Source organism: Aethalodelphis obliquidens, unplaced genomic scaffold (genome assembly GCF_003676395.1).
Source record: "Aethalodelphis obliquidens isolate GAN/ISIS:26980383/991018 unplaced genomic scaffold, ASM367639v1 scaffold35, whole genome shotgun sequence".
Classification (NCBI taxonomy): Eukaryota; Metazoa; Chordata; class Mammalia; order Artiodactyla; family Delphinidae; genus Aethalodelphis; species Aethalodelphis obliquidens.
Window position 1 is genome coordinate 9,624,711 of NW_020837979.1, and position 119,417 is coordinate 9,744,127.

A 119,417-nucleotide genomic window follows, 5' to 3' on the forward strand; every position below is an offset into this window, starting at 1 on the left:
CTGCTTCAAGCCGCTGCAGGCCGAGGCCACCCGAGATCACTTCCACTTTGGGTCAGTGCCCCATCGCCCTAAGACGTGAGCCCTGTGGCCCCTGCCACACCCCACTTCTGAGTCCTTGAGAGCAGAGCCCTGCCCAGGGCCAGGCATACAGCAGACACTCAGCAAACATGCAGGCGACAGAACAAAACCTGTGAGTTTTTGCTGACAGCAAACATCGAGGCTGCCCCTAGAAGGCATGCACCCTGCCCCAAAGCTCTCAGCTGCTCCCACCCGTGTCTCCTGAGTCCACACCAAAGGAGCCTGGCTCGGAGGGGACCCCCCGGGTTTGACTTGGGCCTCATGACCTGCCCTCCCACTGCACAAAAGTGGCCTGGGGTCTCCCTCCTCGACTTTCTCCTCCACCCTCCCTGCCCGCCTCTCTAGGAGGAAGCAGTGGCCCCAGAGGGCCTTCCAGGGCATCTTTGCATCCACAGAGAAGCAGACCAAGGCACAGAGTGAAGGCACATGTCCAGGGTTGCAGGTGTCAGTGCACGCTGGGGGCCCCCTCGGACCCAGCTGCAGAATTTCAGCAATGGGTAGGGCCACGTAACAGGGCTGGGGCCCAAAACACCTGCATAAAGGTATCTGTTCAGGGGCGCTGAAGGGGGCTGGGGAGCTGGGTGGGCGGGGTCAGGGATGCCCCTGGAAGTGTCTGGAAACCTGGGCATATACCTGATAGAAGCTGATTAAAGGAAAAGGTGGCTTTTAATGTCGTGCTGTAACCCTGGGATCCTCCATGCTCTGCCCTCCCTCCCTCAGTGGCCCCTGGGAGCAGCCTCAGCTCCCACCCAGCATGTGTCCATCCTCGGCACAGACTCATCACCCCAGGTCCCAGGAGTTTGTGGGCGCTCGGTGAACATAGCCCAGCGAAAAGAGTGGAGTGGGTGGTGATGGCTGGGAGGGCATCAGACAGAAGTCCCTCCGCCCCCCTTCCAGGCAGAGCAGACCTCTCCCCTGGCTTGGGCACAGCTATCCCCCCACCACAGCAACGGTGGATGGACAGAGGGGACCTCCGTGTGACACCCGCTCCCTCTCCTTCAGCCCTGACCCAACATGCAAACTGTGCCAGAGCAGGTCCCTGGGCCTCCTTCCCCATGCGTGAGGCAGTGGATAAAGCTCCGAGGGCAGGGAGCATCTCTGCTGTCTCCTGCGGCAGGGGCCGCCTTCCCCGGCAAAATCCCCAAAGACACCCGCCTGCGTCGGGTCCCCACTTCCCGCCACTTCCGGCCCGACCACCTCCCGCCACCTGGAAAGTCCGCTCTTTCCCGCATCGGAGCAGAGCCCGCGCGCCACCCAGTGGAGCACTCGGGTAACTGCACCGAGCTCCTTCAACCAGTTTCCCACGTCAATCTGGCTCCTGAATTATTTTCGCTTAGAAGGAGTCAACTGTGAAAGGAGAAATAGTTTCATGATCTTAATGGAGGTGGAGTCGTTTCCTATTGTTGCTGAAGGAAGGGACCTAACCTCGCGGGCGCCCTCGTGGGTTCCTGCCAAGTCCGATTACACAAGTCAGCAATGATCCCACTTCACAGGTTCCCATCCTACAGCTGCCATACAGGTGCCTACAGGTGCCCCATAGCTGACCTGCACCTTGAGATAACTTGGCATGAGTACAGCATAACATAAGCACATCCTGGTATAGCTCCACTGAACCTTGACATAATACTCCCTGACATATCTAAATCCTGCATAACTGCATCTTGACATAAATGCACCTTAATATTACTCCACCTCTGCGTAATTACAGCTTAACATTATCTCTTCCTGGACCTAACTTCACCTCGGCATAAGCTTACCTTGACACAGCTCATCTTGATATTATAGTGTAGGGATCCCTCGCATCCCATTTTACAGATAGGAAAGGTGAGGCCTGAAGCAGTGACGCGCCTTGCCTGAGTTCACAAGGCTGGAAAGAGGCAGAAGCAGCCTCCTCTGCACAGCCTTCCCTGCGCCGCAGGCTGGAAAGAGCAGCCGCAGCCCGAAGCCAGGGTCCTCCTCGGGCAAAGAGGAGGACCTCGCTCCAGTAGCACCCGAAGCTCACAGCTGCCCCTCCCAGCTCCCAAATCCCCGTGCTTCTCACGTCTGGCTCTGATGTTTTTGGAGGCACTGTCTTAACAGTTCCCTCGGAGGAGCTGCCTCTATACCCGGGCCCTCGGAGCTCTAGGGCGCACTTAATGCCTTTTTATCCACCCTACTGTGCGCTGGACCCGGAACCAGTGTGGACTGGGAAGCAAGTCTGCCAGACGGGTAGCTCCAGCCGACTGCAGCAGGGCCACCAGTGCTGGACTGGGCCCTGGCGGTGGCACACTGGGCTCTTCCTCATTGTGGATGGGATTCTAGGGTGAAAGGAGCTGAACTGTCACGTGAAAGTCCAGGAAGAAAAGGGACAAGGCAGAGAACACCCGTTTGTCCCCCGGGATGTCAGACCGTGGGCTGGAGGTGAGACCTGGGAGGGAGGGCTTGGGAGCCAGCTCTGCCATCAGTCCCTGCAGCCTTTGCAAGGCCACATCTCTGTCATCAGTGCTGGCCAAGCACTCAGAGCTGAGGTTAGGGGGCCCTGGCAGGGGACAGTAGGGAAGAGCAAAGACAATAAAAACATCCAAGACCCAAACCCCTGCCCTTGAAACGTCCTGGTTTGGTGGGGGGACACCACAGCATTTAGAGCAATGCAGTGGGACGGCAGCACACGCCCCAGGTACAGAGCCAGCCTGAGAAGGCAAAGATTAACTCCAGGGGACAAGAAATCCATCTTGCAAGATAAACAAGAGATTTTTACGCACACAGGAAGGTCAGGGCCTTCAAGTTCCCAGGAAGAGGGAGTGGAATGTCCACCACATGCACAGACACAGCGGCAGTGCTGAGCTGGACCATCAGAGCTGGGTGAGCCTGGGGTGAGGGCCAGACAGCGATGCAGCTGGACTTGGGACAGGGGTCAGACCTGCATTTAGAGTCTGGGCGGTCACATTCCAAGGGGTTTGGACTTTCTTCTCAGGGCAGTGAAGGATTTGGAGCCAGGGAGGGACAGAATCTTATCCACGACTGGCTGCCTGGCTCTGGGGACCTAGGTCCTGGGATTCCCAGTGATGAGGACCTGGGAGGTAGTACGGAGAAGACAAATTTCAGATTCATTCAGGACGTAGAGTGTCTGGGGATGGCGCTGAGGGGAGCCAGGCTTTGGGGGTGGAGGGGAAGGCAGGAAAGAACACAAGTCTCCGGCAGCTGTGTGTTCAGCCGCTGTATCGGCCAGCAGACCACGGTGAATTAAACAAATGGGGAGTCGGGCTTCCCTGGTGGTGCAGTGGTGGAGAGTCCGCCTGCCGATGCAGGGGACACGGGTTCGTGCCCCGGTCCGGGAAGATCCCACATGCCGCGGAGCGGCTGGGCCCGTGAGCCATGGCCACTGAGCCAGCGTGTCCGGAGCCTGTGCTCCACAACGGGAGAGGCCACAACAGTGAGAGGCCCGCGTACCGCAAAAAACAACAACGACAAAAAAAACAAACAGGGAGTCATCTTTCTCACATAATGAGAAAAAAGTCTGAGGAAAGAGGTGGCTATGTTTGTCCAACAGTCTTCAGTGTCTGGGCCGATGTCTTTGCCCTCTCCTTGTCAGTAGCCCGGCCATGGTGTTCTCGTTCACGGCAGGAAGGGGACATGGCTGAGCAGTGGGCATGGTGGTGACTGCCCAGCCCACCTCTTCACACCGATGGACACGCCCCCCTCCCCTCTGGAAACGACCTGATACCAATGATCGCCAATGATGGCTGATGTGGGAGACAAAGGCTTTGCCCTCTGGACTCAGGCAGGGCGTCCCTGCAGGGTGGCCAGCTCATCCCCCAAGGCCACGGCTGCAACCTCATTGCAGGCCACCTCCTCCCTCTGCCTGGTCCTGCGTCCTCCACCTGTCCCAGGTGCATCTCCCAAGAGCCCTCCCTGGTGAAGCTGCATGCACGCAGCTTCGGTCTCAGAGTCTGTCCCCGGGGAAACTCAATCTCAGACAACCAGTGATGTCTGACCCTTTTATCCAGAGGGAAAAATGTTTCCCCAGTCTTGCACCCCACCCTCCACTGGAGCAGACCTCTGCTTCTCTCTCAGTAGCCAGAATCGAGCCCCAGCTGCAAGGCAGCTTGGGTACATTGCTGCTGTTAGCAATAGCTGGATCCTGCCAGCAAAGGGGGAGCCAGACATGGGTGAGGGAACCCTGACTGTCACACGCGCTTAACTTAACAACGCGGCGCTAACGTGAAAGTGAGAAGAAAGTGTGATTCAGGGATGCACAACCTTCCTGGGATGACGTTCTGCATGTTTTGATAAACTGGGCCATATTTTTCTGTTTCCTGTGCTTTGAGAACGTCTCCTTACAGGGAAGGGTCAAGACAAGGAAGAAAACTTGGAGAAACCCTGGGGCTTGGAGCTATGACTTGATACTGCGGCGCTCTGGGTGTGAGATCCAGATGTCTTCCTCTCTGTAAGGTAAGGATGCACCGCTTCTGAGGGGGCTGATACAGGGAGGGGGGCTGGTGCAGAGGCCTGGGGGGCGGGGCTGGGAGGGGAAGGATGGGCCAGAGATGACCCTCCTCGCTTGAACCCTGCAGGAGATGCAGCCAAAGGCCCTGGAGCAAGGGTGTAAGTGCGGGACTGGGGCCAATGGGACACTTTAAAGTGGGCAGAAACCAGTGTGCTTCCTGGACGCCCTGGTGGATAAGTTAGAATAAAAGAGGTGTCTAGGTGAGGTCTTTTTTTTTTTAAAGTAGACAATGTATATTTGGGTCTTGTTTTCTGATCTACTCCCACAATCCCTGCCTTTTATTTGGTGCATTTAAACCATGAACATTCACAATGATTATTGATATACTTCCATCAATATACTGTATTTTTTTTACATCTTTATTGGAGTATAATTGCTTTACAATGGTGTGTTAGTTTCTGCTTTATAACAAAGTGAATCAGCTATACATATACATATGTTCCCATATCTCTTCCCTCTTGCGTCTCCCTCCCTCCCACCCTCCCTATCCCACCCCTCCAGGCGGTCACAAAGCACCCAGCTGATTTCCCTGTGCTATGCGGCTGCTTCCCACTAGCTATCTACCTTACGTTTGGTAGTGTATATATGTCCATGCCACTCTCTCGCTTTGTCACAGCTCACCCTTCCCCCTCCCCATATCCTCAAGTCCATTCTCTAGTAGGTCTGTGTCTTTATTCCTGTCTTACCCCTAGGTTCTTCATGACATTTTTTTTTCTTAAATTCCATATATATGTGTTAGCATATAGTATTTGTCTTTCTCTTTCTGACTTACTTCACTCTGTATGACAGACTCTAGGTCCATCCACCTCATTACAAATAGCTCAATTTCATTTCTTTTTATGGCTGAGTAATATTCCATTGTATATATGTGCCACATCTTCTTTATCCATTCATCCGATGATGGACACTTAGGTTGTTTCCATCTCCTGGCTATTGTAAATAGAGCTGCATTGAACATTTTGGTACATGACTCTTTTTGAATTATGGTTTTCTTAGGGTATATGCCCAGTACTGGGATTGCTGGGTCATATGGTAGTTCTATTTGTAGTTTTTTAAGGAACCTCCATAGGTGGGGTCTTGACTCACCCCAGGTGCTTAATCACTACCTCTAACATTTCTTCTCTGATAAGACACACACACAGAGGAGATAGAGGGTCTTACACGCCCGTTCCAGATTTGTATGCAGAGATCAATCCCAACACAGTCAGGCTGAGTAGGTCGGTACAAGTTCCTGGGGGTAAAGTCTCTGTGCAGGGGAGGTCCAGCGTCACCATGGAAATGTCACCCACAGTCTCCACCCCCCGGCCCACGAGTCGCTGAGAGGTGATGGGCCAGCTGCTGTGTAATGACCAGGCTAGGACAGAGGCAGGGATATGCGACCTTGGAGATGGTTGACCGAGGGACAGGAGTGCTGGGAATAAGATTCGTCATCTTCTGGTGTCCCAGGATGCACCGGGTCCCACCCGGGAGAATCTAGCAGCAGAACGTGCGGTGTGAGCTCTGCAGATGTCGGGGGACGTCGGCACTGCTCCCCCACTGCCCATCACGTTGATCAAGGGCTGCCTGAGGTCCTCCATGGTCAACGTCCAGATGTGCTCCCCGGCAAATCCCTAACGGGAAGGTCAGTGACAGATTTGGGGGCAGGAGGGGGCAGGAGGGTGAGGGTAACACCCTGTCAACTAGGGATTTTCCATTCCTGCTGAGGTAGACCCCAGAGCTAAGTATGTTGTTTATTTTTCAAATTTTAATGGCTTTTTTTTTCTTATCTCATTTAAAGATCACAGCCCAGTTATTGGTCAAAGCAGAACTTCGGCTGTCTGGACAAAGCTGCCAGTCAAACCTGCTACCGACTTGTTCAGCCAGGGCCACAGGGTGCAGCTGGCAGGACCCTGCCTCCCAGTGCCCGTGGCCCCAGTGCCCAGCACTGGCTTGAGGCTCAGGACAAGGTTGTGGCATTGAGGCAGGAGCTAGATGGGCCCCAGGCTGAGCTCCAAAATGGCAGGAGTGAGAGAGGCGCTGAGCCCCGCCCAGATAAGAGATAGAGACCACATATTCCTTGTTCTTGAGGTCAAGGAGACCTTCCCAACTATACGTGCTCAGGAGGTCCCAAAGGGAGTGATGTCAACCTAGCTATACTCCTCTTTGCTAGAATCCATCTTGGCTAAGAGATGCATGCGCACACATGGGAGGACCCTGAGATGAACCAAATACGGACACAGAACCAGGCAAAGCAAGATAATTGGCCAAAGGAAACCTGGAACAAATGCCCCATGTAAGTGAATCAAACTACCCAGAGGGTGCAACTCTCTCTCTCTGAGTCCACCCCTGTGTCTATCCACACGTACTCTTCTTCTTCCTAATAAACACTTTACTTGTTTTGCTACTTTCTCTCTTTGTGGGAATTCATTTCTGCAAAGCCAAAGGGCCAGGGGCCTTGTCACTGGCCATCGTGGCCTCGAGGCTAGGATTCAGCGTTCTCGTCGCCTCGGCCTGACTTCAAGCTCTGGCTGGGGAACCGAAACCCTGCTTTAAGCCGCTGCAGGCTGAGGCCACCTGAGATCAGGGTGTCTTAGCCTGAGCTCCCCTGAAGCCCACCCTGAGGCAAGGATGTCGGTGCAGGATCCAGGGAGCCCCATGGGAAAGCAGGGGCTCCCTGGGTCCTGCTGGGTGAGGGCCACCCAGCAAAGCCCAGCCTGGCTCGGCCCAGGGGGTGCGTCCCTCTGCTGGGGGCTCTGAGGAGTCTGGGAGGCTGCCTCGGGTCTTCCCCACAGAAGATGAGAGCTGGGGAGAGTCCTAGAGAGAGAGGACAGCCGTCCTGAAGGAAGGAAGGTGGCCGGGAGCTGCAGCAGCTGCAGGTGAACTAGGGGGTGCCAGGGCTCAGGGCTGGGTCCACAGTGTGTGCCCAGTGGGTGGGGGGCCTTGCAATGTGATGGGAGGACAGGACAGCACCCCATGAAGGAGAGCAGGGACATGAGGGAGAGGGCTGGGTAAGGGGTCTTCTCCTGCCCCCCCAGGCCTCTGCACCCCCCAGCCCTGGCCAGGGCATCCCTGACTTTGCTTAAGCTGAGTTTGGTTTCTGGAACTTGCACCCAAACTATTCTTACTGAAGTGGAAATGACACTACAAACCGGAGCCCTGGAGACAGTCTCAGGGTCCCTGTGTAGCTGCCCTAGTAGCAGGGCCGGGTGGGCTGGGCCGGAAAACCCTCCACGGGGTGCTTTCTGTGTAATTGCTGTCGGGACCTGTCACATGGTGGCCCGTTCCAGTGCGGACACCACGAAACCGACCAACTCCAGGCTTTTGACTGTACAAATGACTTCTACTTGGACGTGGTTACTCAGTAAATACTTAACAGTGACCATCTCAGATAGCCACCAGGCAAGAACGTGAGAGATGAACAGTGGCTTTTCAAGCTATGGGGGCGATTAGGAAGTGAGCAGGGAATGAAGCCAGAGTTTTCTCTCCGGTGACTTCCCCTCCTGCCTCCCCCTCCCCTTCAGGAGCAGAAAAGAGTCAATACAAAACTGTAAGCCCTAGAATAGGCTAAGACAAGTCCCTTGCACATAATAATTTATTTCATTTCAAAATGGCATCGGGTCCACGCAGTTAAGGGGCTGAGCCCTGACTCAACTTTAGAGATTGAGGCCAAGCAGCTGGAACCCCAGCACAGGGACAGAAACGCCAGATGGCACGCCTACTTTTGAACAACATTTACTTGGGAATCCAGCACCTCGATTGTACACTTCTCTGTGCCTCTTCTTTGAGAATGGCCCCGAAGTGCAAACGCATTTGCATGTCCTGGCCCCTGGGAGCCCTTCACTGCAGGAGGCTGGCTGGGTGGTTCCAGGCCCCTCCCAGCTGGACCACTCAGGGATGCATGGGAAACAGTAGGAACCCTGGGATGGGTCCTTTCCGGCCTCATCGGTGTCCCACGTGTGACAGGAGCCCAGAGGAGAATCCTGGCATGTAACGTCCTGCCGGCTTCCTTGATGGTCTTTTCTGAGGGACAGGGTGACTCCCAGTCCTTAGGGGGTGGGGTCCGGAGGCCTGACCCAGGTGTCCTGCAGCCCTGCAGTTCTCTGAACAGAGCGGCCTGACTTACAGTTACGGAGAAGCAGGTTACACCCTTCCCTCCCTGACCCCTCTTTCCCTCCCCCAGCTCTTGCTGTGTAAAAATTTTCTAGAACCAATCGCTTATTTCCCCCACAAATCTACCCTCAAAGCTGATTTTACACAGATTTCCCTTGGCTCCCAAAGCTGGGGAGGAAAGGGGAGGGCATGTGAATGGGGGTCGGGCAGCGTGGGAGGGGGCAGTGGGTTTGGACCACTGCTGAGAAGCAGAGACAAGACCACGGGACAGGAACAAGGTCTATGGGTCTTCAGATCTGAAAGCGTTGACAGCACCATTTCGATTTTAAGAAAATTATGAAGGTTCCCATAGACCTGCTGTGGGGAATCTCGTTGCTGAGGCAGCATCCCCAAACAGGCCTGATGATGGTAGACCTGGAATTTTCAGTAGTGAGGGCTTACAGATGTTAGTTTTCTAGAAGAGCGAGGTTCATTGTCAGATAATTCCAAGAGACAGTTACTTTCCCAGGCAAAACAAAACAAAACGAAACAAAACAAAACAACAAAGCCCTCCTCCCAGCTTTTTCATATTCATCACAATGAATTAAAATGTCCGAACAGATCTGCCCAGCATGCGATTTCATCACTCGTTCTGAAAAGATGGTCTGTTGATCCAGTGATGTCATCGTTGAGCTTCTGTTTATCACGCAGATGGCACATGTTGAAAACCTCTTTGGGGAGCTGATACTCCAGGCTTCAAAACAGCATTTCCCATGCCGGCCCAGCTCCCTGCTCCTTCAGTGGTAATAGATGCTGAAGGCGTGGAGGATGTAGAGCAGGGAGGTGATGAAGGCAAATAACTGGAAGAGTCCGGGGAGTTACTTCCTTAGGGATGCCCGCTCCCAGCCCACAGAGGCCCTTAGCTTCCGGGGGGGCCCTTGTTCTGACCCTGCCTCATCCCCTCCCTGCCCCAGCCCTGCCTGGCTTAAGGGCGGCAACCACTGGCCAGCCTCTCCATCCTCCTTGAAACACTCCATCCCCATGTTCCACTGTGCAGCGTCCCTCTCATCTGCAGACGTGTGCTCCTCTACCTGGCCATAAAGTGGGTCCATCTCCATCCCTGCCCTGGACACTGTCCCCCTCTTCTCTCTCTCTGTGTGTCTCTCTCTCTTGCTGTCTGGTTCTGGGCACTCTCCCCTCACCCACCTTCAGCCACTGTCTGTGCTCTGATGACAAGTTTCACTCACCGGTCCAGAAATCATATCTGCGCACCCACCTCTCAGCCCCTCAGAGCCTCAGAGGCCCCACGACCTCTCTGTGGTCCAAACTGAACTCCTGGGATTTCCTCACAAGCTCAGTCGGCCCCAGGACCCTCATCTCATCCAGCTACCCAAGCCACAAACCTGTGATCCCTCCCACCCCTCCCTCCCCAGGGGTCCCTCCCCAACCGCCACGTCCAAAGCCATCCCCAGAGTCACCCAACTGCACTGCCTGAAGATGTCCTGGCCCAGCAGACGACTCCAGCCTCACTTCAACCCCCGTCCAATCACACTCTGTTCCATTCATTCATTCATCCAACAAATATCTTGCAAGCACCTGTTGTGCTTCAAGAGCAACTGTGGCAATAATGCTGAACAAAATTCAGAAATTCCTGTCCTCCTAGAGCTTACATTTTAGTGGCAGAAGCGGAAAATCAGCAAGATAAACCAGTAGAGTGGTATGGAAGGTGGGGCTAAGCGCGCAGGAGAAAACAAAGCAGGAAGGGGACAGGGAGGGGAACGGCCTCACCCAGAAGGAGGCCAAGGCGAGAGCGGGTCCATGGGCAGCAAGGAGACTGATGTGGCTGGAACAGCAGAGCAAGGGCGAGCAGCCGGGCTGCGGGGTGCGGTGGTGCCGGGCCAGGAACGGGAGGAAGCAGACAGGCCGGAAAGGCAGCCGAAGTCCCCTGAGGCCTCCCTCGTGGGTCACCTCGTGGGTCACCTCATCCTTCTTACAGTGGGGTCAGCACCCTGCGCCACACCCCTTCCTCCTGCTGCCTGATCCCTGTGGGAGTCCCCGACTGACACAGGACCTTTCCGGTCACAGCGACAGGTGGGGGTGGACTGGGACCCAGCCTGGGTATTAGACCTTCCTGGGAAGGTGTAAGGAAGGTTAGGCGGCTCCAGAGGTGAAATTCCCCAGCTGTGAGCCAGCTGCCACGTGAGGGCGCCATCCCACCAAGAGAGGAAGGAGGCTGCCTCGCGGGGACTGGAAAGGCCGGGCCCTGCTGGCCTAGAGTCTCCGGTCCCAGTGGACCTAAAGTCCAGGGGTCCTGCTCGTCCCATGACCCGCCTGGACCACCTTGCCTCGGATTCCATCAGCCAATATGTTACCCTGTGCACGTCTGTCATTGAAATAAAAGGACACGGGAACTTGAGCCATGCTGAGGAATTCTGGCTCCGTTCCAGCAGCCATGGGAGTCACTGAGGAATTTTCAATAAGAGATGTGTATTTTGGAAAATTTACGTTTTGGAAAAGCATATTCTGAGGGTAGCGTAGTGGGTGTAAGGGGGCAAGAAAACCAAAGACGAGAGATGACACCTGAACTTGGGCTTGGTACCCTGCGAGCTTGGGCACACCTGATTGCGTGCGCATGTGTGTGCGTGCACACACAGACACAGACACACACACACACACACCCCTCCTCCTATCCTGCAAGGCTCCTTCTGCCTGAGGGCTCAGGAACATCTGTTCTGCGGGAGACAGAATTAAGCCTCATGCATTTCCCTCCATGGTGGCAGCTGTCATGTTCTTGTCCAGCACTCACCGAGGCTGCGGTGTTTATGTAGTAGTTTTTCAGGTCCTGGGTCTCAGACACGATCGTGGCATGTACTTGTAAGACGGCGGCACTCATGTACAGGATGCCAGTGGTCCCGTGGTACAGGCTGTCCTGGAAAGATGGAGCAGAGGCCGTGGCCACAGTCACGCGGACACGCGAGCAGGTAACTCTTTCCTCTTTGACTACGTAGCTGGGAAGAGGGGGCAAAAGAGACTAGCTTGCTCCTGAAACTCCTGCTTTTTTCTTTTGCAGTGTTTCTAATGAAATTTCTATGTGGTGAACAATAGTGGATTAATATACTGCAATAATAATACCAGTATGGACATCCATTTATTGAGTGCTTCTTCCCAGCCAAGATCTAGGCTAAGCCTTTTCCCCATTTATCTCATTTAACCTTGTCAACTATGAGGTCGGTACCATTTATCGTTCGTGCCATTCTGAGGAAAGAGAAGTTCAAGGTTAAAGTCAGTGAATAAAAGCTGAGCCAGGATTTGAGCCCAGGCCACGTTAACACCAAGCCTATGCTCCTAACCATTAGTGTTATGAAGACCTGCTGTGTGCTGTCCTAACAATATACACATGTGTCATTTCATCTTCACAGCTAATTTCATAAGGCTGCTACTATTAACATCTCCACTTTACAGATGAGAAAACTGAGGCTTAGCTGACAAATGGCAGAGTCAGGCTAATCTGACTCTAGATTTCAATTTTTGAACCTCTATGCTAAACTCTCAGCAGAGTTTTCAATACCACTAGGATGTCATAGTTATCAATTCTGGGAGAAATGTCATAATAGGTAAATCGGCATCTTGCAGCCCCTAAAGAATATTCATCAGTAGATGAAAGAAAGCATTAAGAAAAAGTTGATGGGGTATGGTTGTCACAGAGGGACCACCAGTCACTGTGTGTGATGTGACTTGAAGCCACTTATGAAGCGTTCTTGCCAGAAAGGTTTAACCCATCTTCAGTTTAGCCTTTAGATGCTAACTTCCAGCTTACAGAAAATTCAGGGACTAGACGAGCAAATCAAATCACACCAGGAAGAAGCAAACAAACCCAAAATGTGGGACCTTCTACAGGACACCTGACCACCCAGTTTCTTCAGCAAGTCTCCGTCAGGGAGAATCATTCTAGATTAAAGGTACCCAAGAACCATCACTACCAAGTGCGAGTGGGCGTGGTGAGGACCCCGATTCAAACAGGCTAACTGCAAAAAGATGTTTCAGTTACAATGGGGGAAACCTGAATGTGACCTGCGTCTTTGATGATACCGAGGAATTATTGTTAACTTTATGTAAGTGTGATAATATAAGAAAATTTGTGTATTTTTTGGAGGTATACTGACGTGTCTGGAATGGAATGACATGATGTTTGGGGTTTGCTTTAAAATTCTTCAGGGGGAAAAATAAAGGCTAGGTGAAGCAACTGTGATAAAATCTTGAAAATTCTGGAATCTGGGTTATGGTTACGTGAGGTCCATAAAATAACCCTCCCTACTTTTTGTATATGTTTTGACTTGTTCAATATAGAAAAAATTTCAGTGGTTATCGAGATGATGGGATGAAAAAAATTTAACAACATAACATTAAACGAAAGACTCTACATCCAAGATTATTGGTTCAGTGCGATTTATACATTTCGCATAAAATTTGCCGGGAATATGGAAGAATGAATTGTGATAGGTGATTGTGGTAGGGTCTTGAGATTGGGGTGAGTCTTTTTCTATAGCCTTTCCTTCAATGCTGCTCCAATGATTTGACCATAAATTAAATCTAGAGGGAAAACGCTTCCAGATGCACTTGCTGCAGGAGCAGACAGGCCATGGATATTCCCTAATGAGGGAGGCAATGGGGGGAATACAGTGAAGGATGGACTCTGGCAGAGGGAAGCTTTCATTCCGACCTAATAGTAAACACATTCAAACAAAAAGTCGGGGTTCCCTAGGGCAGGGGTCCCCAGCCCCTGTTAGGAACCGGGCCTCACAGCAGGAGGTGAGGGGCGGGGGGAGTGAGCAAAGATTCATCTGCCGCTCCAGATTGCTCCCCGCCGCTCCCCATTGCTCCCCACCACTCCCCATCTCTCCCATTACCGCCTGAACCATTGCTCGTATCACCGCCTGAAGCACCCGCCCACCCCCACCCCGGTCCGTGGAAAAATTGACTTCCATAAAACCGGTCCCTGGTGCCAAAAAGGTTGGGGACCGCTGCCCTAGGGGCCCAGGCTAGGAAAGGTCTCTGGTTCTCCTTCCCGCCCAGAAGGCCTGTCGTCCTCACCACACCTAGGACGTTGGCCTGGGAGGAGCCTGAGAGCCTGGGTCGCTCTCACTTGTTCTTACCAGGATTTTCCAGGACTCGAATCTTTTGTAAAATCCGAACACATAAGACAAGAGGAACATCAGGGAGATGAGGAATGAGGTGAGCGAGACGTACATCACCCATCCTTGTAGCAGTGGGCTTGCTACCTGGGTGGCGGCCACCAGGATCCAGACCCAGCACCCAAATATCTGTAAGAGAAAACCACAGAAGAAGGGGCTTTATTGGCTGGTGTGGGGCACGTTTCCCTTTGCAGGTCACCTCTCTCCTCCTCTGGCTCTGGTTAAACGCTCTTCAGGTGGAGTTAGGTGGGATTCAAGAGGGAAATGGGGAAGGAAGGCTGGCCCCTGAGTCAGAGTAAATTTTGTTAGGAAATACACCTGGTTAACACAGAAGTTTCCAATGGAAGGACTTGGCTAAAGTTGGGCTGTGGATGTGTCTTCTTGGCCCAAACAGTGTTGGCATATAGAGTTTTTGAAACATTTCTTCATAAGTTGCCAACATTTAAAACGGGATATTTCACACGAAAAATTCAGATTTCAGACATTTTCTTGAGAAATCCATAGTTCTGGCCACAGTGAACCCATTTCCCAGGCCAGAGTAGCCTGAAACCAGTTGGGACTGGCTCTTTAAAAAGGACCTGGAGTTCTCAGTGGATCACATCCCCAACCTTTCCAATCCCTGTGCCATTGTGTGGCACATTCCCGGTTGCTCACTTGCACTGTGGAATACTATTCTCCTTCTGGCTCCCTTCATCCACCGACAGTCCCTGCCTGGCCCTGTGGACGTTTGGTTTGGAGCCTCCTGGGTATAGTATCTGACGCCCTGGAGTCAGTTACCAGTTGGGCAATACAGTTCCATTTAAATCACCTCTCAACTCTGTCTAGCCACTTATTATCCCTTTGGCGGAAAAGCCAAAATTTTTGCTGTTGCCTTGGGCTCTGCATTTGTTTGCTTTGAGGCTGGGCTTGCAGCCATGTCGGTGAGCCCAGGGAGGAACTAAATGTCCACCAGACAGCACATTCAGTTAGAGGCCTGGAGGACAAGGGTTTACAGGCACATGAACACCAAGGAATTTTGTTCTTGGTTTGTCTCCTCTCCTTCCTGACCCTCCTTAGAATGTCCTGGCGAGTCTCCTGGGTTCCCCCTTGTTACATCTGTGCTTTTAAGCACCACACGGGCTGGCGATCCCAGGAACCCAGTGCAGGGCATTTGTCTCTCTGCAGCCTTCAGCCCTGCATGCCCGCTTGGTGTCTCTACTTGGACATCTCTCTGCACTTGTATGACCCCTGAGAGCAAGTGCCTCATTACAATTTGCACCCTAGGCACCCCACTTGCCTCACCCCACTCCTGGCCCTCCCCCTCAAGCTTTTCAAGTCTAACAGGTACAAAATCTGAACTCATTGCCATTCCCCAATTCCTTCAAAACCCTCATCAGCACCTCCTGAGAATGATCCTTCTGAAGAAGAGAGTTATGGGATTGGGAACGAGCGTACAGTAGCCTCCAAAGATAATGATAATGTTCTATTTCTTTCACTTCATAGAAGGTACATAGGAGTATATCTTTTATTAAGTAATACAGTAATTCTGAAAAAGAAGAATTCGTTGGACTATGAGACCACTGGAGATTCGGAGTGATGGGAAACAGGGAGCCAAGGATGTCTCTTGGGTTTGTGGTTTGGAGGATTCACACTACTAGATTTAAAAAAATTTTTCTCTAAAGTTACAGCAGTCAAAATAGTTGTCAGTGCAGGTGACTCACATTTCTGTCCATCTCAGGAGAAAGCTCATCCCCTTCCCTAGTTCTATTGCCTTTCCACACAAATTTTATTTAAAATTTTTTTTACTTAAAACAATTTTTTTATTTTACTTTTTGGCTGTGTTGGGTCTTCTTTGCTGCTCACGGGCTTTCTCTAGTTGTGGCGAGTGGGGGCTACTCTTCGTTGCGGTGCGTGGGCTTCTCTTTGCCGTGGCTTCTCTTGTTGCGGAACATGAGCTCTAGGTATGCGGGCTCCATTAGTTGTGGCATGCGGGCTCAGTGGTTGTGGCTTGTGGGCTTAGTTGCTCCACGGCAAGTGGGATCTTCCTGGACCAGGGTTAGAAGCTGTGTCCCCTGCATTGGCAGGTGGATTCTTAACCACTGCACCACCAGGGAAGTCACTCACATAAATTTTAAAATCAGGTTGTCAATATCTACAATATGTATCTGATGGGATTTCGATTGTGTTAAATCTATAGATCAATTTGGGGAGACTTGAAATCTTTACTATGATGAGTCTTCCAGTCCATGAACATGGTATGCCTCTCCAATGACTGAGATGTTCTTTGACTTCTTTTATCAACGTTTTGTAGTTTTTAGCATACAGATACTGTACACATTTTCTTACAGTTACACGTAAGTATTTTATTTTGGGGGAGCTATTGTAAATAGTGTTGTTTTTTAAAATTTCCATTTCCCAGTTTTTCCTTGCTAGCAGATAGAAATATGATTGACTTTTTATTTGTCAATATTGTATCCTGCAACTTGCTAAACTCACGTATTACTTTAAGGAGGGTTTTGGTTTTTGAGGGGGAGGATGTTATTTGGTAGGTTCCTTGGGATTTTCTATGTGTCTCATTAGATTTTAATCTTTATGATTACTAATAATATTGATTCTATTTTCATGTTTCATGTATTTCTTCTTCTGTGAAATTTTTTATTGTTGTTTTTTAATTGGTTACATATTTCTTACAGGTGTGTCTTTTTTTAATTGATTCATAGGAATTCTTCCTAATAGTGTGGATCTCATTAACTATTATAAATATGGCAGATATATTCTGCCAGCATATGTCTCTCACATTTTTTTCTGTTTTGTTATACTTGTTCATTTGTTTTATTTTTTAGATTCCACATATAAATGAAATCATACAGTATTTGTCTTTCTCTGCCTTATTTCACTAAGAATAATACCCTCCAGGTCCACCCATGTTGTCACAGATGACAATATTTTATTCCTTTTTATGGCTGACTAATATTCCATTGTGTGTATATACCACATCTTCTTTATCCATTCATCTGTTGATGGACATTCAGGTTGCTTCCATATCTTGGCTGCTATAAATAGCACTGCTATGAACACTGAGGTGCATATATCTTCTTGATTAGTGTTTTTGCTTTCTTTGGATAAACACCCAGGAGTGGAATTGCTGGATCATATAGTAGTTCTATTTTTAATTATTTGAAGAACCTCCATATTGTTTTCCATAGTGGCTGCACCAATTTATGTCTCACATTTTATGATGTCTTTTAGTGAACTGAGTTCTTGATTTTAAAGTAATTGAATATGTTAATCTTTTCTTTTATAGACTGTGCTTTTTCAGTCAAGTTTAAGATCACCTTAAGAAATGAAGATATTCTTGCATCTCAGATATTCTTCTGGGATCACTTTCTTTCTTCCTGCAATACAACTGTTAGTAGTTTCTTTAGGAAAGGTCAGATGGCAGCAGTCAGTTTGTCAGAAAACTGTCCTTATTTCCCCCCTGACAATTATTTCCTTAGAAGGTATTTTCCCACGGTGTTCTACATCTTTCCATAGTATTCCATTTTGCTCCAGCTTCATTGCTGCTGTGGAATCTGTCTTAGGTATATGGATGCTTTTAGAGTCTTCTTGCTGTCTCTGGTGTTCTGCAGTTTGTGCAATAATGGTACAGGGCGTTGAGGTGTTGCGTATCTTTTCATTAATTTTTCTTGGTATTTATTTTATATTCAATATCTGATGATTCCATTGTCTTTGTCTTGGTAGCCTGATTCTCTAGTTTGTGGCTTCTGTTAACTTTCATTCCTGTTCACTTTTTCCCTCCCATGTTTATTGAAGTTTGATTGTGATCACAACTGTGGGTGTAGCTCAGTTCTGAATGATGCTCTTGGAGACTTTCTGGATAAACAACTCCACTTACTTTTGTCCAGCTTGGCTGAAAGATATGCAGCTTTCAGGTCCTGCTTTTCTGGGACTAGAGTTCTCATCTTACAAATAAACAGTAAGGTTCCCACTGCCATTGTCCTGGAGAGGAAAAGTACGTTTGAATTTATGGAGAATTCTCAGGTTCTTCTGAAGAGAAAGGCACCAGGAGGAGAAGCCAGAATAGACCAGAGAGTTGACAACAAGTCACAGCTTCCTAGGCTCTTGTAGGGCTGGGCAACACCCCCGGAAGCCTGGCCCCCTCTGAAAGCACCAGCTCTGGGAGCCCATCTCCCCAGACCTCAACAAACAATCTCCAAGTGAATTTTGAAAGTCCTAGGCTGGGCCTGGGACTGCCAGTGAGTGAGCCAGGGCTGCCCTGTCCTGAGGAGGGAGCGATGCAGGATGAGAGCCGCTGTCCCCAGGCTCTTGCCTGTTGATCCCAGTGACGGGGGCGCTGATGCTTCAGGGAGGTGCCAGGGCTTGGCTGGTGGGTACCTGCCAAGCACCTTCCCCACCAAGCCATGGGAAGTGCATAAAGATGCTGGCCCACCGCCGGTACCCGAACAATGCTGGTTATTAGTGGGAATAGCATTCGGGAGTTAGTGACTGCACCAGAACCTGTAAAATTTTAGTCTCACTTGAGACCTCCGAGGACAGAGAACGGTCTGTGCCATTCACCGCTGTATTCCTAGTTCCCAGCACAGGGCCTGGAACAAAGTAGGTGGGAAGGGTATCAAAGAGCATTCTTTCAACTGACTCAGTGATAAGCCCACCACCGCCTCACATTCACTAGGGGCTTTACAGTTTATAAAATGCAGTCACTCAGACGGCCTCATTTCTGTACAGCAATTCTCACTCCCTTGGGCTTTTCTAAGACCAGACAGCTGCCACTTGACACCTGCCGCCACTTACTGGCAGCTCACCTGTGCCAGGCCCGGGGGAGCGGGCGAGTGTGCCTCAGCCCCAGCCGGCCTGTCAGTGCTGGCAAAGGGGTCCCCGCCCAGCTCCTGCCATCAGAGGCCACCCTGGGCAGACACTGCTGCATGCACGCAGTCTATATGTCCCCACTTCGTTCTCACCACGGTCTGTGAGGTGCTGCTGCCCTGGAGGGGACTGAGGTCTGAGGCCACGCAGGGCACAGGGTAGGGCGCCTGTGCTGTCTTGCCTCACAACCAGATTTCACACCCTAAAGGCAGGGCCTCCGAGCATTTGGGAATCTACTCAAATTGCACGGGAATCTTCTTGGCGTAAAGGTTGCATAATCCATAATCAACAGTACAAAGAGGAATGTGATTTACTTTCTATTTCCACACCCTCTACCTTCTGAACAGTTGAAGGGACCAGGGCCAAGGACAAACTCCAGGTGAACTGAAACCCGGTGGAGTTTATTATCCTGTTTCTGTCTCAAGCAGCCTGGGTTGGATTCGTTACAAGGAAGGCAATTTCGAGTATTTGTCTTGACTTTTTTTTTTAAACTTATATTTAGCTTTCCAAATTTTCTTTGGCAACCTAAACTGCTGTCTCCTTTTAATCCTCATTTTATATTTCTCAAGAGCAGGAGATATTTTTAGATGTCTGGGGCTGGCCTTCAACTCGGAAGAATATTTTATTAGAGGCAGACATTTTGAGCAAGTGTATTTCAAATACAATTCTGGCAATTTCTTAAGCCTCTTCCTTAAGAACAAACACAGATTACTCATCTATGCATTTTCTTTCTTTTTGTTTTTGCGGTACGCGGGCCTCTCACTGTTGTGGCCTCTCCCGTTGCGGAGCACAGGCTCCGGACGCGCAGGCTCAGCGGCCATGGCTCACGGGCCCAGCCGCTCCGCGGCATGTGGGATCTTCCCGGACCGGGGCATGAACCCGCGTCCCCTGCATCGGCAGGCGGACTCTCAACCACTGCGCCACCAGGGAAGCCCCATCTATGCATTTTCTAAAGGCTGAACCTAAACTGGAAAGGATCACTTAAGGGAGGACAGAGCTTAACAAGAAGTTTATTAATTACTCATTCTTCTCTAGAACATGGAGAATAGCTCCCTCACGTTTAGAGAGCTGGTTAAAGAACTAGAGGATGAGAACTGGGGTAACAGCACCCAGATGGGAGCGATGGCTGATTCCAGGTCTAGGGTGAGAAGTTGGGCATGATACCTCATCACAGCAGATAGCAAAGGCTTCTGGGGTTAGGTCAGAAGGATTCAGAAGGCTCCTGCTGGCCAAAGATGGGACAATTTGACCTCTAAATAAATATAATAACTACTATGGGATTGGACTATATCAACCAAGTCGCAAGTCATGAGTTGAAAATGATACTCTTTAAAAAGCCCTACTTTGGTCACTTTTGGAGGATACTTATTATTTTGGAAGGCAGCTATGGTCACCACTATACCGCCAATAATTATTATTTTGAAAAATGCTTAACAAAGGAAAAGAACTAAGCCAAAAATATGGCGTAAGGGTAAGGAGCTTCTAAAATACCTGGATTCCTGAGTCTTAACCCTCAGAGCAGCACCCTGAGTCTTGCTACTCCTGGAACCATCCGGGGACTTTGAGGAAGCCCCAAGGTCTGGATCCTGCCCCAGAGATTCTGATGGAACTAGTGAGGGAGGCTGCGTTGTTAAAAGATCCCCAGGTGATGCAGCCAGGACTGAGAACCCCCAAAGCCCCTCTCTGCTTCCAGGCTCATCCACTTCAGTTCATGAGACGGGAAGCATCAATGTTCCCGGATTCGAATCCTACCTCTGCCTATTGGGCAGGTTATTTAACTCATCCATGTGTCCATGTCCTAGTCCATCAAACAGAGGAGGTGGGGATGGCTTCTCTCTCCTGGTTTCTGTGAAAATTAGATGAGGTTCTCTGGGACAGGGTGCGTGTTGAGTAACCATTTGTGACCATGTTATTAGCTATAATGAGATTGGAGGGAATCTTCCCTGAGAAAGACCCAGAAGTGGGAAACTCCAAGGCCAGCCTTCCTGAGGGATGGGAAGTTCACTTCTGTCAGAGCTGCAAGACTCATCAGTGGGGTGAGTGAGAACATTTAGCGGGCACAGACCCTTTTACGGAGTTGATGAAAGTTTTGGTCACCTAGAAAAATGTACCGATGTATGTGCACGATTTTTGTCTACAAATCTTGGGACTCACAGACCCTCAAAGCCCACCTGCAGCCCCCAGGTTGAAGTCAATTGCCATTGCCGTCGCGGTTAAATAACAGTGCTGTCAGCCAATCTACTATTTTGACAATATTGATCAAGACATTAAATGCACATATGGTTCAACCCAGTAATTTCACTTTTTGGAATTTGTCCTATAAATAATGCACGTGCACAAAATGATGAATGTATAAGGTTGTTTATTAAAGCCTTGCTGCAGAAATAGAGACACAGATGTAGAGAACAAACGTATGGACACCAAGGGGGGGAAAGTGATGTCGGGGGTGGTGGTGGTGGGATGAATTGGGAGATTGGGATTGGCATATGTATACACTAATATGTGTAAAATAGATAACTAATAAGAACCTGCTGTATAAAAAAATAAATAAATGAAATAAAATTAAAAAATTCACCCCCCCCCCCACAAAAAAAAAGCCTCGCTGGCTACAGAAAGATAAAGAAACATCCCAAATGTTCATTCAGACGGGGCTAGTGAAAACAATTATGTCTGTACAATGGAACGTTCAGCAGCCTTCAAAAAGAATGAAAACTCTGTATACCAAAATGAAACAAACTCTAAGAACTATACAAGGCAGAGACCAGCGTGCCCAGTGTGCTATGATTTATATAGAAAAAGAAGAAAATGTATGCGTGTGCGCTTGTGTATTGTGTGTATTTGTTTGTAGGTGCACAGAATGTTTCTGGAATGAGACTCCATAAACCAATCAGTGCCCTGGCCTCCTGGGAGGAAAATTTCTTGGCTCAGGGACAGGGTTGGGAAGGTTTAAACTAATCCAAATCACCAACATATACACTGAAAAAGCAAGAAGAAAGACGCTGTGCTGGATGACGGATGCTCGTTTCAAAAGTCGAAAGATTTTGTAGCAACGTGGATGGACCTAGAGATTGTCACACTGAGTGAAGTAAGTCAGAGAAAGACAAATATCGTATGATACCGCTTATATGTGGAATCTAAAAAAATGGTACAGATGAACTTATTTACAAAACAGAAACAGAGTCACAGATGTAGAAAACAAACTTATGGTTAGCAGGGGTGAAAGGAGGAGAGGGATAAACTGGGAGATTGGGAGTGACATATACACACTATTATATATAAAATAGATAACTAATAGGGACAGCACAGGGAACTCTACTCAATACTCAGTAATGACCTACATGGGAAAAGAATCTAAAAAAATTTTAAAAAAGAGTGTATATAGGTATATGTATAACTGATTCACTTTGCTGTACACCTGAAACTAGCACAATATAGTAAATCAACTATACTCCAATAAAAATTTAAAAAAAAGATTTTGAATGGGAGAGACAAAAAGAGAATTGCCTTTTCTTTGGGGAGAATTGCCTTTTCTTTGATCTGTACACCTGGACAGAGCAGCAGAGAGCTGAGGGGCCTCCGAAGGGCCCATGCAGGGGCTGGGCTGCCACAGGGCAGCGAACTTCACACCCTGAGAACTTCTGAAGACAGAGCTGCCCTAAGGATGACCCCATGTGAAGGGAGTAGGAGGAGCCAGAAGACACCTGGCTGTACCTGGCAGGTGTGGTCCAGGTGGGGCAGACCAGGTGCTGAGACCCGGGAGGAGATGCTGGCGATACTACAGGTGATACTACAGGTGGCAGGTTTTTCTGCATAGCTGGGCGGTATTTCAGCCTGGCTGGTCCACTCACCACCAGCACTGCATTCCTTTTCTTACCACTTGCCTTAATCTTCATGAAGCGTTCACGGCCCCTCCTTCCCTTTCCTGGTACTCGGGTGAACACAGACTGTACCACGAAGCCTCAGAAACTGCAGGCTGGGAGGAAAAGGCCTGACTCAAGACGGGGAGGCCCAGGAGGTCAGCAGTGCCAAGTGCACTGGGGGCTCCCACCTATTCTGATGGCCCGGGAGGAACGGGCTTCGTGAAGGACAAGTTCTGGCCTTGTCCACGGTGGGAACCAGAACTCCCTGAGAGCTCCCTCTGATGCTGAGGTGTCTCGAGATGAAGAAAATGATTGTCCCTCACATTCAGGTGTCCATGGCCCACGTTGTGTGAGTCCAGGGTCTTTTGGCCATTGCTTACCCCCCTCCCCTTTAAAAAAACTGTGGTAAAATACACTGAACAAAATTTACCATTTAAACCATTTTTAAGTGTACAGTTCAGTGGTATTAAGTGCATTCATGTCGTTGTGTAACCATCTCCACCATCCATCCATCTCCAGAATACTTTTCATCCGGCAAAGCTGACACCCTGCACCCATTCAACAATAACTTACTACTTCCCCCCTCCCCCAGCCCCTGGCAACCATCCTTCTTTTGTCCCTATAAATGTGTCTCCTCTAAGTACCTCATATGTGTGGAATCATGGAGTATTTGTTCTTTTGTGTCTGACTTATTTCACTCAGCGTATCGTCCTCAAGGTTCATCCCTGTTGTCAGAATTTCCTTCCTTTTTAAGGCTGAATAATATTCCATTATACCATGTACCTATTTTGTTATCCATTCATCCATCGATGGACACGTGGGCTGCTTCCACCTTTTGGTTCTTGTGAGTAGTGCTACTGTGAACATGACGTACAACTACCTGTTTGATGCACCTCCTTTAAACGGGAAAAATAAGAGGAGATGCATCCAGGGGCTGCACTTTGGACCCCATCGGGCAGTTCTGGTGCAAATGCCCAAGAGACACAGCTCCTTTGAACAGAGCACCCCCTGTTTGTGCCACTGTGGCCAGAGCATGCGTCCCTCGGGAGTTTGGTACCGTCCACTCAAAATGCCTTAACTCCAGGGCGATTTTAATGGCTTAAACGGCATGCCAGGAATTAGATCTGTTATTATTTTTCAACCCTAATATTTTAAATTGATTGTAAAAATAATGTTAACAGCAAAGGAATTTTTTAGTATGTTTCTTCCCAGGCCTAGTGCTGGTGTATATATATTCTTTATAAAGTTGTAAATCATAGTGAACGTACATTTTGTATTCAACTTTTCATATTTTTCTATTTTGCTACGTGGCTCAATAATACAGTCGATTCTTGTCATTCAAGGTAATTCTGTAAAGTTGCCCTCAGCACTGGCAAATTTAGTTGTGAATCGTGAAGCATTGCTCCTGGGAAAATACAGAGCTAGGTTCCTGTGAGATTGTGGTCACAATATTTTCATCAACTGATCAACACATAACTTTGTTTTATGTGTGTTTCTGTTTAAAGACACCTTATTTTAATATATACTGTTGATCCATTAACACTGAGCTCTCAGCCAACAGCTCTGTAACTATAAGCTTATCTAACACGTATTTTCTACATAAGGCAAATCACTGCCTTGTCAAACTTAGGAACACTGGAAATAAGTTCAGCAGAGGACTTGGGGCTATTTTAAATAGCAAAATCACCAACCAAAAGCACAAAAATATGCGTGACATGGCACTAAACAGACCTGGGAAAGGACCTTGTTTACGGTATGAGCTGTAAGAAGGCAGCTATCAACCTCAGGTTTACCGTGTGTGTCTCAAATTTGTGACTTAAATGTTTTTCCAATCTGCACATGTCCTCAAATGACAGTGACAATACTGCAAGCATTGATTTGGGGGTTACACATACATTTTAGTAAGTGAATTTGCAAATGCAGAATCCATGAGTAATGAGGCCTGACTATACTTTCAATGCCACCATTACATTCCATCAAGTTGATAAAACTTCATTTACTCAATGAGGCCCCAGGGCAAGGAGGTTGGATGTTTCTAGCTTTTCCCTGTTATAGATGATGACACAGTAAATAACACTGCAGAGATAGTTGTCTTTTTAAAATTCTTTCTGTGGAGTAAATTGCCCAACAGGGCGTACTGGTGGGTGGCGTGGGGAGAGAGGGGATGCAGTGGGTGACTTTCCAACATGCGTTAGGTTCAACGCATCCCTTGGCTGGTACACATATGTGACTGCCCTGGCCAGTGAGATGCAAGCCTTCTGGGGACTCCTGGGAAGGGCTACTTCCTACCTCAGTGATGAGACAGTTCCACTCTTACTCTGGCCATGGCTGTGTCTAGTATTAGGCCTGGAGCGATGATGAAAAAGAGGAGAGAGAGAAGGAAAGATGGATGCCACAACTGCACTGCCAAAGAACCAGCCCAGGCAGAGCCTGCCTAACTTCGGGCTTCCCGGGACATGAGATTGTCTACTTCCCTTCTGCTGGAGCCGGTCTGAGCCAGCGACAGCTCTTGTCATAGCCCTGCTGAGGACGTGGGATGCGAGTCTGCACACACCACCCACACCCCTCACCCCCTCACTGGCTCCCCGTGACCCCCAGGCCACACTCGGCCACCACCCAGCAGGCTCTGCCTGTGCCAGTCTCCCTGAGGCCCCTGCAGTGACCCCAGCATCGGGCCTTCCAAATGCGGGCTGAGATCTGTTAGTGGGTGTTGAAGTCCATCTAGTCACCACCAGCATTAAGAGGTTAAGTAGACTAGCAGCAACGTGGATGGACCTAGAGATTATCATACTAAGTGAAGGAAGTCAGACAGAGAAAGACAAATACCATATGATATCACTTATATGTGGAATCTAAAAAATGATACAAATGAACTTACTACAAAACAGAAGCAGACTCACAGACATAGAAAGCAAACCTATGGTTACTAAAGGGGAAAAGGGGGGAGGGATAAATTAGGAGTTTGGGATTAACAGATACAACCTACTATATGTAAAACAGATAAACAACAAGGACCTACTGTCTAGCACAGGAAACTATATTCAATACCTGTAATGACCTACAATGGAAAAGAATCTGAAAAAATATATACACGTATAACTGAATCACTTCGTTGTATACCCGAGACTAACACAACGTTGTAAATCAACTATACTTCAATAAAAAGTAGCTTGTTTTGAAAAAAAAGTTAAGTAGACTAGAAGAAAAAATACAGTGCATTGTCCATAGAAAGGGAAATACCGTTTCCTGAATCTTTTGTTTCAGTTACACACACACGCACACATACACACACACACACACACACACACACACACACACGAAGTTGCCATGAAAATACATTTCTTCAGTGCATCACGGTCAGCTGTGGAAACCCCAGGTCTAGCCTGCCTCTGTCCCTCTCCACAGTCCCTCCCTGCACTGTGCCAGCGGGCAGACACTCAAAGCCCCGGCAGCTGCAGCAGCCGGAGCCCCATCCTGCGTCCTGGGGGGCCATGCTGAGGCCTGTGTGGGAAGCGTGAGCCATTGAGAGGGAGGGAGAGGGGACGGCGGGTTGTCAGACACGCGGGGGAGTCCTGGAACGTCCCCTATCTGCGGTGACGGCACTTAACATAAAGGCACAGCGGCCTCCACAGCTCGGGGGTTGGGGCCCAGCCTCTTCCAGGCCGCACCCCGCCCCTCCGTGGGGTCAGGCACCCTTCAGCAGTCCTCCCCTGGCTGCAGGCCTCCCTGCGGGCAGCGCAGGGCTCCCAGTGCCCACGTGGGTCCTCTTTAGCACCCACGAGGCCACTCCCATCTCCACATCTGGGGCCCCCAGCCTGTGAGGATCTCTGGGCTGGCAGGTCACCTCTTCTGACCCGGGAGGAAACCGGTTCTGAGAGGTGGAGCGACTTCCCCGTGGGGGCGTGGCCGGCCCGGGCTGCCATCCCGGACCCCCAGGCCACCCAGGCCACTGGCATTGCGCGGAAGCGCTACGCTCCATAATTCAACCCAGGACCCTTCCATACACCAGCCGCTCCGTCCTGACTCCCCGAGTGAGAATTTTCTCTCTGTGGCTTTAAGGTGAGCAGGAAGTTGCTGGCCCAGGACCCTTGGCCTCCACGTGAGGACCCCTGTTTTATTAGGTCCACCCCAGGAACAATGGTGCGGGCCAGCGCTCCGCCCCCGGCAGAAGAAGTCATATCCGCACCCCTGGTACCCACAAGGGCTCGCAAGGCTGGGCTGGCCGCGCGCCAGGAAATCAGCCCCTGCCCTGGGGCGTGAGCCTGGGAGGGGCAGGATGCCGCTGGGAGGGGCTGGTGAGTCAGCGGCCAGGCCTCCTCTGCCTTCCTCCCCCCGCCCCCCCATCGGCTTCCTCCCCCCGACATCGGCTTCCTCCCCCAGGACCGCGCCCGCCCATTCAGACACCCACCCCCACTGGACCCGCTTCTCATGGACTCAGCAGTCCAGGTTTACGATGTAACATAAACTAAGATAAAAAAAACCTTCTTATTCCTCTAAAGTCTAAAGGGCTTAAAAAAACAAACAAAAACCTAAGTATTTTAGGGGCAAATTTGTTTCCTTTTTAAAAAAAATTTGAGCACCTTAGAAAAGTTAGAAACTACAGAAAAGATATAAAGAAGCAGGATAAATACATCCCGCTCCCCCCAGTGGTCCCCATTTCCCAGGCCTCCCCCCTGGTCTCTCCCTCCTTGGCTCCCACTATGTTTATTAACCTTGGCTCCCTTCACATGTCCCCAGGAAGTCCCCAGATGAGCCCTGGAATTGGGCTCAGGGGAGGCCCCACCTTCTCCTTCCCTCAGGAACCGCAGACATCCTGTGACTCGTGGCCATGTTCCTGCCCTTCACCAGGCACCGAGGACCCACTCACTCTAGTTCCAGTTGACTTGCTCAGCTTGCCCTTCCCCTGCTTGTCTAAGACCAGACCCTCGAGGGCAGGGACCAGACCAACTGTCACTTCCTCCAGGAAGCCTCTCCTGACTACTCCTCCCCAGTCCCTGAGCTCCTGGATGCAGGACTCTGACCTGTGGTCTTTGCGTCCCCGATGTGGGGCACGGAGCCTGGCATGAAGCAGGTGTGCAGCACATGCTATTGATCCACTCAAGAGGCAGGTGGCAGCTTGCTGGACTCTCTCCTCCTGGCAGCGCATTCTCATCTTCCTGGGCCTGATTCCCACACAGGTGGCAGTACCTGACGCCTTCTGGGCCAGCCACTGGCCCAGCCACAGACTGGCATTTCTGCCAGGAGCCGGGACCACATGGGGACAAACACCCATCTGTTTCATCCTCACGCATTTCCTACTCCATCACCTCCTGGGCCCTAGAAATTCTCTAGGTCGGGAGCATCTCCCCTGGGAGAGCAGCTGGGCTTCCCTGGAAAGATTTTCCAACCCCCTTCCTCCTCCCCCGGCATGTAGGAAGGACTGGGCAAGAACGTGCTGTGGGAGAGGACGGTGTTCAAATAAACACACACACTCCCACTCCCACCCAGCATCACGTGGGCAGAGAGAGGGGCCAGGTGTCAGGGGGTGGAAATTGAAGCAGTAAGCAGTGCAGGCGCAGAGAAGCAAAGCTCAGAGAATCCCTCCAAGGGAAGGGGCTGGGGGGCGACGTATTTGAAATAGGTCAAAGGACTCTGGAGCCCCAAACCCGTGATGTCCGGCCCCCGCTGGGTGGGGAGTCCACGGAGGCCCGGCTTTGGGGCCTACCTGGTACCTTCTGGGTCCAACCTGAGGCTGGAGGTTGGGGGCAACTGTGGGACATGGGCACCGGCCGACTCTGCTACAACAGGGCTGGGCTGAGATGGGGAAGGTCTGACCAGGTGGCGACAGCTGAGGGGCAGGCTGGCTGGCAGGTAGGGAAGGAAGCTGGCTGGGGAGAGGGGAGAGGGGTCAAGTCCAGGGAACCGGCCGTGGGGCTCCTCCACCCCGCCCTACTCTGGCCTGCTTCCCTACTCCGCCACTTGCCCGTCTGGACGAGACTCTAGCAGCCTCTCCTGCCTCCCAAGGGGAAAGTTCCCCAGGTGGAGAGCACTTGGAAGGGCATTGGCAGAGGTGGAGCCTTCTTATCAGTGAGACTTCTTATCTGGGGCTCCCTCGACTCAGCGCGCTGGGCCCCTCCCTGGTTTCCTCTGCCCCGGGGCCCTGGTTATTCCCTTCAGGGCACCTGCCGGTTAAGAAAAGTCCTCCTGGCGGCTGACCTTCCAGCAGCAGCCTTGGTGGCCTGTCTTGTCTGAACTGAGAAAGGCCACCAGCTCAGGGAAGGTTGCTTATGGTTTGGCTGAATGGTCAGGGAAAGCATGGGACCAGACGTCCAGACACAGGCAGAGGGGAGTGTGCAGATGTGGGGTGTGGGCTGTTAGTTAGTTCTGAGGGTCTCAGCTCAAGCCCATCCTGCCGTGCTCTGCTCCGCCATGCGGCTGGGGCCCTGCAAGCCACGTTTCCCGGTTCCCTTTGAAGCTGGATTCTTGCTAAGTTCTGGCACTGGGAGAACTTGGAGGGGACTGGAAAAGGAGACTTTCCCAGGTCCTGGCACCGTCACGCCAGCAACAGTTGGCTCCAACCCCAAGGTCCCTGTGCCCCTCCTCTGGGGCAACCACCGCCTCACTGCAGCCCCACCGCACCCCCACCAGAGCTGGGCTTCCTCTAGCGGCTGGAGGGTGCACGGTGCTCGCTTTGTGTACTTATCACCCTCGGGTGCTTCAGCATCTCCTTGCTGCTCCTTCAGCCTTTCAACAACTGCAGGAACAATTCCCTATGTCCAATGCCCTCTGTGGGCAGAACGCCCCGCGCTTTCCGTTCCCTCCTGCACTGAAAGACACCACTTATTGGTCTCCTTGGCTAGGCTCCGTCTGCCCCCATTAAGCATCAAACTCCCTGAGACAGGGCCATGTCTGTCTTCTTCCTCGTTATATTCCTGTGGTAGCCACAGGGTAGGGGCTCAATAAATATTTGTTGAGTGAATACATGGGATTTAAGTGGGGCTGACTTCTTTCCTTACAGCTTGATTTTATATATTTGTTAACTTCTCAGACCTAGGAAGTCTTAGTCTGAACAAGCAAATATCTAATCCCTAATCCAAACTCTTTAAGAATGCCAAGCCCTCCCCCCGAGGGAGCTTGTCCTGACAACTTCTCTAGCTGCAGGAGCCTTTGACAAGTGAGGCTGTGCACCCCTGCTTTTTACCGTTTCCTATCTTGCGATGCTCTTCAACGCTCATGCATCACTCCTTTAAGACAGGGTCCAGGATTTACCACATCCCTCTTATTATTACCTTTTTATTCTTGTATCCCCCTGAAAGCAAAGCATGGGGCTAGAGCAATAGTAGAATCTCAGTAAATATTTCTTGGTTTACAACTGGGATTTGCTCACAAGAGACCCACGCTTTCTAGTAAGAGGTCCAGACGACCACCAACAATAACATAGCATGGGCTCACATTTCTAGAACAGTTGTTACTGAAACCCCAGAGCGGTCTTAGGAGATCTTTGCTGCTGCTGCCCCATTGTTGAGGCTCAGAGTGGTCAAGTAACCTGCCCAGGGTCTCACAGCCATTAGGCGGCAGAGCCAGGCTTACCCCTCCCAACTGACTCTATTTTACTGAACCTGAACAGCACAGGGGGAGGGGCGGGGGGCCTCCCAGGGTAAGGGCTGGGCCTGGGGCCAGGAAGCCAAAACGGGTCCAGGCAACTGGGGAGGTTGACATTCGACTCCTGTCCACACGGCGCCTCCCGTTCTTCTCAGGATACTTGCTCTTCCCAGCTCCACACTTTAATTTACCTTCCCTTTGCCCTGTCCTCCCGCCCTGTCGCAGCTTTCCTGGGGCCTCCTTGGGCATCACTGCGTTGGGTTGGGTCTCAGTGGTGCCCTGGCCATGGAGGCTGTTGGCCCCTGGTCCTGCAGGGGCTGGGCAAGGTCAGGGGCGTGGCCGGGGACCAGGTGTGCAATGAAGGGAAAGACAGACGCCACAAAGATGAAGTAAAGCTGGGGCAAATTGAGTTTACTTTTAGTGCTTCTCAGAAGTATGGAGAATTGAAAAGGGAGCAGAGGGAAACAAGAGAAAGGATTTTTCCTTTTGGAAAACTCAACTTCTAAAGAAGTGTTATGACAAAGGGGTGGTACCTGCCCTAAACCAGGCCCAAGATGAGCCCTAATTCCCTCTCTCAGTCCCACACAGTTGACTGACGGTTCTGGGACTCAGTAAGCTCTCAAACAGGCTTTTACATATAAACAGAGTAGAAAAAGAAACAGGCTGAAATGAAGGGGAAGCTGGGGATCTGGATAAGATGTAAAGGTGAGCTTCCCCAGCGGGAAGGTTCTGGAATGAGCTTCTAGGGTGGTCAGAGTATTTCTTTCTGACCACTGTGTGGGCAAATTAAAAAGCTGAAAGAATCAAACACCAGAGTGTCCACACTGACTCTCCTTTGAACTGGCTGACTCTCTAGAAACCTTCTTAGCTGTTTCTTTGTCATGAATCAAGTATCTGATTAATAAGTTCACTAGTGAAAAGGTTGAAAGTTAAAAGACTTCCTTGGCCTCTTATTTACAGAACTGCCCCTCAGCTGTCATCACCAGGGCCAGCTGTGTGTCCACCTTTCATCTTGTAAAAAAGCTGATGAGCCAGCTCACAGCAGGCAGGTAATGGTCACGTGATCCCTGCCCCAGGCCGGCCACCCACAAGCTGTTTGCTCTGAAGAGCCCGGCCCTGGGGCTGTGAGTCACCTGGTCCCCAGCCCGCAGGGCACTGGTACCAGCAGGCTCCCACACTCACTGAGGAAAGGAGGGAATAAACAATGTCTGCTCACTGAATGAAGGAGAAAATAAACGACATCTGTTCTCACCTTAAAATGCACTGATTCAAAGGCTCCTCACGCTTGGAGCTTACGTTTTGAAATTAACATTGTTTTCAGATGAGAAATCTGAATTCAACTGTAAACCAAACAAAATAGAAACTTTAATGTTAAAATCTCCAAAGTCTTATCCGTTGCCGGTGGGAATGTAAAATGGCCCAGCCGCTCTGGAAAACAGTTTGTCTGTAGTGAAGCAGACACTTTATTATACAATCCAGCAGTCACACTCACTCTGGCATTTCCCCAGAGACGTGAAAATTACATCCACCCAATAACCTATATGAGAAAAGAATCTAAAAAAGAATGAATAAATGTATATGCCATAACTACTGAAGCCGGCGCGCCTAGAGCCCATGCTCCACAACAAGAGAAGCCACCACAATGAGAAGCCCACGCGCCTCAACGAAGAGCAGCCCCCACTCACCGCAACCAGAGAAAGCCCGCGTGCAGCAGCAAAGACCCAACGCAGCCAAAAATAAAAATAAATTTATCGAAAAAAAAATTATAGGGATGGAATTAATAGTCTCCAGGGGTGAGAGAGTGAAGGAAGACAAGATGGGGTGACTATAAAACAGAAGGAGGAGGGGAGATCTTCATGATGATGGAACGGTTCTGTGTCTTGGTGGTAGGGGTTATGTAAATCTACACGTGTGAGAAAATGGCATGGAAGTAGAGACATAGCTTAAGAATGTCGGCTCCCTGGTGTCATATTGTAAGAGAGAGTTATTACAAAAGGTGTGACTAACAGGAAGAGGCTGGGGGAAGGGTGTGGGAGGCCTCTCGGAACTATCTTTGCAACTCCCTATCAATCTATAACTATGACAAAGGTTTGAAAATGTGCATTTTAATGTTAAAAACTCTAAAATAAAGCCACTTAGGCAAAGATCGTTAACAGCAGGCTGTGGGGAGCAGAGCTGGTAGGGAACACGCAGAGCCCCTGGTGTCTGGGCCATCCTAGTCTGTCATCATCATTGATACAAAAGAGCTGGCGGCTGTTGGCAGCAGGGGGCTGGCGTGAGGCCTCAGGGGAGCCCTCTGCTCTCCCTGTGTTTTGGGGCCCTCGTTTTATAAGAAGACCCTCTCTGTCTTAGGGAACAGTGGCTGGAGGAAGCTGTACCTGCAGTCACCCCTGATGTACACCCTGGCCACCCCCATCATGGACCACATCTGAATCCGAGTTATAGATTTTGCTTTCTCTGCCCCTTTTTGCTGGCCTGAGCTCCCAGTTTGAGAATCTACTCTCTGGACTCATGGCCTTAGAAAAGCATACCCCTGTCCCTGATGCCTTAGGCCCCCCAGACTGAGAGTCTGGGACCCCCCCAAGGCCTGGGGCTCTGTGGTCAGCCCCATGGGTGGCAGCAGGCAGCATACCCAGGTGGCCGGGGACAGAGGGGCTTCTGCTAGGCTTATCCAGCACTCTTCCCTCCAGCCCAGCACATCTCCTGCTCATGGGGATCAGAATCAACCACCAGGGAGTTCCCCTGTGGTCCAGTGGTTAAGACTCCGCGCTTCCACTTAAGGGGGTGCAGGTTCGATCCCTGGTTGGGGAAATAAGATACCTCAGGCCGCGCGACGCGGTTAAAAAAAATAATAATAATTAACCACCAACTGGACATTCTCCCGTCCTCTCCCATTTACCTTCCCATCCGCACCCCAGATATGATGCACACTTGGTCCTATACTCCCTGCTAGGAACGCTCATTTAAGGAGGAAGCAGGTGCAGAAGAGCATGTACCGAATAAACCCATTAAATATATACTCATATGTGTATAAATACGAATATATGCATAGACATGATTATAATTCTTTCTGTATTTTCTGAGTGTTCAGCAATGAACAAGGGTTACTTACGAATTAAAACCGAAGTTGTAATGAGGAAACATCAGACAAGGCCAAATGGAAGGACATTGTACAAAATAACTGATCAGTATTTTCAAAAGTCTCAAGACAAAGATGGAGGGAATCGGCCCAGATCAAAGTAGATGAAGGAGTTACGGCCACCAAATGACATGCAGAATTCTGAACTGGATCCTGGACCAGGAAAAGGACATTTGTGGGGAATTCAGCACAATCTGAACGAGGTTCATTAGAACAGTGGATAGCATGGTATCAATGTTAATTCCCTGATTTTGACAGTTGTACTATGTAAGATGTGGCCCTTAAGGGAAGCTGAGTAGAGAGTATATGGGAACACTGTTCTACTGTTACTAGCGTTGCTATAAATCTAAAATGATTTCAAAAGAAAAGGAAATGAACGATATGGAACCAGTGACATCATCCCACCCCCTGAGATACTCAAGGCCCCAGAGCCCAGCATAACAAAGCACTTTTCTTCCCCTCCGGGAATTCCGCTGCAGGAGCCCAGCGTCCTGGGGCTGCGGGCACCAGATGGCCCTTCTCACGACTGCCGACTGCCGGGTACTTTCCTGACTCCTGAAGCCCCATGCCTCCAGCCTCCTACCTGCCAGCCTCTCCTGGGGTCCAGGCCTTTCCCTCTCCTGCTCCCAGCCTGGAAATCCAGCCTGTCCTTTGAGGTCCAACTGCAAAGTCGCCTCCTCAGTGACAGGCCCGGACCCCTCTCCGAGGTGACAAGGTCGGATGGCCTCTCCTTGCTGGTGTCACAGCGCAGGACCTTCGCCCCCTCAAGCACCGTCTGACTGTAGCGAGGAAGTGCTTGCGGGCCTCTGTCCAGCAGACAGGGAACCTGGGAGGGCATGGGTCCTGTCGCCAGTGGCTGGTGTGACCGACATAGAGCATGTGCTCCATAAAAAGGGGAGGAGTCGACCCCGACCCTGGCCATTCTTGTGGCTGTTCCGAGGCGAGGGGCACACCTGGTCCAGAGAACTCACAGGAGCGCTGAGATGCCATCAGTCTGGCAGGATGCCCTGACTTGTATCCCCCTAGGGGCCAGGCCTGGCAGAAACCTGCTTCTTGGGTGGGGTTTCAGCTGGAGCCACCCAAACGTGGGGCCCACCCTGGCTGGCTTCCCTTTCTTTCTTTCTTTTTTTTTTTTTTTAAGGCAGTGCCACAGGGCATGCAGGATCTTAGTTCCCCAACCAGGGATCGAACCCAAGCCCCCTGCAGTGGAAGCGCGGAGTCCTAATCACTGGACCACCAGGGAATTCCCAGGCTTAGCTTTCATGTTGCCATCAATGGGCTCCCTTTAGCCAGTTTGCCAAAAGATCACTCAATCAGGCCAGCCTTCCAGGCAGATGACAGGGTGACAGGGCCGTCAGTTCCAACTGGAAGTTAGAACCACTTTCTGTCTTTTTCTCCCTGCCCGGGGCCAGCACTGCCAAACTCAGAGTTGGTAAGAAAATACCACCCACCAACTAGATATTTCAGAAGGTGCTCGAAAACCAAAAGAAACTTCTCTGCCCTAGATTGTTCACCAGACTTGTGATCCCCGTCAGTGAAAAGGACATGGTGACAGCCGGCTCGGAGTGGACTCGAATTCTGTTGAACACTCTGGACCCAGCAAGGATTGGGGCCCTGTTTCAGCTGCAGGGACCCGGAGAGGAAAGCAGTGACAGGTCGTGGAGAGCACCCAGGGCATCTCACACGACTGTTCTATGGCAGATCTTATCATAAGCAACTTGCCACACAACTCCAAGTTCAAGGTTAGCTGATGTGACAATTAAGAAAATCTTGCAAGAGCTGCTCTCAGAAGGAAAGACAGAGTGCCCCCGTTGTGAACTTTAGAAAAGCACAAACAACAAGTAGTTGGAGAAAAGAAACCACATCATAAAAGTCCGTTCCCAACATCTTCCTGAGGACCCAGGATACTTTAGCAGTTCGCCCACACCTCCGATCACCAGGTCGCCTGCCCAGTTACCCCGGTGGGTTTCATTTGGGGAGCAGGTGACCCACCCATACTGCAGAAGCCCAGAGGTGCTCAGGGAAGGATTAGGGGACACCCAGCCTGGAGCCCCATGGGGGAGACTGGAGGCCACGGCAGCTCTGGCCTTGGAGCCCCTTCCCCAGGGAGCTGCTTCCAGCTCCAGGCCGGCATCTCCCAGCCCCCACTTTATGCAGGTGGCCCCCACGGCCCCACTCACCAGCTCGGGCAAGAAGAAGGCGTAGGGGATGGTGAGGAACAGCGCGATCCCCGAGGGTACTTCGGGCTGGGTGTAGCTGGTGGGAGGTGGGTCGCGGGAGGCCATGCTCTCACCCACTGCCTGGCGCCCTGGCTCCACAGCCCGTGCCCGCAGCCCTTCAAATATCACCTCCTGCCCGACACACCCATCAGAGGACGTTGCCTGGAAGGGAAAAAAAAAAAAAAACCGTTCCAGCCCAGCAGGTCCTTCCACTGGCTCCAGCCAAGAGAATCCTCAGTGAAATGCGGTTTGTGCATCAGACAGGCTTTCGCCCAGGCTGGGGCAGAGTCGCTAAGGAAGGAGAGCCGGAGCCTCTTCCTAGACTTTTCCTCCTAAGGAAGTTTTGAATCCCAGGCATGCTACTCCAGGGGAGGCCAGCTACAGCCACCACCCCAACCGGGTGCCCAGAATACAGGCTGAGCCGCTTGAATAACAAGGACCGTTTATTGAAGAGCTACTAGGAGCCAAGAAATCCGCAGTCAGCTCTGGTGCTCCCCACAGCCCGGCACGTGACCGGGTTGCCCCTTTTCCAAGTGAGGAGACCAAGAATCTGCCAGGTCAAGTCAAGGTCACAGCATGCCCTGCTCCCGCCTTCTCCACCTTGGGGGCCTCAAGCCGGAGGGCGAGGAGCCGCCCTCACTTCCAGCTCCTGCCCCGTCCTGGGGACGTAGCACTTCCTTCTCTCTCTTCACCCTTGTCACCATCCTCCTCTCCTACTTTTCTCTCCCAGCGGAGGAGGCCTCCCTCTCTGGGAAGAATCCGCCCCAGTGGGCACCCCCTCCCTGCCCCAGCACCCCAGCCGGTGCTTCAGGAGCCAGGCTTGGGGCCAAGCGTTTCCTTCCTGCCTTCCGCCTGCCTACTGGCCGAGCTCCAGGGCTGTGACCCAGCGACCAAGTGGCTCCTTTCCCTCTAAAGAAAGGGCCTGGAGATGTGGGCCCTTTGCCTGTCCATCTGAGAATCTGCCACCCTGCAGGAAGGCCTTGTGCCCCAAAGTCTGCTGGGGATGCTCGGGGTTTGGAGGTCCATTCTCCCTGCCCTCCGTGGCCTCAGCCCTGGAGTGGAGGGGATGTGGGAGGACTGCTCTGTGTGCTGGGGTCAGGAGATGTCCACCACAAGAGGCCAGTTCCTGAACAACCAGGGCCGGCCCTCCCGGGCACAGGTCGGGGTAGCAATCTGCTGGGCCTCTGCCTGGTTGGGAGAGAGCTGGGTGAGAGCCAGGGGACAGGGGAGTTTGGACAAATGAGCCCAAAGCAAAGTCACTGCAAAGAGAGGCAAAGGGCACATGGAGTAAACGTCAAGCCAGCCCGGTCATGCCCTCCTTCAGGCCTGGGGGGATCTAGCGGGGAAGTGAGGCCCTGATCCCGCCTGCTTTCCAGCCCCACCTCATTTGCAGGATGAACCCAGCACAGCAGGCACTGCCCCAGGAATCCCACCTCTTGCCCCCTCTCCGGACTGTTGTAAATCAGCCGTGGCCACTCTCTTGGGCTGTAGGATACCCTGGACTCAGCCACCGACAACATGGCACATAGTCTATGGGAACAGCTCAGGGAAAACAAGAAGGAAAATAACCTTTCTCGGACTGTGAAGTAGAGTTAATACCAGAACCTGGACAGGGCCTGAGCCACTTCTACCTTCTGAGACAATTCATATGTTTAGAAGGGAAGATGTGACAAAACAAGGCTGTAAAATATTTGGCATATTTTAAACATTTTACATTTAGCCAAGTCATGTTTTATTATATGCGATGAAGTATAGCACGATCTACTGAGGCTCTTCATAAGAAAGCTGTAGGATTCATAATGCACCACAGGCAATGGGATGCCGGGACGGACAGAAGTTTAGAGCTGTGAGAACATCTTCGCCTTCCAGTCCAGCTGATGCCTCGCTGGGGCTGTAGGTGTGAATGCACTGTGAGACAAGGTCAGAGCCTGGTGTGAGGCTGCGCGTCACATTTTCTCCTTTGTGTGTTGGGGCGAGTTAAATGAGATATAGTCTATTTGAAAACTTCCAGGACAGTTCTGGCTAACGGCAGACGCTTAACAAGTAGTTGTTCATCTAACTCTAATCCTGAAATCACTTCTCTTTGCTTCTCCTTTCCATAGTAAGACCAGCACCTCCTCTGTTAATATTTCCATCCTGATATTTTTTAAAATTTTATTTATTTTTGGCTGCGTTGGGTCTTCATTGCTGCACGCGGGCTTTCTCTAGTTGTGGCCAGCGGGGGCTACTCTTCATTGCGGTGTGCGGGCTTCTCACTGCAGTGGCTTCTCTTGTTGTAGAGCACGAGCTCTAGGCGTGTGGGCTTCAGTAGTTGCAGCACTCGGGCTCAGTAGTTGTGGCTCGCAGGCTCTAGAGTGCAGGCTCAGTCATTGTGGCGCACAGGCTTAGCTGCTCCGCGGCGTGTAGGATCTCCCCAGACCAGGGATCGAACCTGTGTCCCCTGCATTCGCAGGTGGTTTCTTAACCACTGTGCCACCAGGGAAGTCCCTCCATTCTGATTTTAAAAAATCATTTCAAAATTGTTTTTGTTGATGTATAATATGCTTACAGAAAAAATGCACAAAACATACAGACCATGAAACCACCACCCAGAGCAAGAAATAGAACGTTGCCAGACGCCACCCAGTCATTTCGCCCTCCCTTCTCCCCAGATGTCTGCTCCCATGATGTCTAACCCTATCAGTCAGTTCTGCTTGATTTTGAATGAATTTCTGTGCGTCTGGCTTCTTTCGCCCAACATTATGCCTGGGAAACTCATCCACGTTGTTGTGTGCTGCTGTAGTTCACTCACTGCTGCACGGCATTCCATTGTATAAATATTCTACACTTTACTCATTCTATTGTTTATGAACATTTGGGTTATTTCAATTTGGGGTCTTAATTAGTAACACTGCTATGAAAATTCTAGAACATATCTTTCAGGGCATCTAGGTATGCATTTTTATTGGGAATATCTCAGGAATGGAATTGTGGGTCATGTGGTGTGCGTTTTTAGATAATGTCAAGCTATTTTTCAAAGTGGTTAAACCATTTATACTCCTACCAACAATGTACACAAATACTATTGCTTATAATTGATGTTTGCATGTTTATTATCATACACTTGGTGTTTGCGTGATATATATGTTCCTACTCTTTTACTTCTAACTTACCTATATCACTATATTTATAATGGTGTGTGTGTCTGTGTGTGTGTGTGTGTGTGTGTGTGTGTGTGTGTGGTTATGACAGAGTTGGGCCTTTGTTTTTAATCCGTTTTGCAATTTGCTTTTTTTTTTTTTTTTTTGTCTGTGCCACACAGCTTGTGGGATCTTAGTTCCCAGACCAGGGATTGAACCCTCGGCCATGGCAGTGAAAGTGCTGTGTCCTGACCACTGGACCACTAGAGAACGCCCAACAATTTGCTGCCTTTAATTGGTATTTTTAGACTATTTACATTTAATGTAATTATTGATATATTTGGATTTTGGTCTACCATTTCATTTTTTGTTTTTTATTTGTTTGCTCTGTGTTTCATTTCTTTCTTTCATCTTTTGGGCCTCCTTTTGGATTTTAAAAACATTTTTTTTATTCCATCTTAATTCATCTACTGAGTTTTTTACCATGTCTCTTTGTATTATTTGTTTAGAAGTTGCTCTAGGATTTACAGTATACATACTTAACTTTCCAGTCAACTCAAGAGTACTTTGCCACTTCGGATGGAGTGAAGACCATATAGGTCCCTTTACCCTCTTCTTTTCAGTTGTAGTTGTCATTCATGTTATAAATGCATACGTTGAAAACCCCATCAGACAATGCTATGTTTTTTGCTTTCAACCATCATACATATTTTAAAGAACTTACTTAAGAGAAAAAATTAATCTGTTTACCCAGATATTTACCATTTCTGTTGCTGTTCCTTCATTCTTTTTTTTGTTTTTTTTTTTTTTTTGTTTGTTTGTTTTTGTGGTACGCGGGCCTCTCACTGCTGTGGTCTCTCCCGTTGCGGAGCACAGGCTCCGGACGCGCAGGCTCAGCGGCCATGGCTCACGGGCCCAGCTGCTCCGCGGCATGTGGGATCTTCCCGGACCGGGGCATGAACCCACGTCCCCTGCATCGGCAGGCGGACTCTCAACCACTGCGCCACCAGGGAAGCCCCTGTTCCTTTATTCTTGATGTTCCAAGCTTTCCTTTGGTATCATTTCCCTTCTGCCTGAAGAACTTCATTTAGCATTTCTTTCAGAGCAAGTCTGTTGACAATAGATTCCCTTAGTTTTCCTTCATCTGAGAATGTCTTAATTCCACCTTCGTTCCTATAGGGTATTGTTGCAGAATACAGAATTCTGGGTTGCCGGTTTTGTTTTTTCTTTCAGCACTTAAGAAATGTTTTGGCCTCTGGTTTTGATGAGAAATTCTCAGTAATTCAAACTGTTGTTCCCTCTGTTGAATGCATTGTTTTGCTTTGGCTGCTTTCAAGACTTTTTTTCCTTCATGTTTAGTTTTATAGTTTGATTCTGATATGGCTGTGCATGGCTTTCCCTGAGTTTTTTTTTGTTGTTCACTAAGCTTCTGGAATCTGTAACTTTTAAGTCTTTCATCAAATTTTTAAAGTTTTCAGCCATTATTTCTTGAAAAAAACGTTTTTTTCCTGTACTACACTATTTCTCCCCTCCTACTGAGACTCTGGTTACAAGAATGTTAGACCTTTTGGCATTGTCCCATGGGTTCTTAAGGATTTGTTTATTTTTTCAATCTATTTCCTTTCTATTGTTCAACTGGACAATTTGTATTGATCTATCTATATTGATTTATGTTGACCTATTGAAGTATCTTTAAATATACTGACTTTTCTATCATCTGCATACTGTTACTGAGTTCATGCAATTAATCTTTTTCATTTTGGTTATTGTATTTTTTGTTTCTAAAACTTCAATCTGGTTCTTTCTATATCATCTGTTTCTCTGATGAGACTATTCATTTCGAGGGGATTTGCCCTTACTTCTTAGAGCATGATTATAACAGCTGCTTTAATGTCTCAATTCCAACAACCATGTCATCTCAGACTTGTTGTCTCTTATTGTCCTTTCATCTTTCCCCTTTGAGAGATTTTCCTGGGTCTTCAAATAACAAGTAATTGTGGATTTTACCTTGGACATTTTGAATATTATGTTATAGGATTATGGGTCTTCTTTAAATCCTATAATGTTGATTTTTTGTTTGCTTTAGCAGGTGACCAACCTGGTTAGATGCAGGCTCCAAGGAAGTTCCTGTCTACCTTCTCTGGTCTGAAACCACCTGAACAATGTCAGTTCAGTTTTCAAGGCTTTGCAGTGCTATTGAGATCTGTTTGGTGTGTGTGCTAGTCTTGGACCTAGGATCAGTCTGGGACCGTGCTGCTCAGTTCTAAAATCCTCTGGCATGCTGTTTAGGGGCAGCTAAGACATTCACACACTACTTTATGGGATCACTTTCTTTAGCTCCCTCCTCCCCATGATCCCCCCCACACTTTCCAGTTCCCAGGTGATCCTGACCCCTCCACCCTCACCTTGGTCCCCTGGCTAAAAAGCCAGGGTTTTACTCTCCCTGCTGTACTGTGACAAAAAGCAACAAGATATATTTATTTACACAGAGAAAGAAGGAAGGATTTCCCCCCATGCTCTTAGGACCACAGTTCCTTTGGTCAGAGAGAAGGGTGCCCTTCCTTAGAGTTTAGTCACCTATCTGGCTGCCACTGCCATTGTCACCCCTACTGTCACTAGATTGCCTGGGGGCAGGAAAGAATGGAAAAAACTCCACAAATAAACAGGGGTTTTCTACACTCTCTCTGCCCTATATGGGCTCTCTTTCCCATTCCTAAGCCCAGAAATGGAGGGCTTTTTCGGAGACGTTTTTGGTCTGTATCCTGTACACAGTTCTAGGTTTCATGTTGTCTGAGCCCAGGCCTGAAGAATCTGGAGGGAAAAAATGGGAAACTCACCACCACTTTGGTAGTATTTTCAATTCTGGTTTCCTTCCCAAACAGTCCCACTTCTACTTATTTTTCAGAGTCCTCAGAAAGCTGTTTCACGCATCCTGTCCAGGGCTTTAGCTGCATTCAGTGGGGAGGAAAGGGTAGAATACCCATCACTATTTGACCAGAACCAAAACTCTACCAGCCTGTTTTGATTCTCTGTATAGCACTTATCACTACCTCGTATTTTTGTTTATTGATTCATTTGCATATTGTTTGTCTCCCGCCCCTGCCCTCCCTCGGATGTTGGCTTCGGAGGAGCAGTAACTCTGTTTGTATTGAATATTGCCTGGCACACAGTAAGCACTCAATAAATGTTTTCGAATGATTGAATCGACCCTCTCCGTCAGAAAGACTTTGGAGACAACTGCTTCTCTCTTTTTTGTCTCTTCTTCCTCAAACTCTCTCCCCACCAATAAATCGCCTTATACATTTTTCATAAAAGATTTATTGGTTGCCTGATAAGGGGCAGGCCAGGAGAAAGCCAGAGATGCTTGGAGAAGGGACAGCGTATCCATTCTTCCCACTGCACGTGTTAGAAGAACCCATCCCAACTGGCTCTAACAAGCAAGGGAATTTATTACCTCAGGTAAGTAAGAAGTTGGGGGAATGTTGGCTTCAGGTGAGGCTTGATCCAGGGACTCAAACAATGCTACCAAGGACCTAAGATCCCCTGTTTGGTCAGCCCTGCCTGCCTGTCGCTGTCACTACCGTTGGCTTTGTTCTTAACCTCACTCGGTGCTACCCCCATGTACACACAGCTCTAGGCTTTCACTTCCCAGTAGTAAAATTGCTGCAATACACAGTGGCTCCAGATCTCACATCTCCTGCTACACTGGGCAGGGAAGGAGAGGGCTCTAGAATAAATCTGGGGTTTGCTCTCTATTGGCCCATTCTTAATCCAATCACTGTGACCAGGGGAGTGGCATATCCTGACCTTCTTGAGCCCATCATAGCCCCTCCTGGAGCTGTGATGAAAGGGATCAAAGGGTGTGGTATAGTGGCGGGGGGGCTCCTCCAGAAGGAGAAGGGGGGGTGGAGCTACCAGAAGTCTATGGATATTGGACAGCAAATGCACCAGATGTCCATGCACTTGCTTCCCCCTGTAGAAGGAGGAGCCCAGCCCTCCCCCTTCACCCTGCAGGGACACTCATGTCTCACTGGCTCTGGCCTGCTCATTCAGACACAGATGGATTGCAGCTACTATCTCTACAAATCAATCTGCCTCCCAAATGGGGGAGTTAGAATGCACACAACCACAGCACCAGGCTTGGGAGGAGGCTGCGGTTAATTCTATTTGTGGCCATTAGGAAGAACTGAGTCTGGTTCCCAGTGTCCTTGGGGTCTGGGCAGGCACAGAAGGCTTCAGGGTCAAAGGACAGCTGGCAGGAAAAAGGACGGACTCATGGGATAATGACTGGGTCATCTAGAGAGACCTCCCTGGAGAATGGCTCAGAAAGTCTGGAGCCTTTTTTGTTGTCTCCCCAAAGTGGCCTCTTCGAAAGGGCGAAGTTCAGCAAAGTTAATCTTTGTTGGCAAAGTCAAATACAAATGAGCAGGTTAAGGTCCAGTCTGTCTCCAGAGCACGAGAAATGGACTACCCAAGGGCCATATTACCAAAGTCCCGAGTGAAAGCTGTTTTCCATCCGTGATTTCTGGTTTCCAGTTTATACTCTGCCTGCACGCCTGCACGCCCTCATTCAGTGTCAGTCACTGAGACATAAATTCCGAGGCCTCCGTTTTCCTACACATCATGGCACAGCCCTTCACTCACCATTCATTTATCACTCCTCCCATCCCTCCCCGTCCATCTGTGATTACTTGATTACTGCCTTCATGTATCAGAACTTGCGCCAGCAAGTCTGGCTCTTGAAGGATCCACATGTTATTAAATCCACATATTCCTGAGTTTCAGACAGCGAATGGTGGGAGTTCAGAGAGTGAGGGATTCATCCAAAAACTGAGTGGAAGCCAGCTGGTCCCCAACGTGGGATGGCGGCGTCTGGGGAGAGAGAGCGCAGTAAGAAGGACCACCTGTGCTGATCGCTTACTCAGTGCCCGCTTCAGGGCTCTTAACCCTGCAGACATGGGATGGCTGGAATTTAAATATCACAGCAACAACGGAAAGACACAGCGAGAGGCCCTTCCAGCAGTCTGTGCCCTTCTTCATGGTTCTCATGTGTGATTACGTCCACATCGTGCACTGCAAGTCAGGACAGGGATCTCATCAGGGCTGCTCCCACCGGGTCCTCCAAGCCGAATGCTGTGCCTGGAGCATAGTAGGTGCTCAGCAAATACATAATGAATGAATGAACGAACGAATGGGCGATTATAAACCTCAGATGTACGGTGCCTTCAATCAGTAGGGATCTGTCTCAGATTCTCTGTTTTGAGGAAGCAGAACACAAAGCAGTTAGGTTCCAGCCAGCTCTGGTCACCTCCACGCCCAGAGAAAACCTCCCAGCTTGGAATGCTTCACACCAGAGGAAGTGACGAAGTCCACAGCAAAGGATGTCCTGTAACACTGTAAACTGACAAAGCCCTGGGCTGGCAGATGACACTTCCAGCGCCCTCCCTGGTCCCTGGAGGTTTCCCAGATGCTGCTGGGTTGGCAAGTTAAACCTGCTCCGTTTGTATGTGGTATCATGCATTTCAACCACTCCCTTGTGAGTTGTTCTGGCCTCAATCTTAGACCATAAGACCACTGGCGACTGAGGTGGTACCTGCTCCGTAGTACATGCCCCGTCTCTTGCCATCCAGACTGGCCCCCCAGGCCAGGGAATTGCAACATTTTCCGCCTCCAGCAGATCTGATGGATGTGATGCTCGATCCATTGTATGAGGCTGGAGGTGGAGGGAGCGGGCCAATCCCCCTGTCCTCCACAATGGTTCTTTTTTCTTTTTTTTTAAGATTTTTTTTTTTGATGTGGACCATTTTTAAAGTCTCTATTGAATTTGTTACAATATTGCTTCTGTTTTTTGCTTTGGTTTTCTGGCTGCGAGGCATGTGGGATGTTGGCTCCCCGAGCAGGGATCGAACCCGCACCCCCTGCACTGGAAGGTGGAGTCTTAACCACTGGACCGCCAGGGAAGGTCCCCCTGCCCCGACCTGTGATTCTGATGTGGGGACCCCCCCCTCACAGGGAGGCACCCCATACTTGCTGCCGTCTTGCCGCTCCCCCGCTTCAGTTCTCGGTTAAGTCGGTGTGTTGCCAAGTCACGCTCCTTGACATGCGGACCCCCAAGGACTCATTTCCAGGATGTTTTTGGCTCCTTGACAGCCTCTTCCTGTTTTGGAAGCTAAAAGGTGGCATTATAAAGCCAGAGAGGTTTCATTGTTTTGGAAAAAAAAGCCTCCACTGACTGAGGAGGGAACTTCAGCCTCTCGATGGCAGAGACACGCTCACCCCTGCGAACAGCCTCCTCCTTGCGGGCCAACTGCCTCCGCGCCTTCCTTTTGGGCCTGAGCATGACTGAAACTGTTTTCTCTCCTGTCTCAGTGTTTTGCTTATGTGTCAGAAACCCTGAAGTTGGCCGCATTGGTCAAGCACGACACATTTCAAATGAACACAAAAGACAGTCTGTGAAAACACCCTCTAAGGAAAGCTCCCTCACTCCACGCCGTGCATTCACTGAAAGGAATTCACCAGCAATATTTTCTTTCACTCAGAATGCCCCACCTCTGGCTTGATGCTAAGAATAAGCTAAATGATTAGAAAAAGTAAAAGGTGGCAGCTAGGAATTAAAGAGTCTACAGAAAAATGACCTTCGCAACGGGGAGTGACGTGGTTTCATGTTCTCTCAAACCAGACAGCAGGGACCTAAGATGAGACAACTCTGACAGAACCGGGAAATCTCTGTACATACGCTCGCCACCTCCATTTACACAGGCGGGAACCCCTCTCCTGCAGCAGGAGCTGTGGAGGGCCATGGTCCCAGAGGGAGAGAGGCACCGCCCTGGGAAGGGGACAGGCAGCTCGTCATGATGGTTTCCCACACGTCACTGAGGGCATGGGGTGGGGTCTGGGGGGGCGGTAGAGACGTAGTGAAATCTCTTCTCCGAGGCCATGTTCTCTCATGACATTTGTGGCTGGAAGCCCTTTCATACCATGTTAAGTTCGGAGATGAAGGCCCACGTTGAGTTTCGGTTAAGGGTTTAGCGGAAGCTGACTAAAGATGTAGCCCAGGAGTTTCATAATACAATGGATCTCTAAAAGTAAATGCCTCCTCTAAGGCAGCACGCTGTCCAGAAAAGTTCCTCAGTTGGTGCTCTGATAGTTTAGGTTAAACTCTAATTTGATCGTCTTTTTCTTCCAATAGCCTTCTCATGTTTTATTTTCACATGCAATTCTTAAATGTTTGCACTGATGAGGGGAGTGTCTTAGGTTGTAGATGATACATGGTGTCTCTACGAGGTACATTAGCTGTGCCACTTACTAGCTCTGACTTTAGGAAAATTATCGAATCTGCCTGGCCTGTTTCTTCAGCTGTAGTAATACAGGAAAAAACCAGTGCTGGCCTTCTATAGTAGCTGTGAGCGCTAACCTAGTAAATGAGAACTACGCAGCAGGCACTCAACAAACGCCAGCCGTACTGTTATCACTCACAGTGAAGGCTTGGGACAATTCACTGGCAGTCACAGGTTTATTTGAAATCCAACAAAATCTTTGTTCTTTGACACAGGGGTGGGGTAACTTAGTCCCCAAAGCCTGGAGGTGTTTTTTTGTTTTGTTTTATTTTCTTTTTAAGAGCACCAATTATATGGACTTGAAAAGGTAAAACTAGATTCTATTTTTGTATCTAATTAGAATAAACCACATTCAAATATTAGACTGAATTCAGTGATTAATAGCACAACTTTCTCAAATAGATTACTCTGATTTCCCCTACATTTCACAACACAAAGTTTGTTAGCAAAATCATATATTTAATATATTCTGGGTCCTAGACTCTTATCAGATATATCATTTGCAAATATCTTCTCCTAGTCTGTAGATTATATTTTCACTTCCTTGAATAGTCATAAATTTAGCTTTTGACAAAATCTTGCTTCCATATAAATCTATAGATACAGTTAACTTAAATTTGTTACTTGGTATTACATACAGAATGGATGGACAACAAGGTCCTACTGCATAGCAGAGGGAACTATATCCAATATCCTATGATAAACCATAATGGAAAAGAATATAAAAAAGAGTGTATATATATGTATAACTGAGTCACTTTGCTATACAGAAGAAATTAACACAACATTGTAAACCAACTATACTTCAATAAGAAAAGAAGAAACAGACTCACAGATATAGAGAACAAATTAGTGGTTACCAGTGGGGAGAGGCAAGATAGGGGTAGGGGATTAAGAGGCACAACTATTAAGTATAAAATAAATAAGCTACAAGGATATATTGTACAGCACAGGGAATATAGCCAGTATTAATAACTTTAAATGGAGTATAATCTTTAAAAATTGTTAATCACTATATTGTACACCTGAAACTTTCATAATATGGTAAATCAACTATACTCAATAAAAAAGAAAAACAAAACAAAAATTTGTTAGTTGGTTTTTGAAAAAAAATTCTTTAAATTTAGATATAATAGTATTTCTCATAAAAATTTACTTCATTGTATTAACACATATTCAAATTACCAGATAAATATTTCTTATAGAATGTGGCCTGAACAAAAAAGAATAAAGCCTAAGTTATGATGGGACAGTTACTTCTGGTTTTCTCACGTGATGCAGGTTGTCATGGAGGGTCTATCAGATTCAGCGGGAAGTGGAAGGTCAAGGGGCACCGCTGTCAGGCTGCGACCTTTCTTATCTCACCCAAGAAGTCATAGGTCTGCTCTGAAATGTCGAAAGGCTCATGGAGCCCCGCTGGCGACAGCAGAGCCTGGAGGGCGCCCTCGTTTTCTTGGCTTTGCTTGAGGAAGTCGGCGATGACCTTCCATCGCGCGGCCTCGGTCTCCTCCTCTGCCCACCTGAACGGAGGCAGGAGCGCAGAGTGGAGGAGGGGAAGCGCGCAGTCGTGGTAAACCAGGAGGAACACGGCCTTCTGGAGCTCCTTGTCTCTCTGCGAAAACACCGGCACCACCAGTGACTGTGAGTGGACCCAGCTCATTACTCCTCAAGTGTTACACTGTACGAGCTCTGTTAACTAGAAGCCGTCTAGGGGGTGGGAGGGAGGTGCGTCAGCGTCTGGCAGCTCAGTCAGGACGTGGACACAACAGGAGTCACCGCGGAGAGAGACAAGTGGTTCTCTCTGAGGGTCTGCAAGGGGCTCCTTGAGGCCAGGGTGCCCCCTGAGTGCCATGGACGTTCCATCAAGCAGACTGGGGTGCCAGAGTCTAATTCCGGGGACAAGGGTGCGGTTCCCGGTAAATGGAACTAAGACACGATGTGAAGTCAGCTGTATTGCTGAATGAGGTCAAGGTGATACGGGGGAAGGGTAGCAAGGGCTCTGCGTGAAATCCAGAGAAGGGAGCCCCAAGCAGTAGGAATGTGTTGCCAGCCCCGCCTCCCCATAACAAGAGCTGGGCAACACCCACACGGGCCGCGGCCCGGCTCCAACAGCTGGGGTGGGCATCACAGCCGGGGTGGCGGCCTACACTGTGATGTGGCCCCCGCAGGCTACCGTGTGTGGACAGGCAGCTCCTACAGGCCCGAGGCCCAGCACCTGTCCACTGCCAAGCTAGAAGGGCATTAAACCTGCCAGTTTTAGTCAAACAAAAACTCAAATAAGGATACAATATATACACTTTTTTTTTTTTTTCAATTTTTAGTGTCTTTGTTCTCCCGTGATTCCTTGAGGATAATGAAAAGTTCAGATTAGTCGTCCTAAAACCATGGACCATGGGCCCCATGCAGCCCACTGCCATCTCTTTTTAGAAATAGTTTTACAGAAAACAGCCCTGCCCAGGTGTTTACATATTGCCTGAAGCTGCCTTGCGTTACAGTGGCAGAGCTGGGTGTTTGAGACAGACCACACGTGGCCTGCAAAGCCAAAAATATTTACTCTCCGGCCCTTTACCAGAAAAGTGTGTCAATCCCAGACGAGAGCAGTCAAGCCACTACTCACTGATCACCGCAAGTTCTGTAATGACCACACTCTCCGGCCACGTAAGCACAGCCACGCCTGCTTTCAATGTGTGCTACAGCTTATGCCAATTTTCTTCTTCCCTCTCCTTACCTGATACGGACTTTGAGAGCTAAGGGAATTTTTTTTTTTTTTTAAATGAGAGAAATTTGATCGCCAACTGGGACACTTTGGCTTAGAAAGTTCCCCTCAGTTCAATAAACTCAGTGATCTGAAATGACTGTCTCGATCAAGTGTTTCCTTTTACACTTGGAATCCATCACCCATACCCTTCTGGGAAGGTGTCTTTGCAACCGTAATAACACCGTTTAACTGTCAAGAGGGATTAGGACCATGGTTACTTCAGCTAAAAAAGAGGCATGATTAGGGTGTGCGGCAGACACGGAGCACAAAACGTGTGACGCTCGGGGTGCACAGTCACGTTACCTTCTCTGATCTTTTTAAGGTGCTCTCTTTCTCAGCCCAGGAACTCTAAAAAGCAAACAGAAATATTATGTTAATCCGAGTATTCACAAGTCTTTGCCACACCTCTGCAACTTCACTCTGTCATTAAACTTACGGACAGGATTACAAACGCTGCACAGATCCTGCACATGTAAGGAGTGAACCTCTAATTAGGTATCGAGTGCTAATGACCCAGAACCAGACTGACTAGGCGGGAGGCATCAGTGAACGATTCCTCAGAAGCCCGTGATGCTTACAAGTCAAAACTAATTTAAGAACAGAGAATCAGTGCAACGCTAACACATGCGTGCAAACTGCACCAACGCAGCACCTAAACAATAAAATACCATTACGCTTTCAAGGTAAGACAGTCACGAAAATAGACAATTCTGCCAAATACCATACTCCTCGACAATTCTGTTTGCCGAGATGAGGACAGGGGACAGGGAGAGGTAGAATGAAGTACAGCTTTGCAAGTAAATATTTCCAATCTGTGCACCAAGTTTCACAAAAGCTTCTTTAAAGAAATAAAAAACCCAGAGTTCAATTAACCCCACAGAAGTATGAATCAAAGACCTTCCAGGGCCCAGCATGGTGCCTTAGCCATAGCGGGCTCTCGTGAAATATCTGTTGAATGAATCAATGTATGTACGTTTTGTATAACGAGTAAATATTAATATACTAATGCTTTATAGGGGAAGAAAGAGAAATTCTGCATTAGCTAACTATAGTGCCAGATGAGCTTGTCTGAAATTACAGATAAGCATATGCCAAGAACATTTTCTTACATCTTTTTGCTAAAACCTCATCATTGCTGTTGACACCCCCTCCCCAGCCAAACCAGCATGTGAAATCAGTTTCAAAGTCTAATAAAAACCTCTGTAGACGATGCTTCCTCCTTCCAACTCCGCCAGGCTGTATGGCCTCCCTCCTTATCAAGAGGACTCACCTCCCAACACAGCTCCCCTCCCTCCTGCGCACGTGCTTTTCCACGTCTCTGTGCTGTCCGGGGTCCCCAAAGCAACACCCTTCATGGGTTGCCCGCCACCGACCACGCTCTCCACCCACAGGATGAGACTGAGATCGCCCTTGACCGTCTACAGACGACATCCCACGTCCGACATCCGACAGGCCAGGCGGGGTCGTCTGCTCTCCTCAAGAGCACGCCCTCTTCCCTCCTGCCTCAGAGTGTTTGCTTGTGCTGACCCTCCCACCTGTGATGTCTTCTTCTCCCGTCCCAGTATGTCGAAACCCCGCTTGGCCCCCAGGCTTTCATTAGGTGCATCTCCCTGAGGACATCTTTAATGAAACAGGCTCCTGATCCTTACATGCTGCCTCCTTTAAATCTGCAAGGACCTGGATTACACATCCCCTACGGCACTTACGTTATCTGAGTATTTGCGTCGCAGGCCTAATACTTGTCGATTCTAATATTTAAGTTGAACTTTGTGAAACTGCCGTTTTTGAAGGTCAATAAATGGCTAAAAATTAGAGGTTTCACATGGTTCAACCTAATATCCAGCTGCTTTTTCATACAACAGATAACATACTTCAAATTAAAATAAAAATGATATGCAGGCCCTGATTCTCCCCTGAAAACTCAGTCAATTTATCTAACAAACCATTTTGGATTTTTGCTCTCAGGACACAATTGGTGGCCACCTTAAGTCAAGGAACAAACAATAGGGAGGAGATTGCAACGGGGTAGAAGGCAGGCACTCCATCTGCTTATGGGGTCAGGGAAGGCAGCCCTGGGGAAGTCACCTCCATAGTAAGAAAGGACAGATGAGACCAAGTTAGCTGGACAACAGACAGGGATCGGGAGACATCATCCAAATAGGGAAGAAACGAACCCCACAGAAGCCTAGAGCTGGTGTCAGAACTCGTTATGCTGTATGTCTAAGCGCCTTTAGGACCCGCCAGGTTTCCATCATGATGCACACTACCCACCCTGAGCGCATCCATCAGGTCGGGCTGCTCCAGGAGCCTGGGGAAGGTGGCCAGCACTGGATTACTAATTAAATCTGAAATACAAAAGAATAAAAAGGATTTTCTATAAACTTCAGCCAATGTGTTTTATAGCAACAGACATAAAAACATGCATTCAGATTGCAATGACTGTGCCACGTGATTTGCTGATAACACATTCTACCCACGTTAACCTCTCGGAGGGCTGGAAGCTGCCCCCTCGGCCTCCATCTGCCCCTATATCCACACCCCAGGGAAGTCTGAAATGAGTCTGGTACCAGGTAGGTAAAGCTTTTAGGTGGGAGTAAAGTGGCTCTGAACGGAATAAGACTAGAACATTTTGTTCTTCTCTGTTTTTTTTCCAACCTCTCTTTCCTCCTCATGAGTGTGGTGTGGTAAGAGAAATCTTCCAGTTAGGAGGCTCCCACACTCTCAGGAGGCTGAGTGGGAACCAGGGGCACCACGGGAAAGGAGGTGGAGGGCGGGCAGCTCCTGCCCAGCCTGGGGCCAACGGATGGTGCTGGATGACATCGGAAGGAATGAGGAGTTGGGGATTCTGACCACGTGCCTACATACTGCGCAGGAGAATACTGACATTTCACAATCAATAGTGGCACGTGGAGGGCTGTGCAAAGAGGCCCACCAGGAAGGACACTTCAGAAACGGCAAGGGCAATGACTTCTATAATCTTGTGTCCTCGGTAGAGAAAAATCCTCTCTCTAGGTCTTACTAAGTTTATTCTGATGCGCAGATTCAAATGAAGCCAACGATTCTGAGTAGGCTTCTCCCTGCCTATAGGAAAACTAATAAGCCTTCTCCTCTTTAAGGAGTCGGGTCGTTCGTGAAGTTTTTCTAGAGTCATTGAAACAAATTCAGAGGCAAGTGACGACTAAAAGGCTTAAACTGTCCTTCCTTTAGAATTACAATTATTCCTTGAGGAATGTTGGTGCTTCTCTGACTCTAGGTAGTTCCATTTCTACCTACCTATCCAGGTGGTGTGTCCCTGGGAGGGGACTCGTGTCTAACCATGAACTCCACTTGTCCATGAGAGCCGAGTCATCATGGGGCTCTCTCTCCCTCTCACTCGATTCTAGCCACACTGGCCTGCCTTCAATTTCAATCTCTCCAGTGCACTCCGGTTTTCTTGCCTTGGGTCTTCAGACATGCTGGTCCCTCTATCCGGAAAGGATCGCCCCCACCCATCTCCCCTGTATGTCTAACTCCTCTCTCAGGTCTTCTCTTAAATATTCCTTGCCCAGAGAAGCCTTCCCTCATCCTATGAATTAATTCAGGTCTTCCTAGGGTACGCTCTTGTTGTGTATTTCCCTTCAGAACACTTGAGGTTGAAAAGGATTATTCATATAATTTTGTGTTTGAAGTCTGTTGCTCCACGAGAGTAGGGATGATGGTGCCTGTCTCATTCATCACTGGGTCCTGGCACAATGCCTGGCATATACTAGGCACTCAATAAAGAATATCCAATAAAATTCAACTTTCTCTGGAGGTAATTCTTACAACACATGCATATCTCTGTGCAAGTTCAATCATGTGTGACAGCTCACTGATTTTTTTAAAATTACTTTTTAACATTTTACTTGGAAAAAGTTTCAAGCTGACAAAAAAGTTGCAAGAGTAAAAATAGAACCCCTGAACACCTCTTACCTGGATTCACCAATTTTATTGATTTTTAAACTTCTTGCATTAAGAACCAGTTATTTTGGGTAATTTTGGTCTCTTTCCAAAAAAGATGATATACATATCAAACACGTAGTAAAAACATTATTAAAGACATTAAAGGAAAATATGATTATATCTGCAATTTAGGATCTCAAGTCCCCAGAATCTGAATGGTAAAAAGTGTATATTGTAAAGAACGGAACACGTACGGAGCTCACACAGGATGCACGCTGAGCACAATGCTTCGCGTGTGAAGTAAGTGATTGACACTGATGCTATTCTAAATATTTTATTCCAAATGTCACCTTCAGAAGCAGAAGATAGAGGCTGGCAGAGGTTACATTTACTCAAAGCATGATGCACTGTTGTACGTGAGGAAACTGCAAAGACTTCTCACCAGCACTGTGCATGCTCATCCTGTCTTTCAGGAGCACGTCACCAAGAATCTGGCGATAAAATATCAACAAATGAACGGAGCACATACTTCCAATTAATGTTTCCGGCAGTAGACTGTTAAAGAAGAAAAAAAATGTATTCATTAAACAATCCCCTATGACCCAACCTACGGTGTTTTTAAAATGTATACTTATTACTCGAATGAAGAGTTTCAAGTTTTGCTTCATTATTGAAAAAATTTTTTTAATAATTTTGAGGAAAACTTCCACTATAAGTTGACCACGTTAAACTTCAGAAAACTTTTATTTTTATGTGTGTACTTTCAAGTTGCAACTCTGGGTTACCATTCCTGTGTTTCCATGTTCGCATATACAGCCATGTTAAATGTTGAATAAAAAATAAAAGTCATCAATTATGTGTTTTAGAAAGAACGGGACTAGTCAGCTACAAGTTTTAACAAAGCCATGTTGCCACCTCACCCGATGTGACGAATGCAGAGGAAACGAGTTCCAGAGGAAACGAGTTCAGACTGTTCCCAGTGCTGGGTGGAACACAGGAGGGTGTGGCAGATCAGACTGAATTCTGACTCTGCTGTGCTACCTCCTAGCTATGTGATTTGGGGTTAATTATTTATTCTCCTTGTGTTTTGGTTTCTTCATTTGTAGAACACAGATAGTCATAGCTGCATCTCAGGTTACTAACAGGATTAAAATGAGGTAAATGTGGAATGCTTAATGCAATGCCTGGTACATACTGTAGCAAGGTCTCAAGGACAAGAAAATTTCAATATTGAAGTTACACTGATATCAGTTTAAAATGGACTGTAAGACCTTTAGGATGTTGTATGTAATCCTCATGGTAACCACACACAAAAAATGTATAGAATATACACAAAAGGAAATCAAAATGTATCATTACAAAAAAAATCAATTAAAAACAAAGGAAGGCAGTAAGAGAGGAAAGGAGGGACAAAAATACCCTTAAAACATACAGAAAAAAAAAAACATATAGAAAACAAATAACAAATGGCAATTAAGTCCTTCCCTATTAGCAATTATTTTACATGTAAATGGATTAAACTCCCCAACCCAAAGACATAGATTGGCAGAATGGATTAAAAAAACAGGATCCAACTATATTGTGTCTACAAGAGACCCACTCTAGATCTAAGGACATTCATAGGTTGAAAATGAAAGGATAGTTAAAGATATTCCATGCAAATAGTAAAGAAAAAGAGAGCAGGGATAGCTATACTAACATCAGACAAGACAGACCTTAAGCCAAAAAGCTGTTACAATGAAAGATATTATATAATGATAAAAGGGTCAATTCATCAAGAAGATATAACAGTTATAAACATATACAACAGACATCAGAGCTCCTAAATATATGAAGTAAACAGTGACAAAAGTGAAGAGAGAAATAGATCTACAATCATAGTAGGGGACTTCAACACCCCACTTTCAGTAAGGGATAGAACAACCAGACAGAAGATCAATAAGGAAAGAGAACTTGAACAACACTGCAGACCAACTGTAACTGGCTGACATATACAGAACACTCTGCCCAATAGCAGAATACGCATTTTTCTCAAGTGCACATGGGACATTCTCCTAACATATGTGGTCATACATTAGGCCACAAAACAAGTCTTAACAATTTAAAAGACAAATTATACAAGGTATATTTTCTTTTTTCCAAAGTACATTTTCTTTTCAACTTTTTTTTTTTTTTTTTTGCGGTACGCAGGCCTCTCACTGTTGTGGCCTCTCCCGTTGCGGAGCACAGGCTCCGGACGCGCAGGCTCAGCGGTCATGGCTCACGGGCCCAGCTGCTCCGCGGCATGTGGGATCTTCCCGGACCGGGGCACGAACCTGCATCCCCTGCATCGGCAGGCGGACTCTCAACCACTGCGGCACCAGGGAAACCCCCAAAGTACATTTTCTGATCACAATGGAATGAAACTAGGAATCAACAGCAGAAGGAAAACTGGAAAATTCACAAATATGTGGATATCAAACAACATACTTTTAAGCAACCAATGGCTCAAAGAAGAAATCACATGGGAAATCAGAAAATATCTTGAGACAAATAAAATGAAAATACAACACACCAAAACTTATGGGATGCGGTGAGAGCAGTGTTAAGAGGGAAAATTTATAGCTATAAATACTTACATTAAAAAAGAAGAAAGATTTCAAATCACCAACCTAACTTTACACCTTAAGGAGCTTGAAAAGAAAAACAAATGAAACCCGAAGGTAGCCAAAGAAAGGAAATAATAAAGATTAGAGCAGAAATGAACAAAATGGAGAATAGAAAACTACAGAGAAAACCAATGAAAGCAGAGCTGGTTCTTTGAAAAGACAAATAAAATCGACAAACCTTTAGCTAGATTGACTAAGAAAAAAAGAGAGAAGACTCGAGTTACTAAAATCAGAAATGAAAGGAGACATTAGTACTGATTTTACAAAAATTACAAAGGATTATAAAAGAGGACTATGAATAATTGTATGCCAACAAATTAGATAATCTAGATAAAACAGACATACTTCTAGAAACACACAATCTAACACGACTAAATAATAAATACAAAATCTGAACAGACTTATAACTAGAAAGGAGACTTAATGGTAATCAAAAACCTGCCAACAAAGAAAACCCCAGGACCAGATGGCTTCACTGATGAATTCTACCAAACATTTAAAGAAGAATTAATACCAATTCCTCTCAAACTCTTCTGAAAAACTGAAATGAAAGGAATACTTCCAAACTCATTCTGTGAAGCCAGCATTATCCTGATACCAAAGCCAGACAAAGACACAACAAAAAAACTACTGAGCAATATCCCTGATGAACACTGATGCAAAAACTCCTCAACAAAATACTAGCAAACATAATTCAACAGCACATTAAGTTTTATACACTATGACCAAGTAGGATTTATTCCTACAAGGCCAGGATGGTTCAAAATAAGAAAATCAATCGATGTAATACACTAGACTAACAGAATGAAGGAAAAAAAAAAACAACGTTATTTTCTTAGCTGATGCTGAAAGCATTTGATAAAATGCAACATATCTTCATAATAAAAACACCCAACAAACTAGGAATAGAAGAAAACTATCTCAACGTAATAATGGCTGTATGTGAAAATCCCATAGCTAACCTCATACTCAATGGAGAAGACTGGAGGCTTTCCCTCCAAGATCAAGATCAAAACAAGGATGTTCGTTTTCACCATTTTTATTCAACATATTACTGGAAGCCCTAGCCAGAGCAGTCAGGCAAGAAAAATGAATAAAACGCATATAAGTTAGAAAAAAAAGAAGTAAAATTATCTCTGTTCACACACAACGTGATTTCAATATTGAAGTTACATTGATATGTGACGAATGCAGAGGAAACACACACACACACACACACACACACAAAACTGTTATAATAAAAAAATGCAGCAAAGTTGCAGGATATAAAATCAACATACACAAATCAGTCATGTTTCTATATACTAACAATGAACAATTTGAAAAGGAAATTAAAACTTTAATTTCATTTAATAGCATATCTAATAGCATTGAAAGAAAGAAAATACTTGGGAATAAAAAATAGAAATAAAATTTCAAATATTGAGATTTCAAAATATAATCTGGAAATACAAGTGAGTGCTTTAAAACCTGACACCTGGTACACACTAAATACTTACTGAGAATATTGAGCACCAGAATTAACCTTAGCAGATACTCAAGAAAATGTCTTGAATCATTCTAAACACACATTTTCTGTGTTATTTTTAGAAATACATGAACTCTGTCACTAAGCATGAAGAATGAGCGTATAGGAAATCTCGAAAACCTTGCAAACAATGTCCTCTACCAAGAGGAAGATGTCTTTGGGCTAAGGGAAACCACCTAAAGTTAAAGGAGACTTTAACTTCAGAAAATAATCCTTCACTCTAACTTCTAGGATGAGAATTTTAGAAGGGAAAATTAATCACAGAGGTAACATCCAGGCTTCCAGCCTGCTGAAAGAGAGCAGAATGAACGTGACCCCAGGGATGGTACAGGAGTAATGAGTTCCTATGACTAGTTTCACGGAATTTAGATACGTATCCTTGACCACTCCCTAACCCTTGCATTCTAGAAATGCCCCAAAACACAAGATAGATTCTCTTACCACACTTATATTCATATAGAGCATTTCATGCACAGAGCCAGAAGTCACCCTTTTCCAGCCCCGCTAAAATTCTGATCGTGCATAGCCCTGACCTAGATTTCAGGCTGGCTGCAGGGGAACATTTAAGCTGCCTCGATGCCACCACACGCCTTCTCGGTGTTCATGCTGTGATTCCATGTTGTTCTACACCCCGCCCTCCGGTCTATGGGACATGTGGGCAGTGTTTCAGCAGCATGCCCAAACTCATGTCTCATGCTGAAAAACAGACGTTAATTCTACGAGGGGAAGGGGTGGAACCTTCCTTCCATTCTCTCCTCCCCTTCTCTCCCAGATCGGCCTGCTCTGTCTGGCAGGCATCGCGGCCAGCCTGCAGTGGAGGCCTTCAGCGCCCACAGTGCCGGCACTCCTTTCCTTCTGGTACCTCCCCATAACACGAAGCAACGCTGCTGGCTCTTTATCAGAGCTTCCTTTAGGGAAATCCTTTGATTTTCCCAAATCCAAGGTGACCAGGAAGCTCTGAGCTGAAGAAGTAAAGATATACTTCTTTCTGACCTCACAGACAGACCAACAGAAGGGCAATAAACATGATACTGGGCCCCCGGCAAGCAACACTATTACTTCATTTATTTTTAGCAATAATACAATGGAAGTAAAAGAGAAAAAAAGATGGCATACATCCAGAGAGCAAAGGAAAATAAACAAATTTGTAGCAAATTTATATACAGGCATGTAGCCTACTGCCACAGACCAGTATGTCTCGGTATTCAGAACCCGTGCTCTGGGAGTCTGGGTCTAAATTCAGGGCTTTCCCTCATCAGAGGCTTAAAAGCATGCATTTGGCCAAATCACACCAAGTTAAACCCCATCAAAAAAACAGCTCCCAAATCAGAAAGGCAAGTCTTGGTGAAACAGGAGGACCTATCTGCTCCCTCTTCCGTCTCAGCTGAGGGTCAACATGACCAGAGTTGTCTCCATAAAAGGAGACCCAGGGACAGGATTCTGGTGCTGTTTCTTTGGTCAAGGAGACGAGTCCACGTTGATTCATCGGATTTTCACAGGGCTCCTGACAGCCAAAGGAGACACACACGGAAGACTGCTGGCTGGTGAGAGGGCAGGATGAAGCCAACCAGCAAGGATACTGGGGAAACTGGGCACTAATGCAGATTATAACTGGGCTTCCCACCCTTGGCCCTGCCCGCAGTTTTGTAGGTCCCTTGGCATAACAAAAAGAGCCCCATCCTTTCTCCTTCAAGCAGAGAAATCTGGCTAAACAAAGATGAAGGGTTTATTCATTTATTTTTATTTTTTTTAACGTCTTTATTGGAGTATAATTGCTTTACAATGGTGTGTTAGTTTCTGCTTTATAACAAAGTGAATCAGTTACACATATACATAAGATGAAGGGTGTTTTTGTTTTTGTTTTGTTTTTTCTTTTGCGGCACGTAGGATCCTAGTTCCCCAACCAGGGATTGAACTCGTGCCCCCTGCAGTTGAAGCGTGGAGTCTTAACCACTGGACCACCAGGGAAATCCCAAAATATGAAGTTCTTAAGCAAGGGAGAGTGGGGACAGAGGCGGGATGGGCGTTTGGAGGAGTGGAGGAGGAGGGCTGTTGGTAGCATCATCCGCCTTATTTCCCCACTCACTGCAGGTGGCAGGTCAGGGAGAGGAGACTGAGAAGGGTCAGCCCCATCTCAGGCTCCACCTCCAGGGTGCACAGGCCTGATTCCAGCCTCTCATCCTGGACCCACAGCACAGCCCTCGCACCCCAGCCCATGGCCCGGCAGTAGGGCCCAAGGCCTCTGGCTTCACCATGCCCACGGTCTGCCCCTGGGAGAGCCTGCCTGAGGCCGGCGGGCCCTGAAGCCCACGCTGGACACCACCAGGAGAGCAGAGCGCATTTCTGCATCAGGCAAAGTGGAGCGGCAATTTCAAGACGGTGCTCAGGTCTCTCTCGGGGCTCTGGGAGGAGACAGGAGCGGACACCAAGACGAGGTGGGGGAGGCCAGGGACCGCAGAAGGCAGAGCAGAGCGCCCGACCACTTTTACACCAGCAGGAAGAGCTCTACTTGGAAATTATTTCACAAACATTTTTCGGGTGCCTACTGTATGCTATAACCAACAAGGGCTCAGTTCCTGACGTCAGGGGATGAGGACCTGGGACCCTTCTTTGAGAACCCAGCATGCAGAAGAACGTTCATTGCTTTGGGGGAACGGGCCCGCCCATCTGACCGCCGCACACCCAAGTCAGATTTGATCTCTAGATTGTAAAGCGTATCTGCAAACTGATATTTGGGGCCAAAGAAACACTATTAAGAGCTGTGCTTGACAGACACGCTTGGGAGTGCTTCGGACTCTCGAAAGCTTATCAACAAGGGGGGTAGCGGGAGGCTGAAGACGTAGGAAGAATGAGGCCAAACAGGATTCTAGCTTTTCTTCTACAAAGACCGCTACTGTGCTTCTTCTATTAATCTTGAAAAATAAAAACTGTCCAAGGAAAGATTGGCCAAAAGAAGGGAATTTATAGGCTCTATGAACATCCAGGAAAAAAAAAAGCCAAGAGGATGAATACTACCCACGAACACATAATTAATGGTTATTGAAAGATTTAACTGTTAACACTATAATACACATTTCAGTACTAGAGATAAGAACACGGGATATTTAAACTGGGAGCATGATCTAGAATGAGAAAAGCAACCATTCACAGAGGTGGGCCAAGGTTCCCTGCTTCCTGATAATCCGCGAGCAGAGAGCAGGTCACTGTGGGACCAGTCAACTGCATCAGTCTCTGTTCCCGAGCCACGCTCCTCCCTCTGCCCCTCCTGTCCACTGCGTACTCTCCACATCTCCACGTCATCAACTGGCACCTCTTCCAAACCTTCAAAGCTTCTTTTGAATCCCCCGATCCTACCAGCTACATAGCACATCCTCATCTGAACAAATGTGATGACAGTGCCAGCCACCTGTCATTGTATTTACATTTATCTAGACATATGACAATAGTAATAGCTATAGCTGTTTATAATATAGCTATTACTATATAAGAGTAATAATTATAGCTGCTACTTATTGTGTGTTACTGGGTGCCACGTACTAGCTAAGTGTTTTATATATTTTCTTTTCCTTAAACCTCTTTAGTGCTTGATGGGGTTAATACTATTATGATGTCCATTTTAAAGACGTAGACCTTGAGACCCTGAGAAAGATGGTAAATGACTTGTCCAAGAGGTTACTGAGTTAGAGATGGATCGACCTGGGATTCTACCAGTGCAAAATCTCCCTGAAGAAAATGCAAATTAAAACCACCAACAGCTACCACTAATCATTTATTAAAATGGGCAAGGACTTCTCTGGTGGCACAGTGGTTAAGAATCTGCCTGCCAATGCAGGGGACACAGGTTTGATCCCTGGTCCAGGAAGCTCCCACATGCCGTGAAGCAACTAAGTCTGTGTGCCACAACTACGGAGCCTGTGCTCTAGAGCCCGCAAGCCACAACTACTGAAGGCCGTGTGCCACAACTACTGAGCCCAAGTGCTACAACTACTGAAGCCCGCGCCTAGAGCCCGTGCTCCGCAACAAGAGAAGCCACCGCAAGAAGCGCATGCACCGCAACGAAGAGTAGCCCCTGCTTGCCGCAACTAGAGAAAGCCTGCGCGCAGCAACGAAGACCCAATGCAGCCAAAAATAAATAAATATATAAATAAATAAATAAAACGGGCAAAATAGAAAAAAATTGATCATATCAAATGTTGTCAAGAATACGGAGTAATTGGAACTCTCATATGTGGCTGGAGAGGGTGTAAAATGGCCTCTAGTCATATTGGAAACCAGTTTGGCAGTTTCTTATAAAGTTAAACAAACACCAGATGATCCAGTAATCCCACTCCTAAGTACCTACACCCACGAGAAAGGAAGACATGCCCACACACACAAAAACTCTTACGCAAATATATAGAGCAGCTTTATTCATAATTGCCCAAAGCCAGAAACAACCCAAGTATCTATCAACTAGTGAATAAATAAACACATTAGGGTATATCCACCAAATGGAATACCAATTAGAACAAAAAGGAAAAAACCACTAGCATAGGCAACAGCATGGGTGTATCTCAACTGCGTTACGCTAAATGAAAGAGGCCAGACTCAAAAGGCTATGTACTGTGTGAGTCCATTTGTAGGACATTCTGGAAAAGGCAAAACTGTTGGGAAAGAAAACAGAGGAGCAGTAGCCTGAGGCCGGAGCTGGAGAGTTGATTACAAAGGGGCATCAGTTCACTGTTTATAGTGATGGAAATATTCTCTATCTTGACCGTGTGGTAGTTATATGACTGTATATACTTGTCAAAACGCAAAGAACTTAAACTAAAAAGGGCAAATTTTACTGCGTGTAAATTATACCTCAACAAACTTGACATTAAAAAAAGTTCCCCAAAGTTCCCTGAGGGTAGGACTGTGGATGATAAGTCCCGTTGACTCAAAAGTTTCTATACTATTTCTGACCGCATCTATCATTTGTGCTAACTGGTAAACAGAAGAATAAGCTAATCTGAAATGTATTATTATTCCATTTCCCTACTGATCCTTGGCAGAAGAATTAGTGAGGAAAAAAAAAAATTAACAGAAGGTGACCAAGCACGTGGAGAAGCCAGAAACAGAGATGGTCCACAAACGCTGAATGGGCCCAAGTTCACCGGACAGGTAACAGCAGGTACCAACCTTAGCATGTTCCTTGATCTTCTGTTCAAAGATCTCAGTTTTACTAGAAGCTGAGGCTGCCTTCTCACTGTCATCATCTGATGGAAAACACTACCATGTGCTTTAAAAAAATAAAAAATACATCTCAAAACTTTAAGTGCTTAGGCAGTGAATATAATAAAATAGAGTATTTTATATACATTTTTTAATATATAAAAATAAGACAAAGTTTTTTTCAGCACCAGTGGGGCTGAATTGTATGAGAGGCAGGAGTCGTCCATACGCCCTAAATGGACTGATGAATATGATGTGCCCTAAGGACCTTCAGAATACACCCAACCAGCCCACCCCTGGAGCTTCCACTACATCAGATACCGTGACAGCATCACTGCTGCCAGATGACAAAGAAAAAAGGAGTTTAAAAAGCACGTCTGACTCCAAGTAGAACCAGCTGCATCCCAGATCCCAGCTCCTTCCTGTTCCAAGAAGGTGGGATTGGCATTGCTGGGGCGGCAGCAGTGCTGTGTGTCCTAAATCACTAAGCAAGGAGGGGGATGTCTGAGGAGCTAGAGGGGAGTTTCAAACCCATCAGGCTCTGAGCTCCAAGAGGCAAGGGCCATATCTGCCTTACTCTCCATTTTCCCTTTATCTAGCACAGTGCCTGGTCAATGAACACATTAAAAGATGCTCAGTATTTTTGGAGGGCAACCTGGTATGTATACCACAATTTCAAATGTCTACACCCTTTGACCTAGCAATAGGCAATCACTGAATTGGCCTATTCTATTAATTCTGTGGCCCAGTGTTCAACGAAAAGGAACCAGTACAGGGTCCTCATGCATCCTAATTTCCTACGTTAGAGTCTCAAATATGCTACCAAGAAAATAAGCACTTAGATAAAAATGATTAAGATTTTAACATCAAACGACATATTTTAAAAAATGTGAATTCACGTGAAAAGTGTTACGCTTATTATACTATAGGTATCTTCTCCGATGTATCTTCTGCTTGTTTAATCTTTAAGGAAAGGAAAGAAAGCAACACAGAAGAGTGGTACCTCTTCTGGATACTGAAGGGTCCACTTCAACACCTTTTTCATAAGGGGTACCTCCATTCAAGAAGAGTTCATAAGTTCTACAAAAGAAAAATATACCATGATGGATACGTGTTATGGACATTGAGAAACAGTAGAGTCAGTAGTGGAACGTTTTTTAGCACAGACGCATTCACAGACATTTTATTTATGCCTCATTGGTAAATGAGAATGAAGGTTGTTGATACCTCCATGGGGTTATCATCTCAGTAAATAAAGTCTCTTTCTTAACTATGAACCACAGAAAATACATTTTTCTACATAAAAATGAGAAAGATTAATTAATGTCATTAAGGTCTTTTGACTTTAATGACTCCTGTTATTTAAATGCATTTTTCAAATGTTTCAAATCATCACTGGAAATAAAGCTATTATGAATTCATACTATTTTTAAAATATAAAAGTAACAGGTAGATTGTTGTAAAAAGTTCAAATGGCATACAAATGATAAAAAATAAAAAATCCCTCCCCCCTTCTTTCCCCCCTAGTTTGGTAGCCCCTTGTCCTATCTGTTTCAATACAAATGGAAACAAACACATACATTTAAACAGTAAATCTTAAACTGACACACGTTTAAAGTTGCTTACTCTGTAAGTGTGGAAGCAGAAGGTAAGAGGCCTCCTTAATCCTGTGGCACCACCTCCCCAGTTCTGCTCCCCAGAGACAACCTCCGGGAACAGTTTACACACACGCACATGAACACAGCTCTTTGCGAACAGAAGTGGAGTCAGCACACACACAATTCTGCAACTTGCCGTTTTCATATAATAATATACATTGGAGATGTTTCTGTATCAATACATAGGCCTCCACCTCATTTAAAAAATAGCTATGACTTCACTTTAAGAAGGATTGGATAAACACACTTTTCCCTCCCACTAAGCACACTGAAAAACCCTGAACAGTATTAAAGACAAAAAACAAAAGCAGAAAAACAAAAACAACCCACAAGAAGCCTGGGCCTCTCCATCTACAGGCAGTGGCTGGGGAGGTTGGGTGTGATAGAGTGCCCCTCCCCCTCCCACTGGGGTAACATCAGAGGAGGGCTTTTACCTCCGTCCAGTGGTAAGGAGGTCACGCCCACCCCTGCAGTATCAGTAAAGATGGAAGAGGGGTGCATTATCTGAATTAAACCTTTGGGCTTGGGAACTATTATGATCCCATTTTAAAGATGGGGGAAGTTGAGGCTTGCAGACAACCTGCTTACAGTTACATGGACAGAGCCCAGGCTACAGCCCTGAATTTTACCATTCCAAATCTGGGATCTCAATCATCATCCTAGTGACTGCCCATCTGTATCTCTTCTGTGGGTTTCTTATCTTCCAGGCTTAGATTTGTGTGTGTGTGTCCATTTTCAAATTTGGATTGGCTTCTTCTTAATTTTTGAAGGCTCTTTTTGTATTAGGGATGATAATCTCGTGACTGTTATGTATATATTGCAAATGCATTACAAATATTTGTTTTTGGTCTTAAATTTTAAATTTGTTTACAGTGGCTGCTGCTACAATTTCCATGTACCACCTACGGAAGAAAGGCAGAGTCACGGAGGACCTGGGGACCCCAGACTCAGCTTTCTCACTCTTTGGCGAGAATGAGGCTCTATTTCAGCACTGTGAAATGTACTAATACCACAGGAAATCACTGGAAGAATATTCTCAGCGGACAACCGGTGCAAATATCTTATAAAATACCGTGGCTACCTGTGTCATTTCTTCCCCGCTAAGATGAGATCATGTGTGCTGTTTTCATATACTACCTAAAAGAACATTAAAATCAACAGTAAAAGCCCTCTCCACACAAGTTACTGAAATGTAAGTAATACACTCTGGAAACCTGAGGTATCTAGATTCTAAAAAAAATGAATTTCCACAAAATTACCCGTTTGGAAGGAATATATAAGCCAACTTACTTTGCTGGAATAGGAATTCCACTGGCATCAAAAAGTTTAAGAAACACCCAGCCACAACTTAATTCTCCTCTCTCACCAGTTGACTAGAAAATAAAACAAAGTGTATGAAAATTAATGTCTGAATCAGTCAAATCTATAAGCACATACCAAGTTCTTCTAAAAGGAATAAAACTAGTATTTGCCTTTAGAACTAAAAAATTCTTCACAAGAAAACAAAGTGAAACCCAGTGGAGTCCCATTTGACTTGCAGGCCAGATGGTAAAGGCAGGATATAAAATGAAAATCTCTTGTTAAATTGCTCCTGAAAAACCCCTAAAGCTGATGATATGACGACTGTTACTATTGCTTCTTAAGTGACATAAATATGCAGTGGGATGATTCCAGATCACCTCAATATACGTGAGCGTAGGAGGCTCTGTCTTAGTAAGAAATGGAATGAGCCAATTAAAGCATTCAAGGGTCCTTCTGCTCAGAACTTAACCCAATGTCAACTGTCAGAGGCGTCTGGGGTTCACCTGGGGGACCTGCTCCTGTCCTACCCACCCGCAGCAGACGGATGAATTTGCCTTAAAGAAATGAAAGGATGGTATTACACCATTATGGTATTACACCATTAACATAATAAAACATATAATGGTATTACATATGATGGTATTACACCATTAACATAATACAAATCTCTGGGTTATCACGAGGCTCAGCACACATTCTACACCTATCTATGGAAATACATAATTATTACCACAGAGCCACACCCACTGATTCAATAGTCTACATGATGTAAATTAATCCAAGTTTCTGGTGTTCCCTTTATAAAAATTACCCCTCTGCCAGGTCCCTTCATTAGAACGCTCATTTACGAGGTTAGGGGCACTCTGACCCTCCAGGACAGAGCTAAAGCACAGTGCTGCAAGGCCGCTAGCATCTTTTATCACTTTCTGCAAGGTCTTATGTTTTTCCAATCTTCATTCTTTAAAAGCACTGGAGTTCGCTCAAGCTATAAATGTAAACAAGTACACTTATTTTAAACACTAATGGAAAAGTAGCATCATAAAAAAATTAGAATCACTGTCACTCTCATTCCTCAAGAGATTAAAATTCTGTTACACATAAAAACCTCGATTATTTTACTAAAGACAGACATAAGGGAAAACTTCCCCTTTGACACGTTAGAAAGCTGTGTCTTTCAACTGACATACATTGCGAATATAAGAAATTCCAAGTTCAAATAATATTCCAAGATCTGGAGAAGAAGAATTGGACCTGATGAAACAGTCACCATCAAGCAAGCAGGGCAAGATGCCAGTAACCTGAAATGATAGCAAAAACGAAAATTACTAATAAACATGAAAAATGGTTGGAGGATAAACAATGAGGTCCTACTGATAGCACAGGGAACTATATTCAATATCCTGTCATAAACCATGATGGTAAAGACTATGAAAAAGAATGTATATATCTGTGTAACTGAATCACTTTGCTGTACAGCAGACATTAACATAACACTGTAAATCAACTACACTTCAATAAAATAAATTTTTTTCAAAATGGAGGGAAGGTTCAGCTCTATTCATCTATAAATAGTTTATGCCGCTGCATCATAATAAAGGTCTTTTAAAGGAAACAAAAAGCAGATGGACTGGACTCATCTATACCAATGATTTGAAATTTTAAAATGTAATTTTTGTGTTGAAGAAAACTACCTTTACGTTCACTTACTCTATGCTTAGAGCAGAGGCTAATGTGAAACAAGCACTGTACCAAGGTCTTCAGAGGTATCACAAAAATAGTTTGATAAGATTTTTTTGGTGGGGGGCTGTGCCACGCGGCACGCGGGATCCTAGTTCCCCGACCAGGGATCGAACCTGTGCCCCTTGCAGTGGAGGTGCGGAGTCCTAACCACTGGACTACCAGGAAATTCCCTGATAAGATATTTATATTTATATTAACCGCTGTCCTTTGGAAACAGAACTAAAATTGCAGACTGCACACACACTTGCTCAACTTTCCTCAGGCATGCCTTGGAAATTTTCCTTTCCTTCCCTTCTGCCCTTTCCATTCCCCCTCCCTGGACAACTACATTCCTCTTCCTTGCCTATAAAATCCTACCCATCCTTCAAAGTTTAGTTTCTCTTCTATAAAACCTGCCCTGAGCCTAAGAACTAGAATTAATTTCACCCTCCTCTGTGCTTCCACAGCACTTGGATCCCCAAGTGCTGCCTGTGTGACATTACATTCTGCCTACGTGACAGTTATCAAAAGCACCCACTCCTTAGAGCGACTCCAAGGATTAGATGAGAAAATGCACATCACGGCCTACCTCAGCGCCTGGCACGCAGTCAGAGCTCCATAAATAGAGGATACTGGTGTTTATGTGTCTTCTCTACTAACGTGTAAGCTCCCACAGTACCTAGGAAGAATGCCTCACACCTAAGGACGCTTAATTTCATTCAACAAAGCAACATACACATATTATTTATCCCTCCAAACAGTTCATCTTCATATCCAGGAAAACCTTGGAAAATTCTACCCTAACCACTTCACATGCACAGAGACGCACTATCAGAACTGTGAAGTACTGTGTCAAAATGGAAGCAGTAGGGGGACTTCCCTGGCGGTCCAGTGGTTAGGGCTCCGTGCTTCCACTGTAGAGGGCGCGGGTCTGATCCCTGGTTGGGGAACTAAGATCCCGCACTCCGCGCGGGGCGGCCAAAACATAAAAAAAATAAAATAAAAGGAAATTAACACAAAAAACAGTAGAACAATTATATTGTTACAATTTAAAGAAATGTAAGCAGTAGGATGCTTAGAAGATCAAACTGGACTTGTAGGAGTCGCGTGGTAGACAAGTGTGGACACACACAGCCCACAGGCAAGGTGGCCGGGCCTCCCCCACATGCTGTGTCCTCTCAGTGAACCTCTATCTTGCTGTAAGATCTTCTGATGCAATAGGAGAAGGTTAATGAAGGGTTCTCAGGGGCAGTGACATGAGGGAGTTAGTTGTGGGAGGGAAGTAATGAAACTCTGGAGGTAGGAAAAAAGTAAATAGAACTATAGAAAATTAATGTTATTAAAAGAACATAAAGATATCTTCGTCTCCACTGGCATCTATGTGGCACTGACTCGGTGGTTTCAAGCCACTTAACCTCATTCCAGCCTTTGTTTGTCCCAGTCTTGACAGTCCCTGGGTGTACTGACCAGTTCCCTAGGCGTCACCCTTGATTTTTATCTGAAGAAAGCACAACTCTCACGAGCACAGTTGGAGACTGCATTTTTGAAAAACATTTCGTAAGTTTTCTCTTTCTGTTTTCATTTTTCATCAGAGGGAATTTTCTAGAATTAAACCTTGCGATCCATTGAATGAGATGATTCATAGGCATTATAACTTTGGTGAGTCAGAAACATGAGTAATTGTTATCAAAGTCCTCAAAGAACATTAATCTAAAGATTCAAATCTGGCCCCATATATTCTGTGTTAAATACAAATACATTATTTCAGGAACACACTTTGACAATCCTGCCTTAGAAATTAATCATATAATACTTATCAGGTAAAAGAAGTTCACGTTTCATTCCATTCTTCTTACTTCCATTCACAAGTAAGCAGGTTACTTACCTGGGGAGAAAAGGTCCATGTTTTGGGTTTCTTAGGTTGCCACGTGGCCCTGACTGTATGAATGTTGCTCAGAACCTGAAATGAGATTTTCCCATTTGAAATCATATTGTAGAAAGCTCTTTGAAACATGATCACTTCCAGGTCCCAAACAGTTAACAGTGGGGCAGAGGGAGAGGGGGATATTTCATTTCTTACTTTGTGTAACTCTGTAATTCTTTTTTCTTTTTACATCAAGTATTATACATACATAACATTTAAAATGATTAACAAAAAAACAAGTGTTACAGCGCTTATAACACAACGGAAGAACTGATAAATGAATTCAGACTCAGATCTTTGCACTAGTGATAAACTGTGTTACGTGAAATACTTAATATATGAGATAGATTAACCAGAAAATTCAGAGAAATTTTAGGTATGAACGACCTTTTAAGAAATATGACCCACAAGAGCATTTTATGTGCAATCCATTACCCTGCCATCAAGAGAGACACTGCTACCCTCTCAGATACACGGTTACAGTTTTCTTCAAGATCCCTAGGCCTATAAAGTATCCTTTTCCTGGAATTTAATCTCTTATAAAATGCTATTGCAAGAAGTTAGTCCTATAATATATACAAATCAATAGAATACAAAAGGAGCAAAAACTGTAAAAAAAAAAAAAAGAGTTCAAATTCTATAAAGTTATGGCCAAAACTGACATTTTCCAGAAGAACAGATAATATACAATTTTTATTTTAGATAAAAATATTTTAGTATAGCATTTCTAAAACTAAGCTTTAAAAATAATTAGAAATCATCCTGAACGTGTCCTATGAGGTCAAATTCAATTCACTGCCCTCTGTGTTGCTATTGGCAAGCAACTAGGAGGATCTCATGGGCAGCTAAGTTGTTTTCCACAGAGAAAGTCTCCATTTCCTTCCACAACTAATATAAATGAATTTATTTAAACCCTTTCTAAAATGATATATATTCTCAGACTGGGCTCTTGGAGTACAAACTCCTTTTGATTACTATCTGGTGTCTAATCTAAGACTGCATTTTATTTATTCCAAGGTCCTTCTTGGTTTTTCAAGAAGTGTTCCCCACTTCTAATATCTAAGAAGTCCCTTGAAATCATTGAAATTGAGATCTCATACTATCTCTGCTTTTATCTTCTCAACTTGGAGAATGCTGATTTTGATTGAGGAAAAACTTCCTCTGCTTGATAATTTTACATCCTTCTTGAGTTACTGACTCTGAGAGCTAAAAAGGACTTAGTCCAAACATCTCATTATACATTTGAGAAAACTGCCTCGAGAGAGGATGAATGATTGGCTCAGAGCATAAGGATGAAATAATCAAGGGTTCAAAATTTTAGAGATTTTTCCACTTAGCAAACTGCATCAAGAATGCATAAGGGGGGCTTCCCTGGTGGTGCAGTGGTTGAGAGTCCGCCTGCCGATGCAGGGGACGCGGGTTCGTGCCCCGGTCCGGGAAGATCCCACATGTCGTGGAGCGGCTGGGCCCGTGAGCCATGGCCGCTGGGCCTGTGTGTCTGGAGCCTGTGCTCCGCAATGGGAGAGGCCACAACAGTGAGAGGCCCATGTACAGAAAAAAAAAAAAGAATGCATAAGGGGGACCTCCCTGGTGGTCCAGTGGTTAAGACTCCGCGCTCCCAATTCAGGGGGCCCGGGTTCGGTCCCTTGTCAGAGAACCAGACCCCGCATGCCACAACTAAATATTCCGCATGCTGCAACTAAAAGACCCCGCGTGCCGCAACGAAGATCCTGTGTGCCGCAACTAAGACCCGGAGCAGCCAAATAAATAAATATTTAAAAAGCAAACAAACAAAAGAATGCATAAGGACTTCTGCTCAAGATGAATTTATGCTTCAACAGAGCTGCTCTGCTCCAAACATAAAGCAGTGCCACTTAAAAAGACAGAGGAGGACCCAAAAGTGAGATGAATATTTCAGTGGCCCATAAACAGAAGAGAAAAACAAAGAATAGGGCGAGACTAAAACTGGGGGTCTCCTGGGCTCTGAGTCTAGAGTGGGACGTGGTGACAAGGAGCCGGATTTGTATGTTACAGAGGCTAATGGTACTCAACACATGATAGAGGAACAGAGACTGCCTTATTGCTTGAAGCCAGTAGGGTGGAAGAAAGATGGTGGGCAACCTTCCTCCTCATAGGAAGTAAAGAGCCTAAGCAGGAAGGACAAAGATGGAGCCATGACACCAGGATCAGAACCAAGTAAACAAGTGAACCTTTAAGTGAATCGCTGATGTCCCTGACATCAGCTTAGATCAAGAACGCTAAACTTCACTGTAAGATCTGGTTCTGGACTGGAGTTTGGAGGTAGCAACCACAACACCATTAGATTGGTGGGGCTTGGCTGGGGGGGAAGGGTAAAATATCTTCTGCATAAAATGTGCTTCTAAGGACACATGAAGAAATCAAATACTTACAATACAAGAAACAACCCAGAGCATAGATATTAACAAAATATGTCACTATACATAATTACATATTTACTGTTTTTTAAAAAACAGATTTGTTTGCATTAAAAAAAAAAAACCAAAAAACTTCTAAGCAATGATGACAAGATGGGCCAGTAGGTAGGTAAAGCATGTGAGTATCTTTGGTGTGTTAGGAGAAAGAAATATGGAGTTTAGATTTGTGAGAATAATCTACAGCTAAGTAAGTAGGCTAAACATTTACATATTGCAAACTGAGAGGCTTCAATAGAACTAAGTGACAAGGCCATGGGTAGCTGTTACGTTTTTTTCTGCATGTTTCTATGTATTTGAAATAGTTACTAATTTAACAAATATTGCTAATTCCAGTAAAAGTCAGATTGTGGTATAAAATACATGTAAAAGGAAAAGAATAAACAAATTGGAAGATTGTAATGTTTTAAGATAAGAGTCTAAATGTGAGATTTACACTTGCTTTCTATTTCTTTTATTATTGGCAAAACTAATACAATTACTTGATGTATTATTTCTTACTGAGTTCTTAAGGGTTTTCAATCAATTTTTAAGGATGAAACATACAATGGTGGTTAATTATGAAATGTGTCAAATATATATCAAATATATATTAAATATATATAAATATACAAGTTAAAAGAAACTTATAGTGAACACCTATAAGCTTATCACCTAAATTCTGCCATCAATATTTTACTATACTTGCCTTATCACATATATCTTCTGTCCATCCATCAATTCACCTAATTTTTTGATACACTGCAAACTTGCAGACATAAGTAAACTTTCCTCTAAATACATTAGCATGCATATCATTAGCTAGAGTTCATCATTTGTTCACAGTTCTTTTTTTGATCGAAAATTTAACACAATGAAATTCAGTAACCTTAGTTTTTATCTTCTTGTAATGTCCACAATGGAGACAGGAAAGTGGGCTGACTAGGGGTCATAGGTCCTGAGGAATGACACAGTGAGTGCTGTCTCTGGAGGCCTAGAGAGGAGCCTGAACTTCCATTAGGGCCCAAAAGTAAGGAGGCACACCTACCCCCAGGGGTGTGGGCAGAGGCCAAGTGGGGAATCTGGACTTCCATTCTCACCTGGCAGTAATGGTGTCAGAGGCCTGCTAAAATAGAAGTTAAACTTATTAAGATCCAGAGACTCCCAACACTCAAAATGTCCAGGATACAATAAAAAAAAGAAAAAAATCATTCATTATACCAAGTACCAGGAAAATCTCAACTTGAATGAGATTGGTATCAAAAGACACCAATACTGAGATGACACAGATATTGGAATCATTTGACAAGCATTTTAAAGCAGCCATCTAAAAATGTTTCAATAAACAACTATGGAGATGCTTAAAAGAAATTTAAAACATAGAAAGAAATACAAAGTCTCAAGAAAGAAATAAGGAAATCTCAACAAAAAAATGAAAGATAAAGGAGACCCTAATGGAAATTCTAGAACTGGAAAATACAATAACCAAGATTAAAAACAGACACACACACATACCTACACAAGTCACTGAAGAGACTCAACCACAGAACAGAAAAGAGAAAAGAATCAGTGAACTTGAAGATAGGAAAACGGAAACTATGCAGTCTGAACAACTGAGATAGAATAGATGGGAAAAAATGATCAGGAGCCTCAGGAACCTGGGGGATTATAACAAAAGATCCAACTAACATTCATGTCATCGGAGTCCCAGAGGAGAGGGGAGTTTGGCGCTGGAAAAGTATTTGAGAAAATAATGGCTGAAAAATCCCCCAATTTGGCAAAAGATATAAACCTATGGTTTAAAAAGCTGAGAAAACCCTAAACAGGTTAAACCCAAGAAATCCATGACAAAGTACATAAACTTCTAAAAACTAAACACGATATCTTGAAAGCAGTGAGAGAGAAACACCACCTAGATTCACCTATAAGGAAAAACCAATTCTCATCAGACAGAGGCCAGAGGAAATGGAACAATATTTTTTGAGTGCTTAAAGAAAAGAATTGCCAACCTAGAATTGTATAGCTAGTGAAAATATCCTTCAGGAATAAAGGGGAAACAGGCATTCTCAGATAAAGAAAAACTACGAGAATTTGTAGCCTGCAGACCTACCCTAAAAAGAATGGTTAAAGGAAGTTCTCTAAATAGAAAAAACATGATAAATCTCTGAATATCAGGAAGGAAGAACAATGGAAAGAGTAAGAACAAGGGTAAATATGAGAGGTTTCTCTGAAGTTTTCTAAATTATGCTTGATGGTTGAAGGAAAATTCTAACACTGTGTGATGTGGTTCTCAATGTATGTAGAGGAGATATTTAAGACAACTAGAAAGCAGGGAGGGTAAAGAGGTTTAAAGGGAGGTAAGGGAGGTACATGTCACATCAACTGGAATGTTGACACTAGCCAGCCGTGGGAAGTTATGTAGGTATAAAGTCATACCAAAACCTGTACAAAGAGATCCACTCAACAACACGGCAGACAATTCAGAATGGAGTTCTAAAAAATGTTCAGGAAGACAGAAAAAAATAAAACAGGGGAATGAAAAAGAGGGAACAAAGAGAAGAAATAAAACAGCAGACTCAAGAGTGAAAGATGCCCCTCCAGGACCCGCCTGCTTTGGGATGCTTTTCAGAGCCCCGAGGGAGTTGCTTTTCATATATTACCCAGAATTTACAGGTCTCATCACTGGGCAAGTTATTTGGAGAGGAGCTTACTCAGTCATTATTGGAAGTAGTGTCTCATTAACTAGTTCTAGTAATAATGCTTTTTATTTGTAACATGGCTTAGGCTTATTAAAGAAGTATTCTTGGGCTTCCCTGGTGGTGCAGTGGTTGAGAGTCCGCCTGCCGATGCAGGGGACACAGGTTTGTGCCCCGGTCCGGGAGGATCCCACATGCGGCGGAGTGGCTGGGCCGATGAGCCATGGCCGCTGAGCCTGCGCAAAGGCAAAAGCCAAAAAAAAAAAAACACCAGGAAACAAAAAAAAAAAAAAAAAAAAAAAAAAGTATTCTTAAGTAAATAGCGTGAGTATGTAACTATTAAATATGTTCTCTAACTCCTCAATTTGGAAAATTTGGCAAAAATTTGTTTCATAAACTAACTTCTATTATTTTTATATAAAATAATTTCTACTATTTTGATATATTATTCAAAATAAAATTCTAATCTTTGTTTTATGTTGTCACGTATGAGAATAGCGAGAGGTACAGCAAAAAGTGTGGAACCAGATCTGGGAAAAAGAAGGCAATTCATCTTTTCTTGGTCACTGGCGACACCTACTGGCTCGTTTTTGGCAGTGATCTTGCGCAGAGCATGTAGAAGGAAGGAAAGATCCTTATTTACCCGCAGTGCAGATGAAAGAAAGGCACTTTCCTCATGCTGCGAGTTAGGAGTACCCTCAGCAGAAAGAAAGATATCTATCAGCGTTCTCTACCTCACTGCACGTCACCACCATCCACCCAGATGTGGAAGTCAAAGACCTAGTGTCATGCTTGGCGTCCCACTCTCCCTCACCTGCCACATCCAACCCACCACCAACCAAAGTGTGTTGGGTTTTGCCTCCTAAATATCCCTCTGGCTACAGCTCTCATCTCCACTTCCCTAATCTAAGTTACCATCGTCATCTCTCATCCGGTCAACTTATGATGTTCCATGTATTGGTCTAAGTGCTTTACTTACATTAACTCATTTAGTCCTCACATCGACCCTAAGGGATGCACATGAGACAAGACAGCAAGGTCGAGTCATTTGGTCAGCGTCCCACACCCAGTCGGCGGAGCCAGGGTTAATTCCAGGCAAAATGGCTCCAGATTTCGTTTTCTTGAGGTGACACTTGCTGCCCTTTGACCATCACACTGTGACATAGCCCCCAAGTGGTCTACTCAGATCCCTCTGACCCCCGCCCCCCTTCAATCCACCTCCAGAGAGGAGCCAGAAATCATCCCCAAACGTACGTCTAAGTCATGTCCTACCTCTAATGACTTTCCCTGCTTTTAGGGTAAAGACGAAACTCCCTACATCATGGCTTACAACGTCTTACGCTGTACCTCCTGCTTCATCCCGTCCTACACTTCCTCTTGCTGCCCCCACTCAGCCCCCTGGCTCCCCTTCCCAAGTCCTTTCCTGCCAGGGCCCTGGCCTGTGCTGCTCCTTCAGCCAGGTACACACTCCCCTTGTCCCCTTTTCTCTTCATCTCCTTACGGCCTGTTCACCCCTCAGATCTCAAGGCAAGCATCACCCCCTCAGGAGGTAGACTATGAAATTGAGATTTTTTTTAACATCCTTATTGGAGTATAATTGCTTTACAATGGTGTGTTAGTTTCTGCTTTATAACAAAGTGAATCAGTTATACATATACATATGTTTCCATATCTCTTCCCTCTTGGATCTCCCTCCCTCCCACCCTCCCTATCCCACCCCTCTAGTTGGTCACAAAGCACCAAGCTTATCTCCCTGTGCTATGCGGCTGCTTCCCACTAGCTATCTATTTTACGTTTGGTAGTGTATATATGTCCATGCCACTCTCTCACTTTGTCACAGCTTACCCGTCCCCCTCCCCATAACAGAATTCTTTTCTGGTGCTACACATTTCCCTCTAAACAATGCTTTCGCTAACATCCCACAAATATTATGCTGCATTTTCATTTTTTTGCTCAGTTCAAAATATTTCCTAATTTCCCTTGAAATTTTCTTTTAACCCATTGATTCTTGAGAAATCTGTCGTTTAATTTCTAAGTATTTAAGGATTTTTCCAGTTATCTTTCTGTTTCTGATTTCTAATTCAATCACATGTGATCAAAGACCATACATTGTATGATTTCAATTCTTCTAAATCTGCTCAGGACCATCTATTTTGCTGAATGTTCCATACGCACTAAAAAGAATGCGTACTTTCCTCTTTGGGGCTGAACTGTTGTACAAATGTTAATTACATCCAGTTTGTTCATGGTGTTATTCTGTTCTCTTATATTCTTATTAATTTTCTGTCTACTTGTTCTACAGTACTGTAGAGAGAAGTATTAAAGTCTCCAATTATGATTGTGGCTTTGCCCATTTCTCCTTTCAGTTTGGTCCATTTTTGCTGCATGTATTTTGAAGCTCTGATGGTAGGTGTACACACATTTAGGATTGTTACATCTTCTTGGTTTATCGTCCATTTTATCATGTAATGTACCACTTTATTCCCGGTAATTTTCCTTCTTCTGAAGTATACTTTGTCTGATATTAATATGTTTTGAATGGTGTAGCTTTTTCCATCCTTCTACTTCTAACCTGCCTATATTATTATGTTTAAGGTGGTTTCTTAAGCATAGCCTATGGTTGGCTCTCTCTCATTCTGGTTTTAATTTGCATTTCCTGGATGACTTATTATATGTTGTGTATCTTTTTATAGACCCATTGGTTTGCCATATTTTCTTTCTTTTTTTTTTTAAACATTTGTACTATACTTTTTAAAAAATTAATTAATTTTTGGCTGCACTGGGTCTTTGCTGCTGCGCGCGGGCTTTCTCTAGTTATGGCGAGCAGGAGCTACTCTCCGTTGCACTGTGCGGGCTTCTCACTGCAGTGGCTTCTCTTGTTGCAGAGCACGGGCTCTAGGCACGTGGGCTTCAGTAGTTGTGGCATGCAGGCTCAGTAGCTGTGGCTTGCGGGCTCTAGAGCGCAGGCTCAGTAGTTGTGGCACACGGGCTTAGTTGCTCCGACGCATGTGGGATCTTCCCGGACCAGGGCTTGAACCCATGTCCCCTGCATTGGCAGGCGGATTCTTAACCACTGTGCCACCAGGGAAGCCCCCATATTTTCTTTAAGTGCCTGTTCAAGTCTTCTGTCAATTAAAAAAACCTGAGTTATCTTTTTTATTTCTTGGATATCCTTGAATCGTTCCTGACCGTAGGGGAAAAGTATGCAATATTTCACATTAAGTGTGATGATGCTAGTAGCTTTGTTTTAGCTTTCTCTTGTTGCCCTTTACCAATTTGAAGTTCCCTTCTGTTCTTAGTTTGGTGAGAACTTTTTTAAAATCATAAGTGGGTGTTAAAATTTGTCAACTCCTTTTTCAGCATCTATTGAGATGATCAGGTGATTTTTGTTCTTCGGTTCTGTTAATATGGCAAATTACAATAATCTATTATCAAATGTTAAATACTGGTTACACAGGTGTGTACATTTGAATTCCTGGAATAAACCCCAATTAGTCATGATATACTGTCCTTTTTTATACATGGCTAGATTCAATTTGCTAATATTTTGTTTAGGATTTTAGTTTATATATTCATAAGGAATACTGGTCATGTAATTTTTCTTTTTTGTAATGTCTCGTCATATTTTGGTATCATGTTTTTCCTGGCCTCGTGAAATGAGATGGGAAGCATTTCCTCTTTATCTATTCTTTGGAAGTTTGTGTACTATTGGTATTATTTCTTCCTTAAATGTTTGGAGGAATCCACTAGTGAAACCATCTGGGTCTGGAGTTTTCTTTATTGGAAGATTTTTAATTACTGTTTCAATTTCTTTAACAGGGATCATTCAAATTGTTCTATTTCTTCTTGTGTCAGTTTCATTAAGTTATGGTTTTCAAAGAATTTATCTGTTTATTGATGTTATCAAATTTACTGCCATAAAGTTGTTTACAACATCCCCTGCTTATCCCTTTAATGTGCGCAGGATCTGTGCTGAGGTCTCCATTTTCATGTCAGATGGTGATCATGTAACCAAGCAGGACCCTATGAGGCCTTCCCAGAAAAGAGCCCCACCCTTGTCCTCCGCCTGCCTTTTGTCTGTAGAAAAACTTCAGTCAAATCATAAATTTAATCAGAGAAATGAAAAAATGCAGAAAGAAAGGAAAACAGTCAAGCAAGACAAAATAATAATACTTTAGCCATTAAACAAAGTCAAGGACCTTTAGTTCTTCCTCAAGGGGTATAGATAATATTCTGAGCCATGTCCTGTGAGCTGTTTTGCAGATACTGAAACCCCCTCCAGGTGGGAGAACTTAACTGTGTGCTGCCCACAAGCACGCAGACCCCAGACTGGTTGGAACCAGAAGGTTGATGATGTTGACTCCCAATTACCTCACCACCAGCCAATCAGAAGAATGTCCGTGAGCCGATCACGCTCTGCTCCTTGAGCACTGTAACACTCTTCACTACCTGCTCCAGGGTGGAACACACAGTTCTGAGGGCATTAGCCTACTGTGGCCCCCTTTGCCTGGCAAAGCAATAAAGCTCTTCTTTTCTACTTCACCCAAAACTCTGTTTCCGTGTTTCTATCTGGCACCGGTGAACAGAGGCAGAGTTTTGGCAACAATCATTTGTTTTCTCTCTTAAAATTTCTTGATCAGTCTTACTAGGCACCTCTCAATTTTATTAATCTTTTCAAAGAATAAACTTTGCCTTTTCTGACTTTCTCTTGTTTTCTACTTCATTAATTTCTACTCTTTATTATTTCCTCCATTCTACTTCCTTTGGGATTGACTCACTCTTCCTTTTCTAGGCTCTTGAGTTCGAGCTTAGATCACTGATTTAAAAATCTTTCTTCTTGTCTAGTGTATGCAATTAAAGTCATAAAGTTCTATCCATGCACTGTTTCATCTGTATCTCATAAAAAGAGTTATTCAAATTTTTTGGCACTGGGTAAAAAATATTCTCTTAGGAATCAGAGAGGCACAGAATGGAAAAGGACACAAGGCAACTTTGTCAGGTTATGGTAATGCTCCATATGTTGCCTGGGATGTTGGTTATACAGGTGTGTACACCTGTCAAAAATGCAATACTCTAACCTTCAAACCTGAACCGTATACAATACTAGAAGACAGGCATCAGTACCTTTTTGTAAGTGAAAAATCTAAGGCTCAGAGGCGTTAACTGTGACGTATAAATATCACACACTTAGCAACTGAAAGAGCCAGGAGTTAAGTCTGTGTCATCAGAACACATGTAGTTTGCACTCTACCACACATCATTTTATACAGATACTTATACACACACACACACACACACACACACACACGGAGAGAGAGAGAGACAGACCCTGTGCAGTACGCGGTTAATATGTGGCATTAACATATGGTGGCAACCGGTTTAACTCCTCAGCAAGCTCACCTTATTGCCGTCAGACAGACAGAAGCGCACGTGTCTGCTCAGAACCTGGATGCTCACTCCTGGAAGAGGAATCATCTTACAGCTCCAGAGGGTCAGAATCAAGGAAACACGACTTGGTCTTGACCTAATCTGAGAGAAAAATTAGTTATGAGGAAGGTTTACTTTTATGACTTATAAGACAAATTCATTTTCAAAGCACCTTTTGTAAATGCTTAAGAAAATGCATATAGAATAAAAAAGAACAAAAGAATAAATTTTGCACACAACATACATACACAAGAAAAGTTTCAATAGTCTGTTTAATTTAACCCAAAACTTCAGTTAAAATTTTCATAAATATTTATATTTAAAATATTTGCTTTGGGGACTTCCCTGGTGGTCCAGTGGTAAAGAATCCACCTTACAATGCAGGGGACATGGGTTTGATCCCTGGTCAGGGAACTAAGATCCCACATAACACAGGACAACTAAGCCCGCGTGCCACAATTGCTGAGCTTGCGCGCCTCAACAAGAGAGCTTGCGGGCCACAAACTACAGAGCCCACGCGCTCTGGACCCCGCATGCCACAACTAGAGAAGAGAAAACCCACACGCCACAACTGGAGAGAGGCCCCAGTGCCGCAACGAACCTCCCGTATGCCGCAACTAAGACCTGACACAGCCAAAAATAAATAAATAATAAATAAATCTTTAAAAAATTTTTGCATTTTTTTGTTAAATACACAAAAATTGTGATGAAAAGAACAGTCAGTACAATCAGGGAAAAAGAATGACCTGACCATGGAATCAACTATATTCCAGGTTTGTTCTTACAGCTCCTTCTTACATAAGGCAGGTCTGCATAGAAGGTCACCACAGCATAGTGACCAGTGATACCTGGCGTTAATATTATCCAGCTAGCTCCTCCTTGTTTCAATTCCAAGCATTTATCTACATTATTCCCTGGCTTCTAATATAGATGTTTTGACAGAGAGAACACACTGACCATTGGATGTAGTTATTCAGTTCTACTTCACAAGATAATTCAGAATGTCAATTAAAAACAACTGGCATTCTAGTTTTTTTTAATTTAAGAACATCTTCAATTCTTAACATTCTGCTTTATGGTCCTGAGCCTTTCCATTTAAATAACATATCACTGAAAAAAATCAGACAATGTTTAACAGTTTGTCACCTTTTCCATTAAAAAATGAGAGCTGACAATTGAGCTCTCTGTGTACAAGTTCACAAAATTAAATGCTATTTATTCAGTACTAGTATACTACAAACACCAAATATAACACATTTGTAAACTTGCAATAGGAGATATTTAATGCTAAAAAGATTCCAGGCTTGCTCGGGTTGAGAAGGAAAAGAGTACGAAAATTCTGCACCACCCCTTCCCACAAAACCTGGCCACACTGGGTTCTCTTATTCTTCCCTGAGGCTCTGGGGGAGCAAGGGAGAAAAGGCAGAAGGTAAACAGGAAGGGGAGTGAGGGGCTCAAATGCAGTTTATATATTCTAAGGAGGAGAACTGAATGTCAAGAGCATTTCCTACTTCAAATAAGGGGGATACCAGTAATCCTCCGCTCCAAGCTCCCCACAAAATATAATCAGAAAGTACTGCCAAGTTCCTCATTCCTATTTAATTAAAATAATATTACTACTGCCATTAATAATGATGATACTGGCTAACATTTACTAAGTTATCATCATGTGTCAGGCACTGTTCTAAGCCCTTCACACATTCAGTGCAATTCTCATAATAACCCTATGTTGCAAGTATTACTACTATTTTTCCCTTTTTACAGATGAAAAAATTGAGGCAAAGAATGATGAAGATTGATACCTAGTATTATTTCCTTTGTAACAATGGGAGAAGAGAGCAGTGGAGAAGAGAAACAAGATAACGTCAAGGTAACAGACCCAAGTTCTGTCTCAGCCATGAAACTGTCACTAAGTGTTTCAAAATTACAATGCGGAGACAATTTTTTTTTGTTTTTTTATAATGCATTAATCAATTTACGTTACCTGTATATTTGCAACCATGACAAAATCTGGAAAATTTATAATTTTACTGACAGTAACCATACTTACAGAGCCCGTTTTAGCATCCCACATTAGATCTTTGAAGGCCAGTTGTGAAGTAGTGAGCTCTGGTTGTAAGAAGTAACTTGCTCGAAATTGATTCCCTGCAAAAATAATTGTTCCTTTATTTTCTTACAAAGAACGAATGAAATTCAAAACCCCAAATTCATGATGTTATGGTACAAACTTAGGAAACAGACATCGAAAATGCCAAGCTGTTTACTAGAAACTTGCTTCCTAAGACAGACATACCAACAGAGATAAGAACAACAGCAGGAAATGTAAGGATAGAAGCACATGAGAGCTGATCTTAAAGTGGCTTTAGGAAAGATCTTAAAGACTTTTAGGCCAGTAACATGCCCCGTGATGAAGATGAGCCATTCAAATATTTTTGTAAAATGCAGAAACTCTGTGAACACTTTTTAGATATTTTAGAAAAAGTATATAATCATTAATTTTACTTCTTAACACAAAAGCATTTTAATACTGTTCTTCCATACTTGTGTCATGACGAATACCTATTACAAAATCATTTACTCACCCAAGAACTCATTTTTGAGTTCCTACTCTGCCAGGTGCTATGCTGGGAACTGGAAACATAAACGTGAATCAGAGAAATATGGCCCCTGCCCTCATTAGCTTACACCTCAGTGGGGGAAACTGTTACAAAAAATAAGTAGACAAAATAATTATAAGCTGACTTAGACTTATAAAGGGTGCTCAAGTGAATGGGAGTAGGAGGGCCTACATGGAAGGTGTCTCTGGGAATGTACCCTGAGACCCAAAGCATGAGTAGCGGGGAATTCCCTGGCGGTCCAGTGGTTAGGACTCCACAAGGGCCCGGGTATGACCCCTGGTAGGGGAACTAAGATCCCACAAGCTGCGCAGCACAGCCCAAAATAATAATAATAATAAATCGATAAATAAATAAATAAAAAGAGATTTATAATAAAAAACAAAAATAAAACAAAGCCTGAGAAGGAGCTGGGTGTTCAGGGAGGGCTGAGAAGAGCCTCCCGACAGAGAAGCCTCAAAGCAGCCCTTCCACAGATGACTCAGCAGCTCAGGGTATACAGGGGAGCCTCCCCACAACATTATTCCTCTTTAAAATGAGCTTATGAACAAATGTTGCCAAGTACAGGGCAATCCAAGAATGAGTAAGGAAACAGAAACAGCGAATAGGGAAAACTCTTTGGAAAAGTCTCACTGTGAGGAAAAGCAGAGAAAGGGAGGCTTCATCCAGAATGGGACAGGGTTGCGGGGAGCTGGTCCGTAAAGGTGGGAGGTTTTAGGTTTGCTAGGACTACTGATGAGGGAATCAGCCAGTGGGGCAGGGGAGAGCAGGCTGAAGATACAGGAAAAGGTTGATCAGAGAGTCATGTTTTTGAAATAATGGAAGGGGGCTTGGCCTCTGATAGGATCAGGGCTCCTTCCTCCTTCACAAGCAAGATGAAGGAAAAGATGAGCATCCAAGAGATGTGAGATGTTACAACTTTTTCAGTGACTTGCTTTGGCTGTGCCAGAAAAATTAGATGTAAACCGTGACCGCTTAACTAAAAGTCTGTAGTGGCTGATGGACACCTGTTACCTTCCTCCAGAAGCTGGAAGAGGGTGGAAGGCCTGAACCCGGCAGGAATAGCTCCCATCGTGGTCAGTACGTCAACGGTGTTAATCTGCTGAAGAGAGTAAAACAAAAATTTGCTTGGTTTCATTCATGTTTCCTCACCTCTAGGATACTCTCTCTTTATCACTGTAGCAACTACAACCCCCCAAAGAAAAATACAAATGTACAGACTTTAGCGGAAGAATATAGCAATTTAACCCCCAGTTCCTGAGAAGACGCCATTGCTGAATCCTGGCCTTTCCTGAGGACCTAAGCCCCATGCAGTGCCCAGGGGGCTGAGCTCTGTGCTCCAGACCTGCTGCTTCCTGCATGGCCCCCATCAAAACGGCCTGTCTTGCTCCACAAAGTACTGCCCTGTCACAGATGAGTTGATATCGTAAACTGATATGCACTGAAGAATTAATGGCTTTTTTGTACACTATATGTACATACACACACACACACATGCACACACGTGCATGTCCATGTAAGTGATAAGTAGGGTAAAAAAGGCAGAAAGAATATATTTACTAAATGGTTAGTGATGATTACTTATGGAAGGAGTGGATTTTCACTTTGTTTTGCAGCTTTTTAAATGATAGGATTATTGATAGTTTCTTACTTTTTCTTTTTTTTTTTGGTTGCACCCCGTGGCATGTCTTAGTTCCCCGACCAGGGATCAAACCCATGCCCCCTACATTGGAAGTGTGGAGTCTCAACCACTGGACTACCAGGGAAGTCCGAAGTTTCTTACTTTTTTGAGCTTTTTGGAATTTTTTAATATTAACAAAATTTAACAACTGTCTTTACCCAAATGATAGAAAATTCAAGCAGAATCAATGAGAGACATTTCCAAGCCCTCACAGGCATAGGCTTACTAAACCAGAAATATGTTTTAATGCTCTGTGCATTCCATGCTCTGTATCCTGCTTAAGATCCAATGCTTTCATTTAAAGTTTCCATCCTGTTTTGAATCTGAACTCTTATCAGAGCTATTAGGTAACAAAACGAGACATCATTAATAAGACAGGAGATACCAACCTCTGAGATGGCTTTTCGGACAGCACTCCAATGAGAATCGGTTCTAGGGAGAAACGGTAGCTAGGTGAGTGTACAGAAAGTTTATGCCTATTCACTCAATTAGGGAAGTTCATTAATCAAAGAACAAAGTATATAATTGTAACTTCTGAAAACCTAAAAGAGTCTACCCGAAACTAAGCATAATATCATGTGCTAACAATAATCACCAAGTTCAAGTTGTAATGGTCTTACGCAAACAGTAATATGAAAAGCCCTGCTCCCAAACTATCAGCTGTTTCCATTTCAAGAAATTCTTGAATTACGTATAATAGTAAAAATAAACAAATAAAATGTTTCCTAAACCCACTTTGATGTCCCCTCACACCTTTTTACCTTTGTTTAACTTCTGCTCCTTCTGCCGTTTCATCCCCTACCTCTACATCTTCTTCACTGCCTTCTTCGCTAGACTCCGGGCCTTCTTCTTTATTATAGGGCTGAAAAATGATTGAAATATGAAGTACTTTTTACCTAATGCAAAAATCAACCAATAAGCGTACTTTCAGAAAGGTTCAAGTGTAGATAGGGATTTAGAATATGATGGGCATATAAAAAATCAGTGGAAAAAGATTTCAATACATGGTTGATAATGTCACTATGTGAAAAAATTACAATGACAGAGGCAAAGAACAAGTTTAATAAAAATAAATGCCAGATGGGACTTATTCAAATGAAAAAAAAAAAAGAAAAGACAAAAAAGCAAAAAGAACTATAGAAGTGTTAGAAGAAAATAATCTTTTTTTTGGCCACGCCACATGGCGTGTGGATCTTAGTTCCCAAACCAGGGATCAAACCTGCGCGCCCTGCAGTGAAAGTGTGGAGCCTTAACCACTGGACCTCCAGGGAAGTCCCTGAAGAAAATAATCTTGAGATTCGAAAGCCCTTTCCAGTCATGATACCAAAACCATGTAACTTTGATTTAACTACATAAAAAATAAAACAAGGCTGAAAGTCAACAAAGAAGATATCTGCCACAAGTTTCTAAGGGTTGATATCCTTATCATCAAGATATGACAAAAACTCTTATAAATCAACACAATTTTCAAAAATCCCTTACAAAAATGAACTGAAAAGGCAATTTACAAAGAAGAAATAGAAATGGTCATAAAGCAAATGAAATCATGCTCAACCTCGCTAGCAGTACAATAAATGCAAATAAAAAACAATAATGAGCCTTTTGGGTTTTTTTGGTCTATCACACTGGCAAAAAGATTGATGACAACCATCACTGGCAAATGTGTAGACAAAAAAGCACTCTCGGCTGCTGGAGATGGGAGTCCAAATAGGCATAACTTTCCTAAAAGGAAAAATGGCAAATTCAATCAAAATACAAAGGTGTAAACCCTTTGCACCAGCAATGAGCATTCAGGAATTTATTTAAGGGGAATAACCAGACAGTCTACAAGGTATATGTACAGACTGATCACAACACAGGGTCTTCTTTTCTAACAGAATCCCTGAATATAGCAATGAATCAGCTAGAAGACTACATTTTCCAAGCCCTCCTTGCAGGTAGGTGTTGTCAAGAAACTCAATTCTGGCCAAGGAGGTATAACTGGAAGTTTTTTGTGTAACTTCCAAGAAACCTTTAAAAGACTGCAACTCATGCCTTTTGACTTCTTCTTTCCCTTTCCTCTTTCACTGCTTGGAATTGTTAATAACGAAAGATCTAGCAGCCAATCTAAGCTAAAGAGATAACAACCCTAGGAAGAGCTGCTCGCACCTACCCACAGGGTAAAATATTAGATAGGGCCCTACCATTCCTTGACTGCCCATCTCCACACTTCCTCCACACACAAGAGAAATATGCTTCTACCTTATTTAGGCCACTATTTTGGAGCTCTTCTGTAACTCATAGCGGAAGCTAATCTTACCTTCTTTGCAATGTCATTTATAGTTATTATAGGTTGGAAACCTAAATGTCCATCTAAATGAGACTGGAATACTATGCTACCATTGAAACAGACGACCCAGAACTGAGCTGGGCAATAGGGCAGGCACTCACCACCTGTGCCTACTGACACTTGAAATGTGACCAGTCTAAACTGAGATGTGCTATTTAAGTGTAAAATACACACTAGAATTTGAAGACTTAGCATTAAAAAAAAAGAAAGGATTTTAAAATATTGATTATACGTTGAAATGAGACAATATGTTTGATATATTGGATAAAATAAATTATTAAAAATAATGTCACCGGGCTTCCCTGGTGGTGCAGTGGTTAAGGATCCGCCTGTCAATGCAGGCGACACAGGTTCGATCCCTGGTCCAGGGAGATCCCACATACCGCGGAGCAACTAAGCTCGTGTGCCACAACTACTGAGCCTGCGCTCTAGAGCCCGCAAGCCACAACTACTGAGCCCGTGTGCCACAACTACTGAAGCCTGTGTGCCTAGAGTCTGTGCTCCACAACAAGAGAAGCCACTGCAATGAGAAGCCCGCACACTGCAATGAAGAGTAGCCCCCACTCGCCACAACTAAAGAAAGCCCGCACGCAGCAATGAAGACCCAACACAGCCAAAAATAAACAAATTAATTTTAAAAAATTAATAATGTCACCTGTTTCCCTTTACTTTTAAAAAATGTGTGTGGTATAATAAAAATACATATTTGGTCTTTATGCCAGTCCTTGGCACAGAGTTCCTAAAACTCCTAGAATTTCCTGAGTGACAGGAGTGTCTTTTGTTATTCATAACAAGGCCCTTTCAAACATACTTGAGTTTATGCTCATGAGGTCATGGCTTGGGGAGGGGTGGGTGCTGGTGGCCAGAGGAACCAGTGATTAGAAGGTGGAAACTTTTAGTGCCCCCCACCCCCTCACCTTCAGGGAGGGAAAAGGAGCTAGAGATTGAATTTAATCACTGACGGCCAATGATTCGATCCATCGTGTCTATGTAATGAAACCTCCCCAAAATCCCTAAAAGACAGGGTTTAGGGAGCTTCTGGGTTGGCCATCACTTGAAGTGCTGGCAGGGTGGTTCCAGGAGCACATGGAAGAACCAGGCCCCACTCCCTCCCTCTCCCAATACCTTGCCCTGTGCACCTCTTCCATTTGGCTGTTCCAGAACTATATCCTTTATAATGAACTGGGAAGCAAAAGTGAGGTGTTTCCTGAGATCTGTGGTCCCTCTAGCAAATTATTGAACCTGAGGAAAGGTGTGGGAACTTCCAAGTTTAGAGCCGGTCACACAGAAGCACAGCTAGCCCCGGGGACTTGTGACGGGCATCTGAAGTGGGACAGTCTTATGGGACTGAGCCCTTACCTTGTGGAGGTCTGTGCTAACTCCAGGAGCTAGTGTCAGAATTGAACTGAATTGTTGGATACCTGGTTGGTTTCAAAGAATCAGTGTGGAAAAACAACATGTATTTGGTGTCAGAAAAGAAACACACAGTTGCTGTTAGAAGTGGTGCGAAGAAAAACAAGACAGCTCAGTGTCGTTACTAGAAAATTTTAAATTACATTTGTGGTTTGCATTATATTTCTATTGGACAGCACTGACCTATATATATTGGCACAGAAAATGACCATGCTATATTATGAAATGTGAAAGAAATAGGCCATAAACATGCATATATAGTATGTCCACGTCTTAGTAAAGGATCGTATATTTGTGGAAGTTAACACAAAGTTAACTGTGGTTTTGTTTCACAACAAATAATAAATACCTATTAATTTTTATGATCAACATTAATCCACAGAACATCTTCATTGTGGGATAACATTCTAGGGCTCAGCTACATAACAGCACTTCACAGGTCTCCAGAACTATAATACACAGTATCTTTCCCATGCTCTGTCCCTCTAAAATTGAGGCAAATTCTATATCCTAAGTCATTCACTAGTCAATTGATCAAAGACTACATCTTAGTGTTTTCTTATAAATGAAAAAATGTCTTGAAGAAGAAAAAGGAAAGAATAAACAAAAAAGACTGACCTCCAAGTACGTTCTGGGAATAAGACCTTTGTTTCCTTTGGTATTCTTAGCCATCCACCAACCATCAGGGTTTTTTTCAATTATAAGGAGAATTTCCCCTTTCTTAAAGAAAATAAAAGTAAAAATTTTTAAACTAAAATTTACCCCTAAATTCAGAATTATCAACATGAAAACTATTTTCAAAAACAGAAGAGCGTCTACTCTTTTTACCATTTTACTACCAGGTAACTTTGATAACAGAATTTCACCTGACTACCGCTTGTAAATCTTAATTATCACTTATTTTATTTAAACAGATTGAGTCTTTGAAAAGTTAATATCAGGAATATCTAATCCAGGAATACAGGTAGAGTTTTCTTACTACGTTAGGTACGAAAATTTATCCTTCAGTTAGCTTCCAGTCTGTTTCGACTACCTTAAATGTAAGGTCTCCGACTTGCTGAGCCGTAAAATCTCCAATAGCAACGTATTCTCCACTTGCGGCCTCTTCATCTTCTTCTTCTTCTTCTTCTTCTTCTTCTTCTTCTTCTTCATCTTCTTCAGCAGAACTGTCATCGTCCTCTCCTTCAGTAAGCGCCCCAGTTCTGCAAAAAATAATTCTTTGACAAGGGTCACCTGAAATAACGTATAAGAACAGATCCAGATCGAGTACGAGTATAACTTCTACATATAGAACTGGCCTATATTTGGAAGTGGCAAATAAAGGGAATAAAGGGAAAGTGCAACTAAGCTTCTACCATCTAGCAAAGAATATGTGGCCGAGGAACTGAGAGTGATGAGGAGTTAATATATCTGAGGAACGTATGTGACCTGGTGAAGCATGTGCTGGACTGGAGGCCAAGAGACTTGCACTGAAATCTTGGATTCATCCATTCAGCAGACGCTGCTTGAGCATTATTGTACAGTGATTAGAGCACGGGCTCTGAGTTTAAGTTCTGGTTCTATCTCCTTCTCACTGAGTGACCTTGGATAGGTTTCTTTTAATCTCCCCATTTCTCATTGGTAAAGTGGAGATAATAATAGAACCTGCCTCATAGGGTCATCATGAAGATGAGAGGAGTTACAAACTTGCAAAGTGTTTACAACGGTGTCTGCAGGCTTTCAATAAAAGTCGGTGGTGATGATGATATATGTCAGGTTCCATGTCAGACACAGTAGATACAGAGAAAAACGAGACACAATTCCCTGTCCTCAAGGAGGACAATGAAACAATCTATCAGACGGATAAGTACTATGTAGTTCAACAGATACTGCAGTAGAGGTAAACACGGGATACTAAGGAAGCACACGAGAGACACCTAACCTCGACTGCGTGGGTGGAGATCAGAAAGCCTTAGAATTAGGTCTTGAGGGATGAGTTGGAATTAATCAGGTAAAAGGGGAGTAGAAAGGTAAGGAAGGGAGTGGAGAAAGGAGGCTCAAGCTCAGGGAACCTCAAGTAGCTCACGAGGGTAGGACGAGGCTTGGGAGAAATAAGCAAGAGATAAGACTGAAAAGAGGTGAGCAGAACGCAGCCCATGTGAGCTTTACCTCTAAAGGTGGTCCCTAAAAATGAAGGAAGGGAAAGGCACGATCTGATCTGCACTTCAGGAAGTTGATCAGGCTATCACATGGGCAAGAGATTGGAAGAAGGGCTAAAGGCAAAGATGGCTGTTAACAGTGAGACATGAAACAGTTTAAACTAAGAATTAGGGATGAAGAGAAAGGTGTTTGGGAAAGATACTGAGGAGGGAAGAGAGAGGAGCTAAAATACTAGCTTGGATAAGTCGTTAAGTCTCCCTGAGCTTTATTTATTCATTCAACATTCAGCATTTACTGGGTACCTACTGTGTGACAGACACTATGTGCTAGGGGTGTAACAATGAACAAAATAGAGGTCTTTGCTCTCCTAACGCTTACATTAGAGAAGCTTATCTTATCTTAAAATGGGATAACAGAGGCTTCCCTGGTGGCACAGTGGTTAAGAATCTTCCTGCCAATGCAGGGGACACGGGTTCGAGCCCTGGTCTGGGAAGATCCCACATGCCGTGGAGCAACTAAGCCTGTGCTCTAGAGCCTGTGAGCCACAACTACTGAAGCCCGTGCACCTACAGCCGGTGCTCCACAACAAGAGAAGCCACCGCAACGAGAAACCCACGCACCACAACGAAGAGTAACCCCCACTTGCCACAACTAGAGAAAGCCCACACGCAGCAACGAAGACCCAATGCAGCCAAAATTAAATAAATGAAATAAATTTTTAAAAATAAAAAATAAAATGGGATAACAATACTTTGATGCAAATGGACACTGCTAACCATTAAAACTAGCCAAATAGACCCAAATGGCTCTTATTATGCTAATAGAGTAAATTTCAATTAGTGATTTTTCAATGTCAAATTAACCTTGCATTCTAGAATAAATCCCACTTCGTCATGATGTACTGTCATTTCTATATGCCCTGGATTCTATTTGCTGACACTTCATATTGAGTTTGTGCATTCACTCATGAAGGCCTTGTATTTTTCTTATAATACTCTTATCAGGTTTTGATATTGAAGTTATCTAGCACTCATAAAATGATTTGGGAAATATTTCTTTTTCAATTCTCTAGAAAGATTTTATAGTACTGGTATTATTTCTTACTTAAATGCAGAAATTTATCAGTGAAGCAACCTGAGAGTTTATTCTGTGGAAAGGTTTTAATTATATATTCAACTTCTTTAGTAGATATTTTGGTAGTATTATTAAGATTTTCTATTCATCTTGTGTAAATTGAGTACATTTTATTTTTCAAGCAACTTATTTTATCTAAATTTTCAAATTTATTGGCATAAAGATGTTCATAGTATCTTCATGGTACCTTTTTAATTTCTGTAGACTCTGTAGTGATTAGTTTTCTTCCCTGTTTTATTGTTGTTGTTTTCCTTCTCTTTCTCTTTTCTTAATCAGTCTTGCTTGGAATTTACCCATTTAATTAACTTTTCCAAAGAACCAACTTTGGGTTTATTGATTTTATCTACTGTATGTCTGTTTATTATTCACTGTCTTCTGCTCTTTATTATTTCCTTACTTCTATTTTTCTTGGGTTTAATTTGTTATTCTTCTTCTGGCTTCTTAGGTTGGAAACTTCAGTAATTAATTTTCAACTTTTCCAAACTATGCATTTGAAGTCATAAATTTCCCTCTAAACACTGCTTTAGCTGCAGCCCACAGTTGTATTTTATTATCATTCAAAATATTTCAAGATTTCCATTGTAATATTTTCTTTGACCTTTAGGTTACATAGAAGTATGTGACTTAATTTGCAACCATTTGGAGACTTTCATTTTTCTGTCATTTGAGTTTTTTTAAAAATTGATATATAATTGACATATACCATTGTATTAGTTTTAGATTGTCACTGAGTTTTAATGTAATTCCAAGTCATCAGACTATACACTACATGATTTCAATCCTTTGACATTTGTTGACAATTGCTTTATGGTCCATTATGATTCATTTTGGTTAATGTTATACACGCACTTGGAAGAGAGGTGTATTATCTAGTTGGATACAGCATTCTACAAACATATTTTTAATTAGGTAACAGTGGTTAAGGTTTGTGGATTATATAGCTCTCCTTCAGTGCTAACAATTTTTACTTTATACGTTGTAAAGCTATGTTATTAGGTGTCTACACATTAGGGACAATTTTTTCTATTGAATTGATGCTTTTACTATTATAAGATGTATTTATCTATTAAACTACTTTTGACCTTAAAGTCTTCTCTGACTGATACTACTATAGCTGTATCACCTTTGTTTTCGTCAGGGTTAACATGGAATACCTTTTTCTAATCGTTTACTTGCAACCTACCTATGCTGTTTTAAATGGCCATAAAGCACAAGAAGGTTGTGATGTGCCCTAATGGAGAAAATAAGTGTGTTAGATTTCTTCAGGCATGAATTATAGGGCTGTTAGCTGTGAGTTCAATGTTAATGAATCATAACATACATTAAATAAGGTATCTTTAAACAGAAACACACATAAAACAAGGACATGTTTTACTCAGGTTTCAAAAAAAACTGTGACCAGAGCCTCACAGGAACTTAGCTGTGTATTTTCCCTGTAAGCCATGGTTTAGTATTCAGTATTGGCAGCAACTTTATGGAACATAACCACAGCAAATAATGAGAATTGACTATATATTATAAATTCTTAAATATATATTTTGCTTTACACAATCAAGTGTTCTCTAAAGACATTTAGAAAAGAAGAAACAGGCTTTTCTATTTACCCACATACTGGTGCTCTTCATTCCTTCTTGCAAATACAGGTTTCCTGTGGGATCATTTCCTTCTTGCCTAAAGGACTTCCTTTAGCAAATTTCTCAGCATTTGTTTGACAAATTTTCTCAGCTTTTGTTTGTCTGAAAATGTCTTTATTCTACTTTAATTTCTGAAAGACACTTGTGCTGTACACAGAATTCTGGGTTGATAGATTTTTTTTCTTTCAACCCTTTTATGATGTCACTGCATTATCTTTTGACCTGTATTTTTTCTAACAAGATGTCAACATTAACTTGAATTGTTGTTTGCCAGTACATATGTTTCTTTATTTCCCTGACTGCTTTTAAGATTTTCTATTATTTTTAGTTTTCAGCAGTTTAACTCTGATGCATCTATGTGTAGTTTTTCTTATATTTATTATTTGGGGTTGCCTGAGGTTCTTGGACCAGTGAATTGATAACTTTTTTAGATCTCAATTTAAAAATGTATTGAAATATTTCTTGTGCTCCATTCTCTCTCTCCTCTCCTTCTGGGACTTCAATTTACACATATGCTATAACTTATTACCATGTCCCAGATCTTTCTTACATTTTGTTCTGTTCTTTTCGTTCTTTTTTTCTTTTTGTGCATGAGTTTGAAAGTTTTTCATTGCTCAGTCTTTGGGTTCACTGATCTTTTCCTCTATTGTATCCAGTCTTGTGTTAAACCATCCAATTTTTTTCTTTTCATATATTGTTTTTTAGTTTCAGAATTTCCATTTTTGTTGGTATTAGTTTCCATTTCTCTGCTTAAGATTCCTCTCTAATCAAGCAATCTGCCCATCTCTCTAACATATTGAAAATAGTTGTTTTATAGCTCTGGTTTGCTAATTCTCACATCTGGGTCATCTAGACTTCCAATGATTATTTTTTCTCTTTATTATAAGACATTTTCACCTTTTTGAAGCTATATATTGAACCAGATTTAGAAAGTCCTCAGCCGTTATTCCATCAGATATTATATTTTGCAGTTGTAGAATGTTCATTTGGTTATTTTCTACATGAGTTCTCTTAAAATATGCCATGTTTTTTCCATTCCATCCATCTTTTCTTCTATTTTCTTCATCATATTAATCATATTATTCAGAAATCCTTGTCAGCTTACTCTACTATCTGGCTCAGATTTGGCTCTGCTTTTATTGACTTTCACTGCTTAATTATTATTTATTTCCCCCTTATTTTTTGCATTTCTAGTCATTCTTTAAAAATTACTAGACATTGTGGGTAATACATTTAGAGACTTTGGATTATGTGGTCATCCTTTAAAGAGTGTTGAATTTTGTTCTGTTATACAGTTAAATGATCTTGTTCCTGTTAAGGTCTGATTTTAGGCTTTGTTGGAAAAGATTTACTTCAGTTTTTTTTTTTTTTTTTTTTTTTTTTTTTTTGCAGTACGTGGGCCCTCTCACTGCTGTGGCCTCTCCCGCTGCGGAGCACAGGCTCCGGACATGCAGGCTCAGCAGCCATGGCTCACGGGCCCAGCCACTCCACGGCATGTGGGATCTTCCCAGACCGGGGCATGAACCCATGTCCCCTGCATCGGCAGGCGGATTCTCAACCACTGCGCCACCAGGGAAGCCCTACTTCAGTTTTGTCTGTATTCCAAGATCACAGTTCTTAATATTAGGGTGTTTTCCTTACTCCTAGGGCATAGGCCTTACGTGATCTCCAACTAAATGCCTGAAGCATTCACCAAGGTATCTTTACTCCAGCTAGGTACAAACTCAAATATTTTTCCAGGATTCTGTGGCCTCCAAAATCTTTTAAGCTTTCAGTCTCTCAGCAGGCGCTTTCTGCCAGGCCTTCTGGAATCATGCTGTGTAGCCCAGGAGTCCATTTAGATTTCTGCAGTTGTCTCTCTGCAACTCTCTTCTATCTCTCCACTCTCTCCACAAGTACCAGCAGCCTTAGCAAGTCCAGAATTTTATCTCTGCCTCCTCAGCCCGGTGAGACTGCAGCTCCCTGTTTGGGATTCCTGCACCACCGCCCATAAACTAACTCCAGGAAGAGGGTCTGGGTAAATGCAGGACTCAGCTCGTGTCTCCCTGTATTAACGGTATCAACCCTGCTTGGTTGATGTTCAATGAGTTCAAACAGCCATTTTGTATATTTTGTCCAGATTTTACAGTGTTTATGGTAGGAAGGGTAAGTCCAATACCAGCCACTTTTGTCATTCTCAGTACTGGAAATCAATGGAAATTCTAGAATCCTTGCATCTATATTCTTTAGCATTTTTTCCCAGGATACAGTGTAAAAGTATGGGAACAGCATTTGAAGAGTCTAAATAGTTGACTTTTTCCTTTTTTCTTCCTATGAATTGGGTTTGTTTATACTATCAAGTTTTCTTTCCATTTTACAAAGGCTATTATTAACATCCACTCCAGCAGGAAAAGAATGCATGTTTCTGCTTCCAATTTTTAAAGAATATTTATAAAAGGAGTAAATAAATATGCAAATAGACAATCCAAATAATTTTCTTTTTACACATCAACACTGACATTAAAGGCATGATCCTTATTTTCTTTTTTTAAAAAATTTTTAATAAATTTATTTATTTTTGGCTATGTTGGGTCTTTGTTGCTGCGCGTAGGCTTTCCCTAGTTGTGGCAAGCGGGGGCTACTCTTCATTGCGGTGCGTGGGCTTCTCATTGCAGTGGCTTCTCTTGTTGCGGAGCATGGGCTCTAGGTGTGTGGGCTCAGTAGTTGTGGCTCGCGGGCTCTAGAGTGCAGGCTCAGTAGTTGTGGTGCATGGGCTCAGTTGCTCCACAGCATGTGGGATCTTCCCGGACCAGGGCTCGAACCTGTGTCCCCTGCATTGGCAGGCATATTCTTAACCACTGCGCCACGAGGGAAGCCCATGATCCTTCTTTTCTTTTTTTTTTTTTAAATATATTTATTTAATTTGTTTATTTTTGGCTGCACTGTGTCTTCGAGGCTGTGCATAGGCTTCTCTAGTTGCAGTGAGCAGGGGCTACTCTTGGTTGCAGCACGTGGGCTTCTCACTGTGGTGGCTTCTCTTGTTGCAGAGCACAGGCTCTAGGAACGCGGGCTCAGCAGTTGTGGCTCGTGGGCTCTAGAGCACAGGCTCAGTAGTTGTGGCACACGGGCTTAGTTGCTCCGCAGCACGTGGGACCTTCCCAGACCAGGGCTCGAACTCGTGTCCCCTGCATTGGCAGGCGGATTCTTTTTTTTTTTTTTTTGCAGTACGCGGGCCTCTCACTGTTCTGGCCTCTCCCATTGAGGAGCACAGGCTCCGGACGCGCAGGCTCAGTGGCCATGGCTCACGGGCCCAGCCGCTCTGCGGCATGTGGGATCCTCCCAGACCAGGGCACGAACCCGTGTCCCCTGCATCGGCAGGCGGACTCTCAACCACTGCGCCACCAGGGAAGCCCTGCAGGCGGACTCTCAACCACTGCGCCACCAGGGAAGCCCTGCAGGCGGATTCTTAACCACTGCACCACCAGGGAAGCCCGATCCTTATTTTCTAACATCTGTTTATTTAGCTCTTCCGATCTCTGTTTTGTTTCCCCAACTAGCTTATAACTTACCTGAAAGCAGAGATTATGGCTTCTACTTCTTTACATCTCTCATGGGATCTCACACTTTCTATTATACACAATAAATAAATGTTGACTAATTGTACTGTTACTGCCATTTGTTTTTATCTATATATGACTTTATTCTGAGTCAAACATTAAAACTGTTGGTGACATAATATCTGAAAGAAAGAAAGGAAGGAAGGGAGCATTACTCAGTGACATTTTCTCTACTTATGGACACAGCAAGTTCCTGCAGTTGGTGGGTAAGCTTATCCAAAAGATTGTGTTCCTCCTCTTTCTTCTGATTGTAACTCCCAACAGGGGCAGGTTCATCAGCCTATGAGAGAATATAAGTCTATTTTACTAAAAAAATAAAAATTTCAGTTTCCGATTACATTTATGTTAAAAGTAAAAAACTCCAATAAGTCCTATAAGACAAAGCAAATATTGATACGAGACTATGCCTACCTTAGAGAAATAACTTTAAAAGAAATGTAGATTGTTATGTTGGAATGCAAACCAAATGACAAAATAAATGTATACCTCCTATTTTTTTGTTTTGTTTTCTTGCTTGGTATTGCAGTCCCTCTATAGTCAGTAAGGGACAGGTTCCAGACAGAGGACTGAGTCGAAAACACAAGTGCCAAGTCCAAGTTCTGCCACTTACCGGCAGTGAGACACTGGGAAAGCTGCTTCACCTTTGGAAGCCTCAGTTTCCTCATTTATGAAACAGGAATAGTTAGGTTTTCAAATTTAGGGTCAGTCTGCCTGCGGAATTACAGTTTTGTGTCACTGGAGAAATGCAGAAGAGACACTCAGTGACCCCTTGTCTCAGACGCAGTAAAGGAGATCCACATGCAGGCAGGCAGATGACTTTCAAATGCCTTCCACCCTAAATGCTCTGTGAGTCTCTGGCCCGGACACCTAGCTGAAGCTCAGGCTCATATTAAAAGAGGAAATCCTGATGGGAACTGCCCAGAGTAAACTCTAGTTTGCCCTGTTTCTGCAGAGTCACCAATATCAGGGCTGCCATGTGATAGAAGAAGTTTCTCTACCACTTACCCTCAGGGCCAGATTATGTACTCTCCCCACAATGTAATTAAAATGAAAACAATTCTAAACTGTAAAACATAAAACTTACGCAATGCAAAAATAAAAATAGCTCCTTCCAGGTTTTTCCGAGTCCTCAATGCTGGGTGAGTTCATTAAAGCTGAACTTTTACCAGGATTTGGAGCCCTGCCTTTTCTGCTCCCAAGCACATTCAGTAAGCCCATCGGGCAGGTCAGCACTGACCGCAGTTACACTTCATAACTTATGTGAACCCAGGAACTTCCCCCTCTAATGAACTTCCACTTAACAAAATATTTGGGTAAAAACGGAATTTTTTTTAACATGATTAACCATAATACTTACTTTGCTTAATTTTTGAAGAGTATTTTTATTTTCATCTATTGCCTGTTTTAATTGGATACATCTAAATTTTAAAAAAGAAAGAAACAAAATATTGATTTTTTAATTGTCAGAACGAAAAGCTATTTTATAAAATCATACATAAGTCTTTAAGCAGGTAAAGCAATTTCTTTTTTTTTTTAAAGCAAGCATCTGCCATTTTTTTGTTTTTTTTATTTATTTATTTATTTATTTATTTTTGGCTGTGTGGGGTCTTCGTTTCTGTGCGAGGGCTTTCTCTAGTTGTGGCGAGCGGGGGCCACTCTTCATCGCAGTGCACGGGCCTCTCACTGTCGCGGCCTCTCTTGTTGCGGAGCACAGGCTCCAGACGCGCAGGCTCAGTACTTGTGGCTCACGGGCCTAGTTGCTCTGCGGCATGTGGAATCTTCCCAGACCAGGGCTCGAACCCGTATCCCCTGCATTGGCAGGCAGATTCTCAACCACTGCGCCACCAGGGAAGCCCAGGTAAGGCAATTTCTATTGCATGAATGATGTTTAAAAATTCATATGTAAATGCCTTTCCATCCATTAGCTTGGGTGATGCTCATAGTCAAGATCTCAGGTATGAGGTATGATAACCAGAACGCAGAAAACTTCAGTGACTCTGGGCTTCAGTTTCCTATCTCTAAAATAAGGAAAGCACTGGACTTTAAAAATGCTTCTCCAGCTCTAAAATTCCATAAACCTAGGATGCAACCAAGACGACAAAACTAATAATGACAATAACAGCTAGAATTTACTTTTTGCATCACAAATACTGCTAAGCAGTTTACAAGCATCACCTCATTTGAGTCTCATAACAAACCTCACTCCAGTTGAAGAAAGTGAGGTTCTGAAAAGTGACCAGAGCTAGTCAGAGGGAGAGTAACCATGTGAAGGCAGAGTTTAGGATTCTACAGCTGGCCTCTCCCCCCAACAGCACACTCCCCTTGTGAACATGGCCCATCCATATGGGTACAGTGTTTTAGATATTTCATGGACAGCTCACATAATTTGGCTTAAGTCTTAGACACCCAAATTAGAAGTATGAAAACGACCGAGTTTGGGGTTAGTGGAGGCAAACTATTATATATAGAATGGATAAACAACAAGGTCCTACAGCATAGCACAGGGAACTATATTCAGTATCCTGAGATAAACCATAAAGGAAAAGAATATAAAGAAGAATGTATATATAGGTATAACTGAATCACTTTGCTGTACAGCAGAAATTAACACAACACTGTAACTCAACTGTACTTCAATTTAAAAAAAAGAGAAAAAAATGACTGAAAATGGGCTACAGCTAGTTATGAGTTTTCCAAAATCAAATGTTTTCTCCACCAATAACCTGAAAAAGTCATTATTTTTTATGCTGAGTTATTTTTTTTTCTTCCACAGACTGATAAAATGAAATAAGCAGTGAAAAGGGGGACAAAAATCCTTTGTGAAAGAGGCAGAAAAGACAAGTAGAAACATCAACCTGCAGCTGACCCTGCTAGTTATCTACCCCAAAGCCCTTCTGCCACCCTCCTCCATGCTGGCATGCTTGGCCTCCCACTGACACGCAAGTGATCAGCCTCCACTGCAGGCAGGGTGCGTGTATGGCCCAGCACTGGCCAATGATACATAAAAGAAATGTGTTGGGCAGTTCCTCCCATTTTATTCTCCCTGATGGAGCAGGTAAAGAACCATCATCCTTTCTGCTTTTAGGTAATGATGACTGGGGACTTTGTAATGGTATGCAGGGCTGTCACTGACAAGCTTAAGATGACTGAGCAAAATGACAGGAAGGGCTGGTCCTTTAGACCTGTAAACACAACAGTAGAAGAACCCATGGCAACTCTCTAGAATAATCAGCTTAGTCCCTCATTCTTAAAAAAAAAGATAATCCAAGGACCATTGGGCATAATGAAGAAAACTAGCAACATGGAAGATAAAATTTAAGACTAACCAAAAGTAAAAAAATCTGAGCCCAGAGGAACCAAAGACAACTCAGAGAACAGAAAAGAACTTTAAAAAAAAAACAACTCCCAATCACGGAAGTATTAATGAGATAACCTAAAAACAGGAACGCAATGCTAGAAAACAGAAAAATTAAAGAACAAGGAAAAACACTTGTAAATTAACAATACAGCTGCTGAAATAAAACATCCACGGAAAAGTTAAAAGAAAAAGTTGGCTGCTCTCGCCTTCTGAGATGGCCCACACTCTGTGGAGTGTGTTTCTCTCTAAATAAATCCACTTCTTACCTATCACTTTGTCTCTCACTGAATTCTTTCTGCGATGAGACATCAAGAACCTGAGCTTCATTAAGTTCTGAGACCAGGTGTGTGATCTCAGTTAAAAGACCGTGGGTTAAAGTCCCAATCTGGGTTTTGGCTGGGTCTGAGACCCGGCCCATGGGTTCAAATCCCAATCTGAGTTGCACGGTTTCAGAAGGTTTGAGGAAAAGGAACACTGAGAAAGGCTTGTGCAAGGTCAGTATTGGCTAAGATAAGACTGAATTTAGGGACTTCTCTGGCAATCCAGTGGTTAGGACTCTACACTTCTACTGCACGAAGCACGGGTTCGATCCCTGGTCAGGGAATTAAGATCCCGCAAGCCAAAAAAGAAAAAAAAAAGTGTCAAGAGAACCTTTCAGGCATAAACAAAAAAGCAAAGAAACAAAAACTAGTGGGGAGAGACCTAGAGGAAAATTCCAGGAGGTTCAATACCTGACTCAAAGGTGTTTCAAGAAGAAACAAACAGAAGTAAAAAAATTATCTTTTAGTAAAAGAAACTCTCCCAGAGCTCATGAGAGACAAGAGTTTTCAAACTGAAAAGACCCTTTGAGTGTTGAGAAGAATTAAAACAACACCTAAATACACCGTGACAAAATTTCAAAACACCAAGGCTGAGGAGAAAAGCCTCAAACAGAGATCAATTACAAAAGAATGACCATGAAACTTGTCAGCATCACTGGGTGTAAAGGAACCAGACAATGTCTTCAAAGGTTTAAGTAGAAAATTTTTTTACTCCATATCTACCCAATTATTAATCAAACATAAGGGCTGAATGTTTTTTCCAGACATGAAAATATCAATGTGTATTTTAAAATGACTGTGAGGGGATTTTTTATACACAGAGAAGACTATTACTTGGGTATAAAAATAATTATTAGCTTATTAAAATAAAATTTAAAAATCTAGTTTTCCCTGGGACTTCAATTCAGCATATAACTCTTATTCTATTTTAAAATCTAGTAAAGCAAGTACAATTACCTTCCCTTTTTCTTTCATTATTGTTTGATTAATTCAACTTGAGCTAAATTCCTCAAATAATCAATCCTACTAATGAAGGTAGTTAATTAAATTCCCACATCTTAAAATTCATTTAAATTTTATTTTGCTTTTAAGCACTCTGCCTGACTTAAGTAAATTTTTTTCAAATGTTCTAATGAATCATTTAAACTAGCAGCACAAATCTCACATCCATTTGAATGTTATAAATTCTTTAAAGACCCAAAGCATACAGATTATTTTAATGATGTCCTAAACTTAATACAAAAGTAATAATAGTCTAATTTGATTTAGTTCATCATGTCTATGTAATTTTAAACTCTAGTTAATTTTAAACTCTCCCAAGGATTAAAAAGGAAATTCAAAACAAAACAAAAAACAATCATCCATCATGAGAACAGTTTTCCCATCTCAAGAGAGCTAAGGTCACCATCCCAAGCAAGGCAGAATTGCTAATAGACAGAGACTTCTGACAGGTCACAGGATCTGGGGCTACATAGGCCAAGGACTTACCACAATTTGACCTACGCCACTGATGTTCACTCTGAGCTGTTTTTATAGTTGCTGTCACAACAAGAAGTCCATAACCTTCAGGCTTAGGTTGTTTGCTCTTAGACCCAAATTATACCATGACATAATTCTTGCATTTGATTCAAATGGACCAAAGGCTGCAACTCCACTGAGACTGTAGTGAAGTTCCTTCTCTTGCTTAACTAAATTCTGCATTTCTTGGACAAGTTTCTAGAAACATACAGCCCACCAAAACGGAATCAAAAAGAGCTAGATAATTTGAACAGACCAATCACTAGAAGTAAAATAGAATCTATAATTTTAAAAACTCCCTGCAAACAAAAGTCCAGGACCAAATGGCTTCACTGGGGACTTCTACCAAGCATACAAAAAGAACTATACTGATCCTTCTCAAACTCTTCCAAAAGACTGAAGAGGAGGGAACACTCCCAAAGTCATTCTATGAAACCACCATCACCCTGATACCAAAATGAGACAAAGATAACAACAAAAAAGAAAATTACTGGCCAATATCTTTGATGAATATAGATACAGAAATTCTTAACAAAATATTAGCAAACCGAATCCAACAACACATAAAGAAGATCATACATCATGATCAAGTTGTCAGGGTCACACAGATGGTTCAACGTATGCAAAGCAATGTGATACACCACAACAACAAAAGAAAAGACAAAAACCACATGACCATCTCAATCGATGCAGAAAAAGCATTTGATAAAATTCAATATTCAATCATGATAAAAACTCTTACCAAGGAACTTCCCTGGTGGTGCAGTGGTTAAGAATCTACCTGCCAATGCAGGGGACATGGGCTCGATCCCTGGTCTAGGAAGATCCCACATGCTGTGGAGCAACTAAGCCCGTGCACCACAACTACTGAGCCTGAGCTCTAGAACCTGTGAGCCACCAACTACTGAGCCCATGAGCTGCAACGAGTGAGCCCACATGCCACAACTACTGAGCCTGTGTGCTGCAACTACTGAAGTCTGCGCGCCTAGAGCCCATGCTCCACAACAGGAGAAGCCACCAAAATGAGAAGCCCACGCACTGCAACAAAGAGTAGCCCCCCCACTCACCGCAACTAGAGAACGCCCGCACGCAGTAACAAAGACCCAACGCAGCCAAAAGTAAATAATAAATAAATAAAATTTTAAAAAAACCTCTTACCAAAATGGGTAACATATGTTGAGGAAACATATGTTGAGGAAACATATCTCAACATAATAAAAGCTACTTATGACAAACCCACAGCCAACATAATACTCAATGGTGAAAAGCTGACAGCCTTCCCACTAAAATCTGGAACAAGACAAGGATGCCCACTCTCACCACTTCTATTCAACTAGTATTAGAAGCCCTAGCCACAACAATCAGACAAGAAAAAGAAATAAAACGTATCCAGATTGAAAGAGGTAAAATTGTCATTATATGCAGATGACATGATATTATATATAGAAAACCTTTAAAGACTCCACACAAAAACTACTAGAACTGATAAAGAAATTCAGCAAGGTAGCAGGATACAAGATTAACATACAGAAATCAGTTGCATTTCTTTACACTAATAATGAAATATCAGAAACGGAAAATGATAAAAAAATATATATATATCAGAAAGGAAAGTAAAAAAAATAAATCCTTTTTAAAATCACATCAAAAGGGACTCCCCTGGTAGTGCAGTGGTTAAGAATCCACCTGCCAATGCAGGGCACATGCGTTTGAGCCCTGGTCCTGGAAGATCCCACATGCCACAGAGCAACTAAACCCACGCACCACAACTACTGAACCTGCGCTCTAGAGCCTGTGAGCCACAACTACTGAGCCCACATGCCACAACTACTGAAGCCCACGTGCCTAGAGCCCGAGTTCTGCAGCAAGAGAAGCCACCATGACGAGAAGCCTGTGTGTTGCAAAAAAGAGTAGCCCCCGCTCGCCACAACTAGAGAAAGCCCACACGCACCAACGAAGACCCAACAAGGAAGACCCAATGCAGCCAAAAATAAATAAATAAATTTATTAAAAAAAAAAATCACATCAAAAATATAATAAAATACTTAGGAATAAACCTGAGTAAGGAGGTGAAAGACTTATACTGAGAACTGTAAAACACTGATAAAGGAAACTGAAGATGATTCAAAGAAATAGAAAGAATTAATACTATTAATTGGACTGGAAGAATTAATATTGGATTAGACTGGAAGAATTAATATTATTAAAATGACCATACTACCCAAAGCAATCTACAGATTTAATGCAATTCCTATCAAATTACCCATGACGTTTTTCACAGAACTAGAACAAGTAAACCTAAAATGTATATGGAACCATAAAAGACCCAGAATTGCCAAAGCAATCATGAGGAAAAAGAACAAAGCAGGAGGCTTAACCCTCCCAGGCTTCAGACAATACTACAAAGCTACAGTAATCAAAACAGCATGGTGCTGGCAAAAAAACAGACATATGGGTCAATGGAACAGAATAGACAGCCCAGAAATAAACCCACACACCTACGGTCAATTAATCTTCAATGAAGGAGGCAAGAATATACAATGGAGAAAAGACAGTCTCTTCAGCAAGTGGTATTGGGAAAGCTGGACAGCTGTGTGTAAATCAATGAAGTTAGAACATACACTCACAATGTACACAAAAATAAACTCAAAATGGCTTAAAGATTTAAATATAAGACATAGAACCACAAAACTCCTGGAAGAGAACATAGGCAAAACATTCTCTGACATAAATTGTAGCAATGTTTTCTTAGGTCAGTCTCCCAAGGCAATAGAAATAAAAGCAAAAATAAACAAATGGGGCCTAATCAAACTTACAAGCTTTTCCACAGAAAAGGAAACCATAAACAAAACAAAACGACAGCCTATGGACTGGGAGAAAATATTTGCAAATGATACAACCAACAAGGGCTTAATTTCCAAAATATACATACAGCTCATACAACTCAGTAACAGAAAAACAAACAACCCAATCAAAAAATGGGCAGAAGACCTAAATAGACATTTTTCCAAAGATATACAGATGGCCAACAGGCACATGAAAAGATGTTCAAAATCACTAATTATTAGAGAAATGAAAATCAAAACTACAATGAGGTACCGCCTCACACTGGTCAGAATGGCCATTATTAAAAAGTCTACAAAAAAACAAATGCTGGAGAGGGTATGGAGAAAAGGGAACCCTCCTACACTGTTGGTGGGAATGTAAATTGGTGCAGCCACTATGGAAAACAGTATGGAGGTTCCTCAAAAAACTAAAAATAAAGCTGCCCTATGATCCAGCAATCCCACTCCTGGGCATATATCCAGACAAAACTCTAATTCGAAAAGATATGTGCATCCCTCTGTTCACAGCAGCACTATTTACAATGGCCAAGGCATGGAAGCAACCTAAATGTCCATCAACAGATGAATGGATACAGAAAATGTTATATATATATATATATATATGTATATATATATATGTATATACACACACACACACACACACACACACACACACAGTGGAACACTACTCAGCCACAAAAAAGAATGAAATACTGCCATTTGCAGCAACATGGATGAACCTAGAGATTATCATATTAAGTAAGTCAGAAAAAGAAAGAAAAATACCATATGATAACACTTATATGTGGAATCTAAAATATGACACAAATGAACTTATCAATGAAACAGAAACTGACTCACAGCCATAGAGAACAGACTTTTGGTTGCCAAGGGAGGGGTGGGGGTGTGGGGGAGGGATGGATTGGGAGTTTAGGACTAGCAGATGCAAACTATTCTATATAGGATGGATAAACAACAAGGTCCTACTGCATAGCACAGGGAACTATATTCAATATCCTGTGATAAACCATAATGGAAAGAATATGAAAAACAATATATATATATATGCACACATACACATATATACGTATAACTGAACCACTTTGCTGTACACCAGAAACTAACACAACATTGTAAGTCAACTATACTTGAATTTAATTAATTAATTAAATATATCTATAAATTCTGCATTTATCTTAAAACATTTTTATTGCCTTCCCACTTTAATGTCTTATAGCTAAGTAGTGTTAGACATATTAACTAACCACTGTGAACCTTAATTTTCTCATCTATATTAATGAGTACCTCAAAATGTTATTGTAAAAATTAATTAAAAAGTTTTTAGAGCATGGACCACACTGCTTCGTACATACAGAGTACAAAATAGATGTAAGCTGCCCCTTTTTAACGTTTGTAATTCTCTATTTAATCTTATCATTCCAACATTTAGACTAGGTAGACATAGATAATTGTAAGAAATACTGTAAAATACATTTTGGAAAATTTCATTCATTGTTACCTCAATATTATTTCCCATTATTATTTTGTCTTTTTAGAAATGTTATTAATTAAAAAAAGAAATAATTCCTCAATTTCTATGCTGTAAATACTGCTCACTGAAATGTAAGTACAGTCCCTACAAAGCTAACATAATTTCATATGCTTTACCTTTGGTAAATATCTCGTCTTTTACTGGCTTCTAGAGCTCCTTTCAATCGACTCTCAGAAAGCAAATCATCAACCTACAATAAATGGAGAATGTTTAAAATATCATATTGTTAAATACCATATAACCTTAGGAAATAAAATTTTAATTCTTTTTTCCCAATATTTTATAATGAATACTTTTAAATATACAATAAAGTTGAAAGAACTTTATAGTGAACATCCAAATACCCACCACCTAGATTCTACCATTAACATTTTACTATACTTTTATGACATATCTATTCATCAATTCATCTTATTTTTTATGTATTTCAAAGTAAACTACAATCATCAATATATTTCCCCTTAATACACCATGGGTATCACTAACTAGAGTTCAATCTTTGGTGTAAAATTTACATACAAATGAAATGCACAAATCTTAAGTATACATTTGCTGAGTTTTGGCAAATGCATACACCCTTGTAATCCAAACCCCTATCAACGTACAGAAAATTACCATTACTCCAGAAAGTATGTACTCATTTGTGTAATCATTTCACAAGAATGTTTTTGAGATACTTCCATATTGTTGTGTGTATCATTAGTTTATTCCTTCTTATTGCCGAGTAGTATTCATTATGTGAATAAACCATAAATTTTTTAATCCTCATTCTTTTATCTTATATTGTGATTTAGTAATTTCCAAACACTATGTGTAACTTTGCCAACATACCCACAAAAGAGGCACATACATCTTTTGCATTCTATAGATACTGTGGAGAAGATAAAGTGGATGAAAAAAGAGAAATAAAAATTCTCTACTCTTGCCATTTTGCATCTGTTATTTACAAAATTCACACACATGCTAACAGAGTCGGTCATCACAGGCATGACCCAGATGGGCTCTTGATCACTTGTCCCATGGATACCAAGTTGGAAATCTGTTCCATTTTTTGCTTCAGGTGTCTTCCGTGGGGCCAGGGAAGAATGAGCTCACACTACCTACAGAGTCCTTCACAGACATACAGGGTATCAAAAGGCTCTGGAGCCAATTTGTCTCCGACTTGAATAATCCTGGCAATAGTTTACTTTGCTACATCTTTGTAATAATTATAATTTTTTTAGTTTACTTCTACAACATTTCCTGGTTCTCTCAATGTCCCACTAAATTTAAAATTAAATACAAAACCATATTAAGCATCTGGCCAAAGCTTAGCTTAAGTCAATGTGTCATCAAGTTTTATTTTTATTTCTACCAGAAGAGTATTCTATTTTGTTGTACCACTATAATTCCAATAGAGTCCATTAAGAAACATTTATCCATCCCATCTTTTGTACTTTTTAAGTGAAAGTCCAAAAGTGGATAAAATACGAGCATTCAGTACATCTCTTACCTGCCAAAGTTTATAAAATAATTCTATTTAGTGGAAACAATATTTGGTAATAGATCAAATGAAAAATAAAAAGTAAAATTAGCAAAGTAAAATAGGAATTTCAGAAAATAAATTAACAACACATTAATTACTACTTACTTTTTTCTTACAAAATTTTTTTTCTTGGCCATGACACGCGGCCTGTGGGATCCTAGTTCCCCGACCAGGGATTGAACCAGGGCCCTCAGCAGTGAAAGCATGGAGTCCCAACCACTGGACCACCAGGGAATTCCCTTTCTTAATTTTTTTTTTTTACGATTTTTTTTTAAACGTGGACCGTTTTTAAAGTCTTTATTGAATTTGTTACAATATTGCTTCTGTTTTTATGTTCTGTTTTTTGGCCACAAGGCATGTGGGATCTTAGCTCCCCGACCAGGGGTTGAACCCACACCCCCTGCACTGGAAGGCGAAGTCTTAACCAATGGACCACCAGGGAAGTGTCCCCACCCCAACCCAAAATTATGAAAATATCAAAAAGTATGAAGCGAAACATAATAGTCATTAGCATTCTGCCACATAGAGTTACCATGCTGGCATGTTTCCTTCTATCTTTTTTTCTATGTATATTACATATAAAATTTTAAAATTGAAATACTGTATATTCAATTTTATATTTTTTCTAACTTGACATTTTATCACAAATATTTTCCCTAACATGTTAAAATCTCCTTAAAATTTTAATCTATTATATCCCAACATGTTATTTATCCATTCCCCTACTACTGATCGTTTAAGTTGCATCCAGCCTTTTGTATTATAAGTAATACTATGACGAATACCTCCATACCTCAACCTGTGTCTCAATTTTTTATTATTATGTATGGCAAATTCCTGGAAATGTAATTCCCAGCTTAGGAGCATGAATACTTGCTACATCTTATCAAACGGCTTTCCAGAAATGCTGTGCCTTATACCCTGCAGCAGTGTTAAGTGCCTGTTTCATCACAGCCTCCCCAATACCGGGTAATGTGATATTTTAAGTGTTTGTGATCTCTTACTTCCTTTGCAATTACTTGATTAACTTTTAAGTTAACTTTTCTCATATTTGTGTGTTACTAGTATTTCTCCTTTAGTTCAAGTCCTTTGTTCATTTGTCAGGTCTTATTTTTCTTATATATTAGGACTATTCCTTGACACCTATTTCGCTGGGATTCATGTGAAGCAAAAACACTCAATAGCTCTACTGGATGAAGGATAAAGGAAAGGAGGCATGGAGAGTGGAGGAGAGTGATGTTGGGCGCAGAGGTGGTTGGAATAATTATTGTTAAAAGTTTAGATTTGTAGGGCTTCCCTGGTGGCGCAGTGGTTGAGAGTCCGCCTGCCGATGCAGGGGATGGGCTCGTGCCCCGGTCCGGGAAGATCCCACATACCGCGGAGCGGCTGGGCCCGTGAGCCATGGCCGCTGAGCCTGCGCGTCCGGAGCCTGTGCTCCGCAACGGGAGAGGCCACAACAGTGACAGGCCCGCGTACCAAAAAAAAAAAAAAAAAGTTTAGATTTGGAGGTGAGATGGGTTAAGGGGAGCTGTTAGGTTGGAGATAGAGCCGTTAGGGTGAGATGCGGGGGAGAGCAGCACTTAGTCGATGGTCCCGATTTTCTAGCCTCCCCGGGGTTGGGTTGGGAGTGTGAAGGCTTAGAATCAGTTTGGTGCTGGGATCAGTTTGATGCTGGGGGTGAGGTAGGTTACAACTTGGAAACTGAAGTGGGTTGGGTAGGCTCCCAGGGTTAGGGTGCGCCCCAGAGCTCGCCCGCCACCAGAGCCCAGGTCCCCCAATGGACAGCCAGATGATACCTGCTGCTTCAGCTCCTGATTGCGACGCTGCAGTGACTGGAGGGGATCGCGCTGCCGCCTCGCCAGCATCTCCTTCGCCTCGGCGCGGAGCTCACGCCGGTCGTCAGGGAAACCAAGACGGCGGCACCGGAAGGTGACGCCATCACCGCGCGCCCGCCTCGCAGCCCGACTGCCTGCTGCGGGAGGAATGTGGGGATGATTCTCCCTCGAGGATGCCGCTCCGCCAGCCCGCAGGTCCTGAGTTCACTGACCAGCTACTCACCTTTTTCTCGCCAGTCCGAAAGGATTGGGGTGGAGATGAGGGGGAATGCCCCGCGGCGTCCGAAACTACAAGTCCCATAATACCCAGTACTACCACGACATTCCTCCTGGGGTACCGGGTGTTTTGGCAGTTGTTTTCTGACACCAGTTTTTCTAAACTAACCTTAAGATACAATTTAAGCATCTCAATATCTTAAATTAACTGCAAGCATAGCTTTCCTATATGGCCTTAATGGGATACGTGGTTCTGGCGCATACTCTCACTTCAAAAAGGCAGTGTTAAATTCTTTGCCACTTGGGATACTGCTGAAGTATCACTTCATTGTAGTTTTGCACATGGTCCATCCTGAGTTCTGGGAGGATGGTGACTCTGTTCTACAGCAATTTTGTGAGCACCTAATTATGAGCTCCATTTTACATCTCTCAGGGAGGTTATAATAACATTTCCCCAAGTGGAACTCAGTCCTATAAATCCAATTCCCAAACTCTTTCCACTACACCGAATAAGGATGACGACCTGAGTTCACTTTTCAAAAGATGAACCACACTGATGTGTTCTTCAGTACAACACACAAGGTAATTCCACAGGCCCAACTGCCATGTTATTTGCAATACTTTTTTCTTCAATAGAGAGAAGTGAAAAGCGCCCACCGCACTGAATTTTCAGGGTGAACACACCCCCATGTAAGTAACATAACCCAGATTCGGATACAGAATGTGACCAGCACTCTAGTGGTCTTCCCCTCCTTCTAGTCCCTGCCCACCTCCACCCCCTACACCAAATGTAAACACTATCCCAATCTCTAACTGTAAAAATCTGTCTTGCCTCTTTTTTGAACTGAATAATGGAATCACGCAGTGTACTGGCATCTTGTCAGGCTTCTTTCATTCAACCTGTTTGTGCAATGAATCTATATCATCGTGTGGGTTGTAGTTTGTTCATTCTCATTGCTCTCTGATTCATTGTATGACATACTCTAATATACTCATCCATTCTACTTTTTTGTATCTCATGTCTTTACTTTGAATTAATTTCTCCATCGTGGCTCATGATACTTAAAAGTTCACTTAAACAGCCATAGTTTTTCCATTGAAAATCTAACAAATGAGGAAGTAGTAAGTACTATAAAGTATTTTTAGATGGATTAATAAATCGGTACTTCTAAGTGATCTTGTTAGAGGTAAGCAAAAAGAAAAAAACTACACTAAAGACAACCCATCATTTATGAAATCCTTATTTATTTTATATATGTCTATAAAAATTTTTTAAAAAATCTACCTACTTTATAGGGATTTCCATTTTTTTTTTTTTTTTTTTTTTTTTTTTTTTTTTCTCGGTCTTTTCACTTTTGTGTTCTCTCCCGTTGCGGAGCACAGGCTCCAGACGCGCAGGCTCAGCGGCCATGGCTCACAGGCCTAGCCACTCCGCGGCATGTGGGATCTTCCTGGACCGGGGCACGAACCGGTGTCCCCTGCATTGACAGGCGGACTCTCAACCACTGCGCCACCAGGGAAGCCCAGGATTTCCATATTTTAAATGGAAAAGTTACAGGGTCATGAAGATGGTAAAACTCTATATTGGTAAAAATAAACAAAATAAACCCCCTACACGTGTATATATGTATGAGGAAGGGTACAAAAAAGGTTTATTACTCTTGTTCATCTCGGGTGGAAAGATGCTCTGATTTTATACATTTTTGTACACTATTCAGCGTGAGAAGCATTTATTCCTTATAATTCCTGCATCAGTATCATCCATATCACCTGGGTGACTGTTAGAAATGCATATTCTCAGGCCTCACCATAGACCCACAGGATCAGAATCTAAATTTTAACAATACCCCAGTGTTTCACATGCACCTTCAAGTTTGAGAAATACCGCTTAGGTATTCACCACGCCGTAAGGAGTGAGATGACTCAGCTAGCTGCCTTCCTTTTCATTAACTTACATTTCTTTTGACTTGTAATGCTCAGTATAGTCGCTTTAGCACTAGTCACTGCTTCTGTTGTCATCCCTTGATGCCATTACGAAAATCAGAGTAACCTACAAGACCGTTTTGAAGTGAGGTAGCCGAAACCAAAGCAAACCATGGCCATTGCTTCTCCCGAGAACAAGCTATTTCATAAAACTTGTTATGATTTTCTTCCATCAGTGTGTTACAATGTATATCAACTCTGTGTTACAATGTATATCAACTTTGTACCGCTGTCTCACAGGAGATACTGAAAAAGAATTTAACAGCTTCCAGACTAGTGGTTAACATGGAAAATGTAACATCTCCATGTAAGCCAACAGTTTCAGGGAAAAAACCAAACACATTTAAGTAGGGCAAGGGGTAGACAGCTAGAGGTGAAACAGTGAGAGGCAATGTCGGGGGGAATTGTCCACCACAGGGCTGGGAACACATGGGCACAGTGTGAAGAGGCAGTAGGCAGAAAACGAGGGGCAGACTGAGTGGTGTAGGGTGGCTGAAAACCGCGTAAGGACTAGACAGGTCTCGGGGGTGAACAGCACAGGCCCAGAGGGGCAGGATGACAGAACATTGGGGTGAGACAGGTGAGGGAGACGAGTGTGTCCGGGTGATGCACATAAGTAATGGGAAAGGAGTCACATTGGAAAGACCAGGTCCACCAGGAACGTGGCACAAGAACAGGCCCATACGGGCAGAACTGGTCATAACCTAGATGCTTAACCAGGAACATACCAACAGTCTGGAGGCACCGTGGATGTGCCATAAGAGACCTACCTTGTCTCAAAGAGCCTCAACTCTTTGACCCTCAGTGATGAATGGTGACTCAGATACTTCAGCCACCTGCAGCCCAGATGGAATGGCGCTCTAAGAACCAACATTTCGGTCCTTAAGTACTGCATTCACAGAATGCAAATGAAGTTGGAAGTAATAAAGCATAACGGCCCTCCTAAAATGGAAGAAAAAAAAAGCTCTCTGTGGAAACAACTTTCCCGAATTTTCTTACGTTAATACGGAGCTGATCCTAAATTTACTGAGAAACAAAGTTAATCTTTATAGGAATGAGCAAGGGCAGTGTTCTAGAAAACACCCCTGGAAAATCAAAAATAACCTGGGACTTTGTCACTCTTGATTTTCAGACACAGTTATCCCTTGGTATCATCGGAGGATATCATCCTGGAACCCCAGGAGCTGCCACGGATACCAAAATCCAAGGCTGCTCAAGCGCCACAGTTGGCCCTTCCTATCCATGTTTCCACAGGCACAGACTCAACCAGCCATGGATAGTAAGTGGACAGTGGTCCACTTACATATAGATTTATTGAAAACAATCTACATGTAAGTGAACCTGTGCAATTCAAACCCATGTTCAAGGGTCAACTGTAGTTGGGATTTATCACTAAGGTCTATTCAATGAGGTTTCTCCTTCACATGTATACTCCATAATGATACAAATGAAACTTTTGTCATTAAAACTTATACTTCGTGCTTGGAGTATGTTGTCAGCCTCAGATGTGTAAAGGTCTTACATACATTACCCTTACCTCAGTTATTTTTACATAGCCGTTTGCTTTCCAGAATAGGTCCAGCAAAACTGCTAACCAAAGAGAATCATAGTGGTTCCTAGACCAACTTTGCTTTGCAGTTGTACCAAGGAACCAGCATAGATTCTTTAGAAAACAAGATAGCTGACCAAAGACAGTAATTATAAGTTTTGAGGATCAAATCTCTTAATTCAGTAAGCTGCATGGGAGGCAAGATACTCTTTTTCCTTTTAATAAAAGGTTCAAATATGTTTAATTTTTTTATTTTAAAAATAAAATTGATTCATAAAGTGCAAGGAGAAACTATTTCTGTCCAGTTCTCTATATCCATCTTCAACAAGCTGTTGGAAACAGAAAAGAGAAATAAAAATTAGGAATACATAATGGTTAACTTCAAATTATTCTATTGTTTAGTTAAACCATGAACAAGAAGATCTGGTGTTACAGATAAGAAAACTGCGATCCTGTAAATTTGCAGAGCTCTGATGAAAAAGCCAGGACTAGACTCAAGGTTCCTGACTTTCAAGCCATTGCCAGCCTGCCAAGGACCTAAGAATTTAGACTGGAGATGACAAAACATGAATGCAAAGATGTACTATGGTGCTACCAAGGATATTTTAAAAAATAAATTGATGTGGGGAGGGGGGAAGGGGGTGGTAGGAACACCTCCACGGTCCTTTTTTTCATTTTCTATTCTTTCCAGTATTTTCCATTTTGAAGCTTAATGTCGCCAAGGTGCAACGACTTTGCACGCGGTTAAGACAGTCCCGTTAAACACACGCAGTGAACTACGATACCAAAATGTGAGTTATTAGGGAAAACAGAACTTCCTCCTCTTTCTGGTGCCTGGGGGGACAAGTCACCTCCTGTGGGCTCTCCAAAGACCCTCCTGTCCCAAGATATCCGGCCGTCCCCGAAGTCTCCCCATAAGGCGTCGCTGTAAGTACTGCTCACCGACTCCGGCAAGAGCCCGGCACTGCGAGCGGAGAGAGTGTGGCGAGCCTGGCTTCGGCTGGAGCCCCGCGCCGGAGAGGCGAGGTGGCCTCGACGTGGCCGCGCGGTGGCCGGCGGGGACCGACAGCGCGGGGATCTCAGGCCAGGTCCAGCTTCTTCTGCGTCGCCGCCAGCTTGTCTTGCAGCCTCTTCTTTCTCCAGTCCAGGTAGCGCCGCCGCAGCCGGTTTGCCTGCCAGCCCACGAGCACTCCGGAGGCGAAGGCCACCAGCACGGACAGCTGCAACGTCCTCTCGGACACGTCCGCCATCGCGGCTCCCAGGCTTGCAGCGCGGCCTACGGCGCGGCGGCCGGGTCAAAAGGCGCAGCGCGTTTCGGGGCGGGGCGCGGGCCGTGAGAGCCCGGCGCGCCTTGCCGCGCAGCTCTTGCAATTTAAAGATTCGTCGATCTCGCCTGCTGGTGAAGACTTGCCCCGCCCTTGGATAGCCCCGCAGTTACCTCCTCTGAACCCCTACCATACTCATTGTTTGGCGTTCATCAGATGTTGCCTTGATTTATTATTATTAGCTAACTACAACCTCATGGTCAGCTCAACCTCTTTGTATTTTCTCTCAGCAGCAGAATGCGAGCCAAATATGTGACTTTAAATTTTCTGGGAACCCATTTAAAAAAATGCAAACAGATGAAATTATTGTTAATAACGTATTTTACTTAGCTTAATATACATAAAGGATGTTATCTTTTCAACATGTAATCAGAAAAGCTATTAATGAGATCTTTTATTCTTTTTTTATACTAAGACTTTGAAATCTGGTGTAGATGTTATAATTAACATCACATCTCAATTTGAACACTAAATTTTCGGTGGAGAGACTTGATCAGTTTCTAGAATTCACAAAAGTTAGTTGAAAAATTAGATTCATGTACCCACATTGTTTCAAACACATGTAAAAATTTCTCCAATATCTGAGTTGAGTATCTTTTTCAAAATAAATAAATTTATTTATTTATTTATGGCCGCTTTGGGTCTTCATTGCTGCGTGCGGGCTTTCTCTAGTGAGCAGGGGCTACTCTTTGTTGTGGTGTGTGAGCTTCTCATTTCAGTGGCTTCTCTTGTTGGGGAGCATGGGCTCTAGGCACGCGGGCTTCAATAGTTGTGGCACGCGGGCTCCAGAGCGCAGGCTCAGTAGTTGTGGCACATGGGCTTAGTTGCTCCATGGCATGTGGGATCTTCCTGGACCAGGGATCGAACCCATGTCGCCTGCATTGGCAGGCGGATTCATAACCACTGTGTCACCAGGGAAGTCCGAGTATTGGTTTTTAAACTAAATTTTATTAAATTGTTTTTAAAAATTCAGAAATCTGTTCTTCAGTCACACTAGTCACATAAGGGGCTAGTGGCTACCATATTGGACAGCAAGGTCTAGAGAGCCATTCTATTCCACAAGTAACACTGGGTCAGAGTTGTGGGGCTAGAGGGAAAACAAATTCTAATGATGAAATTCATTCTGGTGGACAGACCCTAAGGTAACCCCCAACAATGTCCACTCCTGAAGTTCATGTCTTAAGTCCTTCCCCTAGAGTATGGGCTGATCTGTGATTTGCTGGGAGGTCACTCCTTATGTGATATACCTTATGTGATATAAAACTTCTTAACAGACTGAAGACTCCCGTTGTGGGCTTGATGAAGTAAGCAAACATGTTGGAGAAGCTTATATAGTAAAGAAATATGGGTAGCCTCTAGGAACAGCAGCATGCCTCCAGCCAACAGCCAGCAAAAAGCTAGAGCCCTCAGTCCTACAACCACAAGGAAATTAACTTTGCCTGTAACATGAATAGGCTTGGAAGCAGATTCTTCCCCAGTGCAGCCTCCAGATGAGATTACAGCTTGGCTGATGCTTTGGTTGTAGCCTTGTGAGACCCTAACAGAGGACCCATGTGCCTGGACCCCTAACCCATGGAAAGTTGAGATTATAAATGTGTGTTGTGGTAATTTGTTACACAGCAATAGAAAACAGATACAGTCACGAAAGGGAGACCAGCACATGGAGCCTGAACTCTTTTAGAGCACGGGCCTGACCTAGCCTCTCTATAGATATCAGCAATTGGACTTTCATACTTGAGATGAAACCTATCTTACTAGGGTGATGATAAAGACAGTATCGGGTCCAATGTGAATTCAAGTCTGCCATGCTTAATGATCATTTACTTAGCAAATATTTCTTGAATGTTGCAGTAGGTATTGGAAATATAGAGGTGAATACGGCACAATAGCTGCCCTCAGACAGCTTAGTGCAGAGTGAAAGAGATGGGAAAAAATAATTATGACACACTCTGATGAATTGGAATATACAGTTAAGTATGTAGCTTAGCCTTTAAGAAAGAAAAAAAAACCCTCAGAAACCTTTGTGGGGCTCGAGGGACATTGTTCCAGCTAATGATTAAGAACTCTCAAGACAGTAGGGGCTTCTTAGACAATGGGTAAATTTCCAGGATGTCCGGCCCCCTTCCGAGAAGGAGGGAGATAACAAAATGTAAAAAAGGTGTCTGTCAAAGACCAATCAGGCAGCTGGGGAGAAGGAGGGAGATAACAAAATGTAAACACGAGTCGAAACTCCTAGGAGACCGCGGAGGTCTAACACCTTCTCTTTCTTTCATATTCTGTTCAATCTATTCGTCAATCCTGTAGGTTCTAGTGGAAGAACTCTTCACATATTGAGGTACAGGGAAGTCATTCTGGCTTATACGTGATGTGCCTTGAACTTTATGCTAACTAAAACAGCCTGTCTTATGGCCTGTCAAACATACATTATACATCTGCATTAACCATTAAAGAAATCGCCCACCATCTAGTAATACAAAGGGATAAGTAGCAACCCACTGCAGTTGCCCACCTAGAGTACCCCCTGAGGGAAATGCAGGAAAAAAAAAATGGATGGGTCATTCTGTGATTTGAATAGATGGTCCTTAGGTAGTTAAGATGCATACCTCAGAAAGAATTTCAATGACCCCAGATTTTTGCATCTTCTCTTACATAGAAAGGCACTAAAATCATTAAGTTGTGATATGTGTTCTTTGTGATTGGCAGTAATCTTTTACCAAGATGTATGCTTGACTACGTGTATTTCCTAGCCAAAAAAAAAATCATGTATATATACTCCTCCCCTACCCCTTCAGAGCAGTCTCTCAGAGCTACTGAGAGGCTGTTTCCCAGGCTATAGTCCTCAGTTTGACTCAAATAAAACTCTCTTCTATTCTTATTATAGATTGTTTATTGATTATTTGCATCAACATTTCTACTTTCAAAATATGACCAGAATTAAACTTCTTCTCACCTTACTGCTACCACTGCACCCAAGCTACCATCATCTCTTACCTGAGATACTGCAATAGCCCCTATCAGGTTTCTGTGCTTCCATATCTGTCCATGACATTCTATTCTCAATACAGCAGCCCGAGTGAGCCTTTGAAATCAGAAGGTGGACCATGCAATGCCTCTGCTCCAAATCTGCAGTGCCCAGAGCCCCTGCATGGTCAGCTCTCCTCTACCTCTTACATCTCACTGGCCTGCTCACTGTTTCATTTGTTTTTCGGCTCATTGTTTTTCTTTTTTAAGATTTTTTTTCGATGTGGACCATTTTTAAAGTCTTTATTGAACTTGTTACATTATTGCTTCTGTTTTATGTTTTTGGTTTTTTGGCCATGATGCTTTTGGGATCTTAGCTCCCCGACCAGAGATCGAACCAGCACCCCCTGCATTGGAAGGTGAAGTCTCAACCACTGGACTGCCAAGGAAGTCCCTGCTCATTGTTTTTTGAGCTCACAAGGTTCGGTGCTACCTACGAACATTTGCATGTGCAGTTCCCCTGGCTGGCATACTGTTCCCCCAGATACCTGCATGACTAACTCCTTCACCTCCTTTTTTGATTCTCCTCTCTGAGCTTCCGTTTCCTTAACTCTAAAGTGGGGATGGTAACCAATACCTGTTATGGGCCTAATCGTATCCCCCCCATACCAAATTCATGTGCTGAAGTCCTAACACCCCAGCACCTCAAAATGTGGCCCTATGTGGAGTTACGGTTTTCACAAATGTAATTAAGTTAAAATGAGGTCATTAGGGTGAATATTTGTCAAGCATCTGATACAGTGTCTGGAAAACAAAAGGTTTTCAATAAGTATTTGTTGAACGGAAATTTCTGGAAGTGGTGTGGAATGGTTTCCATCAATACCTTGCAAGTAACCACTGGTGTCCTTATAAGAAAGGGAAGGGAAGCTTGGACACGGACATGCACAGAGGGAAACCTATGTGAAGACACACGGAGAAGGGAAGCTTGGACACGGACATGCACAGAGGGAAACCTATGTGAAGACACACGGAGAAGAAGACATCCATCTACAAGCCAAAGGGAGAGGCCTCCGAAGAAACCAACCTGCCAACACCTTGAGCTTGAACTTCTAGCTTCCAGGACTGTGAGAAAACAGATTTCTGTTGTTTAAGCCCCTCAGTCTGTAGCACTTTGTTACGGCCACCCTAGCAAACCAATACAGTACCTCAAAGGGTTGTAAAAGGGTGTGCTTTGTGTTAACTGGCCTCTAAAGGTTGTGCTTTCTAAATCGGATTCCTTCTCACCCTGTGGAGGTGTGTTGTCCCCACCAGCAGAGATGCTGCCAGGAACAGGCGTTTTCAGACATAAGGACCAGAGTTGTAATTTTTTCCATTACAGAAAATATTTTTTTCATGAAACAGACAAAATTGCTGATTAAATTCCATCCCACATCCCTGTTGATCTTACCATGTGTGAACACATAAAAGTAAGATAGAAATACAGTGAAAAATGAAACCTTATAGAAAAGTATAAAATAAGAGGAAAAAGTCCCTCTCCCTTCACGTTTCTACCCCTTGTTGTTTCAGCTGTGTGCTCGAAGGTAAACGCTGATTAGTTTCCTGATTATCCTTCCAGGAAAATATTTTATTCATTTATCAGAAAATATAGGTATGTGCATCCTTTAAAAAATGTATACAAAAGATATCAAACTCCATGCAGGGTACTACCACCATGTACTATGTTGCAGATTTCTTCCTGTCAGCCATACAGATCTACCACATTCTGTCTCCTGAGTCCTATAATATAGCTCACATAATTCTCAGTGCAAAGGTTAGACAGTTCTAAGGATGGAAGTACCAAAAAGCAGCCTCTTCCCAAGGCCCTCAGAGACCTGGATACTTGCATCTCTCTGCTCTGCCGTCCTCAGAATCATCCTTACCCAAGGCTGGCTGCAAGATCGTTGCCAGTGGCCATTAGGAATACATGTTTTTTGGGTTTTTAAAAATTACAATTATAGGAGAAGGGGAGGGGAGAGAGAAAAAGAAACCTTTCTTCTCAAGCCCATTGCTTCTTTTTAGTCAGGTTGAGCTACCTTAAGTCGCATACTCTCCTTGGTAACTGTTGCCAGGAAAACATCCCGTTTGGATTCACCTAAACCAGGCAGAATTATCCTCTAGTGAGAGATGGGTGGAGGCCTGGCCTGATTCTGGGTTCCTGGGTAGGAAGGATGTAGATAGAAGGTCAAGGTCAGCAGTGTCTGCAGGGTGGGATGTAATCTCATTTGCACAGGGCTGCATACATGCGTGTTAAAGTGTGTGCAGGTAGAGAGATGTGGAGAAGGATGCTCACCTAAACTCACTGACCACGATTATCTTTGATTAGTTTCTACTCTTTACAATGCACACATTTACACTGTATCAAAGAAAAGCCATTTGAAAAGACCCCACTGTAAAACAACCATTCCGTAAGTCACGACTTTGGATAGAAATAGAATCATTGTCTTTTCTCAAGAACATGCAGAGAGCTTTAGGGCAATCCACACAATAAACAGTTATAAGAAGTAATTATTTCAGACACCGTGTAGACATGGGTCACTGGCTACAAGCTCGTATGAATTCTGCTTTTGGATTTCACTTACTACCATGTGCCTGCTCCGTGCTAGGAGCTGGGGATTCAAAGATGAAGGTTTCCTGCCTCACCTCTGCCAGGCGCTTGTGGCCTAGTGGGGCAGGACAGCATATATAAATAGAGGAACTGAGGTACCATGTGGTTGTTTTCATG

At 44.1% G+C, this 119,417-nt stretch overlaps 2 protein-coding genes across 7 annotated transcripts; both read right to left on the reverse strand.

Annotated features, from left to right (window-relative positions):
- Positions 1–8,117: 8,117 nt before the first annotated feature.
- Positions 8,118–113,333, reverse strand: NPHP1 (nephrocystin 1). 6 transcript variants are annotated; one of them, XM_027129007.1, is made up of 25 exons: positions 113,222–113,333; positions 111,592–111,763; positions 108,584–108,756; positions 105,379–105,452; positions 97,047–97,107; positions 95,845–95,969; positions 88,220–88,388; positions 87,805–87,906; positions 84,206–84,306; positions 83,834–83,876; positions 82,778–82,865; positions 81,199–81,293; positions 79,122–79,250; positions 68,555–68,629; positions 66,138–66,248; positions 64,939–65,021; positions 62,994–63,070; positions 61,958–62,057; positions 53,064–53,176; positions 50,972–51,045; positions 49,004–49,048; positions 35,448–35,648; positions 13,786–13,953; positions 11,439–11,561; positions 8,118–9,492 (listed from the first exon to the last, which is right to left on the reverse strand). In XM_027129007.1, exons 3-25 carry the CDS (start codon positions 108,650–108,652, stop codon positions 9,430–9,432), a joined length of 2,289 nt encoding a protein of 762 aa, XP_026984808.1. In that variant the 5' UTR covers positions 108,653–108,756; positions 111,592–111,763; positions 113,222–113,333; the 3' UTR covers positions 8,118–9,429. The 6 variants fall into 6 exon arrangements, with proteins under 6 accessions (XP_026984808.1, XP_026984813.1, XP_026984812.1 ...); XM_027129011.1 differs by lacking the exons at positions 8,118–9,492; positions 11,439–11,561; positions 13,786–13,953; positions 35,448–35,648 and adding an exon at positions 46,974–47,554 and having other exon boundaries at positions 82,778–82,862; XM_027129010.1 differs by lacking the exons at positions 8,118–9,492; positions 11,439–11,561; positions 13,786–13,953; positions 35,448–35,648 and adding an exon at positions 46,974–47,554.
- Positions 112,595–113,834, reverse strand: MTLN (mitoregulin). Its single transcript, XM_027128632.1, is given in 4 exon segments — positions 112,595–112,699; positions 113,313–113,629; positions 113,631–113,734; positions 113,831–113,834. Coding segments are annotated over 3 exon segments (288 nt in total). The 3' UTR covers positions 112,595–112,699; positions 113,313–113,449.
- Positions 113,835–119,417: the final 5,583 nt, after the last annotated feature.

What these genes read in the sequence shown, in the direction of transcription:
- NPHP1 (XM_027129007.1), bottom strand. Translation starts at nt 108,652, where the DNA reads ATGCTGGCGAGGCGGCAGCGCGATCCCCTCCAGTCACTGCAGCGTCGC. An exon ending in TTCCCAGAACGTACTTGGAG is followed by an intron (nt 84,307 to 87,804) that starts GTCAGTCTTTTT and finishes ATCATTTTTCAG; the next exon opens with CCCTATAATAAAGAAGAAGG. An exon ending in GGAGCAGAAGTTAAACAAAG is followed by an intron (nt 83,877 to 84,205) that starts GTAAAAAGGTGT and finishes GTTTCTCCCTAG; the next exon opens with AACCGATTCTCATTGGAGTG.